The sequence below is a fragment of the Arachis ipaensis genome, chromosome B5 (genome assembly GCF_059453495.1).
Source record: "Arachis ipaensis isolate K30076 ecotype BB chromosome B5, ASM5945349v1, whole genome shotgun sequence".
In the NCBI taxonomy this organism is placed as follows: Eukaryota; Viridiplantae; Streptophyta; class Magnoliopsida; order Fabales; family Fabaceae; genus Arachis; species Arachis ipaensis.
The window spans coordinates 10,610,572-10,723,566 of record NC_142440.1 but is presented as its reverse complement, the minus strand read 5'-3'; the positions used below and the strand labels follow the sequence as shown (position 1 = coordinate 10,723,566).

The 112,995-nt window shown below is 34.2% G+C and overlaps 8 protein-coding genes and 1 pseudogene across 12 annotated transcripts in view; 2 read left to right on the top strand and 7 right to left on the bottom strand.

The window, feature by feature from the left end:
- Positions 1-41,445: 41,445 nt before the first annotated feature.
- LOC107641684 (putative polyol transporter 6) lies at positions 41,446-43,654 on the bottom strand. Its single transcript, XM_016345157.3, has 3 exons — positions 43,495-43,654; positions 42,539-43,040; positions 41,446-42,349 (listed from the first exon to the last, which is right to left on the bottom strand). The coding sequence occupies exons 1-3, from the start codon at positions 43,652-43,654 to the stop codon at positions 41,446-41,448; spliced, it is 1,566 nt and encodes a 521-aa protein (XP_016200643.2).
- A 1,552-nt stretch (positions 43,655-45,206) lies between these two features.
- Positions 45,207-49,480, bottom strand: LOC107642860 (Pentatricopeptide repeat (PPR) superfamily protein). Of its 4 annotated transcripts, none has more exons than XM_016346354.3 (3): positions 49,087-49,466; positions 47,478-47,606; positions 45,207-46,581 (listed from the first exon to the last, which is right to left on the bottom strand). In XM_016346354.3, the coding sequence occupies exon 3, from the start codon at positions 46,573-46,575 to the stop codon at positions 45,454-45,456; it is 1,122 nt and encodes a 373-aa protein (XP_016201840.1). In that variant the 5' UTR covers positions 46,576-46,581; positions 47,478-47,606; positions 49,087-49,466; the 3' UTR covers positions 45,207-45,453. The 4 variants fall into 4 exon arrangements, with proteins under 4 accessions (XP_016201840.1, XP_088344386.1, XP_016201839.1 ...); XM_088488260.1 differs by lacking the exon at positions 49,087-49,466 and adding an exon at positions 47,818-49,053; XM_016346353.3 differs by lacking the exon at positions 47,478-47,606 and having other exon boundaries at positions 49,087-49,480.
- Positions 49,481-62,584: 13,104 nt separating this feature from the next.
- LOC107640122 (uncharacterized) lies at positions 62,585-63,768 on the bottom strand. Its single transcript, XM_016343673.1, has 3 exons — positions 63,594-63,768; positions 62,761-63,536; positions 62,585-62,653 (listed from the first exon to the last, which is right to left on the bottom strand). The coding sequence occupies exons 1-3, from the start codon at positions 63,766-63,768 to the stop codon at positions 62,585-62,587; spliced, it is 1,020 nt and encodes a 339-aa protein (XP_016199159.1).
- A 4,349-nt stretch (positions 63,769-68,117) lies between these two features.
- LOC148563361 (uncharacterized) lies at positions 68,118-71,465 on the bottom strand. Its single transcript, XM_088488259.1, has 4 exons — positions 71,054-71,465; positions 69,731-70,473; positions 69,559-69,645; positions 68,118-69,474 (listed from the first exon to the last, which is right to left on the bottom strand). The coding sequence occupies exon 4, from the start codon at positions 68,728-68,730 to the stop codon at positions 68,254-68,256; it is 477 nt and encodes a 158-aa protein (XP_088344385.1). The 5' UTR covers positions 68,731-69,474; positions 69,559-69,645; positions 69,731-70,473; positions 71,054-71,465; the 3' UTR covers positions 68,118-68,253.
- A 219-nt stretch (positions 71,466-71,684) lies between these two features.
- LOC107642858 (SIN-like family protein) lies at positions 71,685-79,154 on the bottom strand. Its single transcript, XM_016346351.3, has 13 exons — positions 78,646-79,154; positions 78,486-78,554; positions 78,285-78,392; positions 77,961-78,029; positions 77,235-77,399; positions 76,504-76,551; positions 75,967-76,073; positions 75,823-75,876; positions 75,588-75,639; positions 74,305-74,942; positions 72,969-73,163; positions 72,661-72,778; positions 71,685-72,120 (listed from the first exon to the last, which is right to left on the bottom strand). The coding sequence occupies exons 1-13, from the start codon at positions 79,039-79,041 to the stop codon at positions 72,049-72,051; spliced, it is 2,091 nt and encodes a 696-aa protein (XP_016201837.1). The 5' UTR covers positions 79,042-79,154; the 3' UTR covers positions 71,685-72,048.
- A 508-nt stretch (positions 79,155-79,662) lies between these two features.
- LOC148563360 (uncharacterized) lies at positions 79,663-80,688 on the top strand (annotated as a pseudogene).
- A 20,030-nt stretch (positions 80,689-100,718) lies between these two features.
- On the bottom strand, positions 100,719-102,282 carry LOC148563359 (protein FAR1-RELATED SEQUENCE 6-like). Its single transcript, XM_088486766.1, has 3 exons — positions 102,012-102,282; positions 100,925-101,886; positions 100,719-100,832 (listed from the first exon to the last, which is right to left on the bottom strand). The coding sequence occupies exons 1-3, from the start codon at positions 102,280-102,282 to the stop codon at positions 100,719-100,721; spliced, it is 1,347 nt and encodes a 448-aa protein (XP_088342892.1).
- Positions 102,283-102,495: 213 nt separating this feature from the next.
- Positions 102,496-104,313, bottom strand: LOC107640120 (protein FAR1-RELATED SEQUENCE 5-like). Its single transcript, XM_016343671.3, has 3 exons — positions 104,224-104,313; positions 103,340-103,399; positions 102,496-103,236 (listed from the first exon to the last, which is right to left on the bottom strand). Exons 1-3 carry the CDS (start codon positions 104,311-104,313, stop codon positions 102,496-102,498), a joined length of 891 nt encoding a protein of 296 aa, XP_016199157.3.
- An 8,128-nt stretch (positions 104,314-112,441) lies between these two features.
- LOC107642857 (zinc finger protein ENHYDROUS) overlaps positions 112,442-112,995 on the top strand; it is a 3,976-nt gene continuing 3,422 nt past the window's right edge. Inside the window, exon 1 of one of the 2 annotated variants that reach the window (XM_088488258.1) lies at positions 112,442-112,995. This exon is cut by the window's right edge and continues 453 nt beyond it. The gene's annotated coding sequence lies outside the window, so the exon portion shown is untranslated. The other variant, XM_088488257.1, reaches the window with a different exon arrangement.

Here is a 112,995-nt window from a genome sequence, read left to right as displayed (position 1 = left end):
GCAATCACACTATGAGTTAAAAGAACAGAAAAAAACGGAAACTCAGAATTTATTCGCACTAGGTGAATTAGGGTATAGAGAAAGTGGAAAGATTGGGATGGAATTCCGAAAACGTCGACGTGTAACTGTCCCGTCGTCATATTCGTGGTTCTGCTACACTCCAATTTACCTTTCAAACCGTTTCCTCCATTATATGTGGAAAACTGCTGTAAAAGTAATGGATGGTACTTGCAAAGATACTCTAATACTTAAGTTAAAATGAGTCTAAGAGATAAGAGGTGAGTGAAATGCGTGAGAATGAGATTTAGGACTTCCTTTTATAGATTATCTTATTTGGCTAAGATAAGAAAGACATTTAAATTTAAATATTGGTTAGAAACTTTAGTGGGCCGATTTTGGTCCTTCTAAAAGAAAAAGGCAATCCGATCCGATATTTCAACCTCGGAGGCTGTTTTAGATAAAGATCCGAAGGTCGGATCTGTAACAAATAATAATAATAATAATAATAAAATCATTTATCAAATTGATAGATATTACTATTTGACTCTATATATATATATATATATATATATAATTAACTACAACTTAGTTATATATATAGAATATATATTAAAATAATATATAATTTTGATGTATTGTATATAAAGTAATGTTTAAGTATATTTAATTATATAATATCATGGTAATAAAAAATTATTTTTTATATATAAAATTTTTATGCACAATTAATATAAAATAATTTTACTAGTATATTTATTATTTAATATCATATCAATAAAAATAATTATTTTTTATATTGACAGTATGAATAATTATTTAAAAAATTGAATGTGGTTAAATAATTATATAAAATATTTTAATACATCAAAATTCATATATATATTATTTTAGAAAGAACATATCATTTTTTATTTACCTCTAAGCATAGTATAATCATTTGTAAGATCCTTTCAAGGAGGGAATATTGGCCGGGAATTGAATAGTCATACATATTTGATTTGGATGTCGAGTTTTTGGAATTTTTTATTTTAATAAATAAAATAAATATAATAATTATCGAAATAAATAATTTAAAAAATATTTATCGAAATAAATAACTTTTTTTATTTTGTTTACACTGTAAATGAGATAATTTTGTACGTATTTCGTTTACAGTATAAACGAGATATATGTAATTTTTTAATTTTTGTATATTGTGTAAATGAGATATATACCTTTATACATAATTAAATATAATTTTTAAAAATAATAAAAAATATTAATACTTTTAATTTGACCAAACTTTCCCAAATGAAATATTTCAAATAATAGAAAAGATAAACCATCCATCTTAAATAATAGGAAGAATGAACGGTCCATTTCACGTTAACACGTTTACTGTGAAAGCACATAAGTGCACTGTTAAATTGTTTACTATTAATATTTTTTAAATTATATTTTAAATTTTGATGCACACAAACGAAATTTTTATGTACTCCCATATAACAAACAAAATTTCAAATTTTTAAACGAAATAATTAAATATAATTTTTGAATTTTGAAATTTCAAATTTAAATTTACAAATTTCGTTTGTTGTATTGGAGTACATAAAAATTTCGTACTTACTCCCGTGCAACAAACGAAATTTTGTAAATTTAAAATTTGAAATTTTAAAATTCAAAAATTATATTTAATTATTTCGTTTAAAAATTTAAAATTTTGTTTGTTATATGGAAATACATATAAATTTCGTTTGTATACATAAAAAATTAAAATATAATTTAAATAACATTAAAAGTGAATAATTTAACAGTACACTTATGTGCCTTTAAAGTAAACGTATTAACGTAATAAATGGACCGTCCATCCTCCTTATTATTTAAGACGGATAAGATGGACAATTTATCTTTCTTATTATTTGAAACATTTCATGCGTGGTGGGTCCCAAATTTATAGAGATAGTCATGAATGATGTTACATTATTTATACTAATGCAATCACACTATGAGTTAAAAGAACAGAAAAAACGAAAACTCATAATTTATTCGCACTAGGTGAATTAGGATATAGAGAAAGTGGAAAGATTGGGATGGAATTCCGTCAACGTCGACGTGTAACTGTCCCGTCGTCATATTCGTGGTTCTGCCACACTCCAATTTACCTTTCAAACCGTTTCCTTCATTATATGTGGAAAATTTTTAATGGTGCTGTAACGTAATGGATGGTACTTGCAAAGATACTCTAATACTTAAGTTAAAATGAGTCTAAGAAATAAGAGGTGAGTGAAATGCGTGAGAGTGGGATTTAAGACTTCCTTTTATAGATTATCTTATTTGGCTAAGATAATAAAGACAATTAAATTTAAATGTTTGTTAGAAGCTTTAGTGGGCCGATTTTGGTCCTTCTAAAAGAAAAAGCAATCCGATTCGATATTTCAACCTCGGAGGCTGTTCTAGATAAAGATCCCAAGGTCGGATCTATAACAAATAATAATAATAATAAAATCATTTCTCAAATTGATAGATATTACTATTTGACTATATATATATATATATATATATATATATATATATATAATTAACTACAACTTAGTTATATATATAGAATATATATTAAAATAATATATAATTTTGATGTATTGTATATAAAGTAATGTTTAATATATTTAATTATATAATATCATGCAATAAAAATATTATTTTTTATATATAAAATTTTTATGCACAATTAATATAAAATAATTTTACTAGAATATTTATTATTTAATATCATATCAATAAAAATAATTATTTTTTATATTGACCGTGTTCATACCCTGGCCCAATAATAAAGGTCCAGGATTCAAGCAAAAAGGTCCAACCCAAAGGGTTGGTCCTCACCCAGTACCAGCCTTCATCCCCAGAAGTCGGTACTGAACACGACCTGCTCCAAAGAAGTCGGATACGAGGGTTAGCTGGCAGATAACACTCATTCGAATGAGTAACTGTCCCTAGAAACTCTCTAACCACTTCATAGAGCCATATCTTAACCTCCCTAAGATATGGGAACGGTTATCCACCTAAAAAGGTGGCACTACTTCAGCGGTGGTTATTGGTTCACCACTATAAATACACTGACACCATTCAGGTATCTCTAAGTCCCAATACTCTCTAACCTGCTCACACTCTTGCTAACTTAGGCATCGGAGTATCTTTGCAGGTACCACCCCCCATTCTCTCACACGTACAAGTCGGACGGAGGAACACCGAGTAACAGATCCACTCGAAAGCCACCTCCTTCTTACGTTTGGGCCAACCAACGCCATCCAGCCCATTAATCTCCGGTTACCCACCGTAACATTGGCGCCGTTGCCGGGGACCCGAGAGATCAACCAGTGATGGCGGATAGATCCCATGAAGAGGGTCATGTGGAGACAGATTCTGAACAAGAGAATCTGAACACTGGAAACAATGAGGCAGACCAGACCCTTCACCAGGAAGCCAATGATCAACACAGGGAAGGCACCTCCGGAATCAAAAACCCGAAGGTAAATTCCTCGGAGGGGTGCGAATCAGAAAAAGAAGGACCATCCCACGCAATTGAGCTCATGGGATTAGTCCACAGTCGCCTCGAGCAGCTAGAACAGGAACGGGAACGACAAAAGGAAACCGAAAAGAACCTAAAAGAGGAGATGGAGCGACGAAAAGAGTTAGAAAGAAAACTCTTAAAGTTAGAATCCTCCCTCAAAGGTCAGAACTCCCACAACGGTAGAGAAGATTCGCCCTTAGGGGAGAAAGATCCTTTTAGCGAGGACATAATGAGGGCAAAAGTTCCGAGAAACTTTAGAAGCCCCGATATGGACCTTTACGACGGAACCACTGATCCAAAGCATCATCTGAGCAACTTTAAAAGTCGGATGTATCTGGCTGACGCTTCTGACGCTACGCGATGCAAAGCTTTTCCGACAACCTTGTCAAAAGCAGCGATGAAGTGGTTCGACAGCCTCCCTCCGAGGTCAATTACCAGTTTTGAAGACCTCTCAAGAAAGTTCTTGATGAGGTTCTCCATCCAGAAAGACAAAGTAAAACATGCACCAAGTCTCCTGGGAATAAAACAGGAGGTCGGGGAGTCCTTACGGGCCTATATGGAAAGGTTCAACAAAGCATGTTTGGAGATTCAAGACTTGCCCACCGAAGCAGTCATCATGGGGCTAGTCAATGGTCTTAGAGAAGGTCCTTTCTCACAGTCCATATCAAAAAGACACCCCACCTCTGCATGAAATTCCCAACCTCAGCGGGGATAGCAACGGTGAGGGGAGATCAGAAGTTGGCAAGGAAATACTACAATGAAAGCCTAAACCTGAGGAGAAAAGGCAAAGAAGTTCACACAATAGAGCTCGGTGGAGCAAGGATTAAAGAAGAGCTGCGACCACGACCCGGAGGAAAAACCGAGGAGATTCAGGTCGGAGAAGAGGAAGGAAAAAACACTCACATAGAAACCAACCTGGGGGAAACCCTAAGACAAGAATTGACTAAGCTCCTAAGAGATAATTCCGATCTCTTCGCCTGGAAGGCCTCCGACATGCCTGGGATAGATCCAGAACTCATGTCCCACAAGCTCTCGGTCTACTCGGGATCTCGACCTGTACAACAACGAAGACGCAAGCTCGGCCCAGAGCGAGCTCTAATAGTAGAGGAGCAAGTACAAGCGCTCCTAGAAGCCGGTTTCATCAGAGAAGTCAAGTATCCAACATGGCTAGCCAATGTAGTGCTAGTCAAAAAATAAAATGGTAAATGGAGAATGTGCGTCGACTATACCGACTTAAATAAGGCATGTCCCAAGGACCCTTATCCACTACCAAGCATTGACGCCCTAGTAGACTCTATCTCGGGGTATCAATACTTGTCGTTCATGGACGCCTACTCAGGGTATAACCAAATCCCGATGTATGAACCAGACCAGGAAAAAACATCATTCATCACGCCCAGAGCTAACTTTTGCTACGTGGTCATGCCATTTGGATTGAAAAATGCAGGGGCCACATATCAGAGGCTGATGAATAAGGTGTTTGTCCCTCACCTAGGGAGCTTAATGGAAGTGTACGTCGATGATATGCTGGTAAAGACCAAGAAAGAAGTCGACCTCTTGTCTGACCTTTCACAAGTCTTTGACACCATAAGGTTGCACGGGATGAGACTAAATCCTGCAAAGTGCGCCTTCGCGGTGGAGGCAGAAAAATTTCTAGGATTCATGCTAACACAAAGAGGGATCAAAGCCAATCCCGACAAGTGTAGAGCTATCCTAGAAATGAGAAGCCCGACTTGTTTGAGAGAGGTCCAACAGATGAATGGCCGACTAGCAGCTCTCTCCAGATTTTTGGCAGGATCAGCACTAAGATCCTTTCCACTGTTCTCCCTATTGAGAAAGGGACACCAGTTTGAATGGACTCCCGAATGCGAGGAGGCGTTCCAGGAATTCAAAAAGTTTTTGAGCCAACCTCCTATTTTGACCCGACCTGTAGCCGGAAAAGACCTCGTCCTATACCTATCCGTGGCAAACAAGGCTGTCTCAGCAGCCTTGATAAGAGAAGACGAGGACGGTCAACACCCAATCTATTTCATCAGTAAAGTTCTACAGGGCCCTGAGCTAAGGTATCACAAATTAGAGAAATTTGCCTACTCCTTAGTGGTAGCCTCTCGAAGGCTACGGCCTTACTTTCAAGCTCACACAATAAGAGTCCGCACGAACCAACCCATGAAGCAAATCCTCCAAAAGACGGATGTTGCAGGAAGAATGGTTCAATGGGCAATAGAGCTCTCCGAGTTCGACTTGAAGTACGAAACTCGGACAGCGATTAAAGCCCAGTGCCTCGCCGACTTCATTGCAGAATATGCAGGGGATCAGGAGGATAAACCAACTACATGGGAGCTCTATGTAGATGGATCCTCCAATAAAACAGGAAGCGGCGCAGGCATAATACTGGTAGATGAAAGGGGAACCCAGATAGAGGTTTCCCTCAAGTTTGAATTCCCAGCTTCAAATAATCAGGCAGAATATGAAGCCTTGATTGCAGGATTGAAGCTGGCAGAAGAAGTCGGTGCTACGAAGGTAATGATATACAGTGACTCTCAAGTGGTGACCTCCCAAATAAGTGGAGAATATCAGGCAAAAGACCCAAATATGAAGAGATACTTGGAAAAAACTCTGGAACACCTTGGGCGCTTTGCAGAAACCGAGGTCACGCACATAACTCGGGACCTAAATAGCAGAGCAGACGCCCTATCCAAGTTAGCAAGTACCAAGCCAGGAGGAAATAACAGAAGCCTGATACAAGAAACTCTCCAGGAACCTTTAGTGGTAAAAATTGAAGACAAACAAGAAGTCTTTGAAGTGGTCGGATTAAACCTCGGATGAATGAACCCCTTGGTCGAATACCTGAAATTCGACATCCTCCCCAAGGAGGAAAAGGAGGCCAAGAAAATCCGAAGGGAAGCACAACACTATACCTTGGTGAAAAATATTCTCTATAGGAGGGGGATATCAACACCATTGTTAAAGTGTGTACCGACCTCAAGAGCCACCGAGGTATTAGAGGAGGTACATAGTGGAATCTGCGAGAACCATCTCGGAGCAAGGTCATTAGCCAGAAAGGTGATCCGAGCTGGATTCTACTGGCCAACCTTGCAGAAAGATGCCACAGACTTTGTGAAAAAGTGCCAACCGTGTCAAATGCATGCAAATTTCCACGTGGCCCCCCCAGAGGAGCTCATCAGTATCACCTCCCCGTGGCCCTTTGCAAAATGGAGAATGGATTTGTTAGGTCCTTTTTTCCAGGCGCCAGGACAAGTCAAATACCTAATAGTGGGAATAGATTATTTCACAAAGTGGATAGAAGCAGAAAAACTGGCCACCATCACTGCACAAAGAAGTCGGAGGTTCCTCTACAAAAATATAATCACAAGGTATGGGATACCTTATTCCATTACCACAGATAACGGAACCCAGTTCACCGACTCCACCTTTAGAAGCCTAGTAGCCAGTATGAACATCAAACACCAGTTCACCTCAGTGGAACACCCACAAGCCAATGGGCAAGCCGAAGCAGCCAACAAAGTCATACTGGCAGGGCTGAAGAAAAGATTACAAGATGCGAAAGGAGCTTGGGCTGAAGAGCTCCAACAAGTACTATGGGCTTACAGAACAACCCCCCAATCCGCCACTGGAGAAACACCCTTCCAACTAGTCTATGGCGTAGAAGCCATGATCCCAATAGAGGTCAATGAGCAAAGCCCAAGAGTGATTTTCCACGACGAGATCGGGAATATACAGGGGCACAAAGAGGAGCTCGACTTGCTCCCCGAAATCCGAGAAGAAGCTCAGATAAGAGAAGCAGCATTGAAGCAAAGGATGACCGCGAGATACAACAAAAAAGTCATTTGAAGGAGTTTCACCCCAGATGACTTGGTCCTAATCAGAAACGATATTGGAGTCAACAAATCGGGGGAAGGAAAGTTCGCTGCTAATTGGAAAGGACCATACAAGATCAACGAGGTCTTAGGAAAAGGCTATTATAGGGTAACCGACTTCGACGGCAACGAGTTACCAAGATCATGGCATGCTTGTAATATGAAAAGGTACTACAGCTAAAAGCGAACCCTACTCCCTGATGTACTCTTTTCCCAATTTCATGATTTTTTCCCAAAATCAAAGGGTTTTTTCTGAAAAGGGTTTTTAACGAGGCATCATAGTAGGGGCTAAGAAAAAATAAATTATCAAAAGCCCTTAGTAGCAATAAGGTACCTCCTCAATCAATAAAGATCTCTTTCATTTTAAATATCTCTTTTAAATTCCCTTTTTATTCTCTTTCTACGAAACGCGCCGATTTAAGCTCGACAAAACGTGAAAATCCCATGAACCGACCTAGATGGTCGTCAGGATAAAACGACGAGGTACAAGTCGGCGTAAAGAGGCTATAGAAGTCGATCATGATAAACTCGGGAGCAATCCGACTCATAAGTCGGAAAGCGAAGCCGAGTAAAATTAAAATGAATCGCAAAAGTAGGCTAAGTCACGAAAAACTCAATGAAACAAAATTGAGTACTAGGAATAACAAAAAGAGATAGGAAAAACTAAGAAAAAGTTATAAGGCTGCCTTGAAGATCAAAAAAGATTCAGAAAAGCAGGCAAGCCCCAAAGGAAAGGTTTTTTCCAGAAAAGATCAAAGAGTCAAAAGAACCACGAATAGAAAAGCATGCGCGCATAAGGTAACTCAAGACCCTTATCCAAAAAAGGGCATTTATTTAAACGCTAAATTAAACCCTTATTAAAAAGGATATCGAAAATTTGTTTTGTTTACGGCCCTAAAAGGCCAAAAAATTGTTGCAAACATCAACAAATAAAGATAAAAGAGTTTAAAAAGAGGGGCCCACAGGCCGGGCCCCAATAGCCAACAAATCACTTCTTAGCAAGAGGAGTAGAAGGATCACCACCACCAGGACCAGGAGTTGGAGAGAAAGTCGGAGGAGCGGCAGAAGAACTCGGAGCGTCCTTAGAGCGAGGAGGGGACTCTATGATCCTCTGCCCCCGAGTCTTCAAATCAGACTCAGACTCCACCACGGGGACAGGAGGATCCACGATGGCACCATCAATAACAATCTTATCAGGGTCCAAAGGAGAAAGGTCCAAGTCAGGAGCAATGACTCTGACCTGCTCCTTAAAAACCCTCCAAGCCTCATCAGCACCATCCGCAATAGAGTCCTCCAACTCGGTATAGGCCTTCCGGGCATTCAGCAAGTCATTCTTTACAGACACAAGATCAGCAAATAAACTGTTGTAGCTGGCTTGCACTGCTTTCCTCAAATCCACCTCCATGTTGCATTGGGCTTGCAACTTCCTCTCCTTCTCCCGGAGGCTGTCCCCCTCCTCCTTCAGCTTGGCAACTTCCCCCTCCAACTCCCTCTCATGCTCCTGATATATGCGAAGCCTGCCTTCCAGCTCCTCGACCCTCGAGGTCGTCCCTAAAGAGCTGAGAGGAGTCTTCTCAAATATATCTAAGAGTTTGCCACAAACCCCTGCCGTCTTGAGACTCTCCTCAACCACAGTGGTGAGGTAGTGCCGAACAGAAACATCATCCATACTCATACGAGCACGGGGATAAATGTTCTTTCGGACGAACGCAAGAGCGTCCGCCTCACCAGAAGCGCCAGACTCTAAGGTCTTGCGCTTCTTCGGCTCTGGTTCAGGAGTAGGTCGGACAGAAGGGGGTGGCAGAAAGGAAGCAGAGGAAGAAATTACAATAGGTTGGGAGGGAGTCCCGACGTTCCGAGGAGGAGGAGGAGGAGAGACAACCGCCCTAGCACCACCAGATCTGGCACGAGACCTTGCCTTGGCTTCCTGAACCCTCTGGTAAGACTCTTGAGCGTTTTTCTTTGCCATCTCTGCAAAAACAAATTGGTAGCTAAAAGTCAGACAAGTCGGTAAAAGAAATTGCAAGTCGGAAATAAATGAGAAACGCAAAAAGCTACCTAGTTGTGACTGGACAAAAGTCGGCGACCCCTGGAGAAATTTTTTAGTATCCAAGTATGGGCCCTCCCCCACACTTCTCGGAGGAACCCTACGATGGCCGCCTCCACTTCGTCCAGGTCGTCCAGACCATATTTCTCACAGGGGGAGGCCTCTAACCAGTATAGAGGAAAGCGAGGAGAAGAACTCTCATCTAAGAAAAAGGGGTGGTGACCCTCTACTGCTTGAACTTTGAAAAAATAACTTTTAAAATCGTGAAAGGATTCGTCAAAAAGGGTAAAAAGCCTCCGACCTTGTATGGCTCGGAAGGACACCCACTGTTGCTTATTATTTAGCCCACTGAAGGGCTTGGTCATATGGAAGAGATAGAAGAAAATCCTCAGAGAAGTCAGAAACTCTAAGGCCTGGCTGATAAATTGGTAAATTTTCAAAAAACCCCAAGAGTTGGGGTGAAGCTGGGTGGCAGCAACCCGGCAATGACGTAACACAGACATTTCAAACTCTGAAAATGGAAGAAAAACACCCAAACGGGTGACCATACTCTCATACACAAAAAAGAAATGAGGGGCCGCCTCGTCGGCCCTCCCGAAGCAAACCCGGTCTTCTGGACCCGGGACTACCAACTCATACTTCGGCTCATCCTCTTCAGAAGTACAAATTCTGTGGTGAGTGCGAAGGTGGGTGATAAACTCGGTATCGACTGAAGGCTCCTCCCCTAGGACCGTGACATCAACCCACTGAGAGAGAACATCTACGGAAGTCATTTTCTTTTCTTAAAAAGGGGTGATAAGAAACCTACAAAAAGAAAAGGAAAATCAACACACGGTCTCTAAAGGGAGGGGGTACGGAACTAAAGCCTACAAACCAACCTACCTACAAAATAAAGGCACGCAAATAGAAAGCATGTTACAGAAGGGGAAAAAGCTAACCTTTAAGTCTGAAATCAAGACTGGAGGAAGTAAAAGCCTTCGAAACACAAGAATGCAGCACGAACAAATGAAGAAGAGATTTGAAAGATTGCAGAAACGAAACAATGAAAGAGAGGGAAAGTATTTATAAGAACGTTAGGGGCATAATGGTAAAATAGGGGCAGTCATTAATGAAGATGCACCGTTACCAAGGCTATTGAATCCCTATGCACGCCCCTAACGGACACGACGCTTGATTAGACGTAACTGTCAGAACCAAAAGGTCACGAAAAATCACGTCGGTTCTTAAACCGTCACGTCGGTCCTCTTGCAAATCGGCTACGACCCCGAGTTGAATACTCGAACCCAAATCCTAAAAAGAATTGGGCTCGAGTAGGGGCACTGTTCATACCCTGGCCCAATAATAAAGGTCCAGGATCCAAGCAAAAAAGCCCAACCCAAAGGGTTGGCCTTCACCCAGTACCAGCCTTCATCCCCAGAAGTCGGTACTGAACACGACCTGCTCCAAAGAAGTCGGATACGAGGGTTAGCTGGCAGATAACACTCATTCGAATGAGTAACTGCCCCTAGAAACTCTCTAACCACTTCATAGAGCCATATCTTAACCTCCCTAAGATATGGGAACGGTTATCCACCTAAAAAGGTGGCACTACTTCAGCGGTGGTTATTGGTTCACCACTATAAATACACTGACACCATTCAGGTATCTCTAAGTCCCAATACTCTCTAACCTGCTCACACTCTTGCTAACTTAGGCATCGGAGTGTCTTTGCAGGTACCACCCCCCATTCTCTCACACGTACAAGTCGGACGGAGGAACACCGAGTAACAGATCCACTCGAAAGCCACCTCCTTCTTACGTTTGGGCCAACCAACGCCATCCAGCCCATTAATCTCCGGTTACCCACCGTAACAGACCGTATGAATAATTATTCAAAAAATTGAATGTGGTTAAATAATTATATAAAATATTTTAATACATCAAAATTCATATATATATATATATATATATATATATATATTATTTTAGAAAGAACATATCATTTTTTATTTACCTCTAAGCATAGTATAATCATTTGTAAGATCTTTTCAAGGAGGGAATATTGGCCGGGAATTGAATAGACATACATATTTGATTTGGATGTCGAGTTTTTTGGACTTTTTATTTTAATAAATAAAATAAATATAATAATTATCGAAATAAATAATTTAAAAAATATTTATCGAAATAAATATCTTTTTTTATCTTGTTTACACTGTAAATGAGATAATTTTGTACGTATTTCGTTTACAGTATAAACGAGATATATGTAATTTTTTAATTTCTGTATATTGTGTAAATGAGATATATAAATTTATACATAATTAAATATAATTTTTAAAAATAATAAAAAATATTAATACTTTTAATTTGACCAAACCTTTAAAAATGAAATATTTCAAATAATTAAAAAGATAAACCGTCCATCTTAAATAATAGGGAGGATGGACGGTCCATTTATCATGTTAACACGTTTACTTTGAAGGCATATAAGTGCACTGTTAAATTGTTCACTATTAATATTTTTTAAATTATATTTTAAATTTTTATGTACTCCCATGTAACAAACAAAATTTCAAATTTTTAAACGAAATAATTAAATATAATTTTTGAATTTTAAAATTTCAAATTTAAATTTACAAATTTTGTTTGTTGTACGGGAGTACATAAAAATTTTGTATGTACTCCCATGCAACAAACGAAATTTTATAAATTTAAAATTTGAAATTTCAAAATTTAAAAATTATATTTAATTATTTCATTTAAAAATTTAAAATTTTATTTGTTATATGGGAGTACATAAAAATTTCGTTTGTATACATAAAAAATTAAAATATAACTTAAATAACATTAATAGTGAATAATTTAACAGTACACTTATGTGCCTCTAAAGTAAACGGATTAACGTAATAAATGAACCGTCCATCCTCCTTATTATTTAAGATGGATAAGATGGACAATTTATCTTTCTTATTATTTGAAACATTTCATGTGTGGTGGATAGTCATGCATGATGTTACATTATTTATACTAATGCAATCACACTATGAGTTAAAAGAACAGAACAAATGGAAACTCGGAATTTATTCGCACCAGGTGAATTAGGGTACAGAGAAAGTGGAAAGATTGGGATGGAATTCCGTCAACGTTGACGTGTAACTGTCCCGTTGTCATATTCGTGGTTCTGCCACACTCCAGTTTACCTTTCAAATCGTTTCCTACATTATATGTGGAAAAGTTTTAATGGTGCTGTAAAGTAATGGATGGTACTTGCAAAGATACTCTAATACTTAAGTTAAAATGAGTCTAAGAAATAAGAGGTAAGTGAAATGCGTGAGAGTGGGATTTAGGAATTCCTTCTATATATTATCTTATTTGGCTAAGATAAGAAAGACAATTAAATTTAAATGTTTGTTAGAAATTTTAGTGGGCCAATTTCGGTCCTTTTAAAAGAAAAAAGTAATCCGATCCGATATTTTAACCTCGGAGGCTTTTCTAGATAAAGATCCAAAGGTCGGATCTGTAACAAATAATAATAATAATAAAATCATTTCTCATTACTATTTGACTCTTTTATACATACATATATATATATATATATATATATATATATATATATTAAAATAATATATAATTTTGATGTATTGTATATAAAATAATGTTTAAGTATATTTAATTATATAATATCATGGCAATAAAAAAATTATTTTTTATTTATAAAATTTTTATGCACAATTAATATAAAATAATTTTATTAGTATATTTATTATTTAATATCATATCAATAAAAATAATTATTTTTTATATTGACCGTATGAATAATTATTTAAAAAATTGAATGTGGTTAAATAATTATATAAAATATTTTAATATATCAAAATTCATATATATATATATATATATATATATATATATATATATATATATATTATTTTAGAAAGAACATATCATTTTTTATTTACCTCTAAGTATAGTATAATCATTTGTAAGATCTTTTTAAGGAGGGAATATTGGCCGGGAATTGAATAGACATACATATTTGATTTGGATGTCGAGTTTTTGGGACTTTTTATTTTAATAAATAAAATAAATATAATAATTATCGAAATAAATAATTTAAAAAATATTTATCGAAATAAATATCTTTTTTTATGTTGTTTACACTGTAAATGAGATAATTTTGTACGTATTTTGTTTAGGGTATAAACGAGATATATGTAATTTTTTAATTTTTATATATTGTGTAAATGAGATATATATATGTAATTAAATATAATTTTTAAAAATAATAAAAAATATTAATACTTTTAATTTGACCAAACCTTTAAAAATGAAATATTTCAAATAATAGAAAAGATAAACCGTCCATCTTAAATAATAGAGAGGATGGACGGTCCATTTATCACGTTAACACGTTTACTGTGAAGGCACATAAGTGCACTGTTAAATTGTTCACTATTAATATTTTTTAAATTATATTTTAAATTTTGATGTACACAAACAAAATTTTTATGTACTCTCATATATCATATAAGAAACAAAATTTCAAATTTTTAAACGAAATAATTAAATATAATTTTTGAATTTTGAAATTTCAAATTTAAATTTACAAATTTCGTTTGTTGTATTGGAGTACATAAAAATTTCGTATGTACTCCCATGCAACAAACGAAATTTTGTAAATTTAAAATTTGAAATTTTAAAATTCAAAAATTATATTTAATTATTTCGTTTAAAAATTTAAAATTTTGTTTGTTATATGGGAGTACATAAAAATTTTGTTTGTGTACATAAAAAATTAAAATATAATTTAAATAACATTAATAGTGAATAATTTAACAGTACACTTATATGCCTTTAAAGTAAACGTATTAACCGTCCATCCTCCCTATTATTAAAGATGAACAATTTATCTTTCTTATTATTTGAAACAATTCATGCGTGGTGGATCCCAAATTTATAGAGATAGTCATGGATGCTGTTACATTATTTATACTAATGCAATCATACTATAGGTTAAAAGAACAGAAAAAAACAGAAACTAGGAATTTATTCGCACTAGGTGAATTATAGTATAGAGAAAGTGGAAAGATTGTGATGAAATTCCGTCAATGTCTACGTGTAACTGTCCCGTCGTCATATTCATGGTTCTGCCACACTCCAATTTACCTTTCAAACCGTTTCCTCCTAATACGTGGAAAACTTTTAATGGTACTTGCAAAGATACTCTAATACTCAAGTTAAAATGAGTCTAAGAGATAAGAGGTGAGTGGAATGCGTGACAGTAGGACTTAGGACTTTTTTTTATAGATTATCTTATCTTATCTTATTTGGCTAAGATAAGAAAGACATTTAAATTTAAATGTTGGTTAGAAACTTTAGTGGGCCGATTTTGGTCCTTCTAAAAGAAAAAAACAATCCGATCCAATATTTCAACCTCGGAGGCTGTTATAGATAGAGATCCGAAGGTCGGATCTGTAACAAATAATAATAATAATAATAAAATCATTTCTCAAATGAATAGATATCACTATTTGACTCTAATATATATATATATATATATATATATATATATATATATATATATAATTGACTACAACTTAATTATATATATATAGAATATATATTAAAATAATATATAATTTTGATGTATTGTATATAAAGTAATGTTTAAGTATATTTAATTATATAATATCATGTCAATAAAAAAATTATTTTTTATATATAAAATTTTTATGCACAATTAATATAAAATAATTTTACTAGTATATTTATTATTTAATATCATATCAATAAAAATATTTAATTTTTATATTGACCGTATGAATTATTATTCAAAAAATTGAATGTGGTTAAATAATTATATAAAATATTTTAATACATCAAAATTCATATATATATATTATTTTAGAAATAACATATCATTTTTTATTTACCTCTAAGTATAGTATAATCATTTGTAAGATCTTTTTAAGGAGGAAATATTTGTCGAGAATTGAATAGACATACATATTTGATTTGGATGTCGAGTTTTTGGGATCTTTTATTTTAATAAATAAAATAAATATAATAATTATCGAAATAAATAATTTAAAAAATATTTATCGAAATAAATATCTTTTTTTATCTTGTTTACACTGTAAATGAGATAATTTTGTACGTATTTTGTTTAAAGTATAAACGAGATATATGTAATTTTTTAATTTTTATATATTGTGTAAATGAGATATATAACTTTATACGTAATTAAATATAATTTTTAAAAATAATAAAAAATATTAATACTTTTAATTTGACCAAACCTTTAAAAATGAAATATTTCAAATAACAGAAAAGATAAACCGTCCATTTTAAATAATAGGGAGATGGACGGTCCATTTATCACGTTAACACGTTTACTGTGAAGGCACATAAGTGCACTATTAAATTGTTCACTATTAATATTTTTTAAATTATATTTTAAATTTTGATGCACACAAACGAAATTTTTATGTACTCCCATGTAACATACAAAATTTCAAATTTTTAAACGAAATAATTAAATATAATTTTTGAATTTTGAAATTTCAAATTTAAATTTACAAATTTCGTTTGTTGTATTGGAGTACATAAAAATTTCGTATGTACTCCCATGCAACAAACGAAATTTTGTAAATTTAAAATTTTAAATTTTAAAATTCAAAAATTATATTTAATTATTTCGTTTAAAAATTTAAAATTTTGTTTGTTATATGGGAGTACATAAAATTTTGTTTGTGTACATAAAAAATTAAAATATAATTTAAATAACATTAATAGTGAATAATTCAACAGTACACTTATATGCCTTTAAAGTAAACGTATTAACGTAATAAATGGACCGTCCATTCTTCCTATTATTTAAGATGGACAATTTATCTTTCTTATTATTTAAACAATTCATGCGTGGTGGGTCCCAAATTTATAGAGATAGTCATGGATGATGTTACATTATTTATACTAATGCAATCACACTATAGGTTAAAAGAACAGAACAAAACGGAAACTCGAAATTTATTCGCACTAGGTGAATTAGGGTATGGAGAAAGTGGAAAGATTGGGATGGAATTCCGTCAATGTCGAAGTGTAACTGTCCCATCGTCATATTCGTGGTTCTGCCACATTCCAATTTACCTTTCAAACCGTTTTCTCCTAACATGTGAAAAACTTTTAATGGTGCTGTAAAGTAATGGATGGTACTTACAAAAATACTCTAATACTCAAGTTAAAATGAGTCTAAGAGATAAGAGGTGAGTGGAATGCGTGAGAGTGGGACTTAGACTTTCTTTTATAGATTATCTTATCTTATCTTGTTTGGCTAAGAAAGACATTTAAATTTAAATGTTGGTTAGAAATTTTAGTGGGCCGATTTTAGTCCTTCTAAAAGAAAAAAGCAATTCGATCCGGTATTTCAATCTCGGAGGCTGTTTTAGATAGAGATCCGAAGGTCAGATCTGTAACAAATAATAATAATAATAATAATAAAATCATTTCTCAAATTGATAGATATCACTATCTGACTCTAATCTATATATATATATAATTAACTACAACTTAGTTATATATATAGAATATATATTAAAATAATATATAATTTTGATGTATTGTATATAAAGTAATGTTTAAGTATATTTAATTATATAATATAATGGGAATAAAAAAATTATTTTTTATATATAAAATTTTTATGCACAATTAATATAAAATAATTTTACTAGTATATTTATTATTTAATATCATATCAATAAAAATAATTATTTTTTATATTGACCGTATGAATAATTATTCAAAAAATTTGAATGTGGTTAAATAATTATATAAAATATTTTAATACATCAAAATTCATATATATATTATTTTAGAAAGAACATATCATTTTTTATTTACCTCTAAGCATAGTATAATCATTTGTAAGATCTTTTCAGGGAGGGAATATTGGCCGGAAATTGAATAGACATACATATTTGATTTGGATGTCGAGTTTTTGGGACTTTTTATTTTAATAAATAAAATAAATATAATAATTATCGAAATAAATAATTTAAAAAATATTTATCGAAATAAATATCTTTTTTTATGTTGTTTACACTGTAAATGAGATAATTTTGTACGTATTTTGTTTAGGGTATAAACGAGATATATGTAATTTTTTAATTTTTATATATTGTGTAAATGAGATATATATATGTAATTAAATATAATTTTTAAAAATAATAAAAAATATTAATACTTTTAATTTGACCAAACCTTTAAAAATGAAATATTTCAAATAATAGAAAAGATAAACCGTCCATCTTAAATAATAGAGAGGATGGACGGTCCATTTATCACGTTAACACGTTTACTGTGAAGGCACATAAGTGCACTGTTAAATTGTTCACTATTAATATTTTTTAAATTATATTTTAAATTTTGATGTACACAAACAAAATTTTTATGTACTCTCATATATCATATAAGAAACAAAATTTCAAATTTTTAAACGAAATAATTAAATATAATTTTTGAATTTTGAAATTTCAAATTTAAATTTACAAATTTCGTTTGTTGTATTGGAGTACATAAAAATTTCGTATGTACTCCCATGCAACAAACGAAATTTTGTAAATTTAAAATTTGAAATTTTAAAATTCAAAAATTATATTTAATTATTTCGTTTAAAAATTTAAAATTTTGTTTGTTATATGGGAGTACATAAAAATTTTGTTTGTGTACATAAAAAATTAAAATATAATTTAAATAACATTAATAGTGAATAATTTAACAGTACACTTATATGCCTTTAAAGTAAACGTATTAACCGTCCATCCTCCCTATTATTAAAGATGAACAATTTATCTTTCTTATTATTTGAAACAATTCATGCGTGGTGGATCCCAAATTTATAGAGATAGTCATGGATGCTGTTACATTATTTATACTAATGCAATCATACTATAGGTTAAAAGAACAGAAAAAAACAGAAACTAGGAATTTATTCGCACTAGGTGAATTATAGTATAGAGAAAGTGGAAAGATTGTGATGAAATTCCGTCAATGTCTACGTGTAACTGTCCCGTCGTCATATTCATGGTTCTGCCACACTCCAATTTACCTTTCAAACCGTTTCCTCCTAATACGTGGAAAACTTTTAATGGTACTTGCAAAGATACTCTAATACTCAAGTTAAAATGAGTCTAAGAGATAAGAGGTGAGTGGAATGCGTGACAGTAGGACTTAGGACTTTTTTTTATAGATTATCTTATCTTATCTTATTTGGCTAAGATAAGAAAGACATTTAAATTTAAATGTTGGTTAGAAACTTTAGTGGGCCGATTTTGGTCCTTCTAAAAGAAAAAAACAATCCGATCCAATATTTCAACCTCGGAGGCTGTTATAGATAGAGATCCGAAGGTCGGATCTGTAACAAATAATAATAATAATAATAAAATCATTTCTCAAATGAATAGATATCACTATTTGACTCTAATATATATATATATATATATATATATATATATATATATATATATATATATATATATAATTGACTACAACTTAATTATATATATATAGAATATATATTAAAATAATATATAATTTTGATGTATTGTATATAAAGTAATGTTTAAGTATATTTAATTATATAATATCATGTCAATAAAAAAATTATTTTTTATATATAAAATTTTTATGCACAATTAATATAAAATAATTTTACTAGTATATTTATTATTTAATATCATATCAATAAAAATATTTAATTTTTATATTGACCGTATGAATTATTATTCAAAAAATTGAATGTGGTTAAATAATTATATAAAATATTTTAATACATCAAAATTCATATATATATATTATTTTAGAAATAACATATCATTTTTTATTTACCTCTAAGTATAGTATAATCATTTGTAAGATCTTTTTAAGGAGGAAATATTTGTCGAGAATTGAATAGACATACATATTTGATTTGGATGTCGAGTTTTTGGGATCTTTTATTTTAATAAATAAAATAAATATAATAATTATCGAAATAAATAATTTAAAAAATATTTATCGAAATAAATATCTTTTTTTATCTTGTTTACACTGTAAATGAGATAATTTTGTACGTATTTTGTTTAAAGTATAAACGAGATATATGTAATTTTTTAATTTTTATATATTGTGTAAATGAGATATATAACTTTATACGTAATTAAATATAATTTTTAAAAATAATAAAAAATATTAATACTTTTAATTTGACCAAACCTTTAAAAATGAAATATTTCAAATAACAGAAAAGATAAACCGTCCATTTTAAATAATAGGGAGATGGACGGTCCATTTATCACGTTAACACGTTTACTGTGAAGGCACATAAGTGCACTATTAAATTGTTCACTATTAATATTTTTTAAATTATATTTTAAATTTTGATGCACACAAACGAAATTTTTATGTACTCCCATGTAACATACAAAATTTCAAATTTTTAAACGAAATAATTAAATATAATTTTTGAATTTTGAAATTTCAAATTTAAATTTACAAATTTCGTTTGTTGTATTGGAGTACATAAAAATTTCGTATGTACTCCCATGCAACAAACGAAATTTTGTAAATTTAAAATTTTAAATTTTAAAATTCAAAAATTATATTTAATTATTTCGTTTAAAAATTTAAAATTTTGTTTGTTATATGGGAGTACATAAAATTTTGTTTGTGTACATAAAAAATTAAAATATAATTTAAATAACATTAATAGTGAATAATTCAACAGTACACTTATATGCCTTTAAAGTAAACGTATTAACGTAATAAATGGACCGTCCATTCTTCCTATTATTTAAGATGGACAATTTATCTTTCTTATTATTTAAACAATTCATGCGTGGTGGGTCCCAAATTTATAGAGATAGTCATGGATGATGTTACATTATTTATACTAATGCAATCACACTATAGGTTAAAAGAACAGAACAAAACGGAAACTCGAAATTTATTCGCACTAGGTGAATTAGGGTATGGAGAAAGTGGAAAGATTGGGATGGAATTCCGTCAATGTCGAAGTGTAACTGTCCCATCGTCATATTCGTGGTTCTGCCACATTCCAATTTACCTTTCAAACCGTTTTCTCCTAACATGTGAAAAACTTTTAATGGTGCTGTAAAGTAATGGATGGTACTTACAAAAATACTCTAATACTCAAGTTAAAATGAGTCTAAGAGATAAGAGGTGAGTGGAATGCGTGAGAGTGGGACTTAGACTTTCTTTTATAGATTATCTTATCTTATCTTGTTTGGCTAAGAAAGACATTTAAATTTAAATGTTGGTTAGAAATTTTAGTGGGCCGATTTTAGTCCTTCTAAAAGAAAAAAGCAATTCGATCCGGTATTTCAATCTCGGAGGCTGTTTTAGATAGAGATCCGAAGGTCAGATCTGTAACAAATAATAATAATAATAATAATAAAATCATTTCTCAAATTGATAGATATCACTATCTGACTCTAATCTATATATATATATAATTAACTACAACTTAGTTATATATATAGAATATATATTAAAATAATATATAATTTTGATGTATTGTATATAAAGTAATGTTTAAGTATATTTAATTATATAATATAATGGGAATAAAAAAATTATTTTTTATATATAAAATTTTTATGCACAATTAATATAAAATAATTTTACTAGTATATTTATTATTTAATATCATATCAATAAAAATAATTATTTTTTATATTGACCGTATGAATAATTATTCAAAAAATTTGAATGTGGTTAAATAATTATATAAAATATTTTAATACATCAAAATTCATATATATATTATTTTAGAAAGAACATATCATTTTTTATTTACCTCTAAGCATAGTATAATCATTTGTAAGATCTTTTCAGGGAGGGAATATTGGCCGGAAATTGAATAGACATACATATTTGATTTGGATGTCGAGTTTTTGGGACTTTTTATTTTAATAAATAAAATAAATATAATAATTATCGAAATAAATAATTTAAAAAATATTTATCGAAATAAATATCTTTTTTTATCTTGTTTACACTGTAAATGAGATAATTTTGTACGTATTTCGTTTAAAGTATAAACGAGATATATGTAATTTTTTAATTTTTATATATTGTGTAAATGAGATATATAACTTTATACGTAATTAAATATAATTTTTAAAAATAATAAAAAATATTAATACTTTTAATTTGACCAAACCTTTAAAAATGAAATATTTCAAATAACAGAAAAGATAAACCGTCCATCTTAAATAATAGGGAGGATGGACGGTCCATTTATCACGTTAACACGTTTACTGTGAAGGCACATAAGTGCACTATTAAATTGATTAATATTTTTTAAATTATATTTTAAATTTTGATGCACACAAACGAAATTTTTATGTACTCCCATGTAACAAACAAAATTTCAAATTTTTAAACGAAATAATTAAATATAATTTTTGAATTTTAAAATTTCAAATTTAAATTTACAAATTTCGTTTGTTGTATTGGAGTACATAAAAATTTCGTATGTACTCCCATGCAACAAACGAAATTTTGTAAATTTAAAATTTAAAATTTTAAAATTCAAAAATTATATTTAATTATTTCGTTTAAAAATTTAAAATTTTGTTTGTTATATGGGAGTACATAAAAATTTTGTTTGTGTACATAAAAAATTAAAATATAATTTAAATAACATTAATAGTGAATAATTCAACAGTACACTTATATGCCTTTAAAGTAAACGTATTAACGTAATAAATGGACCGTCCATTCTCCCTATTATTTAAGATGGACAATTTATCTTTCTTATTATTTGAAACAATTCATGCGTGGTGGGTCCCAAATTTATAGAGATAGTCATGGATGATGTTACATTATTTATACTAATGCAATCACACGATAGGTTAAAAGAACAGAACAAAACGAAAACTCGGAATTTATTCGCACTAGGTGAATTAGGGTATGGAAAAAGTGGAAAGATTGGGATGGAATTCCGTCAATGTCGAAGTGTAACTGTCCCGTCGTCATATTCGTGGTTCTGCCACATTCCAATTTACCTTTCAAACCGTTTCCTCCTAATATGTGGAAAATTTTTAATGGTGCTGTAAAATAATGGATGCTATTTATAAAGATACTCTAATACTCAAGTTAAAATGAGTCTAAGAGATAAGAGGTGAGTGAAATGCGTGAGAGTGGGACTTAGACTTCCTTTTATAAATTATCTTATCTTATCTTATTTGGCTAAGAAAGACATTTAAATTTAAATGTTGGTTAGAAATTTTAGTGGGCCGATTTTGGTCCTTCTAAAAGAAAAAAGCAATTTGATCCGGTATTTCAATCTCGGAGGCTGTTTTAGATAGAGATCCGAAGGTCAGATCTGTAACAAATAATAATAATAATAATAATAAAATCATTTCTCAAATTGATAGATATCACTATGTGACTCTAATATATATATATAATTAACTACAACTTAGTTATATATATAGAATATATATTAAAATAATATATAATTTTGATGTATTGTATATAAAGTAATGTTTAATTATATTTAATTTTATAATATTATGTCAATAAAAAATTTATTTTTTATATATAAAATTTTTATGCACAATTAATATAAAGTAATTTTACTAGTATATTTATTATTTAATATCATATCAATAAAAATAATTATTTTTTATATTGACCGTATGAATAATTATTCAAAAAATTGAATGTGGTTAAATAATTATATAAAATATTTTAATACATCAAAATTCATATATATATTATTTTAGAAAGAACATATCATTTTTTATTTACCTCTAAGCATAGTATAATCATTTGTAAGATCTTTTTAAGGAGGGAATATTGGCCGGGAATTGAATAGACATACATATTTGATTTGGATGTCGAGTTTTTGGGACTTTTTATTTTAATAAATAAAATAAATATAATAATTATCGAAATAAAAAATTTAAAAAATATTTATCGAAAAAAATATCTTTTTTAATCTTGTTTACACTGTAAATGAGATAATTTTGTACGTATTTCGTTTAAAGTATAAACGAGATATATGTAATTTTTTAATTTTTATATATTGTGTAAATGAGATATATAACTTTATACATAATTAAATATAATTTTTAAAAATAATAAAAAATATTAATACTTTTAATTTGACCAAACCTTTAAAAATGAAATATTTCAAATAACAGAAAAGATAAACCGTCCATCTTAAATAATAGGGAGGATGGACGGTCCATTTATCACGTTAACACGTTTACTGTAAAGGCACATAAGTGCACTATTAAATTGTTCACTATTAATATTTTTTAAATCATATTTTAAATTTTGATGCACACAAACGAAATTTTTATGTACTCCTATGTAAATGAGATAATTTTGTTTACACTGTAAATGAGATAATTTTGTACGTATTTCGTTTAAAGTATAAACTAGATATATGTAATTTTTTAATTTTTATATATTGTGTAAATGAGATATATAACTTTATACATAATTAAATATAATTTTTAAAAATAATAAAAAATATTAATACTTTTAATTTGACCAAACCTTTAAAAATGAAATATTTCAAATAACAGAAAAGATAAACCGTCCATCTTAAATAATAGGGAGGATGGACGGTCCATTTATCACGTTAACACGTTAACACGTTTACTGTGAAGGCACATAAGTGCATTATTAAATTGTTCACTATTAATATTTTTTAAATTATATTTTAAATTTTGATGCACACAAACGAAATTTTTATGTACTCCCATGTAACAAACAAAATTTCAAATTTTTAAACGAAATAATTAAATATAATTTTTGAATTTTGAAATTTCAAATTTAAATTTACAAATTTCGTTTGTTGTATTGGAGTACATAAAAATTTCGTATGTACTCCCATGCAACAAACGAAATTTTGTAAATTTTAAATTTTAAATTTTAAAATTCAAAAATTATATTTAATTATTTCGTTTAAAAATTTAAAATTCTGTTTGTTATATGGGAGTACACAAAAATTTTGTTTGTGTACATAAAAAATTAAAATATAATTTAAATAACATTAATAGTGAATAATTCAACAGTACACTTATATGCCTTTAAAGTAAATGTATTAACGTAATAAATGGACCGTCCATTAAGATGGACAATTTATCTTTCTTATTATTTGAAACAATTCATGCGTGGTGGGTCCCAAATTTATAGAGATAGTCATGGATGATGTTACATTATTTATACTAATGCAATCACACTATAGGTTAAAAGAACAGAACAAAACGAAAACTCGGAATTTATTCGCACTAGGTGAATTAGGGTATGGAGAAAGTGGAAAGATTTGGATGGAAATCCGTCAATGTCGAAGTGTAACTGTCCCGTCGTCATATTCGTGGTTCTGCCACATTCCAATTTACCTTTCAAACCGTTTCCTCCTAATATGTGGAAAACTTTTAATGGTGCTGTAAAGTAATGGATGGTACTTACAAAGATACTCTAATACTCAAGTTAAATTTAAATGTTGGTTAAAAATTTTAGTAGGTCGATTTTGGTCCTTCTAAAAGAAAAAAGCAATTCGATCCGGTATTTCAATCTCGGAGGCTGTTTTAGATAGAGATCCGAAGGTCAGATCTGTAACAAATAATAATAATAATAATAATAAAATTATTTCTCAAATTGATAGATATCACTATCTGACTCTAATATATATATATAAAATTAACTACAACTTAGTTATATATATAGAATATATATTAAAATAATATATAATTTTGATGTATTGTATATAAAGTAATGTTTAATTATATTTAATTTTATAATATTATGTCAATAAAAAAATTATTTTTTATATATAAAATTTTTATGCACAATTAATATAAAATAATTTTACTAGTATATTTATTATTTAATATCATATCAATAAAAATAATTATTTTTTATATTGACCGTATGAATAATTATTCAAAAAACTGAATGTGGTTAAATAATTATATAAAATATTTTAATACATCAAAATTCATATATATTATTTTAGAAAGAACATATCATTTTTTATTTACCTCTAACCATGGTATAATCATTTGTAAGATCTTTTTAAGGAGGAAATATTGGCCGGGAATTGAATAGACATACATATTTGATTTGGATGTCGAATTTTTGAGACTTTTTATTTTAATAAATAAAATAAATATAATAATTATCAAAATAAATAATTTAAAAAATATTTATCGAATAAATATCTTTTTTTATCTAGTTTACACTGTAAATGAGATAATTTTGTACGTATTTCGTTTAAAGTATAAACGAGATATATGTAATTTTTTAATTTTTATATATTGTGTAAATGAGATATATAACTTTATACATAATTAAATATAATTTTTAAAAATAATAAAAAATATTAATACTTTTAATTTGACCAAACCTTTAAAAATGAAATATTTCAAATAATAGAAAAGATAAACCGTCCATCTTTAATAATAGGGAGAATGGACGGTCCATTTATCACGTTAACACATTTACTATGAAGGCACATAAGTGCACTATTAAATTGTTCACTATTAATATTTTTTAAATTATATTTTAATTTTTGATGCACACAAATGAAATTTTTATGTACTCCCATGTAACAAACAAAATTTCAAATTTTTAAACGAAATAATTAAATATAATTTTTGAATTTTGAAATTTCAAATTTAAATTTACAAATTTCGTTTGTTGTATTGGAGTACATAAAAATTTCGTATGTACTCCCATGCAACAAACGAAATTTTGTAAATTTAAAATTTAAAATTTTAAAATTCAAAAATTATATTTAATTATTTCGTTTAAAAATTTAAAATTTTGTCTATTATATGGGAGTACATAAAAATTTTGTTTGTGTACATAAAAAATTAAAATATAATTTAAATAACATTAATAGTGAATAATTCAACGGTACACTTATATGCCTTTAAAGTAAACGTATTAACGTAATAAATGGACCGTCCATTCTCCCTATTATTTAAGATGGACAATTTATCTTTCTTATTATTTGAAACAATTCATGCGTGGTGGATCCCAAATTTATAGAGATAGTCATGGATGATGTTACATTATTTATACTAATGCAATCACACTATAGGTTAAAAGAACAGAACAAAACGGAAACTCGGAATTTATTCGCACTAGGTGAAATAGGGTATGGAGAAAGTGGAAAGATTTGGATGGAAATCCGTCAATGTCGAAGTGTAACTGTCCCGTCGTCATATTCGTGGTTCTGCCACATTCCAATTTACCTTTCAAACCGTTTCCTCCTAATATGTGGAAAACTTTTAATGGTGCTGTAAAGTAATGGATGATACTTACAAAGATACTCTAATACTCAAGTTAAAATGAGTCTAAGAGATAAGAGGTGAGTGGAATGCGTGAGAGTGGGACTTAGACTTCCTTTTATAGATTATCTTATCTTATCTTATCTTATTTGGCTAAGAAAGACATTTAAATTTAAATGTTGGTTAGAAATTTTAGTGGACCGATTTTGGTCCTTCTAAAAGAAAAAAGCAATTCGATCCGGTATTTCAATTTCGGAGACTGTTTTAGATAGAGATCCGAAGGTCAGATCTGTAACAAATAATAATAATAATAATAAAAATAATAATAATAATAAAATCATTTCTCAAATTGATAGATATCACTATCTGACTCTAATATATATATATATATATATATATATATATATATATATATATATATATATATAATTAACTACAACTTAGTTATATATATAGAATATATATTAAAATAATATATAATTTTGATGTATTGTATATAAAGAATGTTTAATTATATTTAATTATATAATATTATGTCAATAAAAAAATTATTTTTTATATATAAAATTTTTATGCACAATTAATATAAAATATTTTTATTAGTATATTTATTATTTAATATCATATCAATAAAAATAATTATTTTTTATATTGACCGTATAAATAATTATTCAAAAAATTGAATGTGGTTAAATAATTATATAAAATATTTTAATACATCAAAATTCATATATATATTATTTTAGAAAGAACATATCATTTTTTATTTACCTCTAAGCATAGTATAATCATTTGTAAGATCTTTTTAAGGAGGGAATATTGGCGGGAATTGAATAGACATACATATTCGATTTGGATGTCGAGTTTTTGAGATTTTTTATTTTAATAAATAAAATAAATATAATAATTATCGAAATAAATAATTTAAAAAATATTTATCGAAATAAATATCTTTTTTTATCTTGTTTACACTGTAAATGAGATAATTTTGTACGTATTTTGTTTACAATATAAACAAAATATATGTAATTTTTTTATTTTTATATATTGTGTAAATGAGATATATATAGAGGTGGCAATGGGTAGGGTAGGGTTTGGATCCAACCCTAACCCTACCTGCGGGTTGAGATTTTTATATAAACTCAACCCTACCCTACCCATGGGTTGAGAATATCCCAATCCTAATCCTACCCACTCTTAACCCGCGGGTACCCGACCCTACCTGCGGGTTATAAAAAATATACAACATTATTATATAACTTGATGATAATTTAAAATAGAACTGATTTTTATGTAAAAAAAAACTATTAAATTATCAATTAATGATTTTTTTTTAGTGGTTACGGATCTTTTACATTTAGTGAGAGGTCTTTGATTCAACATCCACTTAAAACATATTTTTATATAAGTATATAACATAAACAAATATAGAATGCGGGTTGGTCGGGTAGGGTTGAGGCTCAACCCGTACCATACCCGACCCGCACGAGAACCCTACCCGCACCCTACCCTACCCGCTGCGGATCGGGTTGGCAATATACCTTTATAGATAATTAAATATAATTTTTAAAAATAATAAAAAATATTAATACTTTTAATTTGACCAAACTTTCCCAAATGAAATATTTCAAATAATAGAAAAAGATAAACCGTCCATCTTAAATAATAGGAAGGATGGACGGTCCATTTATCACGTTTACTGTGAAGGCACATAAGTGCACTGTTAAATAGTTCACTATTAATATTTTTTAAATTATATTTTAAATTTTGATGCACACAAACAAAATTTTTATGTACTCCCATATAACAAACAAAATTTCAAATTTTTAAACGAAATAATTAAATATAATTTTTGAATTTTGAAATTTTAAATTTAAATTTACAAATTTCATTTGTTGCATGGGAGTACATAAAAATTTCGTATGTACTCCTATACAACAAACGAAATTTTGTAAATTTAAAATTTGAAATTTTAAAATTCAAAAATTATATTTAATTATTTCGTTTAAAAATTTAAAATTTTGTTTATTATATGGGAGTACATAAAAATTTTGTTTGTGTACATAAAAAATTAAAATATAATTTAAATAACATTAATAGTGAATAATTTAACAGTACACTTATATGCCTTTAAAGTAAACGTATTAACGTAATAAATGGACCGTCCATTCTCCCTATTATTTAAGATGGACAATTTATCTTTCTTATTATTTGAGACAATTCATGCGTGGTGGGTCCCAAATTTATAGAGATAGTCATGGATGATGTTACATTATTTATACTAATGCAATCACACTATGGGTTAAAAGAACAGAACAAAACGGAAACTCGGAATTTATTCGCACTAGGTGAATTAGGGTATGGAGAAAGTGGAAAGATTGGGATGGAATTCCGTCAATGTCGACGTGTAACTGTCCCGTCGTCATATTCGTGGTTCTGCCACACTATAATTTACCTTTCAAACTGTGTCCTCCTAATATGTAGAAAGCTTTTAATGGTGCTGTAAGGTAATGGATGGTACTTACAAAGATACTCTAATACTCAAGTTAAAATGAGTCTAAGAGATAAGAGGTGAGTGGAATGCGTGAGAGTGGGACTTAGACTTCCTTTTATAGATTATCTTATCTTATCTTATTTGGCTAAGAAAGTCATTTAAATTTAAATGTTGGTTAGAAATTTTAGTGGGCCGATTTTGGTCCTTCTAAAAGAAAAAAGCAATTCGATCCGGTATTTCAATTTCGGAGGCTGTTTTAGATAGAGATCTGAAGGTCGGATCTGTAACAAATAATAATAATAATAAAATCATTTCTCAAATTGATAGATATCACTATCTGACTCTAATATATATATATATATATATATATATATATATATATATATATATATATATATATATATAACTTAGTTATATATATAGAATATATATTAAAATAATATATAATTTTGATTTATTGTATATAAAGTAATGTTTAATTATATTTAATTATATAATATTATGTTAATAAAAAAATTATTTTTTATATATAAAATTTTTATGCACAATTAATATAAAATAATTTTACTAGTATATTTATTATTTAATATCATATCAATAAAATAATTATTTTTTATATTGACCGTATGAATAATTATTCAAAAAATTGAATGCGGTTAAATAATTATATAAAATATTTTAATACACCAAAATTCATATATGTATATATATATTAGAAAGAACATATCATTTTTTATTTACCTCTAAGCATAGTATAATCATTTGTAAGATCTTTTTAAGGAGGGAATATTTGCCGGAAATTGAATAGACATACATATTTGATTTGGATGTCGAGTTTTTGGGACTTTTTATTTTAATAAATAAAATAAATATAATAATTATCAAAATAAATAATTAAAAAATATTTATTAAAATAAATATATTTTTTATCTCGTTTATACTGTAAATGAGATAATTTTGTACGTGTTTCGTTTACAGTATAAACAAGATATATATATATAGTTTTTCAATTTTTGTATATCGTGTAAACGAGATATATGCCTTTATAAATAATTAAATATTTCAAATAATAGAAAAAATAGACCGTCCATCTTAAATAATAGGGAGGATGGACGGTTCATTTATCACGTTATCACGTTTATTTTGAACACACATAAATGTACTTTAAATTGTTCACTATTAATGTTATTTAAATTATAGTTTAAATTTTTATGTACACAAACGAAATTTTTATGTATTCCCATATAACAAACAAAATTTCAAATTTTTAAACAAAATAATTAAATATAATTTTTGAATTTTGAAATTTCATATTTCAAATTTACGAAATTTTGTTTGTTGCATGGGAGTACATAAATTTTAAATTTTTATGTACCCCCATGCAACAAACGAAATTTTGTAAATTTAAAATTTAAAATTTCAAAATTTAAAATTCAAAAATTATATTTAATTATTTATTTTAAAATTTTGAAATTTTGTTTGTTATATGGGAGTACATAAAAATACACCCAAAAAATTTTTTGGTTTATATACATAAAAATTTAAAATATAATTTAAATAACCTTAATAGCGAACAATTTAACAGTATACGCTTTTAAAGTAAACGTGTTAACATGATAAATGGATCGTCCATCCTCTCTATTATTTAAGATGGACGGTTTAGTTTTCTTATTATTTGAAACATTTCATTTGTAAGAGTTTGGTCAAATTAAAAATATTAATATTTTTTATTATTTTTAAAAATTATATTTAATTATTTATAAAGGCATATATCTCGTTTACGGTAAATGAGATATAAAAAAATTAAAAAATTACACGTATAAAATTATCTAATTTACCATGTAAACGAAATAAGAGAAAGATATTTATTTTAATAAATATTTTTTAAATTATTTATTTCGATAATTATTATATTTAATTTATTTATTAAAATAAAAATCTTGAGTCTTTGTGGATTATTTTACTTTTACAATGGTACCTAGAATTTCATTATAACAAAAGAAAATAAATAACATAACATTATGTGTCCATGATAGAACAATAATATTAGACGGTCAGCAGAATTATTATTTTGTAACCGACAATTAGTTAACAACACTTAAAAATATATTACTGAATTGTTAAATTAAAAAAACCAAACTAATAACTAAAGTTGCTATCTAAAATAATAAAATATGGTGATACTTCAGCTTTTCTCTTTGGAATATTAAACAAGCCAAGTCGATCGAGAAAATGTGCCAAAACAAGTAAAACATGCTGATTGCATTTTGCGAATAAGAGGAACCTGCCTCAGAACTTGTCATAGGCAACACATGCATACATTGTGGGTTGATAGCACACCACAATATCGAACTATAGGGACCTTACATATATGTGGAGCCATTATTAATCATTAGTGCTTTGAAAAGCGATTTTGCACTACTCACGGCCATAGACCAAATATTTGTCCAAATTCAATGGTATAGTTCTGCAAGATACACGCAATTCGTAAAGGCATACACAACACGTGATCACTATAATGCAATTAAATATATATGTGATAACTTAACAAGGTCAAAGGCGTGTCTGTTAGGATTGAAGTCTCAACAGTGGCCTAGCTAGTACAGTTAACTAAGGATATGCTCTTAAATAATGTATTTTTGTGTGGAGATATTCAGTGAGCCCTTGTGGTATTGAAACGAGATGTATTATTTTTGTTGTTTTGGGTACTAATTAAGTTGATATGGGTTAGAAAAGGATTTGCATTATTGTGGAAATAAGGTTACTTTGTTTATAGACTAATTTATATGGTGAAGGCTATGTAGTAGTACAAGAAAACTGTTGAGTATTATCAAATTTATTATAGTGGAATAGCGGCTGATTTACCGTCAGATTTATTGACTATAACTACGTCGAATTCTTTGTAAGGTTAAATAATTATTGATAGATTATGTTTTCTGATTGTAAATTTGCTAGTAATATTTGGAGGAAAAATAAATTAGATTAGAAAATCCGACAATAACTCAATTTAGTGAAATAATTCACTTTGGTGATATACAATTTGACGATAAAAGTGTAAATTTAAATCACGAATCTCTTTCCCCTCATTCGAACTCTCACAACCATCACTACCATCTCCCTCCCTCTCTCATGTTCCAGTTGTCGTCACCAACTCACCATCATTTGCCGCCTCTAAGACTGCCACCTTCGCCACCCCTCTCCATCGCCGTCAACCCTTTATGCCAACGCCTCCTTCTTCTCTTTCTTTCTCTTTCCCCTTCGTCGTCACCACCATCTGCCTCCATGGTACAAAGAGTTTAGGAAAGAAACGAAGAATTATTTAGAAAATTATTATTTTTGTTATTCATATTTTTCATCTGTGATTACAAGGTTCTTACCAATATGTAGACCAAGAGTACGCTAAGAGTACGTCCGTTATGGAATAATATTCTAATAAATTACATTGATTTTTTTCTAATCCTCTTTGATATTTTTCTGATTTTGTTCCCTAATTATGATATTCTAATACTGCCGTCACCATCATTTGCCGCCATCGCAATTTTGGCGACCAAAGCCACAACATCCACCTCTTCTCTTATTTCTTAATCAGTTCTTCATTACAGGTTCTTGAGCAACTCTTTTTCAATTTCTTTAATTTTAGTTTAATTTAGTCTTTGAGTAAAATTTTAATTTTAATTTTAAATCAGTGTCAAAGTTAGTTCAATTTAGTTTTTTAGTCTTAGTGGATTTAGGTTGATTAATTTAGGTTAGATTCAATATATTAGGTTTTGAATTGTTGAAGTGTTTGAAATTCTCTAATTTTGTTATTTTCTACGTTGATGACTGTTTTGCTGAGAAGTTGTTACTGAGATTGTTTGCTAATTATTTAATTTAGTTTAGGTTTGATTAGAATTTCAATTTTAATTTTGAATCAATTTTGAAGTTAGTTCACTTTATTTTTCTAATCTTAGTGGATTTAGGTTGATTAATTTACGTTAGATTCAATACATTAGGTTTTGAATTATTGAAGTGTTAGGAATTGTCTTATTATGTTAATTGTTGCATTGATGACTGTTTTGTTAAGAAATTATTGCTGAGATTGTTTGATAATTGTTTAGTTTTAATTTAATTTAGTTTAGCGTTGATTAGAATTTTAATTTTAGTTTTGAATCAATTTCAAAGTTAGTTCTGTTTAGTTTTCTAATCTTAGTGGATTTATGTTGATTAAGTTAGGTTAGATTCAATACATTAGATTTTGAATTATTGAAGTGTTTAAAATTGTGTAATTGTGTTAATTACTGCGTTGATGACTATTTTGTTGAGAAATTGTTACTGAGATTGTTTGATAATTTGATGTTTGCAGACATGTCGACAGGTAGAGGTGTTGCGGATCAGGCTGCTATTCATAGTCGTAGCCATGGTCGGGGTAGAGGAAGGGTTTCTTCCGGTACCTCTGGGACTTCTGGATCCTCTCCCTCTACTCCGACCACCCCGATGGCGCCACATGTTGCAGATTTAACGGACTAACCGTTCATCATGGTCATTAACGCAGTCTCTTACCGCTCAGCAGCCCGCATTTACGTCGACGCCGCCTCCAGCGACGGATGCTGCAGCCCCAGAGTCTAGCCACGGAAGTGAGGCAGCAGCTGATGCCCCTCCACCACCTCCCATTGTACGGTTGAAGATTTGTCCAGATGACTGCACGTGGTAAGTATCACATTGAGTTTCATGTATTTCCTATTTATGGTTATTGTTGAGAGTGTCTGAAAATTGATTCTAGTTTAGCAGATTTAGGTTTAAATGCTGGTTAGTGTTTTTAAGTTTCAATGATTATGATTAACTTTGTTGCTAAAAGTTCTTGAAAATTAATTCCTGTCTAGTGGATTTAGATTGATTTAGTTACCTGGTTAGTATTTTCTGTTTCAATGATTATGGTTGTTGCTGAAAATTCTTGAAAATTGATTCCTGTTTAGTAAATTTTAGTTGGCTAGTTAGTGTTTCTAAGTTTCAATGATTATGATTAACTTTATTGTTGAAAATTCCTGAAAATTGATTCTTCTCTAGTAGATTTAAGTTTATTTAGTTGCCTGGTTAGTGTTTCATGTTTCAATGATTATGGTTGTTGCTGAAAGTTCCTGAAAATTGATTCTTGTTTAGTGGATTCAGATTTATTTGATTGGCTGGCTAGTGTTTTTAAATTTCAACGATTATGATTAATTTTATTGTTGAAAGCTCCTGAAAATTAATTCCTGTCTAGTGGATTTAGCTTGATTTGGTTGCCTGGTTAGCGTTTTCTGTTTCAATGATTATGGTTGTTGCTGAAAGTTCCTAAAAAATGATTCCTATTTAGTGGATTTAGGTTGATTTAGTTGGCTGGTTAGTGTTTTAAATTTCAACGATTATGATTAATTTTATTACTAAAAGTTCTTGAAAATTAATTCTTATTTAGTGCATTCAGGTTGATTTGGTTGCCTAGTTATTGTTTTAAGTTTTAATGATTATGATTTCTGTTTAATGGATTTAGGTTGATTCTTGTTTGTGAGTTGTTAGGTTTGTGCCGAACAATGATGTGTGTACTCAGGAGATGACCAATGTCATTAAGCTGATGTACGACCATTCTTGGTCCAGTTACACGAAGATCCCCGCTGAGACCAGGGAGGGATGGTTTTATAAATGAGCGGTAATTACTCTATTTTTTTAGTTTCAAACCTTTTTAGCTAGTTTATAGTTTCTATCTTGCTTAACTAATTTTAAAATTTCTTTGTTGTAGCTGCACTTTAGGTGGGATGCTGAGCACGACCTAACCATCGTGAAGATATTCTACCATAAAATGGGTCTGAGGCTCCAACAGATGCTGGATGATGTTCGTCAGGGACGAGATCACTGGACAACCTAAGCCATTTATGCTGAGTCTTTATAAAGAAGGCCCTGTTTGTTCATTGGCAGACCGATGAGGGGTTCCAGTATCGGCATCTCATCAATAGAGCTAACAGGGTCTCAGCAAGATCGTCCAAGTATACTAGTAGCTCAGCGACCTTCATGAAGACTAAGGTCAGGTTGGTATGTAACGTGACTTTAATTTTATTAATAACTTAGTTATATTCTTCTGCATATCATTACTAGGCATCCTAATCATATTGTTTTAATGTAACATGTGTAGACGAAATCGTTGGATCGTGAGACGATATTGACGGAGACGTTCAAGTACACCCATACGTTGAAGAAGAACAAAAAGACATTTGATGATTAGCGGTCTCAGGACCATTATGTGAGTAAACATACATCTGATTATCTTCTGCTATAAAATTATTAGAGATTAACTGTATATCTATCGTACTAGTCAAAATAACTTGTGTTAATTACACAGGAGTCCTACACACAGATACTAGAGGCTGCGACTCAGCAGTCTTAGCAAGGTGGGGAGGACGCCACCGATAGCTCTCCAGCTTAAATCGTCGATCCCGATACGGTTTGGCGCGAGACCGCCTCAGCGTCGTACAAAACTCGTATATACGTGATGGGGTCATTTTTCGCCAGCAGCCTTTGCACCTCCACGTTGAGGTTGTCGTCAGGCTCCGCCACTAGTTGAGCCGTCGAGCCTGAGGAAGGCGTGGATTTGAGGCTGCAGGTGCAGGAGCTCCAACGCAGCCTTCAGTAGCAGGCTCAGGAGTTTAACAATTATTGAGAGATGTATCAGGAGATTCTCACCCGCATGACGTCTACGGATGAGCTCAGGCTGGAGTAGAGGGAGTCACTGGAGCGGATGCAGTGTATGGAGGCTTCAGATGGAAGTGTATCGGGCCCAGATGCGCGCTGTTGGCATCGACCTTGCTGGTGGCAGTTGTCCTGCTGGTGGCATATGGATATCACCACCTTCTGCGCTGCCGACTCAAGGCCACGGGATTGACGACGACGACCTAGATCTGTAGTTATTAGTTTTTCATTTCATTGTTTCATTATATTTATTTGATGTACTTGATTTTTAATTTATTTGAATACTGTATTATTTACTTTAAATAAAAGTTTTTTATTATTATGAATGGACCACTAATTATGTAAAAAAAATTGATATTACTGTAGGAATAATCTGACGATAATAGTACGCAAAATAATATTTTTTGGCAGCAACAATATTGTCGAGAAAATCCGCCAATAACCAATTGATTTTTCGAGCTGATAATCCATCACAAAATTACCGTCGAACGAAAAGATTACAACGGTAAACATTTACCGGTGAAGTTTATATTACTGATTGTTTCCGACGGTATTCAACATTTTTCTTATAGTGTTATTGTGGATCACATTCGATGTGTCAAACTTTAGCTGAAGAAAGAATATGAATGTGGGCCAGATGCGTAGCCTATTTTTTTTTCCTTCTGTATTTTCTATGTTAGCACACTAAAAACTAATTTATTATGAATTGAAGTTTCATTTAAGGATTAATAAATTACTGCATACATAAAATAAAATTTGAATCATTGGCACTTATTCAACTAAACTAGTAAGCTAACTACTTGATCAATATGTTGCCTATAAAACTTGTAATATTTTTTTTTTGTGACTAAATAGAAAAGAAAGAAAAAAATAGAGACAAAGCCAAATTAATTGGTTAGATTCATATCTAAATCTATTAGATATTGAAGCTCACTCTATGGTTGGCTCCAATTCGAGTAAATATCCGCGCCAGAAACAGCTGCTTTAGCCATACAATCTACAACACTATTTGCATTCCTCTGAATTAAAAGAATAGAGACTCTCCAAAACTTGTAATATGAATTAAAAATGTTGGAGAGACAATAAAAAATAATCCAAAATAATTAAAATTATCTTATTTTATATTAAGTTTTTCTTTTTATTTTGTATGCTTTAATTATCGCTAGAATAATTAGATAATTTTAGATGTAATAAGTGTGTAACTATAAATAGTTGGATACTACATATATAAAATTATGAATATTAAGTTGAATAAGATAATTTTAAATTATGATCTCTCTAGCATTATTGTATGAATTTATGTCTTCACTAGCAATAATGTCAATTAGAAACTCAATTTTTTTCAACCAACACAAATTAATTTTTTGATTTTAAATTCTAAATTTTAAATTTTAAATCATAAATCTTAAATCTTAAATTTTATATCTTAAACTCTAGCTCTAAATCCTAAATTCTTAAAAATATAAGGTTAAAAAAATAATTTAAAAAATTTGTAATATTGGTTATTTAAAAGTTAGGTTTCTTATACTTTCTCTAATGTAAAAGGTTATTATTAAGTGTTTTTAGAGTATGAGATTATATACTTTAACAACTTAGAAATTATGCTTTAACAATACAGCTTTAAGTGATAGAAAGAGCATAATATATAATACAGATAGAGTAGGGTGTTCAGATCCAAATCGGTCCAAAAAAACTGCAAAATCAGACCGATTCAAACCGAAAACCAAATTAAACTGCTCTATTTTGGATATTTTTTAGATTTTGGATCGGTTTTATTGCGGTTCGGTTTGGTTTGCGGTTCTATTCTGCAAAACCGAACCGAACCGAACCGAACCGCATATAATAATAATAATAATAATAATAATAATAATAATAATTTTATTGCGGTTCGATTCGGTTTGCGGTTCTATTCTGCAAAACCGAACCGAACCGCATATAATAATAATAATAATAATAATAATAATAATAATAATAATAATAATAATAATAATAATAATAATAATAATACCCTTACTTACCGTAGCACACTAGCGCAGTACCGCCGCTCCTCCAAATGGCCAAATGTTTGAAATCCTAATCTAAAGAAAGAAACCCCTCTGCCCTCTCTCACTCTCTTAGTCTTCGTTCTTCACTCTCACCATCACAGCATCACTCACTCTCAGTCACTCTCATTGACACACGCCGACGCCATCCACCGCTCCTCTTCTGAATGATGTCCTTCATCGGTGACGCCGCTGCCGCCTCCTCTCCTCGGTGACGCCGCTGCCGTCTCCTCTCCTCGGTATATTTTTACTTGCTTTTGTTTGTTTTGTTTTGTTATGTTGTTTTAAGATTTTGTTTAATTTTAATTTTTACTTGTTAATCTGTGTTAAACTGTGTTAAACTGTTCAAGGTATATTTTTACTTGCTTTAATTTTTACTTGTTTTAATTTTTACTTGTTAAACTGTGTTTTAATTTTATTATGTTCTTGTTGTACTGTTATTCTTGTTATTAAAATTGGTTAAACTTTGTATTAAATTAAGTATTTTGTTCTTGTTGATTGAAATTAAATTCTATTTTTTTTATCTTCTGCGGATTTTATATTTGTTCGGTTGTTTTTAGCTTTCAATTCGAAGGTCAACAATGTCAGCTTCATATCCTGAGGTAATTTTTTTATTGTGTAATGTGTATGTTGGTAACAACTCAATATGTTAAAGGAGCTCTCTTACTCCAAAAACTATTGAAACTTTGATTTATGCACAAAATTGGTTTCGAGCCAATTCATTGCCAATTGACCTTGTGGAGTTTTTTGAAGAATTTGAAAAACTTGAGAAAGATAGTTCTTTAATATTATGTTTTATTTTATCTTCACATAATGATTAACTTTACTATTTGATAATATGTTTAACTTACTAATATTTATTTTATTACATTTTATTGTAGAACTTGAGCCAATTCCTCAACTAATAGATAAAGAAGACTCTGGTGATGAATCTGATTAGTGATCAGTGCTTCAGTTTTCAGTTTGGAGTTTTTTATGTTATGTTTTTATTAAGACTTTGCTATGTTATTTAATTTTGTGTTGTTGAGACTTGTTTAGTTGTTTTGATGCTGAAGAATTATTATTTTATCAAGACTTGTTGAATATGTTGGATTGTTGGACAATTGGACATGTTGGTTTATAATATTTTATGGAATTTTTGTTTTATTATTACGTTGAATTGTGTTTTATTATTATGATGGATTGTTGGACAGGTTATATAACTTTATAAATTAAGTTATTATTTTGTATTTAAAAAACCGCGGATCCAAACTGATCCAAACCGCTTGTAATCGGATCGGATCGGATCGGATTTTTAAAAAATGTTCATCCAATCTAAACCGCACCGCACATAAATTAAGCGTTCGGATAGGATGACTTTTTTCTTCAAAACCGAACCAAACCGCATCGCAAACACCCCTAAGATAGAGCACCTAATATAATTTATGACTTTTAATTTAGTGGCTTCCCGTATCTAAATTTTGCTCCCTTTGTCTAGCTACTTCAACTTTCAATTCTGTAGTAAACTTCCAAACAAACTTGAATAATCTGTTAGCGGGATATCAACAATCAAATGAAGTATATGATCTCATTCTGGTACTAGAAGCTAATGAAACTTACAAGTTGCACTTCCCATATATATGACTAAAAGTTTGGTGAAAACAAAAACTTAGATTAGCCAACTGAAATATTTTCAACTTAAAAAACTATAAAACTTCATGGGTTTGGTTCGGTGCCTTTTGGACCACTTCTAACATTAAAGTCATTTCTCTACAGTATATAATAAAGAGCTAGATTATGCCATCTTCTCAACAAACTTTGAGAAGTGCTTTTAGATGGACTTTTAAAGGAGTAAATTTGGGGAGTAAATAATTGCATTATTTTCTTGGTTTAGTTCTCAAAAGCAGTCTCATTTGAAAAAAAGAAAAAAATATATATGAGTTTATCTACGTCATGCATAAATTTTGGAGATGTTATCTTATTACGGTTGATGAAACTTGATAAAGAATAATACATGTGATCCATAATTTTATTGGCTAAGATATAAATTATCAAACAAGTTTAAGGGTGGTTTGCATTGGCTTTGAAAAAAGTATTTATTTATTTAAAAAAATAATTTAAAAGTCATTTCATATTTAAATAAATTTTTTAAAAAAAATTTAAAGTATTGTTTTTTCCCCAACGTTTGGGGTAAGTTCTAAAATTATTCTTAACGTTTCAATCGTCCTATTTAAGTCCTTAACATTTTAAAATTGGCTCAATGTTGTCCTGCCATTAGAATCCGTTAACAGAATTGATGGCGGGATAAAATTGAGATGGTTTTGAAACGTTAGGGACTTAAATAGGACGAAAACGTTAGGGACAAAAACGATACATAGAAATAAATTTTAGTTTTATCCTTCAACAATATAAAAAAATTATTTAGAATGAAAGTAGTGTGATTAAGTGTAATTTACTTAGATGTGATTAAAAAATAATTGAATATTATATACAGTAAAAAATTGATATTATCGAAGAATAAAACTAAAATTTATTTCTATGTATCGTTTTTGTCTCCAACGTTTTCGTCCTATTTAAGTCTCTAACGTTTCAAAATCGTCTCAATTTTGTCCCGCCATCAATTCTATTAATGGATCTCTAACGGCAGGACAACATTGAGCCAATTTTAAAACGTTAGGAATTTAAATAGGACGATTAAAACGTTAGAAATAACTTTAGAACTTACCCCAAACGTTGGGGACAAAAACGATACTTTACTCTTTAAATATTTAAAACGTCTTTTATTTATATTTTTTTAAAAAAATAAAATATTATTAGTTTCTAAGAAAAAATAAATAGTTTATTTTTTTTAATAGAAGTACTTTTCTTATAAAATATATCTAAACATATTTAAAATTTAATAAAAATACATTTTTATAAAAAATATTTTTTTCACTTAAATAAATCAATTTAAACCAACACTAAATTACACAAACAAATATGAGAATAGAATCATTTTAGTAAAACTATGTTACCTAACTAACTACGGTAACTATAGTATTTTAAAAAATATTGTTAAAATTTAAATAATAATTTTTTATTATTAAATAATACTTTTATTTTTTAAATATTATTTAAAAAAATATTATCAAAATATAAAAAAATATATAACTTTAATTTTAATAATATTTGCATAATTATGGTAGCACAGTGATACTGGAATCCACCATATCATAATTGAACTAAAATTGATGCATTGAATTAATAGAAATACAATAACATAAGAGAGAGACATAGATGAAAGAAGTATTGAAGCCATCCATATTATTACATAGGGAAAACTCATCAAGAAATGGCTAATGTATGTCAAAACTCATGGAGCAGAGAGATGTCAATACTCAATACTACTATTATCTCAATTGGAGGAGAAGAAGAAATCTATAGTAACAATAATAATGATAATACTAAGAAATAAAAGCTAAACTACTATGCATTGTTGTAGCCATTGATGACATGCTTCACTTGCTTATTATTATTGATGTCATTAGTTTTCCCAAATATACTCTCCATGTCCTCTAAAGACCTACCTTTGGTTTCAGGCAAGAAGGAATAATAGAAGCACCAAGCCAAAGCTGTGATAGCAGTATACATAAAGAAAATCCCAGCCATTGTAATCTTCTGATAAATTGAAATGAAACTTGTAACCACCACAACATTTGTGAACCTGTTGACAGTGACACCCACACCAAGACCCTGTGCTCTCAACCTGAGTGGAAAAATCTCTGAGCTATACACCCATGTAACAGGTCCAAGGCCTATTGCAGTGAAAGCCACATAGATGTAAGTGAATACAATGGTGAAACTTATTGCCCAAGAAACCTTGTCATCTGAATGCTCCACTATTCTCATGCATGCACCTAAGCCTAGAAGAGACACAGCAACACCACCAGAACTAACCAGCAACAAGATCCTTCTTCCAACTCTGTCCAACAAGAATGTTGATATCAACACGAAAACGGCATCGCTGATTCCCATTCCAACAGTTGCTAGTAACAACACGCTCTTATCAGTGATTCCTGTTCTCTCAAAGATTCTTGGAGTGTACATGAAAATGGCCTCTATCCCTATGATTTGCTGGAACAAATGGACGCCGGTGGCTGCGATTAGGATTCGCCGAACAGGCGGCGACGGGTTGCATAGAAGCTCTCGGAGCGCTCCTCCGCCACTTCGACTCCTCTTTGGCACTTGGACAATGTCTTGTGTGCTTCTTGGATCGATGCCTGCGGCGGTTTTTATCTCTTGCAACCGTTGCTCTGCTTCTTGCTTCGTGTTTGACACGCGCATCAGAACCTCCCTCGCATCACCAATACGCCCTTGCATCACCAGCCACCTGTTTAATTAAGCTGTCATTTAACGTTGATAAATGAAAGTTGATAACTGAAAGTTTAATTACTAATCAAAAACTCAGATACAGTTAAAGTTGATAACTGAAAGTTTAATCAAAATCTGTCAAATCATTTAACTACTATCAACTTCAAACACAACAACAATAGAAGAGTCCAATTTGAATGATGATGACCTTGGCGACTCAACAAGCTTGAGCATGAGAATGGCCAGAGCCAGAGAAGGGAATGCAGGAACAAAAAGCATGGTTCTCCAGCCAATTCGAAGGGGCAAGCGACCGAAGAAGTAGTTAGAGACGTAGCCAAATAAGAGACCCAAGTTGATGGACACGTCAGGGAGAGCGGTTAGGAAGCCTCTGTAGGAAGGAGAAGAGATCTCAGCGCTGTAAACTGGTGCAATCATGAGGGCAAAACCCGCACCAATACCCGCCGTGCATCTTCCAGCCATCAATGCTGAGTAGTTTGGACCGTACCCCATCAGAATGGACCCCAACAAGAAGATGATGGAAGAGAGGATGATGGTGTTTCTCCGTCCTATGATATCAGAGATTCTTCCTGCCAGCAAGGATCCTGGTAATGCACATGCATTCAAGATTCCTGCTAGCAATTGAACCTGTAGATCACTGATTTCTAGTTCTTCCTTTATGTATAACAATGCTCCTGCCATCACTCCTGTAGCTGTACAAGAACAAAATACATTTTGCTTCTTTCTTAGAAATTGCTCCTCTTTCTTCATTTGGATTGCTTATACATGTCTTTGTTTAAGCATTAAAACTGAAAGAGAGTAGTGATATATATATACTCACTTGGACTCATCACCTCATCACCATAAGATGGAGTGTGACTATCACCCACAAAAAATAAATAACACGCACAATAAGTCACACTAATATTTTCAATTAAACAATACCAAACATTATTTCAAAGCCATATTAAGTTGCACAACCCAACTAATTAAAATGTTTTCCAAGATCTTTCTACAATTAACACTATGAAAACGAACAAAATCTATTCCATCCAGACCTACTAATAGTAACAACAGTTAAACCCTATTCTATTAAAGTGAGATTCGTTATGTGAACTAAAGCATATACTGAGTTAGAACATAGTAGAAGAAGAAATAGATACTCACAATAGCCAAATATAGCAGAGATAATAGAGGCAGCTACCACACAAGCACAAGCATAGTTGTTAAACTTTGTATGACTATAGTCCTCATTATTGTGGCTACTACCATCTTTCATGGCTCTTTGGCACTGGCATTGCACGTTTGTTTCTTGTCCCGGACACATTCTGTGAAGTTGCTAATTGTGTGATTTGTAAAAACTGAAAAATGATGCAACACTCGTATATATAGTGACTACATATAGAGACTCTAATTTGGCATTACAACAGTCCATGAGGCCAATTATTTATTTATATATATTGTTTAATCAAGCAGATGTTGCTTCACTCTAAGAAAGAATTATAATGCCTCCACCTCAATTTGCGGTGATTTTCATTGTGTATTATTTAATTTAACATAGAGTATTATATAGTGTATTTTTAATTTCAAAATGCCTGCCTCTTCAAAACTTGTTGACTCAAGAACTATGTAAATGACTCTTCAAAATGAGACGAAGGTAGTTAGTATCGAGTTTTCTTGTATTATGTCGTTTTTATTGTGAAATTACTTAGTGATGTCTACTCTTCATTTCAACAAAAACCAATTTCACTATCACCCCTTCCCCGCTTCTCTTCTCTTCCAAAGGGAAAAACAAATTCGCTAATTTAATATGATATAAATTGTCGTCAAATTCGCATGTATCAACGTCCATAGGGAATTTACATATATTATTACAAAATATTGTTGCCATGTGGAGTTTATGAATGTAATCGGTATTCCTCATGTGCGAGCCTATTGGTTTCTTGATTTACTTTGTGAAGGATGATCGTCCATACCGTGATCATAAAGGTCGTAACTTATTGACAACCTAACCAAATTTTAGATTTTAGATTCCCTTCGAATCTTCCCATCCCTTTTCCAATTTCTTTCTACGTGTTCTAATCAGATCAATCAACCTGTGTAAATTTACAAATTGTTAAAATAATTTAATTTTTATTTCCCGAGATAAAACAATTTTTGCACAGGCATCCAATTTAATATTATCACATCATAAAATATAACATTTTTAAATTCACTACTTAAAAAGTTTTTAAAACATAAATTTAATTAGATGATCGCATAATACTCTTTATATTATTATTATTAGTACATTAAAATTAACTCAATAGTTATTATAGAACTTTTGTCAAAAAAATCATTACTCAATTCTTAGCAACAAATTAGTGTCTAAACTCTAAACTAATTATGTATTCATAATATGTGAAGATCATAGGTAACATAATAATAAAACCAATCATTGTACAACAAAAACCACTATCGCATATATAAATATGTATTTAACATCTCAAAAATATTTTTATTATACTCCAGTAAATAAGTTGATAATATAATAATATTTTCATTATTTAATTAAAAAATATGATATTAATATATATAAATTTATAACAATTAATTTGGTAGTTAAAACAACTTTTGAAAGAATAAGTTCATCATTTCCATGCAATTGAACTCACAATTTAATGGTTAGTCGTCGAAGCATTTCATGTGATTCTTCTTCAAAAGTATAACTAAACTTAGTTGTTAGTCCATTTGAGTCTGAGATAAAGTGTTCGATTCTCATTTCCTTCTCCCTTCAATTATAGTACATTGAATTATACTTTTATTTTATTTTTATTTTTTTCAGTCCCACATCACTGCCTAAACTATCGTTTGCAAACTACAAAACAGGCACATCCAAAGCCTCAGTAATCTGCATTCTGCAATTTGCATCTTATTAGAGTTTCCTTAAACTTTTAAGTCTACATTGAGCACATCCAAACTAACTAATTTGAGACTTACATAGGAAAGCAAAAACATGTGCTTACTATCAAGAAGCAAACAATTAACAAGTCGGAACTTTTACGCAAAAATAAATAGATGCACCTATATAAATTATCCAAGGATATGAATGAGTTTGGCAAAAGCTTACACGGCCTGGAAAGAGATTTAAAATGGTCTCTGTGGAATTGTCTTCCCCAAAATTGCCTCCCAAACTGAAGGTGAAAATGGTGCTTTCTTGTCCAAAAACTCCCTCACAGCCTTCTTATCAAGATTAAAGCCCTTATCCGTTAATGTCTTGATAGCATCCTTTGCTTCTTCAACACCTTTTTCCTTGCAGAAACTGTCTACTAAGCCTACAAAAGTAGTTGTGTTCGGATAATGACCTGCTTCCAACATCTCCACACAGAATTCAAAAGCATCCTGTAATCTGCCACATTTGCATAGTCCTTGTACAAGGACAGTGTAACTGAAAACGTTTGGTGAAATGCCATTGCTTTGCATTTTCCGAAAAATCCTTATGGCATCATCTGCCTTGTGGGCCTTCGTAAAGCCTTCCACTACAGCTGTATATATGACAATCTCCGGAATGGTACCCTTCTCCCGCATCAGACCAAAAAGCTTCAAGGCTTCTTGAACAAAGCCATCTTTGCATAGACCATCAAGCATGGCCACAGCATTGGGGATAAGACCGGTTTCCTTCATCTTCTTGAAGATCTCATTGGCATCTTGGGGCATAGATTCTGAAGCTGGTTGATTGGGATTTGACCTCTTTGCTTCTTCGGATTGGTTGCCCGAAGCAGAGTCGAATGTGTTTGCTGTTTTATTATCAAACCCAAGCTTGAATTTATCGAGGAAACTCTCTCCTGATTGACCAGCAGCCCGACCTGTTTCAGCCATATTTCTGCCATGGAATGCAAGATCAGGTCTTCCATGATCGTCCTCAAATTTCGGAGGGAAGGAATGGGAACCTCCACTACGTTCCCTCACACGCGGACGAGGAGGCTGATTAGTTGGCCTACCACCTCTCAAAGGTCTATCTGGAATTGGTTCCGGCGGAAACTGTTGATTGCCATATCCCTCCTGGCTTCCATTGATACCACTGCCATCAAAATCTGACTGTTTAAGAGAAAAATCCTCATCATGAGATTCTTGTACATGCTGTTTGATTCTTCCACCACCATCATCAACGAAGCTATAATGGCGCAAAGTCTTAAAGCATGGTGCCAGATATTGTTTGGAAGATGCAGGGGGAACTAGTTTATGAATCCGCCCTAGCATTGTTGGCATGTGAACCTGTTCATAAGTTTCATAAGCATACAGTAAACAAACTCATTCCGAAATCAAAGAAACAACAACTACACAAAGGGGGGAAACAGACATAAATCACACAATAAATGTTGAATAATCATGTATTCAATTAATTTATCACACGAAAGTGCCTGCAATTATTATCAATTTAAAATTATATCTTCAATTGTCAGCAAATGGTGCTGTTATATTAGCATTAAACCAAAGAATGAAATGAAAAAATGCAATGCTCAGTGGTGGTTTCGTAAGGACTCAATCCAATTCACTCAATAAAAGAGTAATCAGATGACCCAAAAAACTAATAAGAGTAAATGTCCTCCTAATAAAAAGGACTTGAGTATATTACTATATTTACATACAATAAGATCCCCACACAAAGTAGATTTTCCAATAAAAATGAATCAAGTTATGACTTAGATCAGACCTTTCAATTATCACATATACATTGATTTCCTTTAATCAAGTCAAGGGAAAGAAAATTAATTTCCTTTTATAAAAACTCTAGTAATCATAAAGGTCTTCAATGTTATATTTTACAAATAACAATAATATCAAGCGTATACACGAAAATATTATCCTACTAGGTGGGATTGGTTATATAAATCAAACGATGTTACGAGTCTTATCATAGGTGAGACTATCTATACATAGATCATATATCAATTATCATATATACATATATATTGGGTGGTGAGCAGGCCGACTCACCGCGCCCAAACCCGCCTTTAACTTTTACTTTTTTTTTTTTCAAAAAAAGTTACTAAACCATTCATTGAAAAAAACATACAATTTCACAATCCCTAACCAAATTTGTTCCAAATAGTAGCTACCATATGATGCTTCTAATATGAATATGATGCAAGCAGATGAATTGATGCAACCTTGGATTAGAATTCAGAAGTGCCACTTGAAGGGTCACTTTTATTTAGATCAAAATAGCAAAAGGAACAACTTCATTCCTATGCCACAATTCATCAACTCATCTCCGTCTTTAGACTAGCTGCTAGCACCTTTCACCCAGGAAGTCAAAAAACAACATTATTACAAACGTAAACTCAGTTTAAATCATGCTAACTTAAGAAAAGAAAAAAAAATGTCCAATGAAGATTTACATCCAAAGATTATAGGTCAAAAAGTGAATATTGGAATCATGAATAAACCACCTCAGGAAAAGACACTATGCATAAAACACACAAACCCCAGCTGTAGCTTTCACAGTACCAGGAAGTATGGAAGATACATATATAGATACACAGGACCCAGGGGCAGCAGCAACAGAGAGGGTGCGAGCCTGCGACGGATACACGGAGGGGACAGGTGCGACAGCGAGGCGCGACGGCGCCGGCGCTGGGTGTTGTAGGTCAATGTGTGCGACGGAGAGAGCCAGAGGCAGAGAGCCCGTGGGTGTTAGGGGGTGGAGGGCTGGAGGTTGATATGAATTCTGTTATACTTACGGGTTATGAGTCTGCTAGGGTTTTTTGCATAGTTATTAGAATTGAACCTGTAATGGACCCAGCCGTAATTGACCCAGTCATACGAGCAGGTCATCGGTTCAACCCATAAATCACTGATTCAACCGATTAATCCGATTATAATTAATATAAAATTATAAAAAAAAAATTAAAATCAAAAGTTAAAATACTTTTTCAATTTAAATGAACAAGAGAACAAAACATATTACAGTCAGTAAATTAATGATTAGCAAACTAATCAAAAACATAAATTCAATTTATAAATCAATCCATCAAAATACCGTTATACCAATAGTCCAATATTGCCTGTGTAATTGTCAACACTCAAATATTAAATCAACTCTTATTACAATAATTGAAGGTTAAGACTAAGACCGAGTCTCTACACATTACACAGAAACTATCTATTCTTACAGCAATAAATTCATCTCGGTGACAGATTTTCAGCAACAAATTCAACTCACTCATAATTTTCAACCCAAAAAAAATTTAGCTCAGTAACAAATTCAAGAAGTATAGCTCAAAAGATATTTACAACAACAAATTAAACTCAACAGCAACAATAAATTTAGCTCAATACAGCAACAAATTCAACTCAATACAACAATAAATTTGACTCAATACAGCAACAAAAGATGGTTCAGTGATGATTTACAACAACAAAATTGACAGGGGCAAGGGAAAAGGAAAAACTGAAAAAGATAGAAGAGGGGAATGCAGGGATAAAAGAAATAAAAGAATTAAGCAATAAAAGATTCAGCTAAGAGACATTCAGCAACAAATTCAACTTAGAGCAACAATTTAAAAGCAATAAAAGATAGGTATTCCATCATACTCATCTGTCACAATAAAATACTTCATCAATTCAACATGTTTTCCAGAAACAAAAAAAATTGCTCAGCGATATATTCAGCAACAAATTCAACTTACAGCAACAAATTCAGCTCATTGATCATTTTCAACAACAAAAAACTATGATAAAATTGAAAAAGAAAGAACAGGGCCGAAGGAAGCTCACCTGCCCAAGGACCAATTGACGGTGAAGGAAGCTGACCGACTGAACTGACGGCGGAACAAGAAGACGACGACCACCACCACCACCCGAGGGACCAGATGCTGATTCGGTCTGCTTTCTGCCGCCGGCGAAGCGAGAGCAGGGAAGGCGGCGACTGAGTGCGAGACGTGACGACACAGGCCGCGACGACGAGCTTGAGTCCGCCGAGTCCGAGTCAGTGAGTGCGACTGTGCGAGAGCTTGAAGGCGAGGGAGAGAGTGACGAGAAAGAGACGAGACTCGAGAGAGAAGAGAGACATTGAGGGTACTTTGGGGATGGGGGTGATCCGCTTTAGGGCAACCTGGGGGTGGGGGTGTTTAGCGGCGTCGTTTTTCATCTTTTTCAAAAGAAAAAACTCAAAAGGCATGACCGGTCCGGGTCATATAAACCAGCCGGTGAACGTTTTTGCTAAAAGACGCTGGGTCGATTTTTTTTTTTTTTGACTTAAATAAACTAAATAAAGAAAACAAAACAAATAAAATAAAAAAACTGCTTAAATAGATAGACAATTTCATTTAAAATTACTCTTAAATTTTTTTAAAGATAAAAGAAGCTCTACATAATAAAATTGTAATTTTATCGTCATCTTTATTATAGTGTCTGCCACTGTGTTTGCATCCCTCATTCTAAAAAATTTTAAAAGTGGGGCAAAATAATATAATAAAATAATAAAAAATATATATTAATATTAATATATTTAGATATTTAAATTTTGGAGTATATTAACTAATCAAATTTTTAATAAATAAATATAATTAATACATCTAAAAATATAGTAATTTAATTTAAAAATATTTTTTTTATTTTAATATTTCGGTAATATTGCATGAGTAATATATTTATTATTAATACTTGCGTTTAGTCAAGCATTTAATATCTATCAAATTATATTTATATTGATTATTTTTTATATGATACAAAAAAAATTATAACTCAATAGCTAAAAAATCTATAAAGAATATAACTCGAATGAACTAATTTAGAATTTTGACTATTTTTTATTTTGGTATCTGAATTTTTTCTAAAATTATACGAGAGAGATAAAAAAATTGTGAAAAAAATAAAAATTTAAATTAAACAATCACAATTATCTTTATATATAGGTATAGACAAAATAATATATTTTTTTTATTAAACAAATGTCAAATAATTTTTTGATATTTAATTGCAAAGTTGACATTTTATAATATTATAATAAATTTTTTTTAACGAAAACAATATTATATGTATGAATAAACAAAATTAAATTAAACAAAATAATAAAAAATAAATAAATGATATATATTATAAAAAAAGTATTAAATATTAATAATCTCATTTATATTTAAAAAATTAAGCTTAACTTTAAGCAATTAAATAATTATTATTAATTATTATTAATATTTGTTTTGAATTTATATAATACAATAATTTTTATTATTGTATTAATATATAATAATATAAATATTTCTTACACATAATTTTTTTTGAAGTGTGGGGCAAATAAATTATTATAATGGGGACAATTCTCTACACATATATATACTTGTTATTAGTTTTTTGAAAGTTTAATGGGACAATTGCCCCCACACTCCTACACATAAATCTGTCCCTGCTCATAATCAAACAAAAGTCAACACACCAATTCCAATGCACGATATCTCTTATTTTGAGCACCAATGGATCAATAAATTCAAAACCATCTTGGTGACAAGATTAAACGCTTCCACACAATTCGTCTCACAAATAATATCTCGTTGACCCACATCCCAAGCTAAGAGATATCCTCTCCAAATAGCAAATGATTCTCCTTGAAGAATAATATTACTATCAATCATTCCCAAACACCCCATTTGCCAACTTCCATTACAATATCTAATAAAACAAGCAAAACCAACACTATCACCCGAACCAGGATAACTAGCATCACAATTAATCTTGAAAGTACTAATGGATGAGGAATTTCAAAAACCATTTAGAATAAAGGGAAGGGACATACATTGTAATTCAAAAATATTCTTAAGCTCATTTTCTGAAGCTAATGCCAGACAAATCACTTTTTCCAAAGGCCAAGTTTCATGAAGATTAAAGATGTCATTATTCCTTACTTGTCATATCCACCAAAGTCCCGAAAAGAATTTGAGCGGATGTTCTCTGCTATGATACAAGAACCAGCTTCAAATCCAAAGGATGACAAGAAATATCCAACCTATGCCATACAAGTTGAGCTTTTGGACAATCTCGAATACAATGTAAAACCGATTCCTGGCTAGACAGACATCTTGCGTACCTATCCGATGACGACATCCCTCTTCTGAAGCATAAACTTGCAGTAGGAAGAGCCTCCTTAAGACACAGCCAAGCTAAAAATTTGTGTTTTTCCAGAACAAGTTGGCGCTAAAGTCAAAGCCAATTCCCCCGCTCCTCCCAACCAAACAGCTGCTTACACAACCACAAGTAACCATTGCGTGAGTCATAGATTTTGACAGCAAACTCATACCAATACCAACCCACTTCTGAACCTGCTTGCACATCTGGATGGTAAGAAAAAATATTACCTTTTAGATTTTGAGATAAAGGAGAATAAAGAGTATCCAAGTGCCACTACCAACCAACCAAATATCCTGAATCCAAAGATTCGAATAAAAAATGTGAACATAATCCATCTCATTAAATAATTGTCCTTCTCTCTTCCAGCTAGAAAACAAAAAATTCTGGTTCAAATCCCCAATGCACCAAGCAAATCTATCCTTCAACACTTTCCAAACCTTGCAAAGACTCCTCCAAATGGGAGAGCCCTTGTTCTTAGGACAACCAAAACAGTCATATAGAGATGATCTGTCTTTGGCATCCAACAATTGGACCCATAACTTGTTTGGTTGTTGGAAAAAAGTCCAAACTAACTTCCCAAGAAGAGCAATATTCGCACAATAAGAATCTCTAATCTCCAAACCTCTATATTTTTTGGAGTAACCAGTAACTTTCAACTAACAAAATTCAATCCTCTTCCATCAACTTGTCATTTCTAAAGAAATTTTTTTATCATAGACTCCAATTTACTAATGATTCTTTTGGAAAAAATAGAGACATACATCTGGTACGTGGGTATAGTGGCTGCAACAGAATTAACCAAGCAAAATCTACCAGGTTGATTGAGTAAACTCCCTTTCCAGCTTGCTAGTCTACCCCAGATCTTATTCAGGACACCATTGAAAACTGAACGGGTTACCCTAGAATGACTAAGAGTAACTCCAAGATACTTGCCCAAGTCCTGGACAAATCTGATAGAGGATACCCCAGTAAAAACCTCTTTCCTTGTTGCAGAGACATTCTTAGAGCAAAGCGCTTTAGACTTCTTCACATTAATCTTCATCTCAGATGCTTTGCAAAAGGTCTCTAAAACCAACATCACATTTTGCACATGTCTCTTTGTAGTTTTACAGAATAAAAGCAAGTCATTCGCAAATATTAAGTGGGATATTCTTGGTCCCCTCTAGAAACAGCAACCGGCTCCCACAAGCCCAAATCAACCTGATGACTAATAAAGTATGCCAATCACTCCATACACAACACAAAAAGATAGGGTGACATAGGGTCTCCTTGTCTAAGACCCCAGTTAGGAATAAAGCCATTCAGACGATTCCCATTCCAAAGAATAGATAAGGAGGAAGCAGTGACACAATTCATAATCAAATTAACTGTAGGGCTGAAAAAACCAAAACTCTTAAGGGTATGGGCTAAAAACCTCCAGTCAACTCTGTCATAAGCTTTCTCCAGACCAATTTTAAAAGTCAGCGTGCCTTTCTTTTTCTTCATAAAGTAGAGGACTTCTTGAGAAATAATGATTTTGTTAGGAGTTCCTCGTCTCGGAATAAATCCTCCTTGAAGCGGGCCAACAATCTCCGCAAGATGAGGACGGAGCCTATTAACAAGGACTTTTGTGATGATCTTGTAAACTACATTGTAGAGACTAATCGGCCTGAAATCTTTCATAGATACCAGTAATTCAACCTTTGGAATAAGAACCAGTAAAGTCTCCATCATTCTCGGATCAAGAGTAACACCGGAGAATGCCTGCTTAACCATCTTCTAAACATCAAGACCAATAATCTCCCAATATTCCTTGAAGAAGAAATTTTGAAACCCATCAGAACCCAGAATTTTAAAAGAGTTCATGTGAAAAATAGTTGTTCTGACTTCCTCCATAGTAATTGGTGCCGTAAGATCATTGCAAGCTTCCTCATTTAGAGAAGGAACAAGCACATCACCAAGGCAACCCAAATCAACATCATCCAAACGATAGAATAAGCTTTTGTAGAAAGACTCTACTTCTCGACTCAGAACCTCTGGATCAGTTTTCCACACTCCATCCTTGAAAAAAAGGCCATGAATCTTATTATGCTTCCTTAGCACAAGAGTTTGAAAATGAAAGAATCTTGTATTCATATCCTCGAACCTTATCTAATGCTCTCTAAACTTTTGGAACCATAGGAACTCTTCTTGCATTAGAGTATTATTATAATGATTAAGCAACGGTTGCTCTTTCTGACACAAATAAATGCTATCCACCACTTTCAAATACTTTTGTAAATAATTAATCTGCTGCTCTAATTCATATTTTTTAACAAAAATATTATCAAACACCTTCGAGTTAAACTCTAATGAATTCTTCAGCACTTTCGAAAGCTTGCCATGAATTCCTCTATTACCAGACCACCATGACTGATTCACAATATCCTTATACCTGGAATGAGTAGTCCAAGCAGCAACAAATCGAAAAGGTCGATTCCCTTTAGGCTGAGGACGACCTTTATAATGCACCAAAATAGGGCAATGATCAGACTAAAGCCTATTTAAAACTTCTGCATAAGCCTCTGGAAAGATAGATAACCAACTACTATTTATACAGACTCGGTTAAGCTTTTTTGCCACGTCAACATAATTTTTTATCCTTCTGTACCAAAAAAAATTGTCTCCCTATAGTCTTCAGATTAAACAAACCACTATCCCCTAATGAAGTAGTAAACATGTTTGCTCTTTGATGAGAAAATTGATAGCCCTTAAATTCATGAGAAAATATGACTTCATTAAAATTACCAAGAATAATCCAAGGTCCTTGAAAAATCATGAATTGTGCAACAAGATAATCTCAAAGGAGAACCCTTTTATTAAATTGAGAGCTACTATAAATACCACTGCACCTCCAAATTAAATTATCAGATTGAACCTCAATAGTAACACCCTGATCAAAAGCATCAATGAACTTACAACAAACACCCTGCATAGAGGATAGAAATCAAATACCCCTATTATGCCCCTCTGCTTCCACTATACCAAAAAAAAGTCATACCCCAACATTTTCCAAAACAATTTTAAATGCTGAAAAGGAGAGTGAGTTTCAACCACAATAAAGAAAACAGGTCTAAATTTTTTAACAAGTTCCTTACAATGCACCTAGGCTAACTTATTAGAAGCACTCCTAATATTCCAAACAATCATATTTAAACTATCCATAAATAATAGGGACAGAATAAATAAAAACATAAACTCTAAATAGAATCACCAACCTCAATAGGTGGTTTGTCCTACGGTACTGGCATACTTTGATCCTCAATAATTGTCACCCTCGGACTCCCCAACGTTGCACCCGCCATGCTTCCATCTACTAAAGTTTCTTCCGTTGCACCACCATTTTTATCAACTGGCGAGTTCTGTAGGAAGGAAGGCCGCAGACGCTTCCGGAGAGAAATGTCACGACGTGCAGGAGTTTTGCGTGATGGAGATGGCGCAATTTTATGTTTTTCTCACTGCCCCATCCTAATGCCAATTGATTTGCCTCCATCACCATGAAAATTGGGTCTTGGAATCCTTCTTGAACCATACTTGTGCTGCTTTCCATCTTGGTCCTTCAAACCTGATGGATGGCCCATTGTGAATTTTCTCTTACGCAGCACTTGTTGCCAACCCTCTCCATCATCCATGCATGGCTCATTAACATGACCATCAGGCATGTGAGGAGCCAATAATTCCGTAACCACATCCTTCCCTTTAACAACTCCTAATTTCTCGCCGAAATTACGAGAATTCTCACCCAAATCGCGAGCTTCCGATTCAACCTTTTTTTGAATTTCATGATTGTTGTGTGGCACTAGGGTCGGGGCTTCATTATTTATTTCATCACCAAAAGAATCACACTTTCCTTCCAAGGACTCCTTCTCCATGCACAACAATTTATCATGCCCATACCGTGCACAAGTAGAACAAATCAACTGTAAACGTTTGTACTCCACTTTATAAGTCATACCCTCCACTATAATATGTTTGATTACAAGCAATCCAAGATTAATTTGAACACAAACTCGAACATATTTTCTCTTTCTGCAAGCTTAGTGGCCAAATCTACTTTCATCGAAACCCCTATTGCAGAAGCAATTCGCAGCATTGCTTGTTCCTGGTAGCACCAAATTGGAAGTCTCGAGACTCGAATCCATACTAGTGTTGATCCGAGGATTGTTCGCATGGCCTAAAATCCACGTCCCATGACTTTACTACAACATAGTGATAGTCTATCAATCACGGGACACCAAGCATGACTTTCTCACGATCCGCAACAATATCAAATTTAACCAAAAATACCCAAACTCCACATCCAACAAATCATACCCTCCTTTGATGCGCTATACTATCCGAAACTTATGCATAAGAGTCGTGTAGCCATAATGTTTATCCAGTACCTTGATCACAATGACTTCTTTATATGGTTCAACTAGACAGCTCTTTGCCTTCTTCGTAAAATTGACACTTGGTGGACGAGAATTACCCTGCTTACCTGGCACCGTCACGATACTATACCCAGATAAAGACCTACTAATGTAAAGGCCTTAAATTTTTCTGCACCAATGACCTTATTATCTCTAAAAGAGACCTTGGATAGTTTTTCTAAACCCTCTCGAAAAGAATCCTCCTTAACACCGGATACACACCCTCCCACACTCTTTCCCTTATATGGCATGGCCATCTTTCTCACCATGTTTCACCGTCAAACGCTCGCTTCCGCTCTCTCCTTCTCCCTGAATACGGAGTACGTTTTCTTTTTTTTACCAAATCTAATATTTAAATAGTCTAATTAGTGACCTAATTTAATAATTATGATTTTTTTATTTAGGCTTTAAAAGAATAAAAAAACAAATGACGGTTTCTTTGGACAAGTCCACCTTGCCAAAACCTGTGGATCAGCGGCTTTTTTTTATTACAATCGTGCTTCCTTTTTCAATCGTGCTATGTTACCAAGAAGAAATCTACCAATATCTGCCAAAGGTTATTGGGTTATTTCACAAAGCCCAATTATTTAGAAAAATTACACCCCAAATTAACCCAGTTAATCCTAATACCACATGTTTATACCTGTAACCCTAATTTACCCTCTTTTTACTTGTTGTTACTGCTGAGACACACCCCCACTCCTCATCTCCTCTGGCAGCGCCACGTAGCACGCCGGATTGCCGTCTTCTCTGGTCGCATTCGTCAACGGAGTCAACGCCGTCGGAAAACCAGTTGCATGCTACGTTAGTTTGTTATCACTCCTGCACATTTCAATTTGCATTATACTGGACCCACCAAATCCCTAATTGACATAACAAATTATATTTAAATTAATTTTAATTAGTGTTGATAATAGTTGGCAGATACAACTCTTGGTACCCTATACTTTTCCTTTTTATTATAGCATCTAGTTCAATTATTTTTTTGGGCAAGTTAAATGAGTTTCACCAATTAAGTTCTATTTTAGTCTTGAAAATTAATAAGTTGCATTGATTTATTCTTTAATTTTTTAATTGTTACAATTTGATCTTTTATATTTAAAAAAGTATACCAATATAGTCCTTCGTATATTTTCCGTCATCGAAACTCAACATCATTGGTGACGTAACCAGAGACGGATGTATGTATATAATTGTGGGGGCAACCGCCCCCACTACAATTTGAAAATTTTTTAAGTAGTATATGATAATAATATTTATTTGTCCTCATTAAATTATTGAATTTGACCCCATAATAATTTTTTACTCAATTTTTGGTACTACATAGTTAATTTAAAAATTTTATATTAGATGTCATTAGAATGATCAATTCTCAATTTAAAAAAAATTTGTATTTTTTCTTAAAAATCGACTCCAAAGAATATTATTTATCTTTTTTTGTTAGTTTTATTTTTTTTTCATAACAACTGCATTAATTGAAAGAATTTTCTCAACTATGAATCTCAATAAGAATTGGCTTCTAATTGTATGAGAAGTAAATTTTTAAATAAATATTTACTTATATATATGTAAGAGTAATACTACACATTCAAGTCTTTTTATGAACTAAGTTTAACCAAGTTAAACAATAAGATTTAAAATAATGTTAGTCATAGTTGATTTTTGTTATCTTAGACTAACTCGGGTGGACTTGGTTAACAAAAAAATGTGAATATATAGCATTATCTTATATAAAAAGACAGATATTTTGATTGTGTTGTTAAGAAAAAGATTACTTAATTTTTTTAAAATATGAAACTTAAATAATAAAATTCTAAATTATATATTATTATTTAAATTACTATTTCGGTATTTTAATTTGTAAATTAGATATTTTAAAAACTAATCATGTTATATATACATAGAAAATAACCACCTGTATATATATATATTGAAATAAAAAATATACATTAAAATAAATTAAATAATACATGTATTTATATATAAATACATAATGATTAATGAATAATTTGATAACTGATTTTTATGTACATATAATATTTTTATTATTATTATTATTGTTATTATTATTATTATTATTATTATTATAATATATATAGCCCTTACTATCAAAATTTTTTACATCTGTCACTGGACGTAACTCAAGTCTTGCCACGCTGAACATATTAAAACGACGTTATACACGTTTTAACGCTAAAAAAGGCATATAAACGATGTCGTTTGAGGGTTATGACAAGGAACTTGATTATGACTAGGGACGGATCTATATATATTATAGTGGGGGCAAGTGCCCCCACTATAATTTGAAATTTTTTTGAATAGTATATGATAATAATATTTATTTGCCCCATTAAATTATTGAATTTGACCCCACAATAATTTTTTACTTAACTTTTGGTACTTAATAGTCAATTTAAAAATTTCATATTAGATGTTTATGAGAAGAATCAATTCTCAATTTAAATGAGATTGATGTTCTTTCTTAGAGATGAACTCAAAAAATATTATTTATCTTTTTTTAAAATTAGTTTTAGTTTTTTCTGTAGCAATTACATTAATTGAAAGAATTTTTTCAACTATGAATATTACTTAGAGTTGGCCTTTTATTGTATGAAAGTGAATTTTTAAATAATTGTTTAGTGATATATATAAAAAGAGAGACATTTCAATTATATTTAAAAAAAAAGATTAATAATTTTTTTAAAAATATAAAACTTAAAAAATAGAATTCTTAATTATATATTATTATTTAAATTACTATTTTAGTGTTTTAATTTGTAAATTATATATTTTGAAGACTAATCATATTTTATAATAACAAAATATAATTATAACAATAATTATGCTATATGTACATAAAAAGTAACTATCCGTATAGAATACATATTAAAATATAAAATATACATTGAAAATAAATTAAATAATAAATATATTTATACACAAATACATAATAGTTAATGAATAATTTGATAGCTAATTTTTGTGTACATATAATATTTTTATTATAAAAATTATTAGAGTTTATCTATCTTGTATCCTAAAAGCACATATTGAGATTACAAATTGAAAATATTTTTATTGAAATTTCAAAAAATTTAAATTTTTAATGTATTTATTTTGTAATTATTAAATAAATTTAAAATCTTTCACTAATAGTAAGCTTGTTATGTGTTTTTATGATACATGTTAGCTAAACCTAAATTATTATTATGTTATATATATTTTGTCCCCACTATCATAATTTTCTGGATCCATCATTGTTAATGACGCTGAATTCTGGTAATAAAAAATACATAAAAGACTATATTAATGCACTTTTTTTAGTTTAGACGACTAAATGAAAATAATTAAAAAATCAAAAACTAAATCAGTATAACTCACCAATCGGACTAAAATGAAACTTAATTCGAGCTGAATAGTAGAATTTGGCTCGTTTTGCCACCTTATATATAGGGCAATTTACCTAAATAAATAAAGTAAGTGAAAGCTTTACTCAAATACACAAAACAAAAACCGTTTACGTGCATGTGCAAATTTCACTTTCTATGTAATCCGTGGAAAGCAACCACGGTTTCTAATTTCCACGTAAACCGTGGCAACAAGGGAAGGATTATGAATGGTTTTTCTTGTGTGTAAACCGTGGCAAGTTACCACAGATTACGAAGGGAAGATTGAATGCATAAACCGTGGCTGCCTCCCACGGTTTATGAAGATTGCGCAGTAAACGTAAACCTCTGTAACCTCCCATGGTTTATGAGAATTGTGCAGTAAACGTAAACCACTCTAACCTCCCACAGTTTATGTGTTAGGGGCTATAAATACATAATCCGCTGAAGGTCTTCACGGATCATTTGTGTCACAAACAAAATTTTGAAGGTTGTTGCTTTCAGAGAATTTGAGGAAAGCTTTGAAGGTTTCAAAGAGGTTTGGGTGGTTGAGCCATGGAGGATGAGGTTCGCTTGTACCGACTAAATGGCGTTGCTCACGTGGCTGGATACATCGACGAAGAAGTTAGTTATTATTATTATTATTATTAATATTTTTATTAATCTTATTTATATAAATATTGATATTATTATTTTTATTGTTAGTAAAAATAGTTTATGACTTTTATTTTTATTGTTATTCTTATTAATATTATTTATATAAATATTGATATTATCCTGGTTATTGTTAGTAAAAATATTTTATTATTTTTATTTTTATTGTTATTCTTATTAATATTATTTATATAAATATTGATATTATTACGGTTATTGGCAGTAACAATATTTTATTACTTTTATTTTTATTGTTACTATGAGTGCATAGTATTAGTAGTTTCATTGCTAATATTATTGTTGTTGTTACTTTTATGACAATGGTAGTTATTATTGTTACTCGTACTTTTTGTTAGTGTTGGGAGCGTTTAGTATTATAATTACTGTTATTGTTAGTGGAGTTATTCCTGTTGGTGTTGTTATTATTCCATTTTGCTTCGTGATTGTTATTGTTATAACAATAGAATCAACAAAATCAATGTGAGGATTCTAGTAATTTTTTATAAATTATGTTTGATGTTATTAGTGATGGTCGTATGTTGAGGGATTTTGTTACCCACATTTTGCAGCCTACTAGGGTTATTAGCGGCATTAGGAGACAACAGAATATGCCCTTACATGACCGGATTATACCCTATCTGGAGACCGCCGGCTTGTATCATTTGGCTAGGCTGAACAGTCAGTGGTTCTGGGTTGATGAGCCTCTCCTTAGTGCATTTATTGAGCGATGGCGTCCTGAGACCCACACCTTCCATATGCCCTTTGGTGAGTGCACTATTACTTTGCAAGATGTGGCATATCAGCTGGGTTTGCCGATCGATGGTGAGCCCGTTAGTGGGTGCCTGATTGAGTTTGAGAATCTGATGGAGCACGGTAGACCAGCATGGGTGTGGTTCCGCGAGTTGTTCGGGGAGTTACCTCCGCAGAGTAAGGTAAAGAAGATGACAGTGTGCTACACATGGTTCCATGAGAGGTTTCGGGTTCTCCCAGCAGATGCTAGCGATGAGACCGTGTGTATATACGCTCGTGCCTATATTCTGATGCTGTTGTCCTCGCAGCTGTTTGCGGACAAGAATGCAAACCGGGTCCACCTTCGCTGGTTGCCTTATTTGGCATCGTTGGACGAGTTGGGCAGATATAGCTGGGGCTCGGCTGCACTGGTCTGGTTGTATAGATGTCTTTGTCGTGTGACAAACAGAAACGTTGTTAACTTGGCCAGGCCGCTACAGCTTCTACAGCCTTGGATTTTCTGGAGGTTTCCCACTCTGAGGCCCAGTGGGTTTGATGGATTCGGGTTTCCTCTTGCTTCCAGGTACGGTTTATTATTTTCAGTTCGTAAATTGTTCAACATCATGTGTTATTCTTTGTTTTGACATCATTTCAATGAAAATTGTAGGTGGGCTGAGTACATGCCGAGAAACGATGCAGGGGCTCAAAGATTAGTGTCTGCACGCCTTTCCTTGGATCGATTGCGTGTCCACGATGTGAGTCATTTAGTTATTGCTCTTACTTGCACTAGTTTATGTTAAATGTCATGGTCTGACGAAACTCTTACTGTTTCGATACAGTTTGTGTGGGAGCCTTATTCTTCTGTCGAGGTTGCTTCTGTTATTCATCCGGAGATACTAGTTGACGAGCACCGTAGGCTATGGACGGCCATCACTAGCCTGATATATTTTGCTGCGATTGAGTGGCATCAGGTCGATAGGGTTCTACCGCAGTTCGGCGGTGTTCAGCATCTCCTTCAGCCAGCTCTGAACATAGATTGGCTACATGCGAAGGATGGCAAGGGTGGGGACCGGTGGTTCCCCACGTATTATCAGGAGTGGCATAAGCTTTGGGAGAACCGGATTCAGTCAATCATATGGGTCGATCGAGTCCTTGACCCCGGTCCATCAGCAGACTACCTGGAGTGGTGGTGCCGTGTGGCGCACAGATTCCTATCCCCAGATGTTGCATTTCAGGATCCGAGGCCGATTGTGTTGAGTGAGGAGGCTCGTCACAGAGGGTCATCCCAGGCACCTCCTAGGGTCCACGTTTACGACAGACCAGATAACAGGCGAGTCGATCGCGTCGACGTATAGGCACCCGGACCACGGATCGAGAGTGGCGATGGTTGGACGACCGTTTGGAGGAGGACCTCCATGGACCTGATCATGGAGATGCGATGGATTATCGTGTTCCTCGTCGTAGAGGCAGACGACAGGCTGGGCGGGTTGGCCGTGGAGGGGGTCGAGGTAGAGGACCATCCGTTGAGGATGACGGCACTCAGCACGTTCTTGGTGAGGATGTAGTTGGTTCAGCCTCAGCTATGGATCAGCCGACCTACGATGTGGGTAGTAGCTCTCAGCTCTTTGGGAACGTGGCCCCACATGCATTTGCTGAGTTTACCACCGCGGCAGTCGGGATGGACATCGATGATCCTATTACTGAGTCAGAGTTCTATAGGGATATAGCAGACATGCTCAGGGATGACGATGGGACCCATTATAGGCCACAGATGCCTGAGGATCATTCCCAGTTTGCTGATCACCAGCCACAGAGTGACGATGTTCAGGCTCAGTTGGCCGTTGACCTCAACGAGACTGCAGCATCTCCGTGTGACCCATGGTTCGCGTTAGGAGGGACCCCAGCCTCCGCATTCAGCGCCGTTCCTGCTTGGCCATCCAAACCTTCCTGTAACTAGGCCTGAAACCGTAATCGCCTTCTGTAGCTTGTTGCAATACCTTTACCGTAACCGCAGCATCTTCCCTAACCAACGGAAGAATCCTCGCACAGATAACGTGGTAATCCAGCTGACGGTGATCACTGGAAATAGAGGTTGCCAAGCATGTGTGTGGCCCGTTGTACCTCCTAACCTCCCAAGTTCCCTTTTGTGCACGCAGCGCTACGCGAATCAACCAAGTACAACCCTTGCCGAATTCCTTGCATTTTCCATGATACTTCAGATGATTTGATTCGATAACTCTGTACTCAACACCTCGTCGGATGCTATAGTCCTTCACACTCAGCACAGCCTCATCTTTATTCTGGAATGATTGCCCAATCTGAAATTCTATAGAAGAGCCCCCGACTGTGTTACCACCATCCTCCTGTTGACCCAGAGCCTCCAAGTTTAGTGTGGAGAAGTGTGGAGGGTACTGTTGAGAAGCAGAACTTGAAGGCCGATGCTGCGCATGTGGATTGGCACCTGTGTCATCGTCGCTGTCCCCTATGATATCAACAGGCTCCTGGTCAGAGTCATCATCACACATTGCATTCTCTACTCGATCAGGTTCACCATCCCCTTCCGTATAAGGTAACATGCCACCACCGGTGCCCACAACGTAAGCCTGCTCAAAGACTCTTGCATTCTCCAAAGGTACAGAACCAACAACCTCTGTTCGGTCTAAATCAACCGCGAATGCAGGGGATGCTACCAGCAGAAGATACTGTCTGACCGCAGGTATCGAACTAGACGCAACTCTCGCGCCAGTCAAGCTAGGAACTTGAGCGGATGCCCCAGAACTATCGACACCGACCTCCAACTTCGCGAACAATTTGTGGATTCTGATCTCCGGAAAACTCCTTACACAATGGAACAAAACCCTAATATCTTCATCAGCCGCTAGCACAAAGGTATCATACTTAACACCTGTCGAGACAACTGCGATGGAAATCTTGTAGAATAGTTTCTTCACTCACTTGCTACCAAACACGCCAAACTTCTGCAAGATGCTGTTCTTCAAATCTGACAAAGTGCTTGACGAACTGATGAAAACACTCAGTGGTTCTCTGTCAGTGAACTTCACCCCATAAGTTTTGCATTTTTTAATTTTCCCAGAGCAATGCACTAAGGCAAGAAAACTCTCTACCTCACTTGCCATTATGAGAATGACCTCTTGTGGAGCTTGAATCTCACCCTCATATATATAGAGTTTCTGTCTTTGTAAACCGTGGGAACCTACAGTGTATTATGGCCATAATTTTTCCTTCATAAACCGTTGTAGCCCACAATGTTTTATCACCATCTTGCCATCTTCATAAACCGTGGGAGGCTGCCACGGTTTATGCATTCAATTTTTCCTTCGTAATCCATGGTAACTTGCCACGGTTTACACACAAGAAAAACCATTCATAATCCGTCCCTGGTTGCCACGGTTTATGTATAAATTAGAAACCGTGGTTGCTTCCCACAGATTACATAGAAAGTGGAATTTGCACATGCACGCAAAGGGTTTCTGTTTTGTGTATTTAAGTAAAACTTTCACCTACTTTATTTATTTGGGTAAATTGCCCTTTTATATATATATATATATATATATATATCTTAAAAGTTAACAAAAATTAGAAGCAAACTAATAAAATCCATCATTATTGAATATTCTTAAAATGTCAATTCTAGTGTTACAAAAATCACCATAGAAACGCAAATTCGATTTCTTTTTAGGTCACATCTTTTAATAAAAACAATACGATACAAAAGATGTTAAAACAGTAATTAGTTTAATTTTATTCAGCTTTTTAGATATAATTAATGCATCCTATGTGTATAACAAAGTATAGAATATAGTATTTGATATTTTATTTAATATAATACTTGTTATATTATTATAAATAAATTTAATTATTCGCCTATTACGTGTTTAATTATCTTGATGATTGATTATTTAGTTAAAAATGTATAAATTAATATGTATAAATATACATAAAACATAATAATTAATTTAATAACTAATTTTTAATGGTATAAAATATTTTTGTTAAATTAAGCTAAAAATTTATGATTTCAAAAGGTAAAATTTTCCCCCAATATTGAATAAAACTGAGCCACAAATTTCCCAATTATATGTTTGGTAAAATCTTATGTGCAATTGTTTTCTCATATAGTTGATAACTAAATATTATTAAATAATAATTTAATCAAATTTATTAAATTATTTAATAATTTTTAAGTATGAACTCCCCATCAAATTAATTATACATAAATTTCAGGACAATTTACTTATTTAAATAAAATGACAGAATCCTTTATCCAAATGTGCAAAACGGATTGTTGTTACGTGCATGTGCAAAAATCCTATTCTATGTAATCCGTGGCAACCAACCACGGTTTCTGAATTGTGCATAAACCGTGGCAGGCTGGGACGGTTTATGGGAAAACATGGATGCTTGTAAACTGTGGTAGGTTCCAGCGGTTTATGAAGGTGGCGTGGAAGGCATAAACCGTGGTAGGTTACCACGGTTTATGAAGAAGCTGCACTGGTCATAAACCCTTGTGGCTTACAACGGTTTATGAAGGTTCAATTTTGGCCAAAAAACCTTGTAGGTTCCCACGGTTTACAATGACGGGAACTCTATATATATGTGGGTGATTCAAGCTCCATAAGAGATCATTCTCACAATGGCAAGTGAGGAAGATAATTTTCTTGCCTTAGTGCATTGCTCTGGAAAAATTAAAAAAAGCAAAAGCTATGGTGTGAAGTTCACCGACAGAGAACCACTGAGTATTTTTATCAGTTCGTCCATGAGTTTGTTAGATTTGAAGAACAGCATCTTGCAGAAGCTTGGCGTGTTGGGTAGCAAGTGGGTGAAGAAACTATTCTACAAGATTCCTATCGCAGTTGTCTCGACCGGTGTTCAGTATGATACCTTTGCGGTTAAGGCTGATAAAGATATTAGGGTTTTGTTCTACTATGTAAGGAATTTTCCAGAGATCAGAATCCATAAGTTGTTCGCGAAGTTGGAGGTCGGTGTCGATAGTTCTGGGGCATCCGCTCCAGTTCCTAGCCCTACTGCCGCGGGTGGTGCATCTAGTTCGATGCCTGCGGTCAGACCGTATCTTCTGCCGGTTCAATCACCTTCGTTTGCGGCTGATTTAGACCGAACGGAGGTTGTTGGTTCTATACCTTTGGAGAATGCAGCAGTCTTTGAGCCTCCTCACGTTGTGGGCACCGGTGGTGGCCTGTTACCTTATATGGAAGACTTTGGTGGACCTGATCAAGTAGAGAATGCAATGTGTGACGATGAGTCTGACCAGGAGCCTGTTGATATCGTAGGTGACAGCGACGATGACACAGGTGCCGATCCACATGCGCAGCATCGGCATTCAAGTTCTGCTTCTCAGCAGTACCCTCCACACTTCTCCACACTAAACTTGGATGCTCTTGGTCAACAAGAAGACGGTGGTAACCTACTGGGGGGATCTTCTACAGAATATCAGATTGGACAAACATTCCAGAATAAAGATGAAGCTGTGCTGAGTGTCAAGGACTATAGCATCCGGCGAGGTGTTGAGTACAGAGTCATCGAATCAGATCATTTGAAGTATCATGGAAAATGCAAGGAATTCGGCAAGGGTTGTAGTTGGTTGATTCGTGTAGCGCTTCGTGCACGAAAGGGCACTTGGGAGGTTAGGAGGTACAATGGGCCACACACATGCTTGGCAACCTCTATTTCAAGTGATCACCGTCAGCTGGATTACCACGTTATCTGTGCGAGGATTCTTCCTTTGGTTAGGACAGATGCTGCAGTTACGGTAAAGGTACTTCAACAAGCGACAGAAGCCGATTACGGTTTCAGGCCTAGTTACAGGAAGGTTTGGATGGCCAAGCAGAAGGCAGTGGCACAAATATATGGAGATTGGGAAGAGTCTTACGCGGAGTTGCCACGTTGGATGCTAGGGGTCCAGTCGACAATGCCTGGAACAATCATGGTGTTGAAGACGTCTCCTGTTCGGATTGGTGGTGAGGTTGATGAGTCGACGGTGTACTTTCACCGGCTTTTCTGGACATTTCCACGTTGTATCGAGGCATTCCGGCATTGCAAGCCCCTCGTCAGTATTGATGGTACCCACTTGTATGGGAAGTATGGAGGGACACTACTGTTGGCGATAGCTCAGGACGGGAACTCGAACATCCTCCCGATAGCATTTGCCCTTGTGGAGGGCGAAAATGCAGAGTCGTGGTCATTCTTCTTGTCCAACCTCCGAGAGTATGTGACTCCTCAGGAGGGTATCCTTGTTATCTCTGACAGGCATAATGGGATCAAGGCAGCACTTGAGGCACCTGAGACTGGGTGGCTGCCTCCTCGGGCTTTCCGAGCCTACTGTATTAGGCATGTGGCTGCGAATTTCGCCCTAACGTTCAAAGGTAAGGACTCAAGGAGGATGTTGGTGAATGCTTCCTACGCAAAGACAGAAGCTGAGTTTTACTACTGGTTTGACATCATGCGGACTGAGAATCCAGCGATGTGTGACTGGGCCAACCGGATGGAGTACGACAAATGGACCCAACATGAGGATGGTGGTCGACGGTTCGGGCACATGACCACAAACATCAGTGAATGTGTGAACTCCGTGCTAAAGGGAACTCGCAACCTCCCAGTCACATCGTTGGTTAAGTCAACTTACGGGAGGCTTGCTCAGCTATTTGTGGTACGGGGACAGACAGCAGAGGCACAACTCGGATCTGGGCATGAATTTTGTCAGGCATTGGTCAAGGCTATTGATCGGAACCTAAGAGACTCTAGGTGCTTCACTGTGACGTTATACGACAGGCATCAGTCCGAGTACATCGTCCCGGAGACAACACCTACCGGGAGCTTCTCGCTGGGTAGCTATAGAGTTTCCCTTAAAGATCACCGATGCGACTGTGGCCACTTTCAGGCGCTGCATTATCCTTGTTGCCACGCCATTGCGTGTTGCGCCTACTCCCGGCTTAATTGGGCGTCATATGTTCACGAGGTGTATCGTATGAGTGAGGTGTTCAACGTTTACAAGCAGGGGTTTCTCCCACCTATCCCTGAAGGAATATGGCCTCCATATGCTGGGCCTACCATCATTCCTGACCCTAATATGCGGCGTGCAAAGGAAGGTCGTCCAAAGGCAACCAGGATCCGTGGAAGTATGGATCAGTCTCAGGAGAACCAGCCAAAGCGTTGTGGGCTATGCTGTCAGGCTGGGCATACGCGGAGAAACTGTGACCAGCGAAGACATAGTGGTGGAGGGGATGCCTAGATCTCATGTCGTCTAAAATGCCGTCTATGCTGTTTCAGTTGTTTTAGGGTATAGATAATTTTAGTAATGTATTGTTGGTTAAGTCTATGACTGTCAACATGTTTTTTTAATGCAAAAATTTCAGATGAATAAATTCCTGTTATTTTACATGTTTGATTGAACCACTTTGGTATCGTTCATATTGTGCATTATAATTGAGACCGTAGAGCTACATATCAAAGAAGCTGAAACCGGTTTAACTGCTTAGTCAAAAGAAAAATGGACATTTCACATAAGTCTTAAAGCCATAAGTCTCACTAGCATGCTAAGTACATAAACTAACAAAGTCCCTACCGGACGGGAAGATACGACATAACTAATCAGAATCCTCAATGGTGTCACTGTCATCATCGTCGAACTGGCCAAGCAGGTGACCTCCGGTGCCACACAAAGGAGGACGCCTCACCCGCCTCGGTCTCTGATCTGCCGCTGGTGCTGATGGCTGTGCTGGAACCGTGCTGAATGCAGAGGCAGGTGTCCCTCCTAACGCAAACCATGGGTCAGACGGAGATACTACAGGGTCGTTGAGGTCAACGACCAACTGAGCCTGAACGTTGTCAATCCGTGGCTGCTGATCAGCAAACTGGGCATGCTCCTCAGGCATCTGTGGCCTATAATGGGTACCATCATCATCCCTGAGCAAGTCTGCTATATCCCTGTAGAACTCGGACTCGGTAACAGGATCATCAATGTCCATCCCGACAGCCGCGGTAGTAAACTCAGCAAAAGCATGTGGGGTCACATTCCCAAAGAGCTGAGAGCTAGTACCCACGTCGAAGGTGGGCTGATCCATAGCTGAGGCTGAACCAACTACCTCCTCACCGGGCACGTGATGAGTGCCGTCATCCTGCACGGATGGTCCTCTATCACGAGTACCTCCACGGTCATGCCGCGCAGGCTGCCGTCTGCCTCTACGTCGAGGAACACGGTAATCCACTGCATCCCCAGGCTCAGCTCCAGGGACGTCCTCCTCCAAACGGTCGGCAAACTCCCTCCACTCGCGATCGGTGGTCCGGGTCCCTATATGGCGACGCCGATCGACTCGTCTGTTATCTGGTCTGTCATAAACGTGCACTCTAGGAGGTGCATGGGACGACCCTCTGTGACGAGCCTCCTCAGTCAAGACAATCGGCCTCGGATCCTGAAATGCTACATCTGGGGATAGGAACCTGTGCGCCACACGGCACCACCACTCCAGGTACTCTGCTGATGGACCGGGGTCAAGGACTCGATCGACCCATATGACTGACTGAAGCCTGTTCTCCCAAAGCTGATGCCACTCCTGATAATACGTGGGAAACCACCGGTCCCCACCTCTACCATCCTTCGCATGTAGCCAATCTATGTTCAGAGCTGACTGGGGGAGATGCTGAACACCGTCGAACTGGGGTAGAACCCTATCGACCAGATGCCATTCAATCGCAGCAAAATATATCAGGCTAGTGACAGCCGTCCATAGCCTACGGTGCTCGTCAACTAGTATCTCCGGATGAATAACAGCAGCAACCTCAACAGAAGAATAAGGCTCTCACACAAACTGTATCGAAACAGTAAGAGTTTCATCAGACAATGACATTTACGAAAAACCAGTTCAAGTATCAGCAATAAATAAATGACTCACATCGTGGACACGCAATCGATCCAATGCAAGGCGTGCGGAAACTAATCTCTGTGCCCTTGCATCGTTCCACGGCATAAAGGTCGCCCACTTACAATTTTAATTGAAATGATGTCAAAACATAGAATAACACATGATGTTCAACAATTTATGAACGGAAAATAGTAAACCTTACCTGGAAGCAAGAGGAAACCCGAACCCGTCAAAACCAGTGGGTCTCAGAGTGGGAAACCTCCAGAAAATCCAAGACTGTAGTAGGTGTAGCGGCCCAGCCAAGTTAACAACGTTCCTGTTTGTCCCACGACAAAGACACCTATACAACCAGGCCAGTGCATCCGAGCCCCAGCTATATCTGCCCAAGTCGTCCAATGATGCCAAATAAGGCAACCAGCGAAGGTGGACCCGGTTTGCGTTCTTGTCCGCAAACAGCTGAGACGACAACAGCATCAGGATATAAGCACGTGCGTATACACGCACGGTCTCATCAGTAGCATTTGCAGGGAGAACCCGGAACCTCTCGTGGAACCATGTGTAGCACACTGTCATCTGCTTTACTTTACTCTGTGGAGGTAACTCCCCAAACAACTCCCGGAACCACACCCATGCTGGTCTACCGTGTTCCATCAGATTCTCAAACTCAGTCAGGCACCCACTAACGGGCGCACCATCGATCGGCAAACCCAGCTGATATGCCACATCCTACAAAGTAATGGTGCATTCACCAAAGGGCATGTGGAACGTGTGGGTCTCTGGACGCCACCGCTCAATAAATGCGCTAAGGAGAGGCTCATCAACCCAGAACCACTGACTGTTTAGCCTAGCCAGATGATACAAGCCCGCGGTCTCCAGATACGGTATAATCCAGTCATGTAAGGGCATATTCTGTTGTCTCCTAACGGCGCTAATAACCCTACTAGGCTGCAAAACGTGGGTAACAAATTCCCTTAACATACAACCATTACTAATTACATCAAACATAATTTCGTAAAAATTATTAGAATCATCACATTAAATTTATTGATTCTCTTATTGTGTAATAAACAATGAAACTACGAATACTATGCACTCATGATAAGAATAAAAATAAAGAAATAAAATATTTTACCCTAACAATAACCATAATAATAGCAATTTTTACAAAAATACTATTAATCAGAACAACAAAATAAATAAGCATAATAAAATATTTTTACTAACAATACCGATAATCATATTAACATTTATATAGACAATATTAATAACAACAACAATAAAAAATAAAAATAATAAAATATTTTTACTAACAATAACCATAAAAATATTAATTTTCATATAAACGTCTCACATTTTGATTTACAGTAACCATAATAATATCAATATTTATATAAATAACATTAATCAGAATAACAATACAAATAAACATCATAAAATATTTTTACTAACAATAATCCTAATAATATCAATATTTATATTAATAAGAATTTTAATAATAATAATAATAACAATAATAATAACTAACCTCTTCGTCGATATATCCTGCCACGTGAGCAACGCCATTTAGTCGGTACAAGCGATCCTCACTCTCCATTGGCTCCACCACCCACTCCTCCTTCGAATCTCCAAAGTTTTCCCATATCCTCTCAACACAAAAGGCTATCCTTTTTTTTTGGCTGATACAAATGATCCGTCCCAAGCTTCAGCGGATTAGGTATATATAGCTCCACACACATAAACCGTGAGAGGTTACAGGGGTTTCTGTTTATTGCGCAGTCTTCATAAACCGCGGTGGGTTACAGGATTTTACATTTAATGCAGCTTCTTCATAAACCGTGGTAACCTACCACGGTTTATGCCTTCCACGCCCCCTTCATAAACCGCTGGAACCTCCCACAATTTACAAGCATCCAGGTTTTTTCATAAACCGTCCCAGCCTGCCACAGTTTATGCACAATTCAGAAACCGTGGTCGGTTGCCACAGATTACATAGAATAAAGTTTTTGCACATGCACGTAACAACAATCCGTTTTGCACATTTGAGTAAAGGTTTCGTCCATTTTATTTAAATAAGTAAATTGCCCTAAATTTCAGCTATATATTTTCATGTGTACAGTGCAGGTAATATAACCCTACAATATGTTCAGATATCCAGATATCGTTGACCCCCAGATGTATTACGCAGCATTGAATGCACCACCGACGTGTCCATGTTTCTTAAAAATAAATACATTTGTTCAAAATGAACTACAGTGAAGGAATGCAAAACGGTGACGTGGTTCATGGTTGGTCGACGTCAGTAGCGTTAAAGATACAGGCATGTATTTGTGTGTAACCAAGAACTATATCTTTTTTTTTTTCCGAGCAAAAAGAAGCAGCGTTTAATCGCTTATGTTCAACCAAACGAATCTTTCGCCCGTCCCAACACCAAAAGAAAAAAGAAGGTACATACATGAAGATGAAGGTAGCAGGACGAAATCAATAAAATATTTGGTCAACCTACTCAGTAGAACCTACAGCTCATTGCATACTTCCATCACCGCTTTTCAAATGCCAATAAGAACCTTTTGAGACACACAGCTCACTCATGACCTGAAATTGTAAGAGAAATCAAGCAATAGAACGGTTAATAAAATGTGAAGTGTGTGTTTCTGTAATAAATTTTTAAAAGAAATACTCCTAACAATTTTAAGTGCAAGTTGCATGTGATTTTCGCCAAAAGCGACAATAATAAAAAGAGGAGATTTTCGGCCTTTTTCGAAGTTGATTATCTTATAATAATAAGAAAAAAGTCGTTTTACGTGCGGATCATTAAGCACCGTTCCAGTTTGTATATATATAGACTGCACATCTTTTGCAGCAATTTCTTTTGCTTGTCTCTTTGATTCTATCCTTTGGACAATTTATCTCTCTTTGTTTTTATTCTAATAAACATTTTTTATCCAAGTTCCACATAACGATCCAGATTGAAACTAAGTTGCATTATGTTTTCTTTTAATTTTGATAAAGGATGGGAGAATCGTGGGTATAGAACTGCATAAAATATAACACTGTATAATTCAAGACAACAATAATATATTACAGAGAGATCTGAAAAAGAGGTCAAGTTGATAACTTCATTCAGAATCTTACCCTGGTATATTCATTGCTTGTGACTTCTCTATTAAGTGTTGCTGTTGCAGCTGCACATATTTCAGCCTTCTTCAACTTGCCATCAGATTTTCCACGAAGCAATGTGATTACAACATCTCTGCAAGAACCAATACAGTCCCAACTATCATTTAGCAAATGGAAAGCACTATTTTATTATTATATTTTTGGTTTCGTGGGGAACAAAAACAATCATTTCCTTTTTCCTCATGTGCTTTTTCTCCCCCTCTTTTATCTCTTTTGGAAGAGGAGCGGAGAGAGACTAGAGAGATAGAGATTAGAGAACCAACCTAAATGGGTCATCCTGTACTTTCAGAACATAAGAACCGTGGATATCATATGCAACTTCGCTTACGACAGCCTTCAGCTCTTCTTGTGGACCCTCAAAACCAACCATTGCATCACTAGCAACTTTTGATTCTGTCTTTGAAAGAAGACTTGTGGAGATTGCCATTTCACGTAATCTTTGACGCATCATTTGGAGGCTGCCAACACAAACAGAAGCAGCATAAATCAAGAGTCAACCAAACAAAAACATAGCTACTTAACTTCTGCAGAGGTCACTTCTCTTTAAGACACGACTATTAAAAAAAAATCCCCATCCCCCCCCCCCTTTTCTCTCTCTCTCTCTCTCTCTCTCAATGAATGCCATAAACTAGACTTAAAGATTAAAGACTCTTTCGCTCCAGATTTACAGAACTTTCTCACTAGGTTACTTGAAGCCTAGGTTAATTCAACCTCGAGCCTTTTGCATATTATTGTAAACTACCACTATTCATTCTTCCAAAAATGACTCTCATGAGGGGTATTTGGCAACCTCAAAAACCTAGATAATTGGGTACAAAATAGAAATGGTTACTCCAGTCCGGCCAAAAATGAACTAGATTTTTTAATAGGCATTTGGTTTCACATCAAATTTAATTCAAAATTACTAGAGGCAATGGTTTCCGGCTATGAAAGGTGGTACTGGTGATTGTCAGTATTGAGGCAGTGGTGATTGGGGGTAGGTTGTGGTAGCAGGAGAAAGAGAAGTCTTTGCATGGTGGAAATGGTGGTTGCCGAGGTAGGATTGGTTGCCAATGACGAGCTGTGGTTGTCAGTGGCACTGGTTGTTGTCGGGGTAGATGGTGGTCACCAATAACAAGCAATGGTGATCAGTGGCACGGTGGTCAGCAGCGTGCGGTTGGTGAAAATATAGCATAAAGCAGGTAAAATATAGTACAGCAAAAAATTGGCTTTGAAATAAAACCAACTTAAAATTGGCTTTGAAATATGGTGATCTTAATTTTTTCTTGAAAATTTAGCTGTCGAGTATATTTGGTGCAAATCGAAAACTGTTGGGACAAAATTGAAGCAAAATAAAACTTAGAGGTAGTTTTAAAACTTTTGCCAAACTTTAGGGACAAAAAATATACTTTACCCATAAATAAATAATAATGTTAGGCTGAAATTAGTTTAAATAAAAACTAGTATGATTTATTTGTGGAGCTACCGGACAACTAAAAAAAGAACTAGGCTACATTGTACCTGCTTAACTGGATATTGGTGGTTACCACTTACCAAATACCCCCTTAGTGATCAAGAAAGGATTGAAATCTCAAAAAGAAAAAGAAAAAAAAAAAATACCTGCAGACTCTGTGAGTCTGTAGAAGTTTTGTGATGGCAACTAGCAGTGCTTGTCTGGTTGCATTTGACATGGTCATCCTCCCACAAGACGCTCCGCTCAAACTAGTTACCTGCTCAGACTTTGCTGATTTGACAAGCTCACTCTTGACGTGTTGGCTTGCTACACCATCTTTATCAAACTTCCGCTTTGCAACAATAACACGCCTTCCAAAATCAGATAGTTTTGCTTCCAAATTTTTCAACATTTCCTCTTGTCTTTCCGCAATATTTGGATGACGTTTTTTAAATGAATCATCAGGAACCTCTGGGAACTTCCAATAAAGAGTTCCGCCAGATTTAAGTGGATCACATCCTTCCAAACCAAATTTATTCAGCCATTCTTTTAAAGCATTACCAACTTTGCCTCCCAGATTCAGATCTGAAGCCTGAACTCTCAAACTCTTGCTAAACAATAGTATGACGAAGTCTCTAGCTAATTCTCCAATACCAGAATCATCCTTATGAGAAAGCAATTTACTTTTAGCAGTCCAGAACCCCTGGATTAATATTGCGTGCTTGTGCAGGAATTCCGCAAGTTCCTCATCCGAGTACTCGCGAGCAAAATGCTTAATAGCACTGAATCGGCGAAATGGAGGGTCCTACAATAAGGAGCTCTGTTAGAGATGCAATAAAAAGGGGCATAGAGAAAAGGATTTTTAATTTGCATAATAATAATAATAATAATAATAATAATAATAATAATAATAATAATAATAACAGGTGATGTATAAGATTATTAGTATAGTAGAATATAAGTCTTTTTTTCTTAAACTAAATTTGATATAAAGCATGCATTCATTCTTCTCTTCCCCCCCCCCCCCCCCCAACCCCAACCAAAAAAAAAAAAAAAGAGAGAGTGAGAGAGAGAGAGAGAGAGAAGAAGAAGAACAATTAGAAGATCTTATTGATATTGCATTACTGCATTAACATTCTGTCTACATGCATGCACCTCTATCATAAAACATTGATATAATATAAAATTTCAGTTCGGTTGTGTACACCACCCAAATAACTAGATAAGCACTTCCTTATAAATGAGGAACTCTAGATGTTTTCACTAGGTACGAATTACGTTCACACAGCCACATAAAAAACGGTAGATGTCAATGATAGATAGAGAATATGTAACAGCAAAATCCAACAATAGACACTTCTAAAATTTAAAAGTAAGCATGCTTTTGGCTTTGACTGCCCCATTCTAAATAACAAAAAAGAAAAACACCACAAATACAGGTGCTACAAACCTCAACAAGCAATTTCTTAAGACGTTCTTCCACGGGCAATGATAAAAGATGCCTGAAATAACAAGAACAGATGATACTTGGATAGTTAAAATCATAAGCAACTTGCAACAGTGCAATCAAGTAAATCAAATCAAAACATTAAACCAAAAAGAGATGATATGCGAGAAAAAAAGGTAGTTGGCAAAATGGTAATCAGAACTAAATCAATTAAGTTTATATTAAAGGACGACGGTACCTTTTAGAAGAGATGTTGTTCACTCCAGGACATAGTGCAGTTACATAGTCATCACTAGAAACATTCAGAAATTTACAAACTTAACAAATGAACATCTTCAAATAAGGGAAAGCATACAAAAAGTATAAAGGGACATATTCTTACACATCCATTGTAAATTTAATGGGATGACTTTCGTGCATCATCATTTTATCTAAATATCGAGAGGAGATATCACTCTTGCAGCTATGGTACTTGAGAGCAACCCAGCCCTGCACAGGATAATAGAGAAAATGACTAAGTGGTAAGTAGAAAAATGGTTTAACCGGAATACACTGACAAATTGACAATGCAAAATTTCATTTCATTGTCATCTAATAAAAAACTGCCACTCAGTCATTATCCATTGATTTAACCACCACCACTTGGATAGCTATGCATATTGGAGAATAATACTAAGTCCATTCAGTATATTCTTCAGCATATTGAAACTACATAATATATGTTCCAGAAGAAATAAGACTGAATAACCATATGATTTCCAAAATCTCGAATCAGATGAGAAAATCATGAGGTAGCTGTATCTTAAGCATATTATACCTAATATAGGTAAAACACATGTGAGGATTTCTCGTGTTTATGCAACAGATCATATCTACAGGCAAGCCATTTATGGTTTCATAAAAAGTTCAAGCGTTATACCTCATCGTCATCACTCTGTTGCCCAAGTGATAACTCCGTCTGCTTATTCTGTAGGAAAGAAAACAAATGGATTAGCAAGTTGGAGACTTAGAGAAGAGAGAGAGAAATAAAAGAGAAGATAAAATGAAGAGCAAAAACCCTCTAATAAAGATACCAAATATAACAACCCACAAAGTAGTTAAGCTAAATGCATCAAATGATACCATTGTCTTATCACAAGTATATCAGTAAACAAGCCATTTAAACCTAGACCTTATAGTGGTTTCTCCATTGTTTTTCTTGGTCTCTTATTGCCCCTCATTATTGAATTACCCTACCAAGACTTCTCACATAACCAAATTATTTAAGGTGATCCTCTATCAATTTTTCCACAATGTGTTACCCTATCATTCTCCCTAACTATTTTGATCTTAGAGTACACTTGGCACAAATGGAGCCAACAAGATAATGCTAACTGTTACATTCATCTATATATTTATATCTATATATAACAATAATCTCAAGGATTTATGAAACTCGCATACCATTCAGGTTCAAATTTCTTAAAGCAACAAAAAGTTTGATACAACTCATTCACCAGTTAATCATTTATAATAAGTACATACACAATTATTTCAAGAAGTGTCAAGAAATTTGAATCATCTGTAAAAATTATAATTCCTTATCCTTGTACTTGTGCAGTCATCACTAGATTGCTGTAATAAATTACATCCATGATGAATACATCTTACCTGCTTTTTTGGTGCAGCAGCAGATTTTTCTTCAATTGACCCCTCAATTTTGACAGTGGCATTTTCCCCAGTGGAGACCTGGTTCTTTCTTTTTGAACCACCAGAATGTAGGTGATGAAATGCTGGTCGAAGCTGCACAACTGCATTAACTGGATGCAGTTGGAACTGCAAACCAGAATGAGAACACACAAATTTACAAATTTCCTACAAATTTAAAAACCAACTATGCATTTACAAAATCCTCAACCTATTAGACACATAATAGGACTGAACTGTGGAATATTTTTTATGCTATTCATATAATCAGCATAAGCAATAACTAGAAAGGGGGAATATAACAAGCTTGCAAGGTAACTCATGTAACAATCTAAAACAGAAAACTAATTATGTTAAACATGATATCTTATTTGTGCATCTGATCTTACTAATTTTCCACTTCCACACCTAATTCGAACATACCATGTAACCCAATCCTTGCTGCAATATCTATCTATTAAGTAACACAAGAATAATTTCTTGTAAATAAGAAAGTCATCATCAGGAGTATTTCCAGCGGAAAATCCATCTGCCTATTTTAATAGAAGAAAGTATCATATGTTCAACTATATTAAAACAATCTTCCACTTAGTATCGGCATACGTAACAGTATATCTAACTGATCGAGTAATATACCACCCTGAATCTAAGTTAGACTGACATCACAGAACAGAATGTGAGACATAATACCTTATCACCCTTGAGAAGTCCAACAGCATAGCAGTTTGCAGAAGATGGATTCCACTTAGTTGCTAAAGTCTGAAAGAAGAATAACTAAATAAATAAATGTATTGTACCATATCTTGGAATCATGTTCTAAATTACTCAGTATTCAACAAGAGATCATGAACCTTTCTCATTACAATTAAAAAAAAAGGACGATTTTATTGCTACATCAAAACCCAAGTCAACTCTTGCATTCAAAATACAAGCAAGTTGGAGCTCCAGTTGAATGCTTGTTGAAAAAAATAAAATAAAAGAAAGAAAGAAGCGAACTTCAACTAATGAACAAACCTGCTTAGTGAAGTTGAATCTGCTAGCAGTCTCAGTGTCAATATTACTTGAGTCCAAATCAACAGATAAATCAATCTCCATGTTTGAACTCTTAGGATTCAACCTTACCTACCAATCATAAGCAAAAAAAACACAATGACAATACCTAGCTCGATTCTTCATTTAACACAAGGACCAAACAAGAAGAAAAAAGAACCGCACCTCTTCGCATCGTTCCTCTAGCTCATATGGCCGCCAGCGCGGTCTCAACGGATATTGCAAAACGTATAACTAACAAAAGCAGCGAAGAAAATATACACATCAGACTCCTAAGGAGCAACCGCACGCGTAAACGAATTCGCGTAAGCATGTGTAAACATACCTGAGTGGCAGCATCGACAGAAGGACCAAAGAAGACGTCGAATTCGCGAACGACGGTGTCCTCGGCGGTTTCTTCCGGAAGATCCAGGGACATGGAATCGACTTGGTCCGTTTCATCTTGGGCCTCGGACTTGGGTGCCAGCTCGGTATTGGCGGTGTGGTTGGGCTCGGGCTTCGTGTGAGTTGGTGGTGCGACAATTTCGTCAACATCTTCCTTCTTGGCTGCGAATTCCTGTGGCTCTGGTTTGAAGGGGGGTGGTGGTTGGGGTTCAGGTTTAGGTTGTAGGTGAGGTTCGGATGGGGGTTTAGGTTTGGTTTTAGGCTTGGAGGATTTTGGCGCGAATTTGGTGACTCGAGAAGGGAGTTTGCCCGTGGCTTCGACCTCGTCTATGTCCATTTTTTCAACTATCTGTGTAGTCTGTATCACTCACACTGCTTTCTCAGTGCTGCATTGAGGTTTGGCGGTTGCTTCTTCCAAAACAAAATCCCCAAGGCATCACGAACACGAACCAAAACTAATTTCTAAGAGTAATTAGTTACGTTTCCGGCCCATAACTAATGCTCAAGCCCGGCTCGTTTGTTCCTCTGTTTGTTTTCAAAAAATTTCTCTAACCATGCTTCTTCCTTTTTTTTTTTTTTTTTTCCATCTTGTGGTAATTTCTTTAAAATCAAATGATATATTTTTACTAAAAGTTTCCTATACGTTATTTGATATATATAGAGAGATAGAGTAAAGCTCGCTAGTCTTTATTATGGATTGCTTTGCTAAGGTTTCTTCTCAATTATGGATTGCTTTGCTAAGGTTTCTTCTCAGGAGGAAGATTTGATTGAACGAAGTACGAAAAAGGTCAAAATTCGCGATAAAGTTGATCTAAACCAACCGAGAGAGTCGATGGGCATCTCGGACGGGGTGGCAGCTACAGAACATATAGTGAAAAAGGTCACCTATAAAGATTCGTTATTGACTATATCCGAGCCGAGACTTGAAGGTATCCCAGACATTGATCTGGATGATGATATGACGGAAGACGATCATAACCCAGAGGATCGATGGTATCAAAAAAATAATGATCAACAGAAAAATGCCAAGAAATTTGACCCATGCCCAGTTATTTCCGTCTCAAAGGAAGAATTTGAGGATTGGTGCAAGCCCTAGAAAAATGTTCATATTGTGAAATTGCTGGGCAAAAGGGTTGGTCTAGCCTTCATGGAATAACGTCTAAAAAGGAACTGGGTAAGAAATGGTACTATCAATGTTATTGATATGGACCGTGACTATTATCTTATTCACTTTTCAGATGATGAGGACTACTCTCATGCGCTTATGGAAGGACCATGGATGATTGCGGGTCACTACCTCGTCGTCCAGAGATGGAGACCCTTCTTCCTCACATCAGAAGATATTATTCGAAAGATTGCTGTTTGGATTCGCATACCTAACTTGTCCATTGAGCTTTATAATCAACGCTTCATGTGGAGGGTGGGATCAGCCATTGGTCATATGCTCAAAATCGATCGTACGACTTCTATACATTTAAGAGGAAAATTCGCTAGAATATGTGTTAAAATTGATCTGGCTAAAAAATTGGTGCCTCGAATCTCTGTGTTGGGTAGTGAACTAAATATTGAGTATGAAGGGTTGCATCAAATCTGCTTCTCTTGTGGAAAATATGGGCATCGACTTGACTCTTACTACGAAAATCTTAGAGGACAAATGCCGTCACAATCGGCAAACCTAGGTGGCGGTGAGACGACCGGGGAAGGAGCTACTGTTGACGGTGAGGAAGACCAAAAGCGAAATAATAATCCAGGAATTAATGCACAGGAGCCTAATGTTAAAGACTCTCTGGATTTTGGCCCATGAATGCTAATTAAAAGGCCAATTAGAAGGAAAAAAGATATTTTTTTTCCTAAAAAGAAAGGAGCTCATTATGATTATGATTCCAATTCTAATATAGAAAGGGAGACTAATCAGGAAGCCATTTATTTGGAAGGGGGGTCATGCTTTAATGCCCTTTACGAGGAATGGAATTTATCTCATTAAAACCCAAATGGGGAAAAGGAAAATGGACTAAAGAATAATGGGCTTTTATTTGTTAAGGCCTAAGGTGGGTTAGACAAAGGACAAGCCTTGAGAAAAAAATTCCTTAACGTTAATGCTTCAAAAAAGCAAGCTAGTCACAAGAGTGGCCCAAATGCCAAAATAGGAGTTACAAGGAATGAGAAGTCTATTCCTCCTAAAGTCTAGAATCAGGAAAAACAGGTAGCTATTCACGATGATGCTATTACCCTCTCCGCAGAGGTCAAAGTGCAGGAACCCAGAAGTAGAAGCTATGGAATTAGACAATTAGTGATGCTTGAGAGCATGCGTCGCCTTCAGCAAGAGCAAACGGAGGCATATCTAGCAATGAAGGAGCCCGGAAAGTCCATTGATCGGAACCTTGTAAGAACTGATCTCCCCAAGCGCAGAATGACCGAAAGTTCCACATCTGGTGGCGTTATGATGAAGTAAACCACGATTACTCGTAAGGGTGTTCAAAACCGAACCGGATCGAACAAAATCGACCAACCGAACCGAAAAATTGAAAACCGAATAAACCAAAAATCGAAAAAACTAAAAAATTATATTTTGTTGTTTTTTATGCGGTTCGGTTCGGTTTTCGATTTTGATACTGAAAATCCTAACCGAACCGAATCGGTCAACTAAAAACCATAAAAAAACCATTCCCACCCCCCAACCCATCAGATAAACTAACATGACCTAACTTACTAACTCAGTAACTCCTATTCTCCTAACCTAGCGCAGCCAAGAAACCCCATTACCACAACCCCTCCCAGCCCCTCCCAGCAGCGCCTCCTAGCCCCGCCTCCCAGCCCCTCCCACTCCCAGTCCCGCGAACTAGCACCTCCCAGTCCCGCGAACTAGCACCTCCCAGTCCCGCGAACCAGCGCCTCGCAGCAACGCCTCCCAGCCATGCCTCACAGCAACGCCTCCCAGCCGCGCCTCGCAGTAACGCCTCCCAGCAGCATCAAACCAGCCTCCCAGCAGCGTTGGACCAGCCCCTCCCAGCACCTCCCAACACCGAACACCAGATATGGAGGATCCAACTCATCCAAATCAGGTATTAATTTGAATTATTTCTGTTTCATATTCAGTGAATTTTCATTTAAATTTCTGGTAGTTGTTAATAATTTTATTTTGTTTGAATTTATGCTTTTATTTGAATAATTTCTGTTCTTTTTTCAGTGTAATTTTGTTTGAATTTATGCTTTTGTTTGAATAATTTCTGTTCTATGTTCAGTGTATTTTTGTTTGAATTTCTGGTAATTGTTAATAATTTTATTTTGTTTGAATTTCTGCTTCTGTTTGAATAATTTCTGTTCTATGTTCATTGTTCAGTGTATTATTATTCATTGTATAATATATTTGTTGTTAATTTACTAAAATTGCTTCTGATTGTTGTTCTGTTGTTCATTATTCAATGTTCAAGCTCAAAGGATGTCCTTAACAATTAACATAGAAAGCTTTTCCATTTTTTGCATATGGTAGTTGTTAAAAGTAATAATACTGTGATTTAGGAGTTCTTTGATCCAAACTCATAATGCATAATTATAAGAACAAATAAGTACTTGATATAGATTAGACAGCTATTGAGCATAACAGAACATCCATCCATCCTGATCTAGTTTCAAAGATATTGCAACAATAATACATGAATTAAGTAATTTGTTTTATTGTTTTACTTGTTATTGCTTCATTGATTTCATTGTTGCTGGTTGTTTTTTTATTGCTGGTTCAGTTTATTGTTTTATTTGTTTTTCATTGTTTAGGAAAATTCATTGTTTTATTATTTTACTTGTTATTGATTCATTGATTTCATTGTTGCTGGATGTTGTTTTATTGCTAGTTCAGTGTTCATTGTTTTATTTCTTATTCATTCTTCAGGGAAATTGCTTCTGATTGGTGGTTCACTGGTTCAGTGGATTTCTCTCTATGCATCAATTCTAGACCATATGTTTTTTCTGCTCCAACGAAAAGGCACCTCACTCAACCAGTCAACTGTGATAAAATTCTTATTTAATTAGTTTGTTTTACAATTAAATAAAGATCTCTATTTTGAAGCTTTAAATACAGTTATATATTAGAGATACACTTGACTCATAGGTTGCTAATTAAATTTTCTTGGATATCATTGTATTCAGGAAGAAAAGGAGAAAATAGAGTGTATATCGTTAACTTTCAAAGGGAGAGGGGTGGGGCTTATATAATATTTCCTAACACGAATTATATATTGTGTATATATGACTCTAAACCTCCAAAAATTAGGTACCACACCAGTTCATCTTATAATTATTTTCTTTCTGACTCAATAATTGATTATTTGAATTCCTTTTGTCGTTAAATTTTATTAGATCAAGACTTTGTTAGCTATTGTGTATTTGGATTTGTGGATTTCAATGTTGTGACTTTGTGAAATAGTATGGTAGTATTTTTTTTTAATTGATTCAAAAAACCCAAAAAAATCGAACCAAACCAAACCGATTTTAATGGTTTGGTTTGGTTCGGATGGTCTCGATAAAAAAACTGAACCAAACCAAACCACAGTTTAATTAAACGATTGGATCGGATGACTTTTCTCTAAAAAACCAAACCAAACCACACCGCAAACACCCCTAACGATTAGCTAGCCGAGCAAACCAGCTGATGGGCAGGTGATTATTTTACCAACAGTCAAACATAAAGAGGGGAGCTTATCCCGGGATCGGATTGGCTTGAAGCAAAAGGCGAATTCCCAAAGATGATTTCCAGGTTTTTCATAACCTACTTTTGTTATGTCTTCCTTATGAATATTATTAACTGGAATTGTAGAGGTGCTGGTGCTAAATCCTTTTCTTATCTTATTAGAGATTTAAGGCGTGAATTTGATGCTAATTTTCTTCTCTTATTTGAAACTCATTTAAGTGGGGATCGGGGGAAAGATGTTAGAAATAAATTAGGATTTGATGGTTGCTTTGTGGAGGAAGCAAGTGGCCACTCCGGCGGTATATGGGCTCTTTGGGATTCAAGTATTTGGAAGGTTGACATCCTTAGCCATAATAGACAATTCATTCATCTTTTGGTCTCTTGTAATAATTCTACCACTTGGTTACTCACAGCAATTTATGGTAGTCCCCAAGAAGTAAACAGAAAGCTTTTGTGGAACAATCATGCTCTCTGGTGCTTAATTGGTGATTTTAATGCTACTTTACATGACCATGAAAGACGCGGAGGTGCTGTTAGGAATGACTCTGGCGCTTGCTCTGACTTTCAGAATTTTGTTTCTGATTGTGGGTTGATTGATTTGGGGTTTGTGGGCTGGCCTTTTACCTGGAAAAGGGATAACTTAGTGATCAGGCTGGACCGTGCTTTGGAGAATTTAGATTGGCAAATCCAATTCCCTGAGGCCTACATTAAACATTTGCCTATGATAAAATCGGATCATGCCCCCCCCCTCTGCCTTCAATTATCTCAAAACAGTATGGGTAATGGAAGGAAAAGATCATTTTGCTTCCTTGCAGCTTGGCTGCACCACCCAGAATTTGATGGCATGGTTAAAAACTGTTGGAAGTTTGAAAGTTCTTGGTCAAACAGTGTTCACAATTTTCAGAGAGCTCTCAAGGATTGGAACAATTCAGTTTTGGGAAATATTTTCAAAAGAAAAAAAAGAATTCTCTTTCGACTTCAAGGCATTGCAAATTTCCTTTCTAATGGAGTCAACCACTACCTAAAGGATCTGCAATTTTGGCTATGCAAAGAATATGAAGAAGTGCTTGCCCAGGAGGAATTGTTGTGGTTCCAAAAATCTCGGAGTAATTAGATCGAATTTGGCGATCATAATACCAAGTTCTTCCATGGGTGTACGATGATTCGAAGAAGAAGAAACAGAGTTCTTGCCTTACAAAATGATGATGGTACTTGGGTTACTAAGAAAAACGATTTGGAGATTAAGGAGCTTATGTGCTTCAAAATGAATTTCCGACTCTTAACATTACTGAGCTTAATATCTTGGGTGGTGAAGTGATGCACCAGGAGATTAAGGATACTTTATTTGGCATTGGGAGCCTAAAAGCGCCGGGTAGAGATGGCATACAAGCTGTTTTTTACCAATAGTATTGGGATAAAGTCAGACCTGACCTCTGTAGGTTGATCCAAACTGTCTTCCACAATCCCAAGCACATCAGTGAGCTGAATGAAACCCTCATCACTCTTATACCAAAGGTAGATTTTGTGTCTAACCTCAAACAAATGAGGCCCATAAGCCTATGTAATGTTTCGTACAAGATTTTTACTAAAATTCTGGCTAGTCGTATGAGAAGAATCATGGAGAAGCTGGTTAGTCCCACCCAATACAGCTTTGTGCCAGGAAGACAAAGTTTAGATAACATTATCATTACACAGGAAGTAATCCACTCCATGAGAAATAAAAAAGGGAGGCAGGGATGGATGTCGATCAAGATTGACCTCGAAAAGGCGTATGATAAGCTCAAATGGTATTTTGTGGAGGATACTTTAAAGGACATTGGGCTTCCTTCCAATACTATTGAACTTATTATCTCCTATATCTCCTCCGCAAGAATGCGAGTTCTTTGGAATGGTGAAGAATTGGAGGAGTTTAAACCAACAAGGGGTATTCGACAAGGGGACCTAATATCTCCTTATATTTTTATCTTTTGCATTGAACGCCTATCTCAGCTTATTAACTGTGCGGTCAATCACGGTTTTTGGAAGCCGATTCACATCAAGAGACGGGGTCCGGCACTATCTCACATATGCTTTGTAGACGACTTGATTATTTTTGCTGAGGCTAATATGGACCAGGCTAGTGTTATAAATAGATGTCTTAATGCCTTCTGTGAGAGCTCTGGGCAAACAATTAGCCAGGAAAAAACTCGTATCTTCTTTTCTAGCAATGTTGGGGGCCCATCAGAGAAGAGATCAGTGATGCCTTTGGCTTCGCCAGAACGGACAACTTGGGAAAATATCTTGGAGTTCCTCTCCATCACAATAAGGTGTCTGGTAGTACTTTTGATGATATCATTAGCAAACTCAACACGAGACTCAACTCTTGGAAGGCTTCATCCCTCTCCTTGGCAGGAAGAAACACCCTGGTGAAATCTATCATTTCTTCTATTCCATCATACACTATGCAAACTGCCTTACTTCCCTCTACTACTTGTAATGCTATTGACCGTAAATGCAGAAATTTTCTATGGGGAGAAATCGCTCAATAAAAAAAGATTCATCGCTTGAGTTGGAGAAAAGTTGGCGAGCATAAAAATAATGGTGGATTGGGCATTCGTCATGCTCGTACTCTAAATCGAGCCTTCATTATGAAAGTGGGTTGGGGCCTCATTGAGAAGAAAGATGCTCTTTGGGCTAGAGTTCTACGATCCAAATATGGAGGAGGTGAAGACATTATCCCGAGAGTAGAGCGAAAATGGAGTAACTCAAATCTGTGGAAAGGAGTTTACGAAAACTGGGAAAATTTAAAAAAAAAAAACACCATTTGGCAGATTGGGGATGGCTCGAAAATCAATTTCTAGAAACATAATTGGGTGCCTAATTTAGGGAGCCTGGATAAGCATGTTCATCAGGTAAGTATTGATACTATTAATTATAATAGCTCCCTCACGGATTTTCTGTCTATTTCAGGGGATTGGGACATCGAGAGGATTAAGGAATGGCTCCCAGACGATATTGTCAAAAAGATCAATGCATTGGCCCCACCATCCCCTTGGAAGGAGAAAGATCAAATCGCTTGGGCGCTCACCTCAAATGGGTCTTTCAAACCTAAATCGGCTTATCAAGATATTCAAAACACCACCGGTCAACCCAACAACATCTTCAGCCATGGTTGGAAGTGGAAAGGCCCAGAACGCATCCGCATGTTCCTATGGTTAGTGGCCCATGACGCAATCCTTACTAATGCAGCAAGGAAGAGACGACACATGACAAGTGATGATCGCTGCCCCAGGTGTAGCAGCAATGAAGAATCCACTTTACATGTCCTTCGTGACTGCTTCTTCGCCAAGAGCATCTGGTGCAATCTCCTTCCTTCAGGTCAACTGCCTTCATTCTTCGGCTCTGATCTTTCGAACTGGCTTTTAAGTAATATATCAAAAGAAACAAACTGGTCAAATATGTTTGGTTACGCGACTTCCCACCTGTGGTTCTGCCGAAACAGTTAGGTGTTTGAGAATAAGTTGATTCCTTCTACCTTGGCTTTAATCAATATTAAAGCGAGACATGAGAAATACCTTAGAGTTATAGAGAACCAGTGGAAAACGAAGCACACCAATCCAGCCCACAACAACCTCATCCGCTGGTTTTCTTCTACAGAAGATGTTATTAAACTCAATGTTGATGGCTCTTTTTATGAAAATCAGAATAATGCAGCATGTGGGGGAGTTTCTAGAGATCACTTGGGGAGATATATTGCTGGTTTCTCTTACAATTTGGGTAGTTGCTCCATAATGCAAGCTGAAATTTGGGGGTTGTGCGTGGCCTTCAAATTGCAGTGGCAAAGAACTTCCACCAAATCATTGTTGAAACGAATTCTACATCAGTTTTGGAACTCGTGAAGAGTGGTTGCGCTATAAGACACCCATGTGCATCACTCCTCGCAGATATTAACACTCAAGCTCAACGTCTGACTATCTCTGAATGGACCCACATTATGCGAGAAGCGAATTATGTCACAGACATCCTTGCAAAAAAAGGACAGACTCTTCCCCTTGGCCTCCATGTTTATGATGTGCCCCCTCCTGATATAACTTTGGCCTTAGATTTAGATTGCTTTGGCTGTATGCGTCCTAGGGGCTCCTAGTTTTGTTTTGCTGTTTTTGCTTCTTCTTGTTTGGGGTCTTTGACCCCCCATCCTCGTAAAAAAAAAGAGAGAGATAGAGTAAACTATTATTTTTATTCATAAAAAATTAAAATGTTGATAAATTTATTAAAAAAATAAAATTAACTTTATACCTATTAAAAAATGAAAGATGAGTTTTTGCAAACAAAATTATACGAACCTTAAAAAATTAAATAAAATTTTTAAATTACCCTTTAATATAACTTAACTATAACTTTTAATTTTACTTTACGCCCCTACTCTAATTCCAAACTCTACCATCATTTTCCTTCTCAACTACCACCATCACTGTCGCCATCACCATCACCATCACCACCCTTCCTTCTCCCTCTACCTCTTCGATCCTGACCTTAACCGCATGCTCCCCTTTCCCCTCACCTTCCTCCCCTTCCGAAACTCCAATTCCATCACCTCCTCCCCTTCTATTTCATCCTTCAAATTCAGCACAAATATCCATTCCATAAATTTCAAATGGCAAAGTGAACTATTAACCTAAAACACACTACAGTTTTTCTTCTCCTCCAAAGCTTCAAAAGATCAGAGCTTGATTATGGTTTTGGCGTTAAATTGGAAATGGGTAAAAGAAAACGAGAGAAGAAATAAAGAATTTGAAGGGTACAATCATAGAACCAAACGTTGAAACCATCGATGATGGTTATGACCAAAGTCGCCACCCTCTATTTCTCTGGCGACAACAACCACCAATGGATGAAATTCTCCTCCAATCTTCCTGCAAAGCCACAAAATCCGATCCTTGTCAGATACTGCGTCCTCGCGCTTTGCAATGTTGGCTCGTCATGGCTGATGGAGGTCACGCGATGGTGCCGATGGTTGGTGGACTAAAGTCGTTGTTCTCGCTGAACGTGCTATGCTCGACGATCTTGATTATGCTGCTTGATTTGACGACTATGGAGTGAGAGGAGGTAGGGAGGATGCAGTCGGAGATGTTCCAATAATGCTTCTCGGTGAAGTGGATTAGGAAGAAATTAGTGCTTTGGGGCCGGTTTGAGAGCAGTAGAGACGGTGGTGGTGGTGATGGTGATGGTGGTAGTTAAGGATGAGAGTAGTGGTAAGATTTGAGATTGGGAGAGTGGTATTGTAGAATGAAACTAGAAGTTAAACTTAGGTTATATTAAAGGGTAATTTGAGAATTCTATTTAATTTTTTAGGGTTCGGATAATTTTGTTTGTAAAAGCCCATCTTTCTTGAGTATAAAGTCAATTTTATTTTTTTATGGGTAAATTTTTCAGCGTTTTGAATTTTTATAGGTAGAAATGATAATTTAATATATATATATATATATATACGAAAATATGAAATCAATTTGTTTTTAGTTTTGAAAGAAAAATTGGGGACTATCCTCCTATTTTTGTTTGAATTTTTGCTTAGCTCAAGTTCAAAATATTTAAGTGGTAACGTTAAAATTCAAAAATCAAAATAACATAATTTTTTTTGTTTTCCATAGTATTTCTCATCTCGATAGGTTAAAAACTAATCTGTTGTGGATCTGAGTTCCATTTAAGGTTTTACTTCTGCCCAATAGGTTGCTGCTAGGACTGGCAATGGGCAGGTAAGGTTTAGACTCTACCCTTATCCGAGGGTTAAAAACTTTCTTAAAATTCAATCTTACTGTAAGCCCCGCGTAATTAACGAATAATTAGTCAATAAGTTAATTATTAATCAAAGAAATTAAAAAATAGAATTTTATAGTTTAATGAGGTTGAATAAATTAAAACATAAATTTTGACATTAATTTTAAAAATTTTGGCCCAAAATTAGACCGGACCGGTCGAACCGAATTCAAACCGGATCCAAAGCCCAACCAATTCACTAACCCATATGAGCATCAGCTCATCTTCTTCCCTCATCACAACAATACACGTTGGAAACTTTGAGAGGGAGAAGAACTTGAGAACCAACCCTAGCCCTCCACCAAATCTCATATAACTTTCAATTCCGAGCTCCGATCGCCGCACCGTTTGCAGCCACACGTCTATTGCGTCAAACTATACAAAGTACAGTAATTAATTTGGTAAGAAAATCTCATTTTTTTTTATCTCAACCTCTCTTCTCCCTAATTTTCAAGAATTAAGTATGGATATTGAGGAACGGTGACCTTGAGGTGTCTTTGGATTTTAAGAGAAATCGGCCAATGTATAGTTTTGGTTTCTCATATGTAATATATAATATTTTGTGAAAACTTAGGCTAGATGACCATAGGATAGGTTGGAATGTATGATTATGTTAAATGTTTAGTAGAATTGATGAAAAATATTGAAATGGGTTGAAAATGGATTGATGGTTGATTCTTGTGGTATATGATTGATGAAATGATTATTTGAATGAATAATGATGCTACTTGATGATTGAGTATGAGATTTTGTTGATTATGAATTTCTGGGGTTGAAATTGATGAATTTGTGTATTGTTGGATGATAGAATAAATGAGAAGGGTTGAGATAGAGTTTAGCTTGTATTAGTGTTGTTTATAAACTTGGAATATTAGTTTGGAGTTAGAAAATTTGGTAAAAATAGAGGTTTGTGGTTTTTTGAGAAAAACTTGATTTTTGACCAAACTGATGGGTCATAACTTGGCTTTCAGACTCCAAAACTTTTCCAAACTTGTCTTAAATGAAAACTGGGTTTGTGAAGTTTACGTCATTCGAAGAACGGACTAAAAATAATTACTAACAAACAAGTTATGCGCGTCAAAAGTTTGGTGTGTAAAGGTGGATTCTGCAGCACTTAACAAATTTCTAGCCATTCTGCAGAACTCGCGTACGCGAGCACACACGCAAGCGGACATTCCATTCAGGTTTGATGTCCTGCGTATGCGAGAGGGTGCATGCGTACGCAAGGATGTGAATTTAAGGGGTCGCGTATGCAGACACTCGCATGTGACGCGAGCAATCAATTCGGGTCAGGGGGCTCGCATACGCGAGCAGGGGTCGCGTACGCGAGTAAGGAAAACTGTACCCCCCGGGTACGCAAGACCATGCATGCATATGCGGACCCTGTTTTTCAGCAACTTGAGTTTTGTGATTTGAAACATGATTTTGAACCTCTAAATCTCTATTTTTATTCTCTAAGACCCTAGAATTGAGTTGTAATAATAGTGAAGGGAATTGGACTATGAAGGGGTGGTAACTTGGAAGTGAAGAAAGTTTGAGATATGATGAATTATGATTGAGAATTGCGAAATGTTATATAATTGATGAATATTGGCCATAATGATATTGAATGAATGAATATGAATGATAATTTGGCTTATGCACTTCTTATTATCTGAGATACGAGTTTTTCTGGGTAGATGCAGTGGCTTGCCACCACTTGCTCCAGGTTGAGACTCAATATTTTATTGATCCTATGTTGCAAGATGTGGCCTGACACTTTAACTCTCCAAAAATTCTCCCAATTAGCTGAATTTGATATATTTATGATTGAGAACAAGTTATGCATAGACTCTTGGGGATGCGCGCATGAGGGACTGTCCAGGGTTAGCTACCGGACATGTCGGACTGGCTTGATAACTGACAGATGAGACTCATCAGCCATAGGGCAAGTATACATCATATGCATATGCTTATTTTGTTTGCTTGTGCATTATTTGGGTTTGCCTTTGTGAATCAACATGCTATTTGTCATACTTGCTACCTACAATAACTGTACTCTATTTGTGTTGGCCTTTGTCTTTTTTGTTTGTCTATATGGTTCTACTGGAGTTTTGGAGGATTTTGGAAGAAAGTGAAGAATGTTAACAGACTTAGCTAGAGCTTAGTTAAGACTAAGAACCTTAGATGACTACCCTACTTATGGTTTCCCGTTTTAAATCTTTAAGTTTTAAATCTGAGTGTTGAAATTCTATGATCGCCTTTGGATTTCTCGAGACCTTATATATTATGTATGCTGGCACCATTACCATGTTGAGAACCTCCGGTTCTCATTCCATACGAATATTTATGATTTTCAGATGCAGGTCGAGAGGCACCTCGCTAGGCGTCTGGAGTTTTCTTGGCAAGCGAAGACGGAGAGTTGTCTGTTGTACTTTTGATATGTATATAGTTACATGTATAGACTTCTCCACTGTGTATACTTTACTTTTGTTTCTCCTATATATTTCCATGGAGATGTAGGAGTTTATGTCATGTGTTTGGAGTACTTTTGGGAGGATTATTAAGATAAGGGAGATGCTAGAGGGACAATGACTTTGATGAACAATATGAACAACGGGCCATAATAATTAGCCCAATTAGATTCATAACATAGGTATACTCAAAAACACCCCCTCTCTTAAATCCTAATTTTAATTATCTTAATTAATACCATTGTAATCATCCCATCCACTCCCCCTTTCTTTGACCCAACAGTCAAAACCTTTCCCCTTCCCTAACTTTCGAATACCCTTCAGGAAAGAAAACGTTAGCCTTCCCTCACCGCTATTTCGAATGACATTGATGAAGGAGGACCTTCCCCCATTAGCCGCTCCTTTTTTGCTGCTATCCGTAGTTCATCCTGCCAATCGCCGTACCGAGCATCCGCCAGCGCCTCCATTGCAAAGACCACCAGCAGCAGAGGAGAATCCCTGGCCCCGTCGAGTGGAAGTCGCCCAGAAACCACCGGCGTTGGCCTTTAACCGCAGTCTCCCTAGGTTGTTGCCGTTGCATGTTCGCATTGTTGGAGTCATTACCGGGTGCAACAAGAGAAGCCGTGGGGTGTGTTTCTCTTCCCAGATTGAAGGTCAGAAAACCGATAACTGTATATTGAATGTTTAGATGATCATAGTAACTTTTATGTTCTGGCTGCTTATAAGGGTTTTGTTGCTTTCAGAAATTCCTGGGTCTGTTTGACTTATCCATTTGTTTGTGAACGTAATGTAGTTGGAAGAAATAATCATAAGTACATATTTATGAGCATCCGGGTTTCCGCGTCTTGTATTTTAACGAGTTACTGTATTTGGCTATGTTTTGCCTCTGGTTATTAGTAAGTCAGCAATTCGTCTTAGGCACGTGCTATGAATATGTTGCTTTGTGAATTGTTTAATGAATCTAGATCGGATGGTCAATTTATTCATTAACGTATGGTTGAAAATTATTCCCAGTTGTTTGCAAGTTGGTTGATGATGTTTAAAATTTTTTTTTCATTCCAAAACCTAACCTAAGAGGCTGTAAAAATTTAGAAACTGTTAAATACTCTGATTATGAATGTTTGATAAAGAAGAGATAGGCTTGAATTGGAATCCTGTTAGTTTATTTTACGAAAAAATTGTAAGTATAATTTGGGATAAATTTACATTTTTCTAGTCTTAGCTAAAAGTGTATTTTACTTCATCCTCACATGTCCACTTGCATTTGATCCATTTGATTGGAATTGATATAAGTAAAAGTACTTTTGGTGTTGAATCTAACCGTGCAAAGACTATATTTACATGTTGATCAGCATATTTGATAACCATCTCAATCAATATTATGACTTATTTTGGTGACTTACGTAATTAGAACTTCAATTTTTAATAGCTATGCTTACAAGGACCTTGTTTAACATTTAATTTTTTTTAAACTGGCTATGTACTCTTACTCCACACGACTGTGGGGTGTTATGTTGTTGATTTTGATATGTTTATTTTTTTTTAAATTTTAGCATGAATAGTAATATCAAATGGTTCATGGTTCCTTGGATTAAGGCAAAGATGTTTGAAATTTGTTGGAGTCTGGCTTGAAATTTTATTATTGTTTTCTTTGTCTGTTTATTGTTCATGTGATGGACCGTTAATTTCTATAAATAACGGGTGTTCAATTTTGTAAAAAAGGATGGATTGAAAAAATGTGACATGATCTACATCATTTAGGTAGTACTTTCTGATGTTGCGAAAGCAGGTTATATTAGGACTTGTTTTGGTGATTTAGGTACTTAGAAGTTCAACATTTTAAGTAGCTACGCTTGCAAGGACCTTTTTAAACTTGATTTTTTTAAAAACTGCTTATGTACTCTTACTGCACACGACTGTGGGTGTTATGCCTTTGTACTCTTACTGCCTATGTACTCTAATTACATTTTGATTCTCATTTTATTCATTAATGTATGGTTGAAAATTTTTTCCAGGTGTTTGCAAGTTGGTTGACAATGTTAAAATTTTTTTTTCATTCCAAAACCTAACCTAAGAGGGTGTCAAAATTTATAAACTTTTAAATACTCTGATTATGAATATTTGATATAGTAGAAATAGGCTTGAATTGGAATCCTGTTGGTTTATTTTAAGAAAAAATTGTAAGTATAATTTGGGATCTATTGACAATATTCTAGTATTAGCTAAAAGTGTATTTTACTTAATCCTCACATGTCCACTTGCATTTGATCTATTTGATTGGAATGGATATAAGTGAAAGTACTATTGGCGTTAGTCTAACCGTGCAAAGACTCTATTTACATGTTGATCAGCATATTTGATAACCATCGCAATCAATATTAGGTGTTGTTTTGGTGACTTACGTAATTAGAACTTCAAATTTAATAGCTAAGCTTCCAAGGACCTTGTTTAACATTTAATTTTTTTTTAAATTGCTATGTACTCTTACTGCACACGACTGTGGGGTGTTATGTTGTTGATTTTGATATGTTTCTTTTTTAAATTATAGCATGGATAGTAATATCAGATAGTTCATGGATCCTTGGATTAAGGCAAACATGTTTGAAATTTGTTGGAGCCATTCTTGATATTTTAGTATTGTTTTCGTTGTCTGTTTTTGGTTCATTTGATTGATCGTTAATTTCTATAAATTACGGGTGTTCAATTTTGTAAGAAATGATGGATGAAAAAATGTGACATGATCTACATCATTTAGGTAGTAATTTCTGATATTGCAAATAATTGGAGCCTAGCAAGCTGGCAATATTAGGACTTATTTTGGTGAACATCTATGCTTCCTAGGACCTTGTTTTACTTAATTTTTTTAAACTGCCTATGTACTCTTACCGCACACGGCTGTGGGTGTTATGATGGTGATTTTAATATTTTGTTTTTTTTAATTAACAGCATAGATAGTAATAGCACGTGGTTCATGGATCTTTGGATTAAAGCAAACATGTTTGAAATTTGATGGAGCCTGTACTTGATATTTTAGCATTCTTTTCTTTATATCTTTCTTGGTTCATTTGATTGACCTTTAATTTCAATAAGTTAAAGATGTTCAATTTTTACGAAAAGATTGATGCAAAAAATGAGATGGCTTTTAGCGGTGGCTTTAGTAGATATGAGTAAGATTGGTTGTAAAAACCATAGTTGCATCATGTATCATGTCTAGGTATGTATGAATACATAATTATCAATCTTGGATGTTGTAGAGAATCGTTTTAAAATTTAGATAATAATACATAGTTAGACAGAAACAATTTTTGTTTCCTTTTGAAATTTTGCTAAATAATGCGAGCAGACTAATATAATGAAGGTGAAACAATTTACGTTTTTGAGTTGACCTACAGCAGTTATGAAGGATTTGTTTTCTGTTAATATTTTACAGTGTTAATAATAATAAGTAATTGTTATCAGGAATTGGGTGGGTTCATTTTGTAATCGGAATGCCAATTTTTTAACTCGTTATTTTATATGGAGCATGTTATGACCAATGTCAGGCTCTTTGTTGTTTACTTGAATTGCGCAGGATATTTTGTTGGGCTGCCAGTGATTTCTTTTTTTTTTTGGCTGTTTTTTCAATTATAGTCAAATGATAATGTGTGTTTTGTATCAAGACTTATGGTTGAATGTTTCCTGACAGGCAAGAACCTGCTTTGATTTTCACCTGCTGAGCAGCATTTTAATGGGAAAAAAGGTAAGCAGTACTTTGTGTTAACAAATGTTTGATTTTTTTTATTTCTAATAACTTGTATTGTGTTGCTTAACAGAAATTAGTGGAGACGCGATGTTCTCCATGCTACATCAACGGGATGATAACCCACTTGCAAGAAATGAATGCCGATGTGAAGCTAGCTGAGATTGATTCTATTGGGTTTGGCTTTGTGAAGCAGATTCCTCGCTGGGCAGTCAAGCAGACGATAATGATTCAACTGGCCAGGGCTTATGATGTGGAGACAGACACACTTATAGTGGATGTCGGCGACATTCCAGTTAGTTCTGAGTTAATAGGAAGGGCGTTGGGGATACCCTCCAATGGTCAGCTCCTTATATTAAATTGTGAATTTGTTGTCATATATTTTGCTTTGGGTTTTGCTCTTAGGTATGGTTAAATTTATTCTATTTGCTTGTTTCAATATGAAATGTAGCGGTTGACATTCCGAAAATAGAAAAAAAAAATCTGGCTCACCGGGAAATCAAAGAGCAATTTAAAAAGAAGACAACCACTCAGCTGTGAGACTTTGTTTATGCCTGTCCTATGGAAACAGAAGCGGATAGGATTAATTTTAGAAGGTACTTCATATTGGTGGTCTTAAAGACGTTCCTGTGTCCAACCAGCCAACAAACAATTTCTCCATGGCACATTCCTCCAATTTTGGATGTCTTAGATCCAAGCAAATTTAACTGGGCACAGAAGACATTCAAGTGGCTAGGGAAGGCGATTGAAACACACCAAAATAAGAAGCTTGAAACCTGTGGCGACTGCATGTTTGCCCTAATGGTAAGTTTAATTGTTCATTTAGTTATTTAGCCCACTTGCGGTAATGATGAACTAAGAAATCGTACAATCTTTCCATCCAGCTCTTGTACTTTCAGTGGCTAAGGCATGGGCCACTAGAGCGCTGTCGAGAAACGGAGCCATGGTTGACTGCATGGACTGCATCAGAACTTGAAAAAAAGGCAAACAATGTAATTGATGAGGTACTAGGATGGATGATATATTCTCTATTATAATATAATCAACCTAAGACATTTATTATTTTCTACCTTGGGCTTTTGGATGAGCGTTTCGTAAGCTCAGTTGACCCTTTGATGTTAGGGTCCCATCGGAAAGAGGGCCAAATTTCGAGAGGATCCAAAATTGCAAACCAGGAAGAAGGGGGAGAATATGCAGCTAAAAAAAGAGCGGAAAGAGAGAATGCAGAAGTAAAGTGGCTCAAAAGGTAATGTGTCCTTTGCAATCTAAAGCACGGGCAACATTAAAGTCATAGGCGTTTAGATTAGATTATAACTTCTGGTGTTTATTTTTAATTGCACAAATGGACTCATGCTCCTATAGAATTTGGATGCTTTATAGGTTCCACAACAGTGTACTTGTATGTCGAACTAATTAAAGTTGGTATGTGGAATTGTCGCTTAATGTACACAGGAATGCAAGGAGGCATCTATTAAAAATATGGACTATAAGAAACCAGCTGAAACACCATCAAGGACATGTGAATCAAAACTTCTTGGAAGCCCTACAGAACCACCAGAGGTGAGTTCATCTTAGTGTCTACATGTGTTGGCATCATAAATTAATTACTACGATCTACTATTGATGTTTCTTACGAAGTGAATTTTCTGTTGTGGTCATGAATTTGTATGCGAGTATATAACATAGTTGTTTCTTTCTAGAAGCATGATAATTTGGTGTATATTTCATATTCAGGAAAGCAAGATAGGCACCCGAAGAAAGCTGCTGGTCGTCAGACCCAAATTCGGTAAAGGCAGCCATACAGCACGTGTTGTCGAGATGCGCAACAAGATGAGTGCAGTTGTTTCTGACTCCGATGACGACAACCACGTGCCACATGTTATTCCAAAGCGCCGTTTATTTGATCACAGCTCAAGCCTGACAGGTGAGCACCTAAATTAGGATGCCGAACAGTTTGATGGGCCGCAATTTGATCCAATTACACCTTCCACAGTAACAGGGCAAGTAACTGAATATGATTTTGACAGGTAAGCTCTATCATTTTACATCTGTTGTAGATATGTAATGGATGTATCTTGATTTACATGTGCCTTACATCAGAGTGATAAATGAATTGCCTTATTTTGTTGACTTTAATGCAGAGAGTTTGATTTGAACTTCGTGCAGTGTCCAGAAGTCGAGGAGATATTGGTAAAAATTGAACAGAAGAAATATAGCAATCCTTTGGAAATGAAACCCCTACAGACCGTGATGCCGAATAAGTCACAGTGCCAGACCCCGAGTCCCGGAAGGCCTAGCTTTTCACTGGGCTTGACACAACATGAGAAGCCACCAATCACACCCCCCATCACACCAATACATCCAAGTCTTAAAGATGTTAAGTTAGGAGAGGAGAAGGAAGACACGGTCCGAGATTGGATTCTGAACTCTTCCCTCAACGAAGATGAGCTGTTGGCAACCTACGAAGGTAGGCCATATCTTCGGCTGTTGAGGAAGGGTCTATTAACATTGAAAGCATGTGGTTGGGTTAACAGCAACGTAAGTGCTTAATCTCGATGTTTTAGCTTCACTTGTTGCATTCTTCGTACACTTTATATCATGGTTTTAAATTTTACACCGCAGATCATTCAATGGATGTGTTACGCATTCAATGATGCACAGTCCGAGAGATTCAAACTTGATTTCTACTGTGTTTGTCCAGGCATATTGGTATGAATAATATAATATTTTCACAACTTATTGTAGGCACTTTATAACTGACTGATCCTCCTACAACAGGAAACAGTCATGCAACCGCACAACCTCAAATCATTCCATAACGGGCCAGTTGTGGTGTATGAGGTATTGGGTCCAAACTTTGGAGAGGATTCCAGATTCTTTAACAAAGTGGATGCAGCAAAAATAAAATTGGTGAGACATTGATGTATTTTACGTTGCATGACACAACATATTTAGACGAGAATGTAGTTGTCTGTGTCAATTAGTATGCATAGTTTGCTAGGTGTTTGTTGCATATGTAACACAATTCTTGATGTCTTTTCTTGATCGGCCTGTTGAGTAGTGCTTGTTGAATAGAATCCATCATAATTAGGACGGGGGATGTATCGCCTATTGGTGCCCGTAGATTGGGATGATTGTTTCACTTGTGCGGAATTTGATCTATTTATGCTTCATGGTACACCATACGTTTAATGTTTGACTATGTTGTGACGCGTGAATTTTTGTGACAGTGGTTTATTCTGATGTGTTCAAAAGGATACTGGTGGCTGTATGCATTTGAAGTGACAAGGAAAAGGATTGTGGTAATCGATAGTCTTCATGATGAGGCACCTGACGATGAAAGGAAGAAACTAGATTCATATGCGGTAAGATCAAACACTTCTTTAAGCATTATTAATGAATATATGTACCATTTAAAACATATGCTAAAGAGAGATTATTGAGTGATTTTCAGGGACGGCTAATTGAAGACATGGCTAGGGTGGCCATCCCTACGTATGACCGGAGTCCAAACGGTCCAGTGTGTGCGTATGCCAAAGTCCCCATGCAACCAAACGGGTAAGTAGTTCAAACTAACAAATCCAATAAATGATCATTTCGTTAGTGGGTTTAGCATAACCATTTTATTGATGGCATCGGTTTTACTTGATTATCTAGTTGGGACTGCGGTATCTATGCCATCAAATTCATAGAGACATGGAATGAAGATTGTAACATAGATGAATGGAATGATGTAAGTTAACATGTCGGTCTATGTTTTGGTTGTTTTTACCATCTCATGTTAATTTGAAACATTAAACAACGTGCTGATATTTTTAAAAACTACATAGGAAATGCTTCTGTCAATGAGATGTGAGCTGATGTTAGATATTGTCATGGGAGCCCATAATGAATCAATCCAGCTGGTGCGATCTTTGTTGGAGCAGAAAGACGGACGTGTTCGCCGCAACCGTCAAAGAAACAAGAAAAAGGTGGTAAAATCACCCTTCACAGCACCAAGCACAAGGTCATTGATGGAAAGAGTGGGAGAAATACCTGTGAGGAAGACCCGGAAAAGGAGAATGCGATAGGTGTACTTAGTTTTCAAACAATACTCTCAAATCTTCTTAGCTTCTTTTTGTGTCCATGGGTTGGAGTTTTATTACAACAGAGTTGCTACATTATCATGGCAAAATCCATTTATATGATTTATTTCTATTGCAATACATTTGGTTTTGTTGCATGTAGTTAACGATTCCTAAAAGCTAAGTGTAAGGAACAACAAAGGTATTAAGCGGATCCATCCACACACAAGGTGAATCAACCTAAAACTGAAATAACCATCCACCCAACTAATAAATCAAACATCTGCCTTGTACTAGTTGTACCTAATAACAGACAACTCTTAAGTTTTATAAATAAACATACGAAACCTATAGAAATAACCATACTCTATCTTACTAAGCCGACCATCCGCGATATACTACTAACACACCATTCGTAATATACTCTAAAAAAAACAATTCGCAATCCACACTAAAAAATCATACTGGCACAAATAGAAATAACCATCCACGAACCTGAGCCAGTGAACATCCATATTATAACTATTGTAAGTAATAACATGCAATTTTGAATCCACACTAAAAGTAACCATCCACTCACCTAGTGACGCGAACATCCACATTATAAATCCTGTAACTAATCATTTGTCATTCGTAATCCACATTAAAAGTAACCATCCAGTAATATATTGAGGTGAACATCCACATTATAACTCGTGACTAATAACATGCCATTTGTCATACACACTAAATAACCATCCAAAAACAAATAGAAATAACCATCTGCAAACCTACTAAACCGAACATCTGCTTTATTTATCTTAGTTACTAAGACACTTGTTGTATATAAAAAAATAACCATGCACAAGCCTAAGGAATCGAACATCCATACTATATGACATTTAAAGAATCAAAAACAAATAGCTAATCCGATAAGAAGTAACCATCCAAACACCAGAAAAATAACAATCAATAACCGTAGTAAAGCGAACATCCTAGACATGCCACTCGAAGTTAAAAGCACACAACATCCCAAATTTATTAAATGGTTAAAATACAGATTATACGACATGTATTTATGCAGACAGTATTCTACAATCAGTCAAACGACATCCAAACAAATATAAACAGACCAGATACGTGAGTAGCATCAAGATAATGCCATGGAAATACCAATTTCATAATTTTGTTATCATAGAAAACCTAAACAAAGAAAACGACCATGAAACATACATATTGAATTGTATGACCTAACAAAAGGGACCTCTAATATAACATAATGGATGCAGTATCGTAAACAATCTAGGTATTGTCAAAGGAGTTTAACAGCGACATGAATCCACCAAGTCCTTGCTTTGCAATCTGCTGAGCGGAAGCCTCTGAAGCTTGATTTGCAGCAGATTCTACACGATTATCCTGAAACAAACAAGCTCAATCAAAACCAACCCACTATCGACGTAATAAAAACCGTTGTAAAAGGGAAGTTTAACTTTAATTCCTATACATACCTTGCGTACACTCTTCCGCTTTCTCTGCATGGATTTTCTGATTGATTTATCCAACTCATATCCTAGCCTTTTGCCTTTTGGACGACCTTTAGTGGTTACCTTTGATGGGGCCTGAATGTCCTCTGTGCCGAAAACGGTTGAAGGGCCTGTGATGATGCTATTGTGTGCAGTAGCGACAGTGTTATTTCGCATCTTGCCACGGTAATCTACTAGTTTGGCCCTTGCATCCTCTAGAACATTATGCAGCATGTCTGCCTCATCATCACAGTCCACGAATTCCTGTGCAACATTGTAGAAATGTGCACACAACTCTCTGAATATGTTGTGGCTTTCATTTGAACGTCTAACGTCGTGGCTACTCTTAATGTAGGTGTGCTTGCGCTTTATGTTCTTGTTCCAACGAGGTAAAACATAGAAGGAAGGTACCTCATTAACTTTGTAAGATGAAAGTACTACAAGACAGTGGCAACATAATATACCTGCACTCTCGAACAAGATGCAATCACATCGAACCTCGTGTGTCGAACGATCAAAATGGACGTCAAACGTAACATATCGAGTCGTCTCATAGACTTGTATTTCCTCTTCCACTTTTACCCTAGTGAAGTTGCCCTGTTCATCCACGGCACGAATAGTGCAATCAGCCTTCTTGCCAAACTCGGTTTGGACATCCCTAAACATTTTGTTGGTATACTCTTTTTGAAATCGTCTCTCGATGGCTGATCTAGTTGAACATGGGATTAGACCTCTCGAGTCTGCAGCATCGTCCTCCAGTTCCTTCTGCTCTTTCGTTCCTAGGACATTGTTGAACTCGTGGACGAACTGGACCAAACTAGTCTTACAATTTAAGTATCCACCAAAGAATGAATGCATACCCTCACTCCGCTGCGTACTCCTCATGGAAGCCCATAATTGACCCTTGAAAAAGATAGGCACCCACATGTGTCGGTCCTCAAACAGATCTAAAAAGGAAACAAACCCACCAAAAAACAAAACCATGCATAAGAACATTTTTCCAGAATATAATACAAGAACACAACAACATTTAAGCACTTCCGGCACATGATTTTTCTAAAAAGACACAAACCTGATAGCCATCTGTTGTGATGTAAGTTGAACTCATCAATGAACTCAGCCCAATGATCCTCAAAATCCTCAACCGACTTAGAGTTCCATATAATGTGTTTCAACTCAGCATTCAACTCTTTGAACCTAGAATAACCTCCAAGCTTGTTGTGTATCTTTTGGGTTATATGCCATATGCACCACCGGTGTCGTGTATTGGGCAGGACCTTCTTAATTGCACCAAACATAGACTTGTATTGGTTTGTGATGATGCCCTTCGGTGCCGTTCCCATGTACTCCAGCCATTGTGTGAACACCCACTCAAAACTCGGGATCTCCTCACTGCCTAGCAGAGCGCAGCCTAACAAAGTGGACTTACCATGGTGGTTCACACCAATGAAAGCAGCGAACGGCAATCCATGCCTAAAGAACGAACAACTATATTTAGAAACATGAAACTAATAAAAAATAATAAAATAATTAAACAATGTGAACTTAAATACATTTTACCAGTTCGTGCTATATGTGGTATCAAATGAGACCACCTCTCCATAGTATTCATAAGATGCCCTACACCTTGCATCCACCCAAACTGCACTCGTAAACTTGTTATCCTCATTTATATTCACTGCGTAAAAGTAGTTCGGATTCAACTCCTTCATTCGCATGAAGTAGTTCAGCATCTCCTTGACATCTACGTTGACATTTGTGGATCGGAGTCTTGATGAAATATAATTCTTGACGTCCTTCTCTGAGAAGCCCAAGTTCGAAGGCCCACCAACTTTATTGGCTAATGCTAGAAAGGTCTTGTTGGGTCGAATGCCCGCCTCATCATTATCCTCAATGATACACTTCGCATGCATTGTTAACTCCCTGTTCTCGTGGTAGTGCACCGCCTTCCTAGTTGAACACGGATGCGAGTGATTTAGTTCAACCTTCAACAAGACCCAATCATGCTTTTCCCTATCGAACTTTGCATATATTCTTGCTCTGCATCCAACACCTGCCATTATGTTCTTCCGTATGGGTGCCTTGACACGAGACGCCCAGAAACCCTCCCGATTGCAATGGATAGATTGGTTGATCGGTTGCTTTGTCATTCTGTCAAAATTTGTGGCCCTTATCTTACTTATGAAACCAACTTTTTTTGCATAGGTCGCATAAAAATCCTGGGCCAACTTTAAATGCTCAAATCGCATCCCAACTCTTGGTATTTCATCATCAGCAAGGCAACTATGGTCTGGTAACTGCAAATCAGTTCAAAATAGACATTATTTCAGCCACACGACGATAAATGGTCTATTCAAACATACGGTTAACTAAAAAATAACAATAAAATAGAGTCCAAACCTCATCAACAAGTTCCGTGTCATCACATTCCAACTCAGTAATTTTCGTATATTCTATGGCCTACAATCAAACATACACAACGTAAGTAGATACTATAATAAAATGTCAACTAAATAGATTTTATTAATACTATATCCAAAAATATGATATTAAAATTTATTAATATGCATGAATTAAGCTAAAGTGGCACCTAATCAGTTAGTATTGTGTTAATTATTATTTATATAGAGAATGTATAAATCCACCACATATCAAGTATCACTACACAAACTAAAATAGAGTCTTCTACTACCATGTAAAAAGTCTCGTTATTAGCTCCTATAATTTTCCTCCATATTTATCCAAACTTGTTAGTGCATGCATGGTTTGATACCATACAGATAGGGATTGTAACAATTTTAGTCGCAACCATGTGCAAAATTTTCTTATTTAACACTATACATATATTCAAAACATGTCAGGGGACCTATTAAAAAGGTATTGTAACAATTCATCATATCCAGTAAATAAATTTTTAACTTCATCTTCTTTAGAACTTTTCACATGTTTCATTGAAATTAGTTATAAAAACTTAACAAGAACCCAATCTGTAACTAGTAAGTAGTAACAACTAACTAGTACATTGTATTATAACATTCCACCATTCTAAAAATGTAATTGTTTTCTCTTTTTAGGTAGAAAAAATTCAAACTAATCCTTTCACGGTATCATCCACTTATATATTACACTTTAATTAATAACCACATGAATGAACAAGAACACCATCCAAATTATTCCGCTTGTAACAAAATATCATAATGGATTAAGAAAGTTGAGCTTTTAATAACTATCTAATTTATATGAAAATAAACATACGACTAAAAGAAACAAGATACATTGTTTACCTTGTCCAACTGTTCACTTTCTCCGTCGAGTGAATCACCGGTAAAAGAAACTGGCACGAGACAACTCGGTTCAACGAAATTGTGCTCCATTAAAATGGTTGTGATAGGTGGAGATCTTGGGCTACAGGAACTGCAATGGTGGAGGCCTTGGGCTGCGGGGGCTGCACAGGGCGTGATCACGGTGATCGACGCCGGGCTGCATGGTGCACGGGTTGACAGGTGTGGTGAAAAAAAATTTTTTCCACTTGGGGGCTGCCGGACGTTGGAACAGGGAGGGGAGCGTGGGTTGTGGGTGGGCTGGGAAGTGAGCCTTCTTTGTTGGGAAGGAAAAAGAGAGAGGAGATATGGTGAGGATATGAAACGTGTGCTAGTTGCCTGGTTTCAAAAATATGATATTTTAAATTTTGAAAAATAGTTATTAGTATAATTAAATTAATTACATCATTAATTAAATTTATGAGTAATTTACATTTGTAACTCCATTGTTCATATTATTCACTAGGATTATTGTTCCCCTATACTTTTCCTTAACATAATATGTATGGGGTATTCTCTGGCCAGTCTTTGCTTCGTAGGTTGAGCCTAGAGTTTGAATATTTTGTATCATTGACTCTTCACTCTTATTATATATATATATATATATATATATATATATATATATATATATATATATATATATATATATATATATATATATATATATATATATATATATGGGGAGTTCTTTGGTGACCAAGATAATGGTGTTTAAAGGTGGCCAAAGATTGACCCACAAATTGAAAGTTGACATGTGGAATATATATATATATATAAGGAAAAAAAGGATAAAAAAAAGATGTGAAGTTAATAAAAATTAGATTTTTTATTTAAATAAATTAAATAAATATTTTATTTATTGAAATAAATAATTATAAAAATTATTATAAAAATACGTATCTCAATCTTATCTCGTTTATTTACACGATAAACGATATAATTATGAATATTTTATTTATACGGTAAACTAGATACATGGAATTTGAAAAAATACACATATCTCGTTTACAGTATAAACAATATACATTCATAATTATCTCGTTTATAATGTAAACGAGATGTGTGTATTTGTAAATATAAAAATATAAATTTTAAAAATAATAAAAAATATTAATAATTTAAATTAGACCAAACTCTTAAAAATAAAACGTTTCAAATAATAGGGAAAATAGGCGGTTTCAAATAATAGAGAAGATTAACAGTTTCAAAATATATTAAATTATTTGAAACGTTTTTTTTTTTTACCAAAGATAGGAGACTCGAACCTGCAACCTTTTAATTGAGTATGGAGAGACTATGCCATTTGAGCTATTACTCATTGACAAATTATTTGAAACGTTTCATTTTAAGAGTTTGGTCTAATTTAAATTATTAATATTTTTTATTATTTTCAAAAATTATATTTTTATATTTACAAATACACATATCTTGTTTACACGGTAAATGGATCATTTTAAATATATCTTGTTTACACAATAATCAAAATACGTGTATTTTTTTAAATCTCATATATATCGTTTACAGTATAAACGAAATATATTCATAATTATATCGTTCACAGTGTAAATAAACAAGATAAGATTGGGAGACGTATTTTTGTAATAATTTTTATAATTATTTATTCCAATAAATAAAATATTTATTTAATTTATTTAAATAAATCCCTTTTTATTAACTTCACAGCTTTTTTTTTTCTTTTTTTTCCTTCTATGTATTTATATTTTTTTTATAACTTAGTTTTTCTCATTTTTAATGTAATTCACAAAAGCATATTCTTAAAATGTTTCTCACTATATTCAACCATTCCACATGTCAACTTTTAATTTGTGGGTCAATCTTTGGCCATCTTTGGACACCATTATCTTGGTCACCAAATAACTCCCCTATATATATATATATATATATATTATCTTGGTCACCAAAGAACTCCCCTATATATATATATATATATGCTTTCTTCGTATGCAAGTAACCGTCATCCTGAGTGTTGCGCTCTTATTTTTTTACGATTTTGCTTTACCCAACCTTCAAAACTCCTCGAATATTATATTCTTCCAAATATATTATGTATGTATATTTTATTTTAGAGGTCGTAATATCACACCACCTTTGTTTTACGACTTAAGCGTAAAGCTCTGTGTGGTAGGGTGTTACACATATCCTATTCGCACTCTAAAGTTCTCAACCCTACTCACAGAGTCACAGGAAAATCAAATTTTTTAAGCAAATATAAAATTCAATCATTCTATATTTTATACATATTAATAAAATAGAAAATAAAAAACTAAGTTTAAATTGAAATTAAAACAATAAAATCTTAAAAAAATTCAACATAAAATTACAAATAACATGATCATCAAGTTCTTAATAAAATTAAAATAACACAAACAAAAAACTAAATATCTTGTTACTCTTCTTCTAATTCTCAATTCTTGCAACATTACTCTTTAAATAACAAACGTACTAAATTAGTAGTTTAAATGATTTGCTTAATGGTTACTTTGAGCTTTTACAAAAAGGAGATTGTGGGTTTAATATCTTACCCATAGCAGGTCGGGTATGTAACCTAATCCGATCGAGTTGGATACCGCACGTAGGATACATATTACTAGTCTTAGTTACTACTGACTTACTGCATTCTGTGTACACAAGCTAAGATGCGAACTAACCATTAGAACAACCTAACTTAATTAGAACTTATTTTAAACGATGATGGCATAAAAATTCAAAAATCAGAATTTTGGACATTAAACATGGGAACAACTTCTACATTCTAAACCTAACAAAAATAAGTTGAGTCATGCCAAGTTGGGAATTGAACAATCCCTGTGAAGAAGTTGCCAACCATTATGATTAGTTTACTATGGCGTTTCACTCGTGTATGGAGAGACCCCAAACTTCACTTGGTCCCAAAACCATCGAGAAAGGCAAAAGCAAAAGTTGTGAGTTGTAACTACTACCAATTAGTGAACTATGAATAGATTATTTGCTTTTGCTGATGAATTTCCTATTAGGATTTTATGTTTTCTTTGGCATTACGAATTAAAAGAGCCAATAGTTGCTGCTAGAATGGGAGTCAAAGACGATTGGATCTTTAATCACTACACCTTTGAACCTCTTTCAGGGCACACTTCAACATCAAAATTATAATAATAATGCCACACAAGAAAGACTAGCACAAAAGAATTTCATTCCAATACCTAAAATAAAAGAGTATAAAGTAAGAGTAATTATTAAAGTGATAAAGTAACAAGTTTCATAAGATATTTATTTCAAAATGTCATTTCCAGTATAGAACTCATTAGTTTAATTTATTAAAATTGATACTGCATGAGTCTAATCAAATATAAAAGTTATCTGCTTCCATCTTCTCTTTATTACACGAGAGAACGAAGGGGGTGGCATTGTTGAAAGTATGGGCATCTATAGTCGCCATCGCATCTCACAAAAGAGAAATTTTGATGGAATTTTCCTTTTTACTAACGTCTCTGTCAAACGCAGATGCGAGCTTCCTAAAAGAATTGTTACGTTCACCGTCCAAATCCTCCTCCATTCTTATCCAACCCTATAGTCATTAGTGGGAGAGCCAAACTTTTGATTGACATGCTATCCTATTATTACCATTAACATTCTTGCTGCCCACAAATATATCATTTTATATATAAAATCTTTTTTTTTCTCATTTTTATTAATTATTTTAATATTAAAAATAATAGTATTAAAATATATATACACAAAAATAGTATATATACATCTCTCAATATGTATAACAAAAATGTTCTGTATTTCAAAATGAGCTATCAAAATCAATCACCAATATATTTGTATATAAATACATGTTTATTTAATTTATTTTTAATATATATTTATATTTTAAATATTTTATATTAATAGCTGATTTTGATAGTTAATTTTAGTGTACACATAACATATGTATAATAATAAGTTTAATAAAATAATCTCTGTTGTGGCCTGGCCCAAACCCTATACGGGTTGGCCCGACCCAAGCGCCACCCAACCCTAACGGTCAGGGTTAAGGCGCTCCACAGCCGACCCGGACGCGTGTCCCCGACAGCTCACCTACAGCTGTGAGGAGAACGCCTCAGAGGAAGTGGGCCTGTCCTTGCAGGGCCCACCTCTGACACAGTATATAAGGGAAAGGTTTTTACCCTTCCCCCAAGGTACGTTACATGACTCTACCCCCTTTTTCGCCTGCACACTTCATTGACTTGCGCGTCAGAGTGTCTTTGCAGGTGACACCCCCTTTTCACATCTGAAGAGCTCGGGACCTCGCCCACTCCAGCCCGGAGACGTACGACCAGACGACCTCCCCTTTTGTTGATCAGGATATTCACCCGATCAGTCCGGTACCCGACCTACCGAACAATTTCTAAAAAATTAGTATACCTCCATTTAATTGTTATCCTTATCTAAGTAATGAAAAACTATTTTACATTACATCATTTTCTAAGTAATAAACAATTTAATTTTAATATACTAGAAATATAAAAAAAAAATTACATATATATTTAATTATATATTATTGTATAAGTAAAAATAACTAATTTTTTTATAATTATAAATAATAATCAGAAAATGAATATGCTTGAATTTTATTATTAGTGTATTAAACAAATTCATAATTTTGTTATTATATTTTTCAAAATTATTGTACATTAATTCATAAATAAGAGAAAATTCAGCGATGATGATGATGACATAGGTAGAGAATTTTGATGAGTTGATCGTGTGTTATAACTAATTTAATTATATTAATTACATTGGTGGCGTATTTGATTTTGCATCTAAAAGTCTAGAATTATGGTTTGCAAAAAGCTTCTCATTTGTTAACTTTTCATACCTTATTATACACTATTATGAGTTTGAAAGTCTACATGACACGATTAGATATACTAATTATTATTAGTATTGAGTACTTCACTCTTAGTTTCCGGTGCATTGCATTTTACATAACCATATATGGTACTACTTAAGATTTAAGAACGTTGAGTTTGATTGGTGGACCAAGGACCCATCCTTTCCTTTAGTTCATTCATTACTTGGGAGAAAGAAGTGGAGTTCCACAAACAAAGCAAAAAAGTAATTACACACCAAAATTGTGGTCGTGGTCTAATGATCCTAAATGGATGCTTTAACGATCATGTATCCACCCATGGAGTTTGCAAAAAAGTAACCCATTCCTTTTTTTTTTCTCTTTTAGGAAGAACTAAAAAGCCGATCAAAGTTCTATAACTATTTTATTTTATGAATAATTAACTATCAATTTGATACCTGCTTTTTTTTTTAATTAATTTATTCCTTAAGGTTTGGAAAATCAAGATAGTAGATCGCCCATGTTGGTTGCAATGCTTTCATTTAAGCTGTGTTTGTTTATGAGATAATACATGAGACAGAGATATAAAAACACAAAATAGTATTTTATAGATGAGATGTAACAGAGATATTGTGTGTTAGAGATATTAAATTAGTATATTTTGTATCTATTATGATAGGAAAGACTTAGAGACACTAATAATAAACACAACTTATTTTTTATTTTATTATTCTTCTTAATTTTTTATAATTATATTTTTTTTCAAATTTTTTGAATAGAAAAAATAAAAATAAATTAAATTTTCATAATTTGTTCTAATTTATCGGTAAATAAATAAAATATAAAAATACAAAATTTAATGTTTCTTCATTATCTCTTATCTTGTCCTACGATTTTTTTAATTCCACCAATCCTCTTCTCTTTCTTTTTTTCTTCAATTTCCGGGGAAAAAAAGTAACTAGAAAAGAATATCATATGCAGAAGAATGATTCTAGCTTAAATCTTCACCCTGCTATAAAAGAAAAGGAGTTAGATGTCATAATTTGAACCCATCACATATGAAAGTTCACATTCTGCTAAAAGGAGTTTATTGTCATGATCAGATTTGGAATATTTAGACATCTTTAGTGTTTGTTTTTCTAAAAAAAACTCAATCAAAACATATCCTTAATTAAGGTCCGGAGTATGCGTAACCGAATGGGCTTGAATTTGAATGTGTAAATGTGAATATAGCTACGTTGAGTGCTGACTCAAAACTCAAAAGACAGTGATTGGTTTCCTCTTGGATGTAAAGCAAGAAAGTTGAACACCTTAAACAAATTAAAGGGCCCATTCCTGTGCCCAAAAATAATGCATTGTTTGAACTTTGAACTATAAAAGAAAAATAACAATTTAAGTCAATGCTAACCATGATGGATAAATAGTGCAGGCACAAGTTTTAAAAATTATTTTTATATATATTAAAGGGTAATCATACAACATGTGCCGGCTTTTTGTTGTGAAGTTTGATATCTTCAATTCCCTAGCTGATCCTTCTAGTTAAGTTTGATTAATTTAGAAGAATGAATAGTCAGTTCATAAATCTTTAGCTTAAGTAGTGTTAAACTTAAACATATACTGCAGAGTGGTAATCATGGTTAATTAATTTTAGAATGGCTAATGTCCATATCCAGCAAGCACTTGCTACCTGTTATTTACGAGGATAGGATCAAATACTATGGACTTGGATTTACCAAAAGTTGAAAGGGACAACGAAACCAATTTGAAAATTATAATACTGGATCAGATCATTACAGGACTTTAATTGCCATTGCAAAAAGGTAGAGATTTACTAGCAGACGTGTCCATTATAAGAACTTCCACCGTTGACACTAAGCAACTTGATCTGCCAACAAATATATATAGGAAAAGTCTTGGGGCAGCAATTTTATCAAATTCTGGCCAGTATATAATCATCAAAGAAGAGTGAGTTATTGGATGAAATCTCACATTAATTTCACACCATTAAAAGCCTCATTGATGACTATTTGATGGCTATAAATCCCAAAAATTGCTGGCCCCTAGCATTCCTCGTATATATATTTATTTGAGTTATAATAATAATTTTTTATATATTCAATTATATGAAATAAGTGATGGATTATCAAAATAATCTTAACTTCTCTCTTAAGATTATTATGATTCATTCAATCGACAATAAATAAAAAAAAGAAGCTAAAGGATTATGATCCACCACTCTTTTAAACGGTAATTGGTTGAAGGGATAAGGGCATGAGACTTCGGATTTAAACTTTGAAGCTAAAGAAGATGAGATTAATTAGTTTACACTTTACATCATCGTTTGTAAGTTAACAAATGTTATTAAATCACATAATTATCATTATATTATTCAAACTCGGACGGCAAGTGGCTTTCCCCGTAGGTAAACATGCAACGTAGTAGTAGTAGTAGTATAAACTATAGTAGAAAAAGGGGTATGATTAATTAGATAGGTACAAACAAACAAAAAAAAAGAAATAAAAAAGAAAAGAGATTCTCTGTATTAAATTCTTCTAAATATGGTTCATCATATAATCTGAATGATGCCAAAGAAATTAAATTAGAAATAGTAAATAATGATGATAATGTCAACGGTGGCTAATGGATTCATGAATATTGATAAAAGTCATGCTCGTGCCCTAAATAGAATAATATATTCTTGTATTATGTGGTGGCCAGCTACCGTTTCCTCTTGGCGATAAGGAACCTGCTCATTGTAAATTGTTAGGGTGAAGTGTGAACATTTTGCCAAAGTTATAGACCTACATACAGAGAGAAAATAGGGAAAAGGGGGAATAATAATTCAATAATAAGCTACCATCAGAAACCCATGTGCTATTAACATACATCTTTGACCCACTGAGAAACATTTAGGCACGTCTTTGTTAACCTTGTTACGTTTCTATTATCACTCTATATCTCATATTAACGTCACATGATTTTTTTTAACTTGTGCAGCACAGGTTATAAAAGAAATTACAGTGATGAATGGTGTAATGCACAGGAACCAAGGGTGCGTGCCAATTCCTTAGTGGTCCAAAACAGTGAAAAGTTCCCGTTCAATTTTATAGACTAAAGTTCTCTGACTTTGTACAATCTTTGAAAATTGATTTTGCTTTCACAGTTTTTTTAATCCATTAATTCGATTACATTATATTAGTTTGTTTGTTTTTATTACCATTTATATAAAACTGATTATAGTGTACCTGTGAAATGGTGTGTCCCTGTCGGTTTGTACAGAAATAAGGGTCCAAACAAATCACAAAACGACAAACATTAGAGTAAACACACTTCCAACGAGACTGTGCTGTGTTCCCAATTTGCAAATTCATTCAAAGTGGAAGAGGATACGAACTTGGACACCAAGAAAAGATTTTTCTTACCCTCATTCATTCTCTCTCTCCCTCTCTCTCAATTTTTCTACGACCCAGCCCAATAATAATAAATGAGTCTCGTTTCATTAACCACGCTCTCACACACAACCACCATGCTTAATGAATTCCACTAATCAATCAATCTCATCAGTAATCAGTTACTATAACTACTACACTAATCTAATTATCCAATTATAATTATAGCTGCCCCTCCCCCGAGACTTTTTCATTTAACTCAGCTCAAACAAAATAAAAAGTTACAAACTTTAGGAACAAACAAGAGAAGGGTAGAGAGATATTGAGGCGGTTCTGCTTTTCTTTCTCATTGGGGGCGCCGCCACCTTATTAGGACACTCTCTTTGTCCAATTTTCGATCAGAGTGATTTCCGGTTAAGAGGGTTTTCCTTCCTTTTTTTCTCTCTTTTTATGGCTTCAGGCAGAGTTGTTTAAGGTGCCACTATTGGGTTTAATCATTTGAGCTCTTTGGAT

Excerpts from the sequence above, each read along its gene's own strand:
- LOC107641684 (XM_016345157.3), bottom strand. The coding sequence starts at position 43,654 with ATGTGTCCGGGACAAGAAACAAACGTGCAATGCCAGTGCCAAAGAGCC. Across the intron at positions 43,041-43,494 it reads CTCTGCTATATTTGGCTATT|CTACAGGAGTGATGGCAGGA; the intron begins GTGAGTATCTAT and ends GTTCTTGTACAG. Across the intron at positions 42,350-42,538 it reads AAGCTTGTTGAGTCGCCAAG|GTGGCTGGTGATGCAAGGGC; the intron begins GTCATCATCATT and ends TTAATTAAACAG.
- LOC107642860 (XM_021123007.2), bottom strand. The coding sequence starts at position 47,838 with ATGTATCTTCCATACTTCCTG. Across the intron at positions 46,582-47,817 it reads TGTATCTTCCATACTTCCTG|GTTCACATGCCAACAATGCT; the intron begins GTACTGTGAAAG and ends ACTTATGAACAG.
- LOC107640122 (XM_016343673.1), bottom strand. The coding sequence starts at position 63,768 with ATGGCAAGTGAGGTAGAGAGTTTTCTTGCCTTAGTGCATTGCTCTGGG. Across the intron at positions 63,537-63,593 it reads GCAGAAGTTTGGCGTGTTTG|GTGTTAAGTATGATACCTTT; the intron begins GTAGCAAGTGAG and ends TTGTCTCGACAG. Across the intron at positions 62,654-62,760 it reads CACAAAAGGGAACTTGGGAG|GGAAGATGCTGCGGTTACGG; the intron begins GTTAGGAGGTAC and ends TCCGTTGGTTAG.
- LOC148563361 (XM_088488259.1), bottom strand. The coding sequence starts at position 68,730 with ATGGATCAGCCCACCTTCGACGTGGGTACTAGCTCTCAGCTCTTTGGG.
- LOC107642858 (XM_016346351.3), bottom strand. The coding sequence starts at position 79,041 with ATGGACATAGACGAGGTCGAAGCCACGGGCAAACTCCCTTCTCGAGTC. Across the intron at positions 75,640-75,822 it reads AACAACATCTCTTCTAAAAG|GCATCTTTTATCATTGCCCG; the intron begins GTACCGTCGTCC and ends TTGTTATTTCAG. Across the intron at positions 72,779-72,968 it reads GTACAGGATGACCCATTTAG|AGATGTTGTAATCACATTGC; the intron begins GTTGGTTCTCTA and ends TGGTTCTTGCAG.
- LOC148563359 (XM_088486766.1), bottom strand. The coding sequence starts at position 102,282 with ATGGGAACGGCACCGAAGGGCATCATCACAAACCAATACAAGTCTATG. Across the intron at positions 101,887-102,011 it reads TCACAACAGATGGCTATCAG|ATCTGTTTGAGGACCGACAC; the intron begins GTTTGTGTCTTT and ends TTTCCTTTTTAG. Across the intron at positions 100,833-100,924 it reads AGCGGAAGAGTGTACGCAAG|GATAATCGTGTAGAATCTGC; the intron begins GTATGTATAGGA and ends TGTTTGTTTCAG.
- LOC107640120 (XM_016343671.3), bottom strand. The coding sequence starts at position 104,313 with ATGGAGCACAATTTCGTTGAACCGAGTTGTCTCGTGCCAGTTTCTTTT. Across the intron at positions 103,400-104,223 it reads AAAGTGAACAGTTGGACAAG|GCCATAGAATATACGAAAAT; the intron begins GTAAACAATGTA and ends GTTTGATTGTAG. Across the intron at positions 103,237-103,339 it reads ACACGGAACTTGTTGATGAG|TTACCAGACCATAGTTGCCT; the intron begins GTTTGGACTCTA and ends ACTGATTTGCAG.